Genomic DNA, 119,975 nt, shown 5'->3' with positions numbered 1-119,975 from the left:
AGAATATGAAGGTAGGGAGGGAATAGAGGGAAAGAGAGAAGGAAGGAGAAGAGGGGAGGGCAGGAGGAGAGAGGAAGAGATGCTTATAGGAAAACAATATGTATACCTACATCTATTGTTGAGAAGCTAATTAATATTTCAAGGATGAGCTACAATAGGATAACAAAACATACAACCCTTGTAATGTTGAAAAGATACTACTTATTATGTCTTTTTATTTTGAAACATCCTTGATAGTCCCAGGCTCCAGTTTCTAGACTTCCAGTCAATCTCAGATTGGTTGTGATTCAAGGGAAGCCAGGCATCAGTGATTAGTGATCAAATGGCTTCCTTGCACTGTTGCAGAACTGTGTTTGAATAGTCCTCTTAGGGGGCAGCTAGGTGGCACAGTGGATAAAGCATGGGCCCTGAAGTCAGGAGGACCTGAGTTCAAATCTGGCCTCAGACATGTGACACTTACTACTTGGGAAAGTCACTTAACCCTTATTTCCCTGCAAAAAAACCAAAATAGCAAAACAGAATAGTCATCTTAGTTGATAAGTTAACAAGTTTTTATTAAACGCCTACTATGTGCCAGGCACTGTGCTAAGTACTGGGGGTACCAAGAAAGGAAAAACAAAAAAAAAACCAGTGTCTGTTCTTAAGGAGCTGACATTCTAATGCGGGGCTGGGGGGGAAGGTTCCTAGAAGGCCAGGCAACTCTCAACTGGTCCTTTAAACATTGAGGTTTATTCATTGACATTGTTGGTAGTGTGTTTATAAAATAACATTATTAACATTAGTCAGCTGAGTGAAATCCTGACCTATTAAGCATGGAGCAATTGGTGGGTGGTGGAGTGGTTGTGGTAGTGGTGGTGGAATAAAATGTCTGGGTGGAATTCCCCCATTGGCCATAGCTAGGAAAGTCCATTCTCAGGAACTCTAGTCTCTGAGCTGTGCTCAGAAAAGGAAACAGATTGAAAGGCAGAAGAAGGAGGCCAGGAATTGGAGGTTTAGGAACTTGCCTCTTAGGCACATGTTTCACTTATAAGTCACAACTTCCCAAACCTGAGGAAGGAGGAAAAGGAAAAATCTTCATCTTGCTACACACCACCTTGCAAGTTCAAGAGAGTAAAAATGAGGTAAAAGAATCCAGTCCTCAGCTTCATTTTATATGGGGTAGGATTTGGATAGGGACTAGATATGCAATTTCAATGGAATAGGGAACTAACTAGAGAAGAAACTCCCTCTCTTCAGGCAGGTTGGCACCTTCTCCAAAGCTTAGTTTGAGAGCAGTGAGAGGTTAAGTGACTTTCTGGTGGTCACACAGCCAGCATTTATCAGAGGTAGAACTTGACCAAAAGTCTTTCTGACTTTAAGGACGGCTCTCTATCCATCTTGCCATGCTTTCTTTCTTTTTTTTTTTTTTTAGTGAGGCAATTGGGGTTAAGTGACTTGCCCAGGGTCACACAGCTAGTAAGTGTTAAGTGTCTGAGGCCGGATTTGAACTCAGGTACTCCTGACTCCAGGGCCGGTGCTCTAGCTACTGCACCACCTAGCTGCCCCTTTGCCATGCTTTCTTGATGTGTTAGACTACCATGGGGGAAGCACTACTCTTCTGACAAAAATCTGTCTCCATGACTGACTCTCAGCAAACCTCTTGGAACTAGCCCCAGGCATCAGAAATCAACCAGAGTATATCTTCGTGTTCTTTCAGCAATATGGGAAGATGCTAGTCTATGTCTATGGGAGTTACTCTTTAAACAAATCTGTGTACTATAGTTTGTTTGTTTGTTTGGTGAGGTAATTGGGGTTAAGTGACTTGCCTAGGGTCACACAGCTAGTAAGTGTTAAGTGTCTGAGGCCAGATTTGAACTCAGGTCCTCCTGAATCCAGGGCTGGGGCTCTATCCACTGTGCCACCTAGCTGCCCCCTTTTCTATAGTTTTATCAAGCTGACTCATCAAATTACTTTTACTTCCTCTCAAGTTTGCCTTAAAATCTTGACATTCTGGTCTCCATATTTAATCCTCTTTACCTAAGATCACCACTAACTTCCTTATGGCCAAAGCCAATGGCCTTTTTTCTCTGTCACAGTTTTGGTGTTTTTCACTGCCTTTGCCAAAGCTTACCATCTTTACCCGGAGTCCCCCCAACCTCCCTCAGCTTCAGTTTCATGGAGACTATTCTTTTGGTTCTTCTCATACTCTTTGATTGCTGCTGACTCTTTGTCCTCTCCCCATAGCTTCATAGGCTTAGAACTCAGAGGTATCCTAGAGGTCACCAAGCCCAATTCCTTCATTTTTATGAATGGGAGGAAACTGAGGTCCAGACATGAAGTGATTTGAACAAGGTCTCATAGGGAGGGGCAGAGGCAGGACATGCATCCATGTTAGGTAGAAAGGTGCTGTAGTGGCTTATGCTAGACTTGGAGTCAGGAAGACTTGAGTTCAAATCCAGCCATAGGCACATACTAACTGTGTGACCCTGGGAAAGTCACTTTACTTTTGTCAGCCTCAGTTGTCTCATTTTGAAATAGGGATTTTAATAGGTGATTACCTGTGACTTACCTCCCAGGATTATCTTGAGGATCCAATAAGGACTTTGTAAACCTTAAAAAACTAGATATTATTAGCTATTATTTTTGTTGTTATTATTATGTCTTCTATCATCAAATCCAGCCCTTTCTATATACTCCCACAATGCATTTATAATAATAGCTAGCATTTATATAGCACTATACATATGTTATCTCTTTTAAATTTTTTTTTTTGCGGGCAATGAGTGTTATGTGACTTGCCCAGGGTCACACAGCTAGTATCTCTTTTGATTCTTACAACAACCCTATGAGGCAGGTGTTATTATCATCCTCATCTTACAGATGAAGATGCTGAGGCTTGGAGAGGATAACTGAATTGTTCAAGATCACACAGCTAATAAGTATCAAAGGCAGGATTTGAACTCAGATCTTATCGACTAAGTTCAGTGTGTTATCTACTATGTCATCTAGCTGCCTCTCCTCACTCCTTTCCTGTCTTCCTTCCTTCCTTTGTCCCTCCCTTCCTTTTTTCCTTCCCTGAATCCTAGGTCTTTTGTTCTGGTTCCAGTGGGTCTCATGTGACTTACATTTTCTTATTATCTTCATTCGAATACTTTTTGAGCAATAAGTACATTGAGTGTAATGAATTTCCAGACATGGTTCTTCCCCCTGAGGAATTTAGAATCCATTTGAGGAGATAGGACATAACATAAGAAGGCTGACCCAATATTGTATTCAGACTTCTGATTGATTTGTAAAAAAGCCCCCAAAAGTCTCCTCTTCCAGAGACTCCCAAGGTTTCTATCTGATCATCAGCTTTTTGTGCAAATGAACTTGTCTAGAACTGTGAGGAACTTACTCTTCCCAAAGGCAGTCTTCTCTTCTGGTACCCCATATAAACCCTGTCCCCAGTTCCTCTCTTCGGGTACTCCTAGCATCTGCTATGGTGGTATCATGAGTAATAATTCCTTTGCCCTGATTAAAGACCTTAATTTTATTATATTGATTTTCATTAATATTCAGGTTAACAGAGATTAAGTTATTTTTCATGGTCATATTGTTAGTAGTTTGAGAAGTTTTGAGCTGAGATCTCTCCTGATTCCAGAGCCAACATTCTTCCATTATTTCCATGCCTTGGGGGGGGGGGGCTTATTGCATTTAATTTTAAGTATCTAGTGATCTTGGGTCATGCCCATCCACCTTGGACTTGTTGCCATCTGCTCTGCCATTGCATTGTTTCCCCCATATTTCTTTCTATGAGTGAGAAAGCCCTTTACACTTGCTGCCTCCACTTCTTCTCCACTCACTTTCCTCTACTCTCTGCAACCAACCTGGCTTCTAATCTCATCATAAGTTTCTTCAAGATAATATTGTTGTGGGGAAATAGGGTAGGGGGTTTGGGATAGGGGTGGGGGTTTGGGGTCCTTAGGAATTCCTCTTTAAAGAATTACACCTGGGGGCAGCTAAGTGATGCAGTGGATAGAGCACTGGCCCTGGATTCAGGAGTACCTGAGTTCAAATCCAGCCTCAGACACTTAACACTTACTAGCTGTGTGACCCTGGGCAAGTCACTTAACCCCAATTGCCTCACTAAAAAAAAAAAAGAAAAGAGAATTACACCCAGGGGCAGCTGGGTGGCGCAGTGGATAGAGCACTGGCCCTGGATTCAGGAGGATCTGAGTTCAGATGTGACCTCAGGCACTTGACACTTACTAGCTGTGTGACCCTGGGCAAGTCACTTAACCCCAATTGCCTCACTTAAAAAAAACCCCAAAAAACCCACAAAGCAAAACAAAAAAAGAATTACACCCTCTTATACACAAATCCAATAGAACAAGATAGTAGTTTATTTAGGGGCTGGGGAAGGAAAACCAAGAGAGAAATCCTTGGACTTCTTCTCATAGGGAGAAAGGCATGGCACAGAGCAGGGCTCTGAGATACCAATCTTCTAGAGCAGGAGACAGGCAGATACTTTTATAGAGGTCCGATGGTAGTCTGATGAAGTGATCATCTGACTGTAGAAAGTTCCTCTATTGAGGGAGGACCATCCCCCACTGGTGGTGGCTGGGGGAGTTGGGTGAGGGGTGGCTGCGGATCTCTCAAGCCATCTCTTTCTTCCTCCTGGTACAAAGGTCGCAGCCACACCCAAACTTATCTCCCCAGGGGTGAGGGAGACTGGAATGAAGGGTGGGGGTCCTGAAGCTAGCTCAGTCCTGATCAGGTTCCACTTATCTCTTTAGGTGTGTCTGTCCTTTCATTTAGTTTCTCAAGGAGAAGGTTCTTTGCTGTACCCCAGAGAACTTCTGGGGTGCTAGACCCTATAACAATATCAACCAGTTGCTAACCAAATTTGAGACCCTGCAGAATATTTTATTAGCTAACTGTTTCAGATAAATAATAATAACTGTGTGGTAGGTATGGTAAATTTTCCTATCATTTTATGCACAAGGAAACTGAAGCTCAGATTGTTTAAAAGGCTTATCCAAAGTTATATGACTATTGCCGAGGCTAGTACTTGAACCCAGGTTTCTCTTGACTCTAAGTTCAGCACTTTGCCCACTATGCGGTTTCCTCTAATATACACAAGCAGATAAATTCATTCATTTAACAAACATTATACATTTATTGCATGCAAAACACTGTTCTGGGTACTGGAGAATGATATGAAATTCCCCAAAGCCTAGCATATAGTGAGTCATATTGATGGTTAATAAATGCTTATTGAATGACATAAGACACAATCCCCGTCCTCATTGAATTGACAAGTCAGTAAATAAATCAGCAAACATTAATTAAGCATCTATTATGTACCAGACACTGTGCTAGGCTCTGGGAATACAAATAGAGTAAGTGAAACAATCTCTACTCACAAGAAGCAACAATCTAGTAAGGGGAATAGAAACAAACTCAGATAACTACATAATATACAATGTTACTTGGTGTATGAGAGAGTTAGAAAACTAAGTGTTTTAGGACATCTGAGGAGGAAAGTTATCACTGATTCTGGAGATCTAGAAGGGCTTCATAGAGCAAGGGCCTTCAATTTGGTAGTAAGTCAATAGGTAAAGAGGAGGGAGGAATTAGATTACAAATAATAATACAATACGCTAGTGGCCACAAAACTAAAACATTTCAGACTGTCAACTCAAGCAAAGCTAGATCCACTGAGGATTATTTTTCAGTAGGTTAAGCATCATGCCACCTACATTTTTGAACAACCTGTGGATATATGTAGTAGGCAGTATGAGACAGTAGAAAGATCTCTAGATTTCAGCTCAGAAGACTTAGGTTTCAATGCCAGCTGTCTTGAGCCTTTCATCCCAATAACCTGTTTTGATTTTAGGCTCATTATGTCTTTTTTTTTTCAGGGCAATGGGGGTTAAGTGACTTGCCCAGGGTCACACAGCTAGTAAGTGTCAAGTATCTGAGTCCAGATTTGAACTCAGGTCCTTCTGAATCCAGGGCCAGTGCTTTATCCACTGTGCCACCTAGCTACCCCCCTCATTATGTCTTTAGATCTCATTTGTAAACAGAGGAGATTAGACTAGATGACCTCCAAGGTCCCTTTTAGCTTCAAGTCTGTGGTCCTATGATGAGTTCAGTTTTTAATCTGTGGATCTTGAAGAGACAGTGGTATATCCACGTGGAAATGTCTGGTAGGCACTGGAGATAATATGTAATCAATGCTCATGAGAGAGGTCAGGGTTGGAGATGTAATTTGGGGAGTCATCTACTAAAGGTGATAAAAGTAGGCAGAAAAGTCAATGGGATCTCTAAGGGAGACAGCATAGAGAAGAACAGAGTGTCAAGGACTGAGCCTTGGGGATATACTCCCATTTGGGTGTGAGGAGGAAGAGAAGCCAGTAAAAGAGATAAAGGAATGGCCCACACTCAAAGATTTGAACCAGGACAATGTAATGTCACTGAAGAAAGGGTGTAGTGTAGTCATAGAACAACACAACAGAAAGGAACATTAAGAGATAATCTAGGGTCAGCTAGGTGTCACAGTGGATGGAGTACTGGCCCTGGATTCAGGAGTTCCTGAGTTCAAATCCCGCCTCAGACACTTGACACTTACTAGCTGTGTGACCTTGGGCAAGTCACTTAACCCCAGTTGCCTCCCCCCTCCCCCCCCAAAAAGAGATAATCTAGTCATACCCTCTCATTTTATAGATGAGGAATCTGAGGTCCTAAGAAATGGACAGTGGTCAAACACCACACATTAAGCTCTGAAATTAGTTTCAGAGCCAGGACAAGAATTCAAGTCCCCTGACTCCAGGACTAGATCTTTTCTAATGCTGCACAGAGGTAGTGTGGTTTAATGGAACACACATCAGGTTTAGGAATCAGAAGACCTGGATCACAATGCTGGCTCTATTACTTTTTTTTTTTTTTTTGGTGAGGCAATTGGGGTTAAGTGACTTGCCTACATAGCTAGTAAGTGTCCGAGGCTGGATTTGAACTCAGGTCCTCCTGACTCCAGGGCCAGTGCTCTATCCACTGTGCCACCTAGCTGCCCCGCTGGCTCTATTACTTAATAGCTATGTGAGTTAACCTCTTTAGATCCTAGGCCTTTTATCTGTAAATGGGGGTGGGGGTGGATTAGATAATTTCTGAAGTCCTTTCCAACTCTAACATCCTGTAATTCTGTGGGGTCAAGGAGAATGAGGATTGAGAAAAGCTAATGTAATCACCTACATATATTCATCTATCTACCTATGTAATGTCACACAGCTCCATCTAGTTCTGATCTTATATTCTTTTTTTTAGTTCATTAAAAAATTTCTAAGACACCTTTACTCGAATCTCCCTTTGGTATCAAAAGATACTTTCAGCTCTTCATGCCTTTCCAGATTTCCCATCACTATCTGTCAACAGAATTTCTATCCTTCAGACTCTCCAGGTTTCTGACATTGGAATTAAATTTATTTTTTTTCAATTCACTTGGACTCCATGACCCTTAAGATTCCCTCCATCTCTAAATCCATGGCCTTTTTTTTCCCTATTCCTAGGCCCTCTGGTAAAGATTTAATCTATTACTAGGTCTGTCCATTTATCTTCAATACTATTTGTCATCTTTGTCCTTTCTACATTTCCATACTACCTGTAATAAATTAAAACTTTTAACCATGTACTTTAAAGACTTTTCTCATCATCTGAACCCTCTCCCTTATCTAATTGCCTTCATCTCCTGTTACATGCCAGTCTGTTCTCTCTGAGCCAGCCAAACAATCTGCTTATTGTTCATGGCATACAACTCTGCCTCTGAACTATCATTAATGTTATTCCTCCTGCCTAGAATGCTTTACCCAAACCATGTCCCTTGCCTCATTTAAAACTATATATTGAACATTTACTTCTTCCATAAAGTCTCCTCTGGCTAGCACTGCATTTTAGTCACTCTCATCTTTCCAGTAATGTCTTTTTTATTTTTATTATTTTTGTGAGGCAATTGGGTTAAGTAACTTGCCCAGGGTCACACAGCTAGTAAGTGTCAAGTATCTGAACCCGGATTTGAACTCAGGTCCTCCTGAATCCAGAGCCAGTGCTTTATCCACTGCACCACCTAGCTGCCCCTCTAGTAATGTCTTAAAAGTCATATTTGTGTTTAACGTTCACCTGATTTTTTTGCTTGCCTATGCCTATGTGCCTAATATGTTTGTCTATATTCCTGATTACGACATATACAGGGGAATAATAAAACAGAGAGGGAAATAAGTAATTAAGGAGAAAGTTATTTATAAATATTTAGCAGAAACAGTTAAGTACAGTTACAGCTCAAGAAGCCATTGACTTTAATCAGGTAAAGGCAGTAGGAAATGGAGAAAGTATGAGAGTCAAGGAAAATCTGTAGTTGGGCCAAAAGCATTAGGCTTAGCCAAAATTTCAGTTTCTAAGAAGTATTGATTATTTTAGCCCACATAGTCCGAGAAGTGATCGCTTTTAAGAAGAAATATTTGGAGACAGGAAATTTAGGTAACCCCTGAAGGGGAGTCAAACATAATAGCTTCCAGGGTTAGGAAAAGCAGGGGGTAAAGAGAATGGAAATAGTAGGTTATTTAAAAGATATGTACAAGAATCTTTTGGGCCTTTACTTTCTCTTTTGCAACTATTTATAAAAATCTCCAGGTCCAGAGGTTAAGTACTAAAGATATGGGATGGATACTCCCAAATGAAACTTTAAAGTGGGCTTAGAAATACCTATGCAGGGGGCAGCTAGGTGGCACAGTGGATAGAGCACCCAGCCCTGGAGTCAGGAGTACCTGAGTTCAGATCCGATCTCAGACACTTAACGCTTACTAGCTGTGTGACCCTAGGCAAGTCACTTAACCCCAATTGCCTCACTAAAAAAAAAAAAAAAAGAAATACCTATGCAAAGATGACTAATGTGGAAATATGTTTAATGTGATTATACATGTATAATCTATATCAGATTGCTTGCTGTCTTGGGAAGGGAGGAAGGGAGGGAGGGAGAAAAATTTGGAACTCAAAATCTTATAAAAATGAATGTTGAAAATTATCTTTACATGTAACTGGAAAAAAATAAAATACTATTAACATTGAGGGGGAAAAAATACCTATGCATTAGCCAGTCCCAGAGGAGTCTTGATATTTGAACTGAAAAGGAAGGATTAAATAGTAATGGGCTGTTGCAAATTCCTTATTAAGATCCTTTTTTCTCCTCCCTTCTGTTGTCTTTTGGTCATTTTTCATTAATCATTAGCAACTTCACCAAAGGTGAAGTAAATTAAGGGAGTTAAAAACAAACCAGTTTCTTCTGCTTTTTGTTAGCAAGTCTAATAAAAATTTTGGTGAGAAAAGAGATAGAATCTAATTGGCTAAAATTATATTTGGTTGAATTTGTGCACTTCAGTTACCCATTTTGTCCCTGTTGCCTGCTATCATAGGAAGTCAGTTGTATAACTGAGACTTTTTGCCAACTCTGGCCATGATTTATACTAATCCATTTTCCATAAATCCTAATCATAATCTTATTGTGAAATTTAACTCAATGGATGAAAACTATTCACTGGATTTGATACTGATTTAAGGTTTGGGTATAGAGGAATAAGACACACCTTAGAAGAGAGGATCAGAATTAAAAATGAATGGAGTACAATAGAGCCAAGTACAGGATGGTACTTTTGAAGAGGAAAAACAAATTGTTCTCACTCATAGCTGTAGCTTGTACTTTAGTAGCAACAGGGGCATTCAAGTCACAGTGACCCGTTAGCTTTTACATCCTTTTCTGAGGTGTGGAAGAAAATTATTTTGGATAGCCTTATAGTTACTAACTGAAAGATAACAAAGGATTGTTAGTATTATGAGAATCAAGGAATTCTCTGGTCAGAAGGTTCATATGGGCCACTGACTATTAGAGACCCTACACCTGGGTAGAAATGGATTTACCTTGGAACAGTCAAGATTTTATCTCTATTTTCTGTGGTATAGTCAGTTTGAAAAGGCTCATCATCAAGTTAGCTGAAAGGTAAAGAATTTTTCAGTCACAAAAACTAAGACCATCTACTGAGTTGTAGAGGGGTTGTATATTTCTTATGAATTCCCTTGACCTGGTTTATTGTGCTTTATAGTTAAAGCACATGGTTCTGAAATCACAGGATCAAAACTTTAGAGTTGGAAGGCATCTGAGAGGTCACTTAAGTCAACCTTATCCTTTTATTGATAAACTGAGGCAAAGAGAAGTGAAAGGGCTTGCCCAACTTCACACAGCTAAGTACAGGTGCCAGGATGAAAGATTATATAGGGTTGAGTTTTAGAGGTAACTTCATTGGCCTCTTGTTAAGACTTTAAGCCTTTCTAGAATATGGTATGCAGTTCAAGGATTCCCAGTTCAAAAGTTAGAGGGAGCAAATTTGGAGAAAAGGAGATTATAGCATTAAGAATAGAGATAGGGGGGGCAGTTAGGTGGCGCAGTGGATAGAGCACCATCCCTGGAGTCAGGAGGACCTGAGTTCAAATCTGACCTCAGACACTTAGCACTTACTGGCTGTGTGACTCTGGGCAAGTCACTTAACCCCAATTGCCTCACACACACACACAAAAAAAACCAAAAACAAAACAAAGAATAGAGATAGGGGCAGCTAGGTGGCACCTAACTCTTGACAAAGAAGGGATGGGGCAGCTAGGTGATGCAGTGGATAAAGCATCAGCCCTGGATTCAGGAGGACCTGAGTTCAAATCTGACCTCAGACACTTAACACTTACTAGCTGTGTGACCCTAGGCAAGTCACTTAACCCCAATTGCCTCTCCCCCAAAATAAAAAAACAAAAAATAAAAACAAACAAACAAACAAAAAAAGATTAGAGATAACTGGGGCAGCTAGGTGGTACAGTGGATAAAGCACTGGTCCTGGATTCAGAAGGACCTCAGTTCAAATGTGACCTCAGACTTGACACTTACTAGCTGTGTGACCCTGGGCAAGTCATTTCACCCCAACTGCCTCACACAGAAACCAAAAACCAAACAAATAAATAAAAGAAAAGAGGTAACTTTTCCATTGCAAAGTTCTCTGGGGAGTGCCTTACTGGAGACTGGTACTTTTACAGGCACTAGTGATTTGAACAAAAGTAGTTCCTGCCCTCAAGGTACCTACTTTGTTAGAATTATAGTATTATTTCTATGAAGAACCACAGAAATCATTTAGTCCAATCCCTTCATTTTATATATGATACTGCTGAAGCCCAAGGAGATTTAGTGACTTGTTCAAGGTCATCTAAGCAAGCATCTGAGGCTGGATTGGAAGACAGAATCTCTGATTCTAAAGCTAGTGCTCTTTCTACTGTACCAGGGAAAATGATATGTAGGTATTTTTATATACATACATATACACATACATACATACACACAGGGATAAAAAAATAGAGACAAAATAGATGGACGGTGATTTTAGTAGGGATGGCAGGTATTGGAAGCCTAGGGGATGAGGAAAGGGTTCACATGGGTGGTGCTACTCAGTCTCAAAGGAAATTGAATTCTAAGATACTTACTGGCTGTGTGACCCTGGGCCAGTCACTTAGCTTCTCTCTGCCTCAGTTTCTTCATCTGTAAAATGGAGATAATAATAGCATTTACCTCCAGGGATGTTGTGAAAATAAAATGAAATAATTGGAAAGTGCTTAGCATAGTGGTTGGCATGTAGTAAATGCTATATAAATGTTAGCTATTAAGAAGAGGTAGGGAGGGGAGGCTAGGTGGCGCAGTGGATAAAGCACCAGCCCTGGATTCAGGAGTACCTGAGTTCAAATCTGGCCTCAGACACTTGACACTTACTAGCTGTGTGACCCTGGGCAAGTCACTTAACCCCCATTGCCCCGAAAAAACAACAACAACAAACAAACAAAAAAACAAAAAACCAAGAGGTAGGGAACAGTGCTTTTCAGACATGGAAGATGGCCAACGCAAAGGCACAGTGAATGGAAATGTAATGCTCATGCATGAGCATGGCCAGTGTAACTGGAGTCTCAGTTATGGTATGGTATGGGACTTTTCCCTGGACCTGTGTGAGGGGTGGGGCAGAGTTAGTAAGAAGAGAGAGGTGTTCAATTCGCTTTGAACTGGAGTATCTTCAGTCTCTTTGGGCTCTGCAGCCATTTTGGGTGATTCTAGCTTTTAGCTTTGAGAGAGAAGATGGAAGATGCCAACCCTACTTCAAGTGGCTGAAGGAAAAGACTCTAGAAAGAAGCTGACATGAGAGGAATTGGCTATTTCCATCATGTCCCTATCCCCAGATTGCTATACTAGAGACTTCTGGGAACTTCCCCTTGAGGGAGATCTAGGATTCTCTCTTGGTTGATTTGAGTAACCCTGTTCCCAATGGGAAAGTAACTTCATTCTATATTGTCTGATATAATCTATGTATACTTTCTCTGATTTGTTTTAGTATAGAATTGGATTAATGGGTTTCCTTTCTTCTTTTTCTTTCTTTTTTTTTCTTCATTGGGCAATGAGGGTTAAGTGACTTGCCCAGGGTCACACAGACAGTGTCAAGTGTCTGAGGTCGGATTTGAACTCAGGTCCTCCTGAATCCAGGACTGGTGCTTTATCCACTGTGCCACCTAACTGCCCATGGATTTCCTTTCTACATCCTATATGAATTCATTGTGGATCTGGTATTTGGTAGGAAAGGGGTCAAGCCTTGGATATGAAGCTTGGGGTCCTGCTTAATTAATGAAACAGCAATCAGAAGTTAGTTTGAACCTGAAAACCACATCCCTAAGACTAATAATATTTAAGGGAGCAGATAGATATAATTCTAGTCCAATACGCCCTCTTTCTGAGGAGAGCCAAACTTCTAGCCCCAACCTCGAGCTTCCCTTGTGACAGGAAATAATCTAAATTGGAGAAGGGTGGAGAGAGAAGAGCATAGAGATGTCAATTCTGCCTTCTTTTGAGCCACACAATGACACCCCATACCATGTGGGGAGACAGCTCTTGTTACTTGAGTAAGGAGGCCATATTGATTGGACTGCAAGTGGATGAAAGGCAGTAACATATAATAAAGCTCGAAAGATAGGTTGCAGCCATGCTATAAAGGGCTTTAAACCTCTAATAAATTAATATTTGATCCTATAATAGGGAGTACTGGAATACATTGAGAAGGGCAGTAACATTTGTCAAATCTATGCTTTAGGAAACTCTTTGGGCAGCTTTGTGGAGGATAGATCAAGAGGAGATAAGGACCTGACCTAGGGCATGAAAGAAGGGGATAGATGAGAGAGGGCTACTAGAGGGAAACTAAGATTTTGCATTCCAGTGTGGCTTCTTCAACAAGTCAGAGGGAGATTGAGAGAAGTTATTTCAAGGCTAAACAGACTAGAAAATGAAGAGTATCTCCTCAGTCACTCAATAAGCATTTATGTGTTTACTGTGTGCTGGGACCTGTGCTAGATGTTGGCGAGACAAAAGGCAAAAAAAAGTCTCTGCTCTCAAGTATCTCACTCTAATGGAGGAGACAACATGTGAATGACTATTTACAAACAAGATATATAAAGGATAAACGAGATAACCTACAGAGGGAAGGTACTAGTATTAGAGTGGACTGGAAAAATTCCTTGTAGGACATCAGATTTTACCTGGGACTTGAAGTCAAGAGAGGATGAGGGAAGGAATTCTGTGCCTGGGGACAGCTAGTGACAATGTAGAGTCAGAATGAAGCATGTTGTTTGTGAGGAAGAGCAGAGGCTTGAGTCACTTGGTGGGGGGAGGGTCAGGTTGAGGGAAAGATTAAGGTGTAAAACTAGTAGGGTAGGAGGCAGCCAGGTTGCGAAGGGGTTTGATCGACAAATAGGTTTTTATATTTGATCCTGGAAGTGATATTGAATAGAGGGGTGACAAGGGCTGTTGGAAGATCACTTTGACAGGTGCGTGGAGGATGGATTACTCTGGGGGAGAGACTTGTGGCAGGCCGACCAACCAGCAGGCTCTGGCAACAGTCCAAGGGGCCGAGAGCCAGCAGCAGGGGTGCAAATATAGGCATAGAGAATGGGTTGGGGGTTGGGGTGACTAATGGCATGGGCCGGCTTTGCTGTTCAGGAAGGTCTTGGCCTTGGGGAGGGCACCCAGCAGCTCTTCTCTCTCCAGCTCCAGGGCCCCCCCAAAGGGGAATGGCTGGGGCTGCCCGGGGCTGGGGGTGGGGGAGTCAGGGGGGTTTGGGGGCCAGGGAAGCTGCTGGATATGTGGTTGGGCAGGAAGTAGGCAGGGCTGGGCCCCGGCCCTTCCCCTTCCCTTTCCCCGTGGCCAGACCGAACCGGGCCGGGCCAGGCCAGGCAGGCCTCGGGCCGCGCGAGGGAGCAAGTCCACGCCCGCAGGAAACAGCCGCGACGACGGGAAGCGGCCTCGGGGAAGGGTGCGGGCCGACGGGATGGGCGCGGCTGGGCCAGGCGTTCCCCCAACCCACCCCCGCCCCCGCTCCGGGCAGCCACCGCCCCCGGTCCGGTCCGGAGGGGCCTGACCCGGATCGGCAGACTGGCGGGCACGTGGGGGCTGGGGGAAGGGCGTCGGCATGGGGACCACTTAGACCCAGCACGCTCAGCCCGAGGTCTCCAGAGTCCTCTTCTTTGACTCCTAGGGCCCTCCCCTAGTCAGAGTCTGGGGGAGGAGGGCGACAACAGGAAGGAAGGGGTTAACCTCAGGCAAGCATCCCGCCTGCCCTTCCCCCCTCCCGGGACCCGGGAATCTTGTTTCCATGGCAACCCCTCCTGGGTTGCTCGCTCCGCCTCCTCTAGGCGGACGCGTATGGCGCGCAGCCGCAGTCCAGTTCGCCTCCCCCACTCTCTCTGGGGAGCTACATTCTTAACTCTTCGCCCGCCATACCAAGTTGCCTGGGCTGAGAGGCGCTGTTCTTGTTAAGGGGGTCGGTTCACTCTTCACCGGCCCTGGTTGACCTTGGACTCAAGTCCAGGCAGGGGCCCCTCATTCGGAGCCAGGACTTAGGGAATGGGGGACACCTGGTGGACACGGAGGAAAGCACAGTTCAGGCTCAGGAGGTCCCCAGGGAAAGGGGGAGGATGCTGCTGCGGGAGACAGCCCTCTCACTTTTCTGAACGTCCATTATGCATCTTGCTCTGCTCAGTCTCCTGCGTGTGCTGGGGCCTTAGCGACCTGCCAATCAAGCTGGACGTGTGTGTGTGTGTGTGTGTGTGTGTGTGAGAGAGAGAGAGAGAGAGAGAGAGAGAGAGAGAGAGAGAGAGAGAGAGAGGTGTAGGGAGCGAGGAAGGTTGATCTGGCATTATGCATAAATTGCTCTTTTGTATAGAGAACCTTTTGGAACTCTTCGCTCCCCTCCCAATTATCCTCATTTCTCCTTTGGCAGAATCAGACTCCCAGAAGGGGGCTTAGAGGTCATCCAGTCTAGCTTCCCATTCAGTGCAGAACTCCTCTCTACAGCATCCCTGACAAGTGGTGCTTCCATTTAGCCCTGCTTCCAAGCTTGCTGGACAACAATACACGCACTACGCAAGCATCGCAGGTTGTGAGGAAAGGACCGTGCAGATTTCAGTGCTAAATAGACAATGCTTGAACAATTCCAGTGCAGGGAAGCTAATTGATTCCAACTAGGCAGTCTGTGAGGTTGAACAGCTCTGGTCAGGTTCTTTTTCACAGAAGCCCCAAATCTGCTCTCTGCTAAGAGTGGCCCATTGCTTCTGATTCTGATCTTTCTCCACCTTAGAATACTGCCTCTTCTACTTATTAGCTTAGTACTTAGGGCAAGTTGCTTCACCTATTCTTTTTTTTTTTTTAGTGAGGCAATTGGGGTTAAGTGACTTGCCCAGGGTCACACAGCTAGTAAATGTCAAGTGTCTGAGGCCAGATTTGAACTCAGGTACTCCTAACTCCAGGGCCGGTGATTTATCCATTGTGCCACCTAGCCACCCCTCACCTATTCTTTAAAGGCAGGGAGTTTGATGAAAAGATCTCTAAAGAGTCTTTTTCAGCCCTAAAATCCTTTTAAAGTATTTGGCTTCCCCTTAATCTATTCAGGCTTCCCAAGCCTCCAAATTCCTCATATGATGGATATGATTCCCACATTTCATTCCATCTTGGTTGCCCCTCCTCTGGCCACATTACACTTATGTTCCTCTAAAAATAAATATACCCAGAAGACCTGAATTCAAGTCCTATCTCTGACCTAAAGGCAAACTTTTATGGCTGAAGACCCTTTTATATTCTTAAATCCCTAAAGAGCTTTTGTTTACATAGGTTGTATTTACTGATATTTACCATATTAGAAATTAAAATGTCAAAGTATTATAGAATAGTTCTGACCTTGTGAATCCTCTGAAAGGGACTTGTTCCTGGACCACAGTTTTGAGAACTGAAGCTCTAGGCAAATAAGACTATAAATTGCAAAGAAGTTGCTAACTTACGTTGGTAGGAGTTTCCTTACCAGGGAATTCCCTATATCAATGAAATCATAGGCCACCCTATCCCTATTCCCTACCCAGTCAATAATCCATCTCTGATTTGATCAGAACAGAGGATTATTACTATATCATATAATCTAGACAGGAAGTTCTATGCATATAACCTAGGATTGGATTACCTTTTTAAATTGCCTGTATCAAAATACATGTTTGAATCAGACTTGGAAAAAAATAAAATCTTAAAGATTAGTCTCCAAATACATGGCATTTGGAGTCAGAAATAAATTGAAGTCTGGACTCAGATAAATTGGATGTTACTTTACTTTGCTGACCCTCAGTTTCTTCAATTGTAAAATGGCACAATCATGTCTATCTCATAGATTTATGAAGATCAACATTTGATGTATGCAAAGTAATTTGCAAACCTCAAAGTGCTGTGTAAATACCAGCTCTTATTAATCCAATCCTATAGAGAAAAATAAGACCCAGAGAGGTCACACATGGCAAGTTATCTGATTCCCCTCCTACTGGGCTTTTCATTGAATGTCACCTGAAACCCCAAAACATTTTGATGTTAACTCCTACAAAAACCAGGGCTTCTCTATTCTGAATTTCCTTTATCTCTGCCTAATTTTACCATGTCAGTTTCAGCTAAGCATTTTTGGCTGTTGAGATCATTTTGAATCTTGATTTAGTCATCTCATATTTTTGATCCCTCTTGGCTTTGTGACATCTACAGTTTCAGTAAGTATGCTTATGTGTTCATCCAAGTCACTGATAATACAACAGGACAGGCCCAAGGACAGAGCTCTGGCCACAAGAGACCTTGTAAGCTGACAGAGACATTAATTAACACTCTTTGGTTGTGGTTGCTCAAACAGCTTTAAATCCCTTTAACTGTACTATCATCCAGCCAGGGTCTTACCACCTTATCCACAAAGACTATCCTCTTACAGGAATTCATCTTAACACTCTCCTTTGATGTGGACATGGGGTCCACCCAGTAGTGAAAGCACACGGATCATTTTAGTGACTTCTTTTACTGTCTAAAAATCCAAGAAGCTGAGGATCTGGTCCCCTCTCTAGCAAAACAAAAGAGAATTGCCCAAGGTCACTTGTTTTCCATCTCTGCCTGGTTCAAACTGGTGAAGTCAACATTCAACTACCCCTTCAGTGGAAAGAAAATCTGGGTTGACATTTTTTTTCCTTCAAAGAATCTTGTAGAATTCTCAAAAAAGCTTCTAATAAAAATGAGAGGGTGTTGAAACTCCTCAAAGGCTGGGCCTCTGCCACACTAGCTCTTGGCTCTGCTTGTGAGTCATCTTGTGACCTTTGGCAAGTCCCTTTGTTCCCCTAGAGGCCCTCCCCACTCCCCACCGTTCCTAAAATGACAAAAATATTTGCTACTGTCCTCAACCACACTAAGATCTGGAACTGTAAGAGGCAATCAGAAGTCTTAGAGAACACTGGAAGTGAATGCTACATGGATACCAGCTTACTGATTTCATATACTTGGTAAAATAAGAGAATCAAATGGCTATTTTTAATTTTGAAGCATCACAGGACTCTAATTTTAACTCCAGATCTCTCCTAAAATGCTACTGCTTGCTTGTGCGATATTATAACTTCTGTCCAGTTTCAACTTTGTCTTAGGTCCAGGACACTTTCATTTGGGATATACTGAATCAGGTAGGATAGTTTAGAGAAGAGTGGAGGAAGAGTTTCATCAGTGACAAACTGTATGAGCAACCCTGGGTAGGCCAATTAGTGTCTTAGTGAGGTAAGTTGCAGAACAGTCTATGGAGGAAAACCAGGATATCCACCCTGTGCCCCTCCAACCCCAGGTTAAAAAAAAAAAAAGAAACTACTTGACCCTAGTAATTGGCCTTCTCTTTGTTAATAGGAAAGGGAAGACCTCAAAACTGAAAGCACAACTCAAACTCTAAAATTAAAAGTGTAACGGTCTCTACACAATGCAGTGTCACAGCAATTGAGAACTTAAAAGTCCTAGAGGGAAGGTCACATTGTGTGACATCCTTCTTGGGACTCCTCTTCGGACAACTAAATTCCTAGCCAGATCCCTATGGTTTGGGGACAATAATGAGAGACTTTCCGTAGCAAACTGGATCCTGGTTTCAGAAAAAAAACCTTAGGCTACTTCCTAAATCCACAAGGCCAATCTGAAAGTTGAGGGTAAGAAGAGGAATGGTGAAAGAAAAGCTAGCACTGAAACAAGAAGGCCGTGGAAGAGAGAATTGAATTCTAATTCGAGCCCAGCTCTACCCTCCACAGAAATCAAATCAAATATGAAGCAGACACTGTGCAAGGTGCTGGCACAGTTTAGCTGTTACTTCTCTACTAGGCCTTTCTCCCTCTTGAAATGACTTTTGTATATACACAGATGTGGACATATTATTCTGTTAGGAGAATCTAACTCTCTGAGGGGACAACTATGTAACCCAATGTCTTGTGCACCGTAGGTGCTGGAGAGATATTTGCTGACTTGAGGCCTGTCAACCACAAGTTACACCAGCAGTGGTGCCAGCTGGCTTAGGAAGAACCAACCTTTTTTTCCCTCCAAAATTCAATGGGTATTCATTTTAAAACTTTTTTTTTTTTTGGGCAGGGCACTGAGGGTTAAGTGACTTGCCCAGAGTCACACAACTAGTTAAGTGTCAAGTGTCTGAGGCTGGATTTGAACTCAGGTCCTCCTGAACCCAAGGCCAGTGCTTTATCCACTGTGCCACCTAGCTGCCCCTGAAACTTTTTTCTGTAATTATCTCCCACTTCATGAAAAATCATTATAAATTCACTAACCAAGCATGCCAAAGTAGGCGGGGGTGGGGGTGGGTGGCAGTGGGTGAATTCTCAGGTCAGGGTGATACTCAGAAAAGAATCTTAAGCATTCCACAGCCAGGAGGCACTAGGGCTCAGTTCTACCTCTCCCCATGTTCCAGGCATGCTTTTCTGTAAGCCTTCATGCTCTAAGTCTACAAACTTTTATTGCATTTAATACCAGGAATGCCATGTAGCTTGTCTCAGGGCTCCAGTTAGAAGAGTGGCAGCCTTAGGCAGCCTTAGGCATTACAACATGAGCAGCTGTCAATAATGACTTCCACTGCACATTGTAGGTAGAGTATTTTGTATTTACTTATCTATACCTGATTCCCCTAAAGGATATAAGCTTTTCCAAGGCAGAGGTCATGTTTTTGGCTTTTTAATTCCCAGTGACTGGACAGTGTCTGACATATAGTAGATGCATCTTAAATGACCGATGTTATAAAACCTTGTTGAATTCTGTCCTACCAAAAGGAAACAAAGGTAACCTTAAGTGGAAGTCATAGGAAAAAGGGATGAGGAATGTTGGCTAATGAGGCAAGGGTGACAGAATATGGGGGTCCCCCCAGGCCCATGATACAAACAAGGTTAAGAACTATTCTAGAGCAATAATGTGCTGGGGTTATGTGGAATAAAAGTGATTACGTGGAAGTCTGGGGGAAATTAGGGAAGAGCAAGATAAAAGGGCCTTAGGAGATAATATGTTCTTCTTGGGTGTATGGTTGCATAAATAGTCATCAAAATGAACATGGTACCATTTCTCAATTCCAATAAAAAGAAAGAAATGAGAAGCATATTTATATCTCACTGGCAAGCTGTCTTCACAGTGTGTGACATGAATGTATGTACTTAGGAATGATGGTTCTGGAAAGGAAGATATGCAAGGATACCTTCTATTTTAAATTAGCCACAAGAAAGATACTTGGAATAAAACTTTCCCAGGGTTCCCTGTTACATCTTCCCATGATAAAAAACCACAGACTTAGGTCAGGTTACCAAAATTCAGAACAAAGCTTTCTTTCCCTTGGCACGAATACTGGAATATGCCATATTGACAGGAAATCTGGACAAGCCCAAGGATAATTTCTTATTTTATTGGTGAAGCCAAGTACAATGAAAAGCTGTTTTTTAACCAAAATAAATAAATCAGATCTGTCACTGTGAAGAATCAAAGTGATGATATGGGGCAGTCACCAATTTCTGCCCCTGCCCCCACTCCTCAGCTCCCACCTCCTGCTGCCTTTTGCTTTGGCACAGGAAAGGATGCATCAGAAAGTCTCCATCTCGTTAAAAAATAAAAGTTAAAGGAGAAAGAAGTAGGGAAGGAAAAAGGCATTGGGAAGGAGAGAGGTGGTGAGAAAACAAGCAAAAAGGTCATGCCTAGGCTCACCTATCACATCAGGGGTCAGAGCAACTCATACCCTATGGGCTGCCGCAAATAGAAGGGAAAAACTATCTGGCCTGGAGAGCAAGGCCGTCTCCAATAGAAAAGTCATTATTCACATGATGTACATAAGCTGTGGCTCTGTGCTCCAGATTCCACCCCTAACGCAAAGTTGTACATAGATGGAACAAAGGGCAGCGGTACGAAGGGTTTGGGTGCCAGAGAGGGACATGGTTTTGTAAATTCTGTGACGTGGAGAATAGTCAGTGCTGAAGAGAGGGCAGAAGCAGTAGAGGCTGAAGCTGTCCCTGTCCCTAAAGCGTGAGGGATTGGGGCATGCAGACCACATGCAATAAGCCCAGGAGGGATCTCCCACAGGAAAATGAGGAACAACTATATCAGAGGAAAGAAACTGATAGGGCCACCCGTTTTGGATTCTGGGACTGACTGCTTCAACCTGGACTGATTCTCTCTCCTCTTGAGCTTGGAAGCCAAGAGTCAATCTCCCTATTATGGCTGGGCACCATCCGGGTGCCACTTAAAGAACATGGCAAAATCCAGCTGTTGGGAACAGATGTTTCTTTCCTTTTGGATGATCATTCTAGGTTTAAATCCGAAAAAAAAAAAAAAAGTAATCCTAGTCGTGAAGTAAAGAGGCCTCTTTTTTTTGCTGGGTATTTTCAGCATATGGGGAACACCCAAAGTTCCTCTTTTACGTTGTGGGCGTGGAATTTCACCAGGTCAGGGAGTGGGAAAATCTGACATCACTACACAAGGGCTTTCTGCCTGGGAGGGTTAAGCATCTTTGGAACTTTGATGACAGCAGTAGCCCTGTACCTTTCTGTTACCTCCCCTCGGCTGCTTTTGCAGAAGGTGCTATTCCGCTAAGCTATTCACCTTCACAGACAGCCAAGACAGTCATATAATTAGGGATTGTTGAACATTTGGTGGGGGCGAGTGAGGCAGAATACTTGATAAAGAAATGATCACTTCAATTTCTCAGAGACCAGCTTGGAGGAGGGCGGTGAAGGGAGGAGAGGAGGAGCACAGGGAAGGTCTGCGCAGGACAATAAGGAACAAGCAGAGATTTGGGGCAGAAGCTGGATGCCACACTTTAGTTGATCACGTCTGGAGTTAAGAGGAGAGGTGAGTGGCAGACATGAATATATAGACAGACAGAAGGTAGGGTCCAAGTGGCTGTGCCCAATGCCTAGAATAAGCCCTTGAAAGAGTCCAGATTGAAAGCAGTATCCAGGAGACGCTGCAGCTCGGTCAGGTGTGTCTTCTTGTTGCCTGTGGCTGGGGCAGCTGCAGGGTCACGCCCAGCATACCTGGGATGGAAACAAGAGTCAGTGGCAGTGTGTCCCATCTTGCTCCTTCAATAGGAGCATAAGGTTCATTTTTAGTAAAGATAATAATAGCAGCTAGCACTGGTATAGCTCTTAAGAAGTTTGCAAAGCAACCCTATGAGGTGGGTTATTATTACTCCCCCATTTTACAGATGCAGAAGTTGAAGATGAGAGAGGTTAAGTGACTTGCCCAGAGATAGGATTCAAACTCATATTTTTCTGAAACTATTATGTCACCTACCTAGAATTTTCTCCGATATTTACCCATCAGCACTAAAAAGGGAAAGGAGGATAGTGAAAGTCCCCTCTAGGATACCAAAGAACATTTTGGGTTGGAGTGCCTTCTGGACATGAGCCATATGGAATGTAGCCCAGGCAGGGCAGTAGGAATAATTACCAGACAGGCTTGGCTCGGTCTATGGTTGTACGAAGTCTTGGCTTCACGTAGTCATAGTAACCCTGATTTTTATGCTCTTCCTGGCACCAGGCCAGCTCTGCATTAGGGTACTTCAGCACTTCCTTCTGCAGGAGGTCGAAGGGGAATGGGGAGAGCTGGGAAGGAAACAAGATCACAACTTCAAACACAGCACATTCTGAGGGAGGAGACAGGGAGAACCCAATTAGATCCTTTATTGCTCCCAAACACTCAAAAGATACATTCTTTGAGCCACTAGGTAGGAATAGGAAGACAAAAAAGTGAATGACTGCCCTCAAGAAGCTTAGATTCTATGAGAGGGAAAAAATACCCTACCTACAGAAAAATATAAAACGTACATGTGTATGTGCTGGTGATGGAGAGAGAACCAGTTAAAGGAGCTTTTCTAGGTTGTAATTTGATTTAAAGTGGCCTTTCATCTCTACATTTTTTGGGGGGGCGGGACAATGAGGATTAAGTGACTTGCTCAGGGTCACACAGCTAGTAAGTGTCAAGTGTCTGAGGCCCCATTTGAACTCAGGTCCTCCTGAATCCAGGGCTGGTCCTTTATCCACTGCACCACCTAGCTGCCCCCTGTAATTTAATTGAACAAACATTTAATAGTCACCTGCTATGTGTGTGCAAAGAAGTTTTGTTTGTTTGTTTGTTTTTGCAGGGCAATGAGGGTTAAGTGACTTGCCCAGAGTCACACAGCTAGTAAGTGTCAAGTGTCTGAGGCTGGATTTGAACTCAGGTACTCCTAAATCCAGGGCCAGTGCTTTATCCACTGCGCCACCTAGCTGCCCCCTGTGCAAAGCAGTTTTAAAAAAAGGTTTTATCTTTAATAAGTTTACATTCTATTGTGGGAAATAATAAATACATAGGTGAGTTTAAAAGGAGAGCATTGACAACTAGGAAGAGGTAGGGAAGAGGGTGAAAATCGGATAATTTGATTCAACAACAACTTTTAAAGTACCTACTATGTGTCAGGCACCAGGCTAGTTGCTAGATATAGGGAAAAAAGCCCCCTGTCCTCAGGGGGTTCCTACTGTACTGGAGAGAAAGGTGGCTTTGTAGGAAAGAGCACTCCTTCACAAGACACTGGGGCCATGTTCATGTTACTACAGAATAGGGCAGCATATACAGGTAGTAGTCAATCTCATCCTCTTACCTGCTCAATCCTGGTGATAGCCACATCTGCCTCCATGTTTCTGGCTTGTCGCTCTCGGGTAAGGTCATAGTACACCTTGCCAGTACAGAAAAGAAGTCTCTTGGTATTTTCTGGGTTCTGAGATGCAGGGCCGCTCTCTGGGATGATACGCTGGAAGTTGCTACCTGGAATAGAGCCCATGTTGGACAGTTATCTCTGGAGATTCAGTCATCAAGGGTTCCCAGTCATCCCCCCAGAAGCACTGATGCCCTCCAATCCTCCTAATTACTCATCAGGAAAAGGCACCCATGAATGGGGCGAGACCTATAGCCTACCTGGTTTGGGCAGCAAAGGGAACACCAAGGGAGGATAGTTTGTGTATGTTTCACATCTCAGTGATGATTAGCATCCATGAGTTAACTAAACACCTTCCTTGGATGCTTATTTTTAACCTTTAAGGGGCGTGGATTATATAAATTTTAATACTTCTTATGTAAAATAGTGCTTCTTTTCATTTTTCTTAAAAAACAACCCCTTCCAAATTTTAAGAGGTCCTGCCTAGCTTTACCATCCTAGGCCTGGATGAACACATCTATATAGAGCTTAGACTCTGTCCACTGTATTATGTGTATAATTTTTAGTATAACCACAGTAAAAAGCAAGCTCTTGGGCCCAAGTTGGTGTCTGCCATCCCAATGTAGCCTCTGTGTAAAGAAAAGTCATTTAAGACAGTGGTGACAAACTCAAATGGAAATGAGGCCCATGAATCTACATTAGGATCCCTGAAAGCTGTATATTGTCTTAATTTTAAGATGTAATGAATCTATTATTAATTATTTTTAATTTCTTTTGTTAAAACATTTCTCAGTGACATTTTAATCTGGTTTAGGCCACACTGGGCCAGGGCTATGTTTGACACCTCTGATCTAGGAAATCAACCAGAAACAAATCCAATTTGCATAAAGTTTGTTAATATGAAGAAAACTTGATGAAAGGGCATAGAATTCGACCTGACACAGAAAAGCTTGAGGGGAATCCCTTGGTAGTGAGGCAGGCCCTTGCAGGTGGCCCCTTAAGGAGGGAGAAGTGGGTGGAGAGTGGAAGAATGGGGATTCCCACCCACTTGCAAGTACATTTAAGATATCTTACAGTGCAGGTTCTGAATTTCAACAGTAACAAGAGAAAGGTTCTATGGATCCTCATGCTGATTCTCAGGACTGGAAAAGTGGCTGGTAGGTTGCTCATTTGCCCACAACCAGGAAATCTCCCTAACTCAAAAGGGACAACTGTCTATGGGTGACTTGCCCTGGTCAAAAAGATTCACAATACCATTTAAACCAGGGAGCAATTTTTGCTTTCTCCTGCTCTGACAACTGTATTCCACATTCTCCATTTATGAATAAGAGGGAAAGGAAAGATACCAGTGGCATTCACGAACTGTTATCAGAACACACTGAAAATGGTGAAGCCCATGGCAAAACCTGAGACAGGGGCATCAGGACTGAGGGTCCACAAGGAACTGCAGGCCCTTACCAAGTGCCTGGGTTTCTGAAGCCCTGCGGAGGCTTCAGAAACTGAGGAATGAACCTGGCTATTACTCAGATGTGTTTAAGACTCTTGGGCTAATGTACCCTAAATTCAGTGAAGTTAACTAGCTTCTCTCTCACTACTGCCCTAATTATCTTTGGAAATAACCCTCTAGCCTACAGAGAAGTGACAAGCCACCACACCCTGGCCCTGGAAACCAAACAAATGACCAGTTAACCAACAGGAAGCAAGGGCAGGTATTCTCTCCAGGCTTAGTTACCAAGGAGGTACCTGGGAGCCTCCCACCCCAACCTCCAGTGTCAAGAAGTCTGCCTTATGCCAAGAACCCTGGAGCACTCCTGGAAGCATACCCTCCCTGGAGTTAGGAAAAAGAAGAATACATCTTCTAAGAGTGTCAGGGAACCTCTTTCCCTAACTCTCTTACCTGGCAGCATGTCATCAAAGTTGGACCTGGCTTCAGGGTGACGCAGCAGTGATTTTGGAGTGAAGACGATCAACTGAAATACAGTGGGAAAAGACTCACGACAGGCTGGATTCAGAGTGCTCCAGGAGGGAGCTTGGAAAAGTAGCTAGGCTGTTGTTTTTCAGTAACAGGATCCTGTACACTGCAAATCACCCTAACTCATATGAATATAATTTTTGGTGTTATTTCCATTTCCATTCACCCCAACTCACCCCCCTTTTTGGGGGGGCAGGGCAATGAGGGTTAAGTGACTTGCCCAGTGTCAAAGAGCTAGTAAGTGTAAAGTGCCTGAGGCTGGATTGGAACTCAGGTCCTCCTGAATCCAGGGCCAGTGCTTCATCCACTGTGCCCCCAACCGCAACTCGAATTTTATTTTTTCCAAATTAGATGTAAAAACAAATTTTGGCATCAATTTTTTTTTAACTTTGTGTTTCAACTTCTCTTCCTCCCTCTTTCCCCATCCCACCCCCCAAGAACTAAAGCAATTCAATATAAGTTATACATGAGTAGTCATGCAAAACATCTCCACATTCACCAGGTTGTGAAAGAAAACAGACAAAAACAAAACTTCAGATTAAGGAACTATCAAAAAAAATTATGCTTCGATCTGTTTTCAGGTACCAACAGTTCTTTCTCTGTAGATGGGTTACAATTTTCCCATCCCAACTCTTAACAACATGGAGAAAAAGGAAGCAGAAAAAAGAAAAATGCAATTCTATCTCCCTTTTCTATTTCCCATGCTACAGGCCACTAGGCACAGACTGTGGGAGAGGTAGATCCAAGACAGACACAGCATACCTTTGTTTCCCCTTGCCTGGCCCCAAAAATCCACTATGACTGGGGAAGAGCAGCTGTTTTGCTTTTCTCACATCACAGGGTAAGTAGCTACTTATGCTTACCCTTCCAAATGTTAGTTTAGCAGTGGCACCATTATATGCCCCTCTAACAGGACCCTCCTCAAATCAAGCTAGCAGGGACTTGGTTGCTAGCACTTAGACATAACTAGTGACAGAATACTGTATGAGAAAGTGGACCCAATTGATAGCACAAGCTCTGGCAGGGCCTACCAAACTGGAAAGGCTTTGAGTATGGGCCTGGTGACAAAAAGTAGGTATATGTATCACCAGAGGACCATCCTAGGCAAATTCAGAGAAGCTCATCATCAAAGTTGGTCACCATGTGATAGGGGTTTTTTGGACCATGCATGAAACCATTTACTAAGGCATCGATAGGTTTCAGTATGTATCAGTGGAAGGAACACTCAGTGATGAAATTATAAAGACTGAGGCAGTACCCATCCTAGGGTAGACTGTCTTGGAATCCCAGTATTTGTAGAAAAGGTGGAATGTAAACTAGGGGCTCAGACCACACCTTTGCTCAATTTCCTATAACGGATGCTTTTATTCTTGAAAATTCCATGAGGTAAGTATCACCCAACCAGAACCCCTTCTTTTGGGATATAACATGGTAATCAATTTGGATCTGACCCTTGGATCAGAGCCTTCTGCTGGGCAGAATAGGCTCTGTAACTGACCGGCTTCCGGAAGGGCAGCAGGATCTGTCGTCTTAGGACATGGAAGAAGTTGGCAGGAGTGGAACAATTAACAACAATCCAGTTGCAGTCATAGAGCTGACGCACATCAAAGTCATCAAGTTTCTGTGGCAAAGAGAGTGCAGTGAATTGTCAGGGTCCAATGAGTCACCAAACCACCTCTTTTGTAGACCTGCTGTATTCATGCAGCAGTCAAGATTCTTGGGGTGAGAAGATTACAAAAGAGGACAGTAACTGTGTTCTTGCTATTGAGCTGAAGTCTACCCCGGAAAGAAGGCATTGAAACACAGCTGAAAACAGAATCATGGGATGTTCAAGGACCTGGAGAAACGATGCTAAGCAATTCCCTCAGCTTACAGTCAGAAGCACCATCATGGACAAGGGCCTTGAGTTAGCCAGTCTGGATGTTTCTCTAGACTCAAGTTCAGATCCAGTCATTAGAGTACCATGGGCCTCTAATTTGTGAGTCCCATTCTGGAATTCTGCTGAGGCCAAATGCACTTCACTGCCCTGTTCAGACTGAGGAAAGTCGTAATATGCTCTGACCCTAAGCCACTTTTTTTTTTTTTAAAGTGAGGCAATTGGGGTCAAGTGACTTGCCCAGGGTCACACAGCTAGTAAGTGTCAAGTGTCTGAGACCGGATTTGAACTCAGGTCCTCCTGACTCCAGGGCCAGTGCTCCATCCACTGGGCCACCTAGCTGCCCCCTTATGCCACTTTTAAAAAAGGGCCACCTGTGTCTTGCTATTTCTTTTCTTTTCTTTTTTTGCAGGGCACTGAGGGTTAAGTGACTTGCCCAGGGTCACACAGCTAGTTAAGTGTCAAGTGCCTGAGGCTGGATTTGAACTTGGGTCCTCCTGAATCCAAGGCCAGAGCTTTATCCACTGTGCCACCTAGCTGCCCCCTTGCTATTTCTTTAGTTTTTAACACCATGCAATTTTGCTCTTGGCCATAGACTGTCTAGACTAGCTCTTGGGTTGTTTTACAAACTACTTATTAACAGTTTGTTTTTGGTCAGTTTTATTTTTCAGTTGTGTCCAACTCTTTGTGACCCTATTTGGGATTTTCTTGACAAAGATACTGAAATGGTTTGCCATTTCCTTTTACAGATGAGGAAACTGAGGCAAGTGGGGTTAAGTGACTCGCCCGGGGTCACACAGCTAGTAAATATTTGAGGTTGGATTTGAACTCAGGTCTTCCTGATTCGAGATACTCTATCCACTCATTGTACCACCTAGTTTCTTCTATTAACACAATACTTAGTAAATAACACTTGTTTTGCTTCCTCCTGCTTCATGTAGAAATTTCCTTTTCATAATACGGTGTCTTTAAGCTCCGTGATATAGTCTTAGCCTACTCAGGACACTCACTCCAGAATAGTACCTAAACTTTTCCTCTGACTGGGCATACTGGAAAGAGCACTGGATTTAGTCATAGTAACTGGGTTAAACCCCCAACTCTGCCACTTCTTCATGTGACCCTGAACAAGTCATGGAAGTTCTCTAGGTTACAGTGTCCTCCTCTGTAAAAGGAGAGGGTTGGATCAGATGACATCCAAGGTCTTTTCTAGCAAAAATATCTCTGATCATCAGATTCTTTTAGTATCATCCTAAAACAAGTTCTTTTAAAGGAATAATTGGGGGGAATTGCCACAGACTGGTAAATATAGTCTACAGCTTTCAAATTCATGTCCCTCAGTCCTTAGCAAGGGCAGGAAGCTACAGGAAGTAGCCCCAGCACTTCTATTTCCTTTGTACTCAGCTGAGGTCTTTCATTTAGGGGAAAACCAGCAGGCAAAGTGGCCACACCTATCTACCCACTCACATTAATTAGGATAATGAGGCACAGTCATTCATGTCAGCCAGTCTCATTTCTAAAGGAAAAGAGGGCACAGAAAACATCATGTTTGCTGCTGTCAGTATCAAGGCCCACACAAGTTGATCACCAAGGTGGAAGCTGCCAAGAACAGGCAGATGACTACAGGAGTCCAAGTGGGAATTTCAGAAGGGTCAGAGGTTTGGGGAGGAATTTTCTTCCTCTGTCTACACCAGATTGAGTTACCCACTCAGAGAGTCCCAACCAGGCCAGGGGCAACAACTTACAGGGAAGACATCTGGGTCATCATTGCACATCTGCAGAAACCTCTCTGGTCTAGCTGATGAATGTTCTGGACCCTGGAACCAAGTGAGAAATAAGTCTGAGGATGTCCCTCTACTGAAAATTCCACTTGTCTTGGGTTTGACAAACACCAAATTCTGTGTTTTGAGCACTGCTGAGTTTAATTCTCCTCCCTTCTCTGACCTCCCATCCTCATAAACAGGGAATGCAGCATTAATCATTCTTATTTGAGACTGCTGCCCCTGAGGCTCTTTGACTTTTTCCAGGGCACACTGGGGCATGGAAAGGTGGGTGTAGGAATGAGAGGGCTGAGGGGTCTGTGTGTCAGATTAGGTAGTATCAAGAGAGACTTAATTTCCACAATGACTTAAAACCAGAAAGTGATGACACAAGTGTGTATGCTTGTCATGACATGAACATGGACAAAGCCAAAGTTTCCAGTTTTGGTTCAGGAAGGGGGAGCATGGAGAGGAAGAGGGGAAATCAGGTTTAGGGTAAAGTAGAGAAATGGGGTCTTGGAGAGCTACTTTTTCTCACCATTGTCCATTTATGCCCCTGCAAAGAAAACTGGGTATAAGAGAATAGAAAGTAGCAGGCACATCTTTTTTGGTGTAAGCACTATGGCAGACAAGAACTGGCTGGTGTCTGTAGAAAGCTTTGGGGGTAGGTAGAAGGATCAGGAGCCAAACCTGAGGGTCATATGTAAGAATTGAGGTCTAGAGAGTAGACTCTTTCCTAAGTAATGAGCTTAGGCAGGAGTGGATACCAGGTTGGACCAGTAGAAAGAGAAATGCTCACCATTCCTTCCATGCCATGGGGTAGGAGCAACACAATGCCATTCTGTCGAACCCACTTGGCTTGTCCTGGACAGATGAACTGGTCAATGATGCACTGAGCAGTGTTGTGGAAGTCACCAAACTGAGCCTCCCAAAGGACCAGGGCATTAGGACTTGCCATAGCAAAGCCCAGTTCAAAGCCTGTGTTATACAAAGGGGGAATGAAGACAGGGAGAGTAGATCATTACCCAGGAAATGATGAGGCTTCCCCCTGCCGGAGGGGATCATATTAAGATTGATTGGGGGGCAGCTAGATGGCGCAGTGGATAGAGCACCGGCCCTGGAATCAGGAGTACCTGAGTTCAAATCCGGCCTCAGACACTTAACACTTAACTAGCTGTGTGACCCTGGGCAAGTCACTTAACCCCAATTGCCTCACTAAAATTAAAAAAAAAAAAAAAGATTGATTGGATTGACTTTGCTAATTAACTCACTTAAAGTTATTGAAACCACACCTACCTGAAAGCTTGGTCCTCAGAACTCTGACCTCAGCAAGTTTTCTGCTCATGGACCACCCTCAAGTCCAGTAAACCAATAAGATTTGAATGATGGTACCCAATTAGCTTGGGGCAGTGTGGAAGAGCCTTCTTCCCCCACCCCCAAACCTGCAGGAAGTGTCCACTGACACATGTTCTCTGACAGGTGGGTGGTAGAGGACTTGGAGAAAGAAGGAAGCCAGGCTGAGCTCTAGGTGAGATAGGCCTTCTTAACTTTCTGAGCCATGTGTTCTCTCTCTCTTTTTTTCACGTGTTCTCTCTTTACTAATATTTGGTATGTGTTAATAAATGCTTAATGCCCAAAACTGGTGCTAAAGCTTCTAATTTATAAGTAGCAATATATTAGAAACCCCAGCTAAGTTTCCCTAAAACTTGAGACAGAAATAAGGCGACCACATGTAATTTTAAATGCCAGAGGATACATTCCCTCAACAGAGTACATTATTGACTCTCTAGAGGTAAGGCTCAAGGGTCCTCACCTAAAACTCCATATTCAGACAGAGAACTGTTGCAGACTGTATATGGAGCCTGGTTGGGCCAGAGGTGGTTCATGGGAATGCAGGTTTTCTTGTCAACATTCTGGTCATGTAGCACATGGTGACGATGGCTGGAAGAGAAAAATGGTTATTAATATAAACTAAACAAAACAAAACCAAACAACAACAACAACAACAAAACAACTTCACCCCCTCTTCCCCTAAAATGAACCTGCACTGACGCTAAACAAGCTATTTAGGTGAGAAGCCATTACAGAGGAAGATAGATCCCAAGCATCTGTACAAACACAACAGAGTACTGTTCTTCATAAAAGATGTCCAAAGAAATCAGTGCAAGTGTTCTTTTCTTTCCTTCCTTCCTTTCTTTTGGGAGGCAATCAGGGTTAAGTGACTTTCCCAGGGTCACACAATAAGTGGCTGAAGCTGGCTTTGAACTCAGGTCCTCTTGACACCAGGGCTGGTACACTGTGCTACCTAGCTGCCTCTTCAATTGCTCTTTTTAAACATGTGACTGAGTGGGCAGTAACATATGCTTGTTATGGGAATCTCCAATTCCCACTCCCAATGAGGTGGGAATCACTAGGTTTTACCTGAAGGTTCCACGTTCAACATCCTGGCCGCTGAGCCGAATGTGGATCCCATCTTTCAGGAGTGAGCCAAAGGCCATGTACTCAGCAAGGGCCCAGTCCACTGTTCGGTTCTTTACCATTTCTCCACGAGTTTTTAGAATCCGCCTCAGGCCTAGAGAGACACTCAAGCTTAAATCACATCCCAGGCTTGACCAATCACTTAGCAATAGTTTCTGTATAGGTGGGTTCTCAGTTGTACCATATTAATGAATAGGGAACAGATGCTTCTCTCTACTCTTGGCTTAGAAAATGATGAGATTGTTTCATTAAAGAATTGGGTTTATAGTAGCATAGTACAGCAGTGGTAGTAATACCACTACGAGGTCTGTATCCCAAAGAGATCATAAAAAAGGGAAAAGGATCCACATGCACAAAAATATTTATAGCAGCTCTCTTTATGATGGCAAAGAACTGGAAATCAAGGGAATGGCTGAACATAGTTGTGGTATATGAATATAATGGAATATCATTGTGCTGTAAGAAATGATGAGCTGCCAGATTTCAGAAAAACCTGGAAAGACTTAAGTGGATTGATGCTGAGTGAAGTGACCAGAACCAGGAGAACACTGTTCACACTAACAGAAACACTGTGTGATGACCAATTATGCCACTTAACTCTTCTCAGCAATACAATGATCCAAGAAAATTCCAAAGAACTCATGATGGAAAATGCTCTCCACAACTAGAAAAAGGAACCGTGGAATCTGGATGCAGATTGAACCATAATGTTTCTAATTTTTTTGTTGTTTGTTTTGAGGTTTTCCTCTTTTGTTCTGATTCTTCTTTCACAACACGACTAATACGGAAATATGTTTAATGTGATTGTACATATATAACCTATATTAGATAGCTTTGGGGATAGGAGAGGCAAGGGAGAGAGGGAAAAAAATTTGGAACTAAAAATCTTATGAAAACAAACAAAAAAAGAAAAAAAACTTGTAGTGATTTGACTTTTTCTCAATACTTACATATACACATATATAACACACACACACACACACACACACACACACACACACACACGCGGACAGCCAGGACCTCACCCAGAGGCTTTTTTTTTTTAACCATACATTATTCATAGCTACGAATCTCAAAATCAGAAACGTTCTCTGCATTTTACCCAGTAAGAAACTGAGGTTCCTACTAGGTAAGACAACGACCAAAGGCCACAACTTGGGCACTGTACAACTTTTTTTTTGAGTTTCAAATTCTCTTCCTTCCTCCCATGTTTCCCTCATCCTTTGAGAATGCAAGCAATATGATATCGATTACACATGTGAGTGAAGTCATGCAAAACTTATTTCCATGTTAGCTATGTTGCAAAAGAAAACACAAAAAAATCTGAGAAAAATAAAGAAAAGTTAAACAAGTATGCTTCAGTCTGTACTGAAAGTTCACTAGTTTTCTTTCTGGAGGTGGACAGCATTTTTCATCACAGTTTCTTTGGAAATGGATCACTGTCTTTTCCTATGATTCTACAGATCAGTAGAGCTAATAGTTACCCCCATGAATGGTGAAATTCTCCACAGGAACAGAGCTGGCTACATTTCCTATGTGTGCCAGGACATCTTCATTTAGACCAGTTGAAGGGCAAGACATACTCCTGGGCTGTCCATCCAGAGTGAAAAAACCTGACAGAGAAAAGAAAAGCCACAAATGGATTATCACTATGTGACTTTTATGAGCCCTATGATGGAACACTGAAACATAATTTCTACTCTACCTTTAATTGTCTGCTCATTAAAATGTAATTAATCTTAGAAAAGGGGCCATATGGTTCTGATTTTTAAAAAAGTATACTTTCTGAGATTTCCATCAAAGGTCTTTCAAATCCAGTTTTTCTAAAAGGCAAATGAAATGTGTAATTTCCTTTTTATTTATCTATTATATTTGTCAAGTTCTGAAATAGTCATGTTGAAATGATCTATAATTGTTCTCTCATTAACCTTGTTTTTTTACTATTCAGTTAGCTTTTCCTTAAAGTCCTCAATTGCTATTACCTTTTTTTAAAAATATTTTTCATGCTTTATTGTATTTTTATTTATTTTGTTAATCACTTCCCAATTACATTTTTTTTTTGTTTTTTTTTTTTTGCAGGGCAGTGGGGGTTAAGTGACTTGCCCAGGGTCACACAGCTAGTAAGTGTCAAGTGTCTGAGGCCGGATTTGAACTCAGGTACTCCTGAATCCAGGGCTGGTGCTTATCCACTGCTCCACCTAGCTGCCCCTGCTATTACCTTTTGATGCATATATTTAATTTTTATGTATTTACTTATCTATGCTACTTTTAAGCATTAGGGCATCTCCCTGTTCGTCTCTCTTGACAGTATCTATTTTTACTGTTGAATTATCACAAATCGTGATTCTAATTATTACCTATGCAGCAAATGTTAAGTTGTATTTTCTACTTCATTCTGCGATTCTTATGTTTTAGGTTTCAATCCGGTCAAGGCTGGAAGTTAAGTTTTCCCTTTCTCTCTAGCCTCCTCTACTATATTATTCTTGTTAAACAATCAGTATAAGGGGCCACATAGCTTGTTTTGTTTGAACCAATTTGATCTTAGTCTCCATTCTCACAGAGACCCTCCCCCATCCCAGATCTTTAGATACAACCCTTTTCACACTTCCTTTCCTCAGCCCAGAGAAGAGCATGGTTCAGGAGCCCCCCTGCTCCCCGTCTCACCCATTTTCTGCTTGAATAACTTCCACCTCCCACCTGCATTCTAAGAAACACCAATCCATTCTTCTCTCCTTGTCCTTCCACTATGGTGTTAGAACAAAAAAGCTTTAACAGTAAGTGACCTGTTACTACTACTCACCAGGCCAGGGTGAGTCAAGCCAGTGCTTGATGTGTAGGATCTTCTCATCTTTAGATCTGGCAAAGGCCTCCTCACAGATCTTATCATACTTGGAAATCTCCTCCTAGAAAGTAGTGACATGGCACATCAGGTACACAACCAAACACAGTGAGTGGATCGGACTCCAGAGGCCACTCTCTCATGTTTCAAGGGAGGACAACTTCCACTCACATTATAAAACTTCTTACCAAGCCAAGAAATTCAACCTGTGCTAGCTCCCAGGCATCTTCGAGTCAAGGTTAACAAGATGCCTTCTTTGTCCTTCAAATCAACCTGGCCCTCCACTAGAAGCCTACTAGGATTTGGAATTTGTTTTCTATTACCTGTCTCCTAGTCTATTTGATCTTTTCCTATTGACTAGGAAACTTCAGTACCCCATAAAGGTTCATGTCTTCTGACCTCTCAGAAATTTTTGTTACACACACACACACACACACACACACACACACACACACACACACACACCCCTTATTGTTCACTTGTTTCAGTCACATCAAACTCTTCATGTCCCCACTTGCAGTTTTCTTGGCAAAGATACTGGAGTGGTTTGCTATTCCCTTTTCCAGCTCATCTTGCAGATGAGGAACTGAAGCAAAAAAGGCTAAGTGACTTCCCCAAGGTCATAAGTTAGGCAGTATCTGAGACTGGATTTGAACTCAGGAAAATGAGTCTTACTGACTCCAGGCCTGGCACGCTATCCACTGCACCACCTAGCTGCCCATATATTTCCTTACAAAGTTCTTAAGTTCCAAGTAAATTTTTTAAAATCACGTCTTATAGTTTGAGGACTCCAATTCTATACCTACAGCCCCGATCAGGCCCTGGGCTTGTGTTTCTTGTTCTTATCCACACATTCTGCTGGGATTTAAAAACTGAATTCACTGTCTTCCTTCCCCCAAACGTCCCCCACAGTCCTTCAGTCCTTCCCCTTCCTTCTTCAAAGCTTTTTTCCTCCTCCTTCAGCTTTCCAGTCTTGGAGTGACCGTCCTCTTGCCTTTTTTTTTTTTTTTTAAACTCAGTCTACTGAGTTGCTCTATTTGCTATTTAAAGCCCATCATCATCTGACTCTTTCCAGACTTTCTCCACAAGATTCTTGCCCTCACACTCAACATTCCAGCCAAAGCAACCCACTTGCAGTTCTCCATACACAGCATTGCACCTCTTGCCTCCACACCTTTGCAAAAGTTGACCACCATGCTTGGAATGTTCTGTCTTCTCAACCCTATTTCTTGATATCCTAGCTTTCTTCAAGGTTTATTAGGTTAAATGCCTAAGAAATCTTTTGGGATTCTCTGAATTTTCAGTCTTTTTCAACTCTGAAATTATTATTTTCACTGACTTTTTTTTTTTTGGCAGGACAATGAGGGTTAAGTGGCTTGCCCAGGGTCACACAGCTAGTAAGTGTCAAGTGTCTGAGGCCCCATTTGAACTCAGGTCCTCTTGAATCTAGGGCCACTGTGCCACCTCGCTGCCCCCTTTTTCATTGACTTATATGTGTATGTGTTGTTTCCCCAGAGAATGTAAGTTCTAAGAGGGCCATGGTTTGATTCATTGTTTTTATATGTCTAGCACCCACCACATAGTTCTTGGTACATAGCAGGTGCTTTAAAAATATTTCTTGAATTGAATACCAATAGCATCGCTTCTCCTTCCTCTTGAACTTTCCTTCCTCTCCCTTTCCACAACCTTTCGCCTAATCCAGGGCCCAACAGCAGTCTACCTCAGGTAATGTAACAAAGTCGGCCTCCTGATCTCTAGCCTCTTTCCATTTGCAACCATCCCAAATATTATAATAGATACCACTGTCCTTAAGCACTATTTACTGCCTGCTCACTCCTAGAATTCTTCATCAACTCCTATTTTCTTCTGCGATGATGGTCAAGCTCCAAGTAATGGGCCTACTACCAAATAGAACCTTTATCTAATTGCTCTCCCGTTTACTTGTCTCCTGAATGTAATTCTTTTCTCTGTGCACATGCAGATGTCCCCATACCTTATCTCTAAACCACATCCCTCCCTCTCTTTCAAAACAATGCCTGAGTCTCACTTCTGTTGTGAAATGATCACAATCCTTTGAACTCTTACACATCTCTTTTTTATGTATTTGTTCAATTCAACTCAATATTTTTTCATAAGTGCCTACTATGTATCAGGAATTGTGCTAGCGCAGTGGGAATAGAAAAGACAGAATGTTCCTGGCATGGGGGGAAGCTTGTGCAAAGGAATGGAGATGGGAATGTCATGTATGTGGAGCATTAAGCCAGTCAGTTGGCTGAGGTGTAGGGAGCTAGAGGGTAGTAAGGTGTTATCAGGCCTGAAAGTTAGGTTGTGGTTAGATGGAAAGGGCTATAAAATTCCAGAGAGGTTTGTTTACATTTCATCCTCCAGGCAAAAGGGAATCATTAAAACCTTCTGAAGCAAAGGAGTGACAGATTAAAATCACCCTTTATCTTGTTTTACAGACATTTTCTGTCTCCTCTACTAGAGTGCAAGCTCCTTGAGGACAAAGACTGTGTCTTTTAAAAAAAACATCTCTTGGGGCAGCTAGGTGGTGCAGTGGATAAAGCACCAGCCCTGGATTCAGGAGGACCTGAGTTCAAATCCGGCCTCAGACACTTGACACTAGCTGTGTGACCCTGGGCAAGTCACTTAACCCTTCATTGCCCTGAAAACAAACAAACCCCCCAAAACCCCATCTCTCTCAACAATTAAAATCATAACTAGGTGCTTGATAAATGATTGCTGAAGAGATTTCCCAGACTAGCACAAGCAATTCAATAAACCACATTTGTAATCCTAGCACTTAAGACACAACTACAATGAAGTGATACATGCCTCAGCTAAATATATCTCCTCTACTGTTATTTCAATTGTGTTTGAGCAGGATCCCACACTGAGTCGTTCTCCAAGGCAAGTACTATGGCTACAACCTCCTTTTTTTTCCTCCTATGCAGAATTCAGGCACTCGATAAATATATTTGGCTGACTAACTTTGACAGAGTTTGATGGGGTAAATAGAATAGCTCAAGTGACTGCACCTCATATTCCGGTTGATTGACCACTCCCTGTGACACCAAGGTCTCCGCATATTTCTGCAGCACAGGTTTTTGTTGTCTGATCTGCTTGTACATGAGGGGCTGAGTGAACATAGGTTCGTCCATTTCATTGTGACCATTACGTCGGTAACACACCTACATAGCAAAGGAAAGAAGTATCAGAAAGCTAAATTCTCTAGTTATGTTTGGAAAATAGTGAAACCTCAGCAAAAAACACAATGGGCTGGAACTCAGGACATTCTCATTTTTAGTCCCAATATCATAACCTTCCACAAGTCATTCAACCTTCTGATTCATTCCTCTCAATTAGGATATCCCTCCTATCTTAATTCTTAGGGATGCTTTGTGAGCTTAGAAAAAAAATGAAAATGCTTTAAAAACATACACCTTTTCTTAAGAGGAGAAGGTGACAAAAAATGGCAAGTCTATATTAGACAGGTCATGGAAAGAAAGGCAAGCTAATACATTGTTGGTGGAGCTCTGAAATGGTACAATTCTGGAAAGCAATTTGGAATTATGCAAATAAAGTGACTATAATATGCATGTCCTCTGAACCAGAAATTCCATTGAGCTTATACAATTATTAAGAAAAACATCTCCATATATAGTACTCTAAAATATTCATATCAGAACTTTTTATGATAGCTTAGAATTGAATACAAAGTAGATGCCCTCAATTGGTGAATGGCTAAACAAATTGTGGTACATAAACATAATGGAAATGGAATATTACTGTGCTGTAAGAAATGATGAGTGTGATGAATACAGAGAAGCAAGGAGATCTATATGAACTGATACAGACGGAAGTAAACACAACGAAGAAAACAACATACACAGTAACTACAACAATGTAAAAGGAAAAAATGACATGCCAAAAAATCAAAAGTAAATGTAAAATTATAAAGATCAAGTGAGACTCTAATGAAGACATATAAGACACCTGCAACCCACCCTTTCATGGAGGTGGGATGTCTACAAATGCTACACATTGCACATGGTTCTGGATTTGATTTATCACATGGAACAGCTCTCAGGGAAGAGGAATGGGAAAGGAGGGATACATGGGATACTATGATGATGTAAAGAAATAGAAAATATCAATAAAACTTATTTTAAAAACCAAAGAAGGCAATATGCTTAGTAAAAAATAACAGCTAACTGAGAGGAAAAGGACAATCTCATAATTAGCAATTTTCTATCACTTCAATGCTTCTGTTAGTCAGAAATAATAAGATGACTTGGCATATATATATATATATATATATATATATATATATATATATATATATATATATATATATATATATACTAGGAAGAAGTAGAAAATAGTCTATAAACTGGAGGCCATTGAGCCTGACATTCCTGGCAAAATCAACAGATGGCTGAGGAAACTTGAGGATTTAACCTGGAGAAGTGAAGACTAAGGTGTGTGTTCAGGGTTGGGGAGCCGAGATGGATGTGACAGTCTTTAAGTATATTTGAAGGGCTATCATAGGGAACAGTTTTGCTTGGGTCCAAAAGGTGGAAGTGAGGGCAATGGGTAGAGGTTGTGTGAGGGCAGATTTAAGTTTAATAACCATTTGGGCTATCAAAAAAGCATGAATGCCCTGGGAGGTTTCTCCTCATTAGGTCTTCAAGGGAAGGCTAGATGACCACCTGTTAAGTATGCAGTAAAGAGGATTCTTATTTAGGTATGGGTTGTACCAGATAACCTGAGGTCCCCTTCTAATTCTGAAATACAGTGACTTTTGAAGTAGATGAATATTCATAAGAATTCAATAATGGGAAAAATTCTGAGTTAGTAGATTCCCTTTTTCTTTCCTCTTAAACCATCACAAAAAGCCAAAAGCAAGAAAGTTAAGGAGATAAAGCATTAAGGCCCATGGCAGGATGATACAGAGCCCCAGAAGATCAATAACTGAATCTCACTGGTTACTTACCAAATCCACAACCACGTCCTTATGAAAAGTAGTCCGCCACTCAGCAGCCACATTGCACACATACATAACTGCTTCAGGGTCATCGGCATTCACATGGAAAATTGGTGCATTTACCACCCGGGCCACATCAGTAGGGTATGGAGAAGAACGGGCCATTCGGGGGTCTGTGGTAAAGCCAATCTGCAAGGACAATGGCCAGGCCTGAGTCACTGAGGATTCCCTTGCAATCATGTAAAGTAGCCTCATATTAACTCCATTATTATAATTTATCACCACCACCACCCACCACCACCACCACCATAATCTAATCCAGAGGTTACAAAGGTATGAACAATGGTAAGAAGGCCTACATACATTATACCTAAGAGGTAACAAACTATAGGAGTAGCAACTATAAGGATTACCTCAACCCAAGTAATTTCAAACTAACATTGTGATTCTCTTGTAACCAAACCCTACTGTAAAGTCTGGAAACCTGGCTGTAAATGGTAACATTATTTGGCTAAATGATCATTTATAACATTGTTACTATGGAACTGTTTCCAGGAATCGTGTTTTTCAAAAACTGCATTTTGCAACGCCAGCAAATGTCATCAGGCAGAGCATGTCTTTCTGTAGCGGAGAGAAAAAGGCCCAGGCTTGCCATAGCTGTCACCTGAGATGCCACGAGGAGCTATGGAAAGGGAGGTAGTAGAGTTTTCTAAACACTGCCCTCTGCTCATCATTATTAGCTCATTTTTCAGACAACTTTCACCCATATATTCAATGTGGCTAAACAAAGCACAGGGCTTTAGTAAAGGAGATCTCCCTCCCCCCCAGAGAAAACAAAACCGGGCTCAGAGGGATCTCCAGCAGGAGAACAATAGTCCCAAATGACCTTCAAGCTCTTCTCTCAGGCACAGAAAGAAGCACATTCACTGTGAAGCAGGTCTGTCTACTCCTGCCACAGTTCTTAAGGTCATAAAAAAGTTTATTCTGTTTTTTGTTGGAAGACCAGCATGAATGCCTGCCACTTAGAGAAGGGAGGTTTTTATACAAGACTGGGAATTATAAAGTATCTAAAGTTGTTTTTTAAACAATTTTCTCTTTCATTGTCCTTCTAGGGAGATAGGGTTGGATAGCAATTGATTAGAACTAAGCACACAGAAGAATTGCAGGTACTATCTGTGTGCCTCTGGGAAAGTAATTTAACCTCTCTGGGACTGCTTCCTCATCTAAAATGAGGGAGTTGGTCTAGATGACCTCTAAGTTTCCTTGTAGCTCTAAATCTAGGATCTTGTGAAGTGTCTGTTGAGTTGAAATTCAAATGGTTCAGTGATCTCATGATTGTGGGAACTACTGCCAATGAATGAATATTAAAATCAGAAAGACAGTATGGCACAGCAGGAAGACCTGGGTTCAAATACTCCCTCTCATACTTAATAGCTGTGTGACCAAGGGTAAGTCCCTTTACCATTCCTTAAGCTTCAGACAAGTCTTGAATAACAATAACAGCACGTAACATTTATATAAGGGTTACTATGTGCCAGGTACTGTGTATGCTTAGCACTTTACAATTATCTTATTTACTTCTCCCAGCTACCTTGGGAGGTGGGGACTATTATTATCCTCATTTGGGGCCAGCTAGGTGGTGTAGTGGATAGAGCACTGGCCCTGGATTCAGGAGGACCCGAGTTCAAATCTGGCCTCAAACTAGCTGTGTGACACTGGGCAAGTCACTTAACCCTCGTTGCTCCACAAAACAAACAAACAAACAAATAAATAAATATATTCTCATTCTACAGTTGAGGAAACGGAAACAAACAGGGCATGTGACTTGTCCATGGTTAAGTGTCTTAATGATGGATTTGAACTTGAGGCTTTCTGACTACAGGCCTAGTGCTCCATCCACTGAGTCACCTAGTTGTCCCTTGAAGAGAATAATTTATAGAAGACTGCAATCTGCATTGGTAGGAGTTCCCATACTGACAAAGTCACAAGTCTGATTGTTTTTTGACATATTTAAAGGTAACTCGTGTACTTCTACGGGAGAAGAACTGATAAGGTTGGCCAACCATGGATATAGCACCTCCAGCTTGGCTGTCATTCCTCAAGGATATAAATCACTCTATGGAATACAATGTTCTTCCTACATCCTGAAAATGGCCCGGATGGGCTACCATGGATATAAACAATCCCACTGGAATGAGATTAATTTTATCTATAAAGCAGACGAGAAATTCTTCAATGAAAGGAACAAAATCAATTCTGGATGAGAATGCAGCCACTACAAATCAGGGCAGAGAAATTCCCTTGCAATCATGTAAAGTAGCCTCATATCAACTCCATTATTATAATTTATAGTTCAACCATTTTGTATGGTCACACCTGCTTGTTACACCAGTAGAGAGGATGGAACACCATTGGGCAGGCAGGACTAGAGCCTTTCTGCTCTCTCATCCCTGCTGGATGGGAGATTTAATCACCAAAGCCTTTGATAACAGTGAAGACTGCAGCCACCACGGCTCAACCAGGAGAAAAGTTCAGATAGAACAATCCAGCCATTTTGGATTCTTTACACCCATTTTCTACCCTGTCCTAATTTTGTCATGGCTCATGACTCATGAGCTTCCTTTTGCTTTGAATGACCCTATTTCTCCGCATCCATTCCCCAGCCTACTGAAATCCTATTCCTGCTCTAAAGACCACCATATCCATGAAACCTTCCTTGACATCCTCAAACGGATTCTCTGTAGAGGACCCACCCAATATTCCAGACTTCCTCTAGGTTGTTTTTATTTTATTTTATTTTTCAAATTAACATTACCTGAAAAGCATTACAACAGTAAAGTGGTCTCCTAACTTTACTCCTGCCATATGACCTGCGTACCTCCTCTTCTAATCACTGATGACATCTCTTATGACACTTCTTGTGTATAAGTCATAGTTGGCAATATGTCTCAGCCTCTTTATGCCCACCACACTTTCCTCCATTGCCTTTCAGGTCAACTGTAATTTTGATTCTTAAAGAGATTGTGGCATTTCATGATTTATAGTCACATAGAATCACTGGTGCTGGTATAAAATAGATGAAATTTTATTGCAGGGAGCAGCTTAGGGCCACTAAAAATGCGTTACCTTTCCCCAAATGCACTGTGGACCACTCTTTCTTTTATTCAAGAGTCTATTTGCAGTATCTGACCAAGATATATGCACTGAGGGACCAGCTCAATGGCCTCTCCATCCAAAAGCATACTGAAGTTTGGACAAGAGGCATCCTTCAACCACCTATTTTTTCCTGTGTATATAGTTAGATTGAACTCAATTGTCTACCAACTTCATTTAGTTAAGGGCTTCTTTAATACTCTGAGCTTGATGAGACCAGCATCCTGACAGTGCCAAACACCTTTCATGAACATGTGTTCCTGTTTTATGCCTTGTTTGATACTGATAATCAGAAGAGCATTAAGCAAACTTATCTCTATTGCATCCATCAAAGTATTCTGTGTGAGTTATTGTAAATAGGCAGCTAGGTGGCACAATGGATAGAGTGCTGGACAAAGAGTCAGGAAGAACTCAGTTCAAATCTGGCCTCAGACACTTCCTAGCTGTATAACCCTGGGCAAGTCACTTAACTTCTGTCTTCCTCACTTTCTTCTTCTGTAAATTCGGGATAATAATAGCAGGGTTATTGTGAGGATAAAAGGAAATAATGTTTGTAAAATTATATATGTATGCTAGCTGCTGCTATGATTATTCTATGTCTAGGAGACACCTTGGAAGAGAGCTTTAGAGGCTGTATTCTGCTCCACTCAATCCAATGCTGCTTTATAATTAAGCAACAAGAAATAACAGTGGAATCTTCCTTTCCGTGCACCTTTCAGTCAAATGCACTACTGTAAAGATGTGATGGGCAGCACAACATTCTTGAAAGTCTGCCTGTTCTCATGTTTTTCATCAAGGATTCCTTTGACAGATGTGTAGATTATTCTTATAAAGATTTTTAGAGAAATGAAAAAGTAGGCACAAGACTAAACAAGTTATTTAGATTCTGTTGATTGCCTTTTGGGGGGGGGCGGCGGGAAGGTGCAGGCGTAAACTCATATATAACCGCCCCCAGCAATTTGGTATTTCCCCCCTTTAAATTATCTTGAGAATTAATCCCTCATTGCCCTCAAATTATAGCTCCTCCAGCAAGGCTTTCCAGATGACCTTCCGATCTTTGTCTCATTTGCTGCCATTTTCATTTCCCCACACAACACTTCTTATGCAGTTATCAAGTATTATTTTATAGAAGCTACCAGTCCTTGTGTCATGTTCCCCTCTTAGATTATTAATTCCATAAGGGCAGGAACACATCATAGCTCATCTCTGAATTCTGTCCCATTGCTAGCTCCTATCACAGGGCCCTCTCTGTGTGTAAAAGGCAGTGCTTTTTGTACTGAAATGAATTTGCAGAAGTTTCCTTCATTGCTACTGATTATATGATGCTTTCTGAACAGTCAAAATGCTTATGCTAGGGAATATAGCTAGATCTTCCAGTAAGGTTTTTGAACTTTAAAGGTTAGATAGGAAAAATCCATGTTACCTGATTGTTAACGACCACATGCACAGTGCCATGTGTAGTGTAGGAGGGAAGGTCACTCAAGTGGAATGTCTCATACACAATACCCTGCCCAGCAAATGCAGCATCTCCATGTATAAGGATGGACATCACCTAGAAGATATGTAAGATTAGGTAAATAGTGAATTCAGAGACACTAAAAATCCAGATGGAAAATTCTTCCCTTTAGGTCCTCAAAGTCTACAAGGATAGCGGAGGCTGATGTGGAATTTTTTTGGCAGTGAATTTAGAAAAGAACCAAATTTGATGGGTAGAGGATCCCGAGAAATTAACCAAGTTGACAAAAGGCAATTTAATGTAGTGTAAGGATAAAAGGCTGGCTTTGGAGTCAGTAAGACCTGGGTTTGAATCCTGCCTCTCACACATACTAGTTGGATAATCACATCATTTAGCCTGTCAGTGTTCCAGGATCAAAGACCAAGTTGCTGATTTACACTGGTGAAGGGCCTTTTCATGCAGAGTTCTCCTTACTGATAAAATCACAGACTTGGCCCACAGCTTTGAACTAAAAACAGTGTCACACTCAAACACAAAAAAAGGTTATCTTGGAAAGGAGACTAATGGGTAGAAGTGGCTACAGTGAGTGACATGCATAGACTTTGCTTTTTCGCTGACTGTAGAGACTTTTACAGGTTTTAGGACATGATGCCTCAAACTGTATTTACTTTGTGGATGGTTAAAAAATCACTATAAAAAGGTCATTAGTCAGAGTTTTTACCTTTTTAAGTTTTCACTTCTACCCACGCCCCCCCATCCTCTGTGCTCTATTTTTCGAGGTTGGTTTCCTACTTCATTTTCAGCTCTAGTCTCACTTCCTAATATTCTGGTAGCCTGGTAACACCTTAATGCTAGATCTCATCGCTCCTTGTGACCTTTTCTTGGTTCCTGGCCATGCTTCAGTGCTCAAACATCAGTAACTCATTTGTCATTACCATGGCTCCCCACACAGTAAGTAGCTGTAATTGCAGTCTCAGGGACATGATAAACAGGATGAAAAGATGTAATTACATACCACCCATGTAAATCTGATGGTAACTGTCCACTCTCTAAAGATTTATTTAGCATTGGGTCTCAAAATTGTGGTCTGCTGGGCATGAGCTGTGCCTATGTTTGCTACATTCTGGCATTTCAGAAATGTCTTCAGATAATAAAAATCCCCAAGGCTGCATAAACACTGAGCCAAATTTGGTCAGGACTCACAAATTCTGCACAAGGTTACATAATCTTTCATGTGTACTGGGTGACATTATGTAACAGACATACCCCATGTTTCAGATTTCCTAATGGTAAAAAAATCCTCAAAATTCCCTGGTAGATACAGAGCAGTAGCTACTAAAAAGGAGGTACAGGCAGGGGTATAAGGTGAGACAGGGATGTGGAGTTACCTATGCATGGAAGGGAAAAGCAGGTAATTCAACTGGTATGTGTGAGTGTGTATGGGGGGAGGAGGTACTGGGGAAGATAAGAATGGGACTGCTGGGAAAGAGGATGATGGCAGAGAGAAGGGAATGGAAGGATGGTAGAACAGTTGCTATCAACATAAATGATTCAAACTCTGACTCTCCAGGGTTGTTTCCTTTAAAGTTTTAGTGGTGATGCCTTGTTTTTACACAATAATCATTTCCTGGTACGTCCTCCCCACCCCAAGCCCACATCCTGAACCAACTTGTACAGTGAGGGGTGCTGGATGTGGATCCTGGTTCAAAATCTTGGCTATGCCACTCACTACACCTTTGTGACCTTTGGCAAGTTACCTCACTTGTAGAGTTCTGTTTCCTCTTCTGTAAAATGAGGAGTTTGGATCAGATGACCCTTGAGGTTCCTTCTAGGTCTAAATTTATAAGCTAGGAATAAAACCAACAGACAAGAGTAACCTCCTGTCTGGGTGAGCATCATTTTACCCTGGTGTCCTCTAGAATTTCTTAGGAGAGAAAACTATAGGTGTCCAACTGCAAAATACAGTATAATTTGACCAGGCCTCAAATCATTCAACAAAAATCTGGAAAATGTACACTCCCCATGGTGGTGGCAGCTGTCTCGAGGGGAAGAGGGGAATAGACAGATTGGCAAGTTTCCTTTTTCCTCTTTCTATCCCCAGTGCCTGCTATAGAGTAGGTGCTTAATAAGTGCTTGTTGACTTGCTAGGGTTCAAATGGAAGCTTATTTTTGGATTAGAGAAGACAGATGATTTTTAAGTGTTTATTCTTTGTTCATCTACTGTGTGTTACTCACAATCTTGCTATTTTTCAGGGATAGTGGAATGGATTGAGGAGAATTTCTTGATTCTAAGAAAGATGTGCAATGCAATTTGCTTTTTCCTTTTTTCAAAGAAGATTTTATATAACACGTTCCTTCCCTCTGCCCAAACAGGATGGGCCGAACATCTTGTAGTCAATGCCAGGTAACTAAAAGGACAGAGGAAAGTCTTTGGCCACTGAGCAAGAGGCAGAGAAACTAGGATTTATCTCCCTTCAAAAAGCCTCCAGCCTAGTCAGGCTCCGAGAAAAGCCTTTGGGGTGGTAGCTGTGTTCTAAAGCTTTAGAGCCATTTCTTTACTTTTGGATGCTCTATGGCCAGCAAGTCTGTGTTCTAGTTTCATTTCCTGTCTCACACAGTATTGATCACAGGCCATTCATTTAAATGATATTAACCTTTACTAGTACTTTCTACTGTTCTTTCATTATTATTTCTTCTCTTCCATGACTTCTGAAATTACTTTGTATATATCCTACATTCTTCCTGATCAACATTTCATACCACCCCAAATATAACTTGATCAGATCCAGCACTCATTGAGTGTAGAGACAATTTCATTTTTCTCAGCACCTGGGACTTAGTAGGTACTTAAATAAATGCCATGAACTGATTTGTGCATTATTATTAGTTTTTTTGTGGGGCAATGGGGGTTAAGTGACTTGCCTGTGGTCACACAGCTAGTAAGTGTCAAGTGTCTGAGGCCGGATTTGAACTCAGGTACTCCTGAATCCAGGGCTGGTGCTTTATCCACTGCATTACCTAGCTGCCCCTTGATTTGTGCATTATTAATCTAAGTCTGAAGAGGGAGCATGCTGCAGTGGAAAAACTGCTGGATTTGGAGTTATGAGGACCTGGGTATGAATCTCTCAGCTAAGCTCGCCCTTCTGGGCCTTGATTTCCTTAACTGTAAAATGCAGATGCTGGACTAGGAGATCTCTAAGGTGGCCTTCTATCCTTAAATCTTATGACCCTAATTTGTGGCTGGGCTCTAATTTCTTATTCTTCCCTTCTTTTTGAGCCTTTATTCTTTCTCCTCTCTTCTGTCTACTGTCACTATCCCATTTCCAGACCGTCACTATTTAAACTACTCCGACAGCCTCCTTACCAGCCTCAAAGACTCCAGGCATATATCACTGCCAGATTAATCTTTAAAAAAGGGGCAGCTAGATGGCACAGTGGTTAAAGCGCTGGCCCTGGATTCAGGAGGACCTGAGTTCAAATCCAGCCTCAGACACTTAACACTTACTAGCTATGTGACCCTGGGCAAGTCACTTAACCCCCATTGCCCCGCAAAAAAAAAAAAAAATCTTTAAAAAAACACTTTTACTCAGGTATGGTACAGTGGAAGTAGCGATAGCTCTAGAGATGAGGGCCTGGGTTAAAATTCTACCTCTGAATTGTGTGAACTAGCTGTGTGCCTGTTTTATTGTCTTTCTAGCCTGATACTACTAAGCACTGAGCCTTGCACATTGTAGATAGTCAAATATTTGTTGAATAAATGGATCTTAATAACCTACAATAGATAACTAACTCCCTTTGAACTGTTAAGTAAAGGCCCATAGCCTTAATATGGTTCTTCAGAAGCTGAGTCTACCTTCTCAGATGAATCTGATCTCCTATTTCCTAAGGTGAAGCCTTCTGTTTTGGGTTGGCTGGCCTCCTTGCTGGCCTGCCCACACATCACCTCTGTTCATGCTCTCCACATTCCTTCCCCTGCAAAGGCCTTTCTTCTTCATCTATTACAGTCCTATTCATTCTTCAAGGCCCAGCACAAACTCACACTTTTAAAAAATTGGTAACAAGAAAATTTATTCTATTCTGCTGAAATAGGCTTGAATGCCTTTTACTTCCTCGTCAAACTCCTTTAGCTGCTACTAACTTTGAGTTTTCTCCTCTTCAGGGATGTTTATGTAAGGTGAGAAGGGAAAAATAGAGAAAGAAAGGGAAAGAGAAAAGGAGATGGGGGAGAGATAGAGAAAGGGAAAGAACAGAAGGGGAGATGGAGAGTGTGTACACATCTGAATTTCTCTAGAAGCCTCATGTTCCCTACATGTAAAACAGGGATAATATCATACCTGTCCAATCTACCTTACAGAGTTGGGGTGAGGCTCCAATTAAGTAGAGAGCTTTGCAAACTTTAAAGTGCTACTTGTCGGGGCAGCTAGGTGGCATAGTGGATAAAGCACTGGCCCTGGATTCAGGAGGACCTGAGTTCAAATTCGGCCTCAGACACTTTGGACACTTACTAGCTGTGTGACCCTGGGCAAGTCACTTAACCCTCACTGCCCCACAAAAACAAAAACAAAAGAAATGCTACTTGTTATTTTCTATAGGTATAGAAAAGAGAAACACCACATGTTTTTGGAGGGCTGTCACTTTGGGATGAAACATCTAAACTTGGGATGGATGGTTATTCTCCTTGGGATTTTGGTTAGGGTTTGGGAATTCCTGAAATTCAAATTTTTTCAAGTGCTAAGAAGTACCTGACAAGCTTCAAGTTATTTCTAAAGAGAAAAAAACATGATCTAGAGAGTTTCATGTTCTATGAGACATGGAAGAGATGGGACCCTGAGCCCAACTATGTGGTTCTGTCAATCCTATTCACAGTTATCATCTTCTAAGGAACTATACCTTCTTTCCTTCAGTATCCCCACAATAAAACTGCTCAGCTTTGGTTTTTCCCATAACCACTGGGTCAGCAGCCTCTAGATGAGAAGGGTTGGCCACTAATGACAGCGTGATGTTTCTGTCCGTTACTCTGTTAATCCTCCGGTGATACATGCCCAAGTGATACTTCACATCTCCAGAACCCTAGATACACCAAGAGTTGACAGAACAAAGTCAGTTTGTCGCTGGAAAGTTAAAATTGGTTATTGTCCAGAAAGTAGTTATTCGATGCCTCCTTTCTCACTCCCAGTCTCCTATTCCCCTACAGCAGTGGTGTCAAACTCATACAGAAACGAAAAACTTCCCTTCGTTACTCTAGAATACAGATCCTCCATAACACAGGTGTCTTGGCAAGAGGTGTTAAGTTTTGGCAAGTGGCTGAATCAGATTAAAACATGGTTGGGAAATATTTGGGGCAGGCTAGGTGGCACAGTGGATAGGGCACTGAACTTGGAATCAGGAAGATTCATCTTCATGAGTTCAAATCCAGCCTCAGATACTTTCTAGCTGTGTGCCCCTGGGCAAGTCACTTAACCCTGTTTGCCTCAGTTCTTCACCTGCAAAATCATTTGGAGAAGGAAATGGCAAAACCACTCCAGTATCTTTGCCAAGAAAACCCCAAATGGGGTCACAAAGAGCCAGGACATGATTGAACATAATGAGAAATATGTAACAAAATAAGTAAAAAGAAAAGGCAATATAGACGTTAATTTGTGGTTTTCTCAGGGATCTATTTCTATTTGAGTCTGACACCACTGTTCCATACCAAAGTTGTGCTAGCAACTGCAAGAGGAGCAAAGGACAGCACATCAAGGCATTTAACCTGGTAGTCCAGCTCTGCTTATTATGCAGCTACTTTGCCTTTTCAGGACAGTCTTTTGCTGCTGTCCTTTTTATTCTTCATTCTCTAACATCACCTACCCACCACCCATTTTACCAAAAGGTTAATAGATATGACACTAAGGATTGGCCAAACCAGTCCTAAGGGAAAGGTGGGCAGTAGTGTTTTTAGACTAAGCCTTGTTTACTACCTACAAACCAGAATACTCCATGCACTTTCTCCTAGGGAAACCTTAGTAAAGAAAACAAGCTTGTGACCTAGTCTCAGTAGATAGAAGTAACTCCACAAACCAGGCCTCAAGAAACTTCCTTGGCAGTCCTGGAGTGCTATTAAGTTTAGTGGATGCCAAGCTCCAGTGAAAGCAGGACAAGTGACTCACCTCATCAGCCGCCTCCAATTTTGAATCAAATTGACAGAAAATCTGCTCCAGTTCCTTCCTGATCACATTTGCAAGTACATTCAGGCGCCCTCTGTCACACACACACAAATAAGGTGATCAGCAGACCTGTACCTGACAGGAGTCCCTGAGTCCAGAAAGGAAAGCCACTCCTGCATTCAAGCTCTGCTCAACCTGCAGGTCCTCTTCCTTCTGCCCCCACTGAACACTCATGGTACCCAACCACTCTTCACTTGATGGCACAGGCATAATAACTATTGGGGGAGGGGGAGCTGTCTGAAAGAGCAGCCAGTCACCATCTCCTGGCAGCCTGAATTTCTACTTTGTTCAGGGGGTGGACATGAAGAGTACTGTCTCAGGCTGTGGTTTTCAACTTTCCAGCCACCCATTCAGGTGTTATTCTCCATATTCTCTTTTCTGTCTTCCCAACACTGTTAGTCATGATTTCTGGCCATACTCTATAATTCATTAATTCCACAAACTCTACTTCTGGGAGATATGAACCACTCATCTCAGTCTTTATGATACATTAGAATTGAGAGTCAGAAGCTCTGCTGGCTCTGCCACTAGTGACCCTGGGAAAGTTTTAGACTTCTGAACTCCAATGTCATAATCCCAGAATCCTAGGAATTATTCCACACAAAGCTATGCAAAGCCAAAGGTGCACTATAATAACCCCCCAAACTGAGAAGGGGCATTTGGAACAAGTATGTTTTGGTGTTCTCTCAAAGTAAGCAAGACACAAGGATCTTCTACAAAGATCGCAAAAATGGAAGTCCTGTAATGAAAATTAAAATAGAAAATGACCACTTTTCAATAAGGTGCTGGGTCAACCACCACCCAATGGTAATGAGTAACAGGTGATGGACTTGAATTTTTTTTTCTTTTAATAGATCTTAAAGTATCCACAGCTAATGTTACCAGAGACTTCCTATCTTCCTGCATGAGTAGCATGATAGATATGTTTCATGCCTTTTTACTCCCGTAACAGGTATCTTTAAGTGGCATAGACACAGCTTATAAAGAGCCCACCTGGCTCAACGTTCTTTCTGCTCAGTTTACCTGTGTGGCATTCCCATGATCACATAATCCACTCCATTTTCACTTGACTTGTCAATTATAGTCTTCAGAGCCGGTATCAGTACTTCACAACCTTCCAAGCCAAAACGTTTCTCAGACGACCACTTTCGCTGCAGGAATTCTTCAAACCTAGGAGACGAGGATCCAGATAGCTTTTTAAGAATGGTGTAGACCAACACATGAGAATTTTCCGACTATCCAAAACTAAGATCCAAACAGTTAGAGAATGCTTGAACTGGATAACTTAAGTACAAGAATGACCTTTCTTTCACACCAACATTTCTATGGTCCTGTTCACTGCCAGCCTGAATTTCTACTTTATAAAGTGGTAGATGAATGCAGAAACTGGATAGCTGGGGGTTTGGGGGGAGTCTATCAAAAGTAACCTTCCACCCATGCAAATATTATCCCTTCTACATGTTTCCTTTTGTCTTTCCCCCACTGTTAAATGTTCCAAATTTCTAGCCATTCCTTGTAACCTATGAAGGTCTCAACTTTACTTCTGTGCAATTATAACTATTAATCTCTATCTTGTAGTATATTTGAGCCCATCTGAGGGAATGCTCCTCTTTTAACAATAATTTCAAGTGAAGTTATGGACTCTATGTTGTGAGTGCAAGTTGGGTTGTGAGGTTTTAGAACATGCATTTGTGTAGAAATGTATTCCCTTGAAAGGTCTGCATTTCTGGGACACATGCGAGAAAAGGTCTTTGGAGCTTCAACCTCTATTATTATTATTATTTTTTTTTTCAGTGCAATGGCGTTAAATGACTTGCCCAGGGTCACACAGCTAATAAGTGTCAAGTGTCTGAGGCCAGATTTAAACTCAGGTACTCCTGAATCCAAGTCAGGTGCTTTATCCACTGCACCACCTAGCCCCCCCCACCCCCAACCTCTAATATTATACCAAACATGTATACCTGGTTGACCGAACCAGCCTTGCTAGTAGAGTGCGCTTCTCTTCATTTGTGAACTGCATAATGCCTGGAGTCTCAAATTTCCGTCTGATCCACTGGCACTGCTCCAGGTCATTGATAAACATGAATTCCACTCCAATATGCTGGCAATAAGCCATCTATTTTACAAACACACAAGGAAAGTGAAGTACTTAAAAAGTAGTTTTAGCTGAGGACAAAGTATGGTGACTGCTCAACTGGATAAAAGTAGTCTTTTATTTTTCTTCTTTTTTTTAGAACCTTTCATTTCTATCTGGTAGCTTACTGCTTTCATGCAAAGACCACTTACATGCAACGGTTACCATCTTCCAGAAATCTTCTTTATCAGGAAGGTGCCTTCTTTGGCATCATAATGTTAAAATGCAAAGAAATCCACTTAACCACTGAGTGTATTGTGTTAGTTAGAAACAGAAGGCAAGATCAGGATAGGATAAATGTTAGGGATGGAACTGACCTTAGAGAAAGCAAAATTCAACTCCTTCATTTTTATTTTATTTATTTTTTCTTCATTTTTATAGATGTAGAAACTGATGCCGGGAGGGATGAAGTGACACGTTCAATGTCAGTTAGTAAACGGCCAGGGCTAACATTAAAACCCAGGTCCTCTGACTCCATTTCCACTAGTCCTGTGCTACCTCTCTCCAGGAGAACCATCATAGTCTCTCTTCCTTAGTTTTCATAGGATTATAGATCTAGGGTTGGAAGGTTCCAAGAAGCTCATCTAGTCCAAAACTTTCATTTTATTCATGAGGAATGTGAGGCCTAGGTGAAGTGAAGTGATCTGTCCAAAACCACACAGGCAGTATCAGAAATGAGATTTGAACCCAAATGTTTTGGCTCCAGAGCCAAGCAATGCTCCTTCCACTGTATCATGCTGTCTCCCTGTTTAAATAAACATGATATAACTAGTCAGGTAGGATTCCATCTTTCCACTATTTCCTGCTTCATAAATCCCAACCAGCTCCGGATTTTAGGTTACTTTACCAACTGGGTTAAATACCTTTAAATCTTCATGTGATGGTTTCCTAGCTCATATTCTTGCCTCTTACCAGTTACCAATCCCTATAACTTTGCTGCAGAATGGAATCACCTTATGGATTTTTTTTCCTGTTTAAAATACAGGCAGACTGAATACAAGGCATATGTGCAGCTCATAAGCATACTAATGCATCTAGCATTGTTTATACACTATAACATAAAAATTTGTGCCCCACATCTTCCTACAAAAAATTTTCAGGATACATGAAACACGCTGTTCTAGACACTGACATACATTATGGGTATAACTGACGGGATATGAGGAAAGGAAATGAAGAGCGGAAAAAAGCAATAAGAGAATGAAAAGAGGTCCCATTTACAATACAAGCATGTCGAGAACTAGAGAAGGGGAGAGAACATGCTGAGGAAAGCTGAACGAGTGGGGCAGGAGATGGGGGCCACAATGTTGAAACTTCACCTGGGTGGCTCAATGCCTTCTTCTGCACATGTTTGCAGGGTCTCTGAGGGGCCTGGGGAATGCCCCTGTCTGTCATCCTTAGGAGCTCAAAGTTATATCAATTCCACTTTCCCAGAACACATGCTGGACAATGAAGAGAGAGAAGGCAGTGGTAACAAGCCAATCTCTCCTCCTTCCTCCACCCTCCTATACTTTAGAGCCTTTATAAGGTCAAAATGAGCATTTTGCTAGGCTTTGATCTAAATGTGCTCAATGAATCCAATTAAGAAAACATTTATTAAACACCTAGTACTTGTAAGGCAATGAGGAAATAATGGAGAAATGAGCTCTTGAAATCAACCAAAGATTATAAAAACCCATGAGACTTCTTCAGCATAGAAGTTTTAAGCCCTTAAAATCACAGACATTTAGAGTTGGAAGAAACCATAAAAATCATCAAGTCTAGCCCTTTCTTTTTTTAAGATGAAGCAACCGAGGCCTAGAGCACTGAAGAAAGCCATCACATGCCTCCTATTCATTTGCATCGGAAGCCTTGCCTCACTTGTGGCATAATGCTTCTGCTACAACCCCCTCTTTCCTTCTTGGGTCTTTCAAAGTACAAGGATTCTTATCATTATGCCTAGAATAAGTTCTAAAGGATGATACTTTATTTGCCCACAATAACAATTAAAAACAGACCCCGGTACTGAAATAATCGTCCAAGTCAAGATCAAGAGGACCTTGCCTGAAAATAAGAGACATGAGGGAGAAGGGAAGCAACCTTAGGGGCCTAATTTTGTGAAGTATACCTCTTAGCACCCCCAAGTCCTTGAGCAAGATAACTGTTACCTTTGGATGAGATCTATGACAATAACACATAAACTGGGTCTATGAGGTTACCCTAGGAACAATGGACGTTGGTAACCTTTTTATAATTTATAGCGAATTTGACCCCATAGAGCTTTAGTCTCCTACTTTGCTTGCTTTCCCAAGCCAATATGAATTACAGGTCTCAGGATACCTACCCATCACAGCTACTAAAGATGATAGAAAATGTACCTATAGGCACATATCTGAGAATACTAGCAGTGATCAGGGATGTACATGAACCAAAATAATTGTTGACCTGAAAGGAAGGGAAATTCTTGTCAAGTATTATCAAAAGCTCCCTTCAGTCATCTTAAAGAGTTCACAGATTCCCCAGGCTCATCAACATGAGCTGTAATTTACGGCACAGTGAATTTTTAGTTCTTTGATTTAGCGGGTTTAGCTAAAAAGTGATTTAGTTCAGATTCTTTACATCCTCCTGTGTGGGAGTGTCCTTGTTAGAGACTTACAGGGAGATCTTGAACCAGGGCAAACCCGAGGTTTCTCTTGCCCTTCTTAGAATTTTGGTGACAAAAATCTGAATTTTATCACTGAATAAGTCAAGGTGTAAAGGGTTCAACACTCTTGAAATGATTCATTACTCTTATCTTAGTTACAAAAATGGAATAATCTGGGATAGGTATCACCTGGTTTCTTTCAATTCTTGTTTCAATCCCTGGTCTAAAAAAGGTAGGGTAGTCTCCAGGGTTGGTTCTCAGTTTTTCAGGTTGATGCAGCAGAGCCCAGAGAATCATGCAGCAAATGCTACCTTTAATTTGTTAAAGGTGTGAGTAGAAGAACATATTGCACATCCAGAAAAGAGCATAGAAAATTTAGCATTATAATCAAGTAAAACTGACAATGAAAAAATCTGAAACATAGAAAGGCATATAGTAAGAGAGATCTAGAGAGCAGTCAGAAGAAAACCACCATGACTATAAAAAACAAACTCTTTCATAGAAACCTATGTTCACACAGACATACACAGACACAAACTACTTTGGTGTAGACCTGTGATTTCATTGAAGGAATTCCCAGTATAGAAACTCCCTCCACTGATGCATAGTAGCAACTTGTACCTTGTGGTGTTGGGAGAGTGCCTAGGACACCGAGGCTTGTCCATGGTCACACAGCAAGTATCTGTTACAGGGAGTACCAGAATCCAGTTCCTCCTGATTCTAAGGTCATTTATTCACTATGCCATAATGCTATGTCTAAAGTCATTTAGTCTTGCTGAACCTTGGTTCCTTCATCTGTAAAACAGGGTTTTTAATAATGCCATCTACTTCACAGGGATGTTGTGAGGACTAAATGAGATATAAAAGTCTATAAAGTCTCTTGAAAATCTTAAAATATGAGCTGCTATATTATTATGTGGCTATATAATGTACATATGATTTTAATCAATAGATAAATAGCTTAAGAGTTTATGGCTTTAAACATTGTTTTATTCCTCACTTTAAAAGTAATTCTCATAAACTTAATAACATTTTCAACAAAAAAAAAAGTATGATCTTATGATCTAAAACAAGCCTCTACTATTGTGTGAAGAGTTGCCCACTAGCCGACAGAGGGAAAACAGCACTCTATCTATAGCTTATGAAGGGTCAAAAGGGGTTTCCAGGCCTATTAAAAAAAAACAGATCCAAAAATAACTTCATCCCTGAGATTCTGCTGCTGACATGTTATAGATATATAGATATAGACATGACTCTTACCTCTAGCCGGCGGATGATCTCTCTGAGTGGTAGCGCAGACTCCTTTCCCCCAATGAAAGTAGTCGTAGGCAAGTGGAAGACCTTGTCGAGGTCCGATTCATCCAGTCCATAAAACCCTGCAGGATTATTTTGGGTGGGACAAGCCAGAAGAGGAGAGATGTATTTGCAGAATACGGAACAGCCACACAGGAACCAATTATTTATGGAAAGGGGAAAGGACTCCCCCCAGGGAGAAAAAAAGATGAGAAAAAAAAAAATCATACCAGACCAAACATATAATTAGGGAACAATTTTGCATGAAAATGAGTAATAAAAATATTCAGAGCCAGGAATGCAAAATTCAGTGGGAAACAAAAATTAATGGGCAATGTTAAGAGAAAGAATCTAGTAAAATAATAAATACATGATTTGTGTACAAATGCTACTAGTAGGGAGGCCATTTGTAACAATTTTAATCCCACATCCACAAACATTTCCAGCCCCCCCCCCCCCAACGATTTGGGGGAATGGGTGTGGAGAGGTAAATATTGCAAATGGCTCTGAACAAGCCACGGATGGTTCAAAAACAGTTAAGGGAGAGAGTAGAAAACAAGGGGTTAATAGTCCTAGTTAGACAACAAAAAGGGTTGTAGGAAGAATAAGGAATGAAATAGGAAAAACAACCAGAAAGAAACAGGCATTAAAGATGTGCATCAGGAAATCTGAATAGAAACCACTGGCCCTAAAGAAAGGAGATAAGAAACAGAACATTGCAGCTGGGAATATTTTAAAACAAAACTAAAACTAAAACACGCCCCCCCAATCCTTGTTTTCCTTGGCTCAGTCTAAAACACCCCAAATTAGAAAAAAGAAAATGAAGTTGACTGGCAGATTTTTTTCCTTTCAATTAATCAAATATTTACTGAGCACTTACTGGGTACCTTCCTCATGTAAAATTTGGTGTACTATCTAGTAGCAAATGTCTTTAAAATGACTCCCTCTCTACCCTCCCCAACCCCCCAGGATAACTCAAAGGAACCAACCGCCAAGATTTGGGAATGGACAAAATGACAGAGAGAAAATGTAAAGTTCACATCATCACCCTGAAACAAAGTGGTGGCTGGTTTTCACATGGGCCCATCTTCCATGATTATTACTAAGTGAGCTCTAGGGATTATAGAATAATTCTTCATCTTGATGTGTTCTCAGTCTCCATGGGATAAGAAGGGGCAAAGGGACAGTGTAATTACTAGGTGAGAGGTGGGTTTGGAAGACTACTTACTATATTGTAAATTTGTGAAAGGATTGCATATAAAACTATCTCTACTACAAAAGCTATGCCCACATTTGAAAACAACTGATATTCAGCACTACTTTGCTCTGTTTGTCCATGAAAGCAAATTTTGAGTTACTAGCCTGGGAAATTGGAATCCTGACACTCCCCACGCCCCCCCCCCCAAACACTTGCTTCTTTCAGAGCAGTTCCTCTGTGCTTATTTATCCTTCCCATTTGTTAAGAAAGAGATTCACTGGGTATACCATTTATTTGGATCTGCCCTTGCTAGCAGGTCCTAAAGAACCCTAGCCTAGCTAAAAATTCAGCATGCTGCCATCTGACACAGCTCAGAAACATCCAAACCTCAGGACAAATCCCAAAACAGAATTCATAATTCAGCTTACCGATAACCAATAAAGCAGACTTGTGGAAGGCTATGGTGGCAGAAACAATGGGCAATCAGATGCTCTAGGTTACCTATTCTCCCTATCTCCCCCTTTTTGGCTTTTTCTGAAGGATACTGAAAGGGGGGGGCAGTAAGGACCCTCCTCAAGGAGGTAGTCCAACCCTGTAGACAGGTAGATAGGTGTGATGGCATCCTACCCCCCAAGTAAAGCAAAAGCATAAAGGAGTAGGCTCAGTAGTGGCCTTTGAGAACAGCAGGAGGTGTTGGGTTTTTCCAACTATACTGCTTACCACAGTAAGACTCATACCATTCTTAGGCACGTTACCCCAGGCTGTCCTATCTGCCATTCCAGTGGCTGCAGAGTGGCTGGGCAGCCTGATTCTGAGCATGAATATTTCTTCCTCCTTCAGAGAAATATTAGAGCCAGGGGGGATATATATAGGTGGGAAGCAGAATGAGAGTCTCCAGGAACTTGGCCTCATTCTGCTTGGCTTAAAGCCCCAGAGGAATGAAAGGGAGGGGCCTGTTAGGCTTAAGATCTATCAGTGAAAAAGAGTGGGGTTGGGATAAGGTGGAGAAAACTGTCTGTCAGGGACAGCACTTTGAAAAGCAGGGGGCTGGGGATTGGAGTCCTAGGAGCCACAAAAAGAAACAAACAAACAAACAAATAAATAAATGGTAGCTGAGGCTAAAGTAGTTTCAAGTGGCCGCTAGGCATGCAGGTTCATTTCCATCACACTACTGCCACCTACCTGGCTGCAAGCTAAGGGAGTCAGTTAGAATTCCTGGATAGGAAACTTCAGCTCCCTGCTGGGAGTGTCTGGAATGAACAGAGCCAGGTTGCTAAGGGAGAATGTTAGGGGCACTGATTCCTCCCAGGCATATCCATGCTATCATCGCATCAGTATGAAGAGTCATGGCTATATACACTGAAATTTTCACTGTATTTGCCAAGCAAAGATAATTTGATTAAGAATTCTGCCATATTGGGGGCAGCTAGATGGTGTAGTGGATAAAGCACTGGCCCTGGATTCAGGAGTACCTGAGTTCAAATCCAGCCTCAGACACTTAACACTTACTAGCTGTGTGACCCTGGGCAAATCACTTAACCCCAATTGCCTCACCAAAAAAAAAAAAAAAATTAAAATTAAAAAAGAATTCTGCCATATTGGGGGCAGCTAGGTGGCACAGTGGATAAAGCACTGGCTCTGGATTCAAGAGGACTTGAATTCAAATCTGGCCTCAGAACACTTGACATCTACTAGTTGTGTGACTCTGGGCAAGTCACTTAACCCCCATTGCCCCCCCCCCAAAAGAATTCTGCCATAAAACCCTGGGCAAGTCACTTAACTCTCATTGCTCCCTACCCCCCCCCCAAAAAAAAAGAATTCTGCCATATAATACAAGAACTTTGGCCCTGACTCTGGAGTATGTCAAATGGAAACCTTGATAATGTTGCTCAGGCTCAAAAGGAATCATACCTAACACCTGTTGTTGAAGTAATTGGGGTGTGTGTGTGTGTGTGTGTGTGTGTGTGTGTGTGTGTGTATGTATGTATAATAGAGGTCAGGAAGAGAGCTTGAGGCTCAGAGGAAAGCCAACTTTCCTCATGGCTTCCCAACCTAATGAAGGTGGCTGGGGAACAGGGAGAGAGAGGATCTTTTTCCAATTCACTGCATCAACAGGGAGCCTGGAACTAGTTATAGCTTAGAACTTGGACATTCAGAGTCCCCTGATAAAGACAATGTCAACTTGGGGTTTAATATGGTAGCCTGCTTCTACTAAAGCAGTGTACCCATTCTGACCTTCCTAGACTCTAAACAGCCAAACTGATTACACTTGAAAGCTTTGGTTTACAGTCACTGTGAGGGCCCTAGCAATGTCAAAAATTTCCTTTTTAAAATTCAGCAGTTTTTCAGAACACAGGGGGTCAACTGAAGTATTCTTCACCTCAGAACCTGCATTAACATATCTACAACAACTGCATGTGCTAATGGTAAGGATGAGGTTGAGAAGCACTGTGACAGAGTGGACAGAGAGCTGGTTTCTGAATCAAACAAACAAAAAATAAGTAGGCTCAAATTCTCCCTCTGACATGAAGTCTATATGAACCAGAGTAAATCCCTTAAGCTCTCCTGACCCAGGCAACTCTCCAAGTCTATAAACTGCTGACATTTTGTTAAGGGATGTTTCCTCACTGGGAGGTCCATAGACTAATGAAATCACAGGTCCTCAATAAAAACAGAACAAGAAAAATGTCCAAAACCCTGCACTTTTGGTAGGGAGCATGGGGCAGCTAGGTGGCATAGTGGATACAGTGATGGGCTTGGAGTAAGGAAGACATCTTCTTGAGTCCAAATCCAGCCTCAGAAACTTACTAGCTGTGTGACCCTGGGCAAGTCACTTCTCTGTTTGCCTCAGTTTCCTCATCTGTAAAATGATCTGAAGAAGCAAATGACAAACCACTAGTGTATCTTTGTCAAAACCCCAAACTAGATCATGAAGAACCGATCAAAGACAACTGAAAAAAATTACTAAACAACATGACAATATCCCATGCTACTCTCATCTTCCTCCCATTTTCATCCTGGGCTAGCTATCTGAAAATGAAGAAAACCATAGGATCTCTCTTTTCTAACCACTAAATGCCCTCTCTTCCCCCCCCCACCCCAGATTTAAGGTTTTTCATTGTAGTTCCTGGTCATGTGCAGTACCCAACATCCCCTTGAAGTGCTGGATGTAACTGGCAGTGGCCCTGACAAAGTGAATTTCAGACCTCTGGCTCTTTGAGTAATGGAGATGTACCCAGAACTTAGCAAAAGCTTGACTTTTCAGGGCATCCTGTGCTAATGGTGGCACTTTTCCAGAACTGGTACATTCCCTAGAGATTAGGGACCCTAAAAATACCAGTGAGAGAACTTTCCTACGTCCTCCCCTCCTGCAAAGGAATGGAAACACATTAGCTCTCCAAACCAACACATGTGGTGGTAAGGTCTATTCCTTACCTAGTCCCACCTCTTCAGGTTCTTTTTTTTTTCTTCTTTTTTGCTATGAAGCAGGAGGGATGAAAACCTAACCTGAGTTACAAGAACCAAAGACAGTGAAGGCCACAGAAGGAAGGAACCAGGACTAGCTGGGAGACTCCCCCTCCCTCCACACCCAATGAGCGGGTTTGCCCTCTCTTTCTTAATATGAAACCAGAAAGATCATAGATCATACATTCACTAATTTAGGGTCACGAGGGACCTTAGAGGCCATTTTACAGATGGAGAAACTGATGCCCAAATGGGTTCAACAGCTTCCCTGAGGTTACACAGGTAGTGACAGAGGCAGTATTTGAACCTGGATCCTTAAACTCTAAATCAAATACTCTTTCCACTGTAATAAAGTGATGGCACTTTAACCAAGAAGAGTCACAATTTTGCAGCAACTATTTTGAGGGAATAAAAGGTTTTAACTTAAAAATCATATCCCATATTTAATTTTTTCACCCAGAAAAGTGCTAGTACTTGCCCTCTCCCTCTCTCAGCCTTGGATTTTTTTTTTGGGGGGGTGAGGCAATTGGGGTTAAGTGACTTGCCCAGGGTCACACAACTAGTAAGTGTTAAGTGTCTGAGGCTGGATTTGAACTCAGGTCCTCCTGAATCCAGGGCTGGTGCTCTAATCACTGCGCCACCTAACTTCCCCCTCTCAGACTTGTTACAAGGCAGGTTGTACTATAGGATAAATTTTTGAAATCTAAAGCAAATGGTACCTTCCTGCAGTCCTTTTTGCTAAATAATAGTCCGATTCTGTTCCTTCAGCCCTCTGGCATTTCCTCTAGAAAGGGACGACTGGAAGGGACTCTTCACTCTTAACAATCTAGTCTATGGTTAATGGGTGGTAGGGAAGAAACAGTATTATTGGGGGAATTTTTAACTTGTTTTTGTCAAAAGCTTATTCCTAAAAAGAGCTCATCATGATTCAAAATAGACTGGCCCAAGGATAAGTGTGCTTATGGAATTAATAAGCCAAGTGTATATCCCTTGAAAATCTCTTTCAGGATGAGGACAACCTGAACATTGATGCAGATGATCCAGGCTTCACAGAGAATCCTGGGAAAGGTTCTTAGATGTATAACATGGTTTCCTCTAACTTAAATCTACTACTACCTAGGGCTGTGTGGCTAAATCACAGAAGGACTGACCTCTTCTTTCTAGTCCTTTAGTCACATTTTAAACTCTGGTACTTACAGAAATCATATTTTTACTGATGTGATGAATATGACAAAGGAATAGATGGGGAACTCAACAGAAATTACCTATATAGGAATTTAGAGAAGGTCAAAGTTCAGGAGGAGACTGACGGGTATAAGCAGGAAGGCAGGTGAAGGCAGGCCAAGAGTTTCTTAAAAGCCAAGCTAAATTCTATATCCATTGCTCCTTTTTATTCTTCATAAATGAAGAGAACCTCGGGAACCAAAACTGTTCAGTCAGGAAGAGATGGATACTGCCCAATCCAACAAAGCCTTATTACCAGTTCTGTTGTCCCTCAAATTAAGGGCAACAACAAGAAAAGGATCTTTTTCCAAATACGGAGGTACCAGAACAACAGAAACTGGAAGAGTCCCGGGCTGAGGAGGAGCCACAGAACAGAACACAGAGAAAAGAATCCACTAACATGCAGAACTTAACATAACCACTGCTTGGCTCTTGGCTAATGACACCAAGAGGCCCAGACACACTATGCCAAAGACAAGAAGCTCAAGATGAAGCAATGAGGGTGTTTATATGAAGATGGAAAATGCTTTTGCAAAAACACAAAGGATGGGAAAACAAAAATGAGGTCACATCTGACAGATGGAGGGATGGGAAAAACAAGTTTTGAAACAATTTGCAAACAAAACACGTGATGAATGACTGGGAAGCTGTGCCAACTTTCCCCAAACTGTGCATGCCCAGAAAAGTTGAACATTTGATTTGAATAAAGTCCCCAGCTCCAGAAGGGTGAGAGACTTGTTCTTTGCATACCTCCTACAGTTAGCATTCGGAGTCGCTCCTGGAAAACTGCGAGATCTGGGAGGTGAGGGGAGAAGGGGAGGTGAGTGCAGAGGGAAAAAGACAGTAAGAGTTAGTTAAAAACACTACACCATGAAAGCAGTCACGGAAAGCACACCTAAAATAACTTTAAACATAATCACACCAAAGGAAAAGGGGTTAGTGGATTGCACCATGAAATGGAAGATGACTACTCTGGGAAACAGAAATGGAAAATCCGTTGTAGAACAGCTGGAAATTCAATCAATAAAAATGAGAGGGGATGGGGGGAGCCAGTTTTAACTGACACATGAAAGCAATCAGGCAGCCTGGTTTGAGAAACCCTCATCTCCCTACACTTCCAAGTGTGATAAGGCAATTGTCTTAATTAGTCCAATATATCCATATAGGTTGCTTTGAATAAACATTAGGGAAAATTAAAATACAAAAATTTTGGGGTTTTAGTGTACCATTTACCCCTCCAGGGTCAATTTAATGGATGATGTAAATCATTCTTTAAATCCTAAGACTCTAAAAAGCTTTAGCAGCCAGCATTAAGGTGGAGGAAAAAGGAGGATCCTTGGCTTCCAAAGACAGATTATTTGCTCACTGATATTCCTGAAATGGCACCATAACAGGCATAGAAGTTTACTGACGAGGATTCTTCAAAAACGAAATTTAAGAATGTTGTAGCAACAGATGAGCAACTACACATTTTCTTCCCCAATGAGCTTTTGGCTGAGCATTCTACAACACCTGTATTTTCCTCAATAACCTTTATCTGTCAAGGAAGAAAATCAGGGTGTTATCTTTAGCTGTACAAAGCATTCCATCTCAGTTCAAGCTGCCTGGATGTCAGAAAGCCTGGTGAGACATGTTGATAATAAGCCAGAGAGAGAGGGAGAGAGAGAGAATGTGTGTATACATTTTGAATTGTAGTGGTAGGTACAGGAAGGTGGGAGCAGACCAGGAGCCACTCTTCAGAGGTCATCAAAGCTCCATCTCCAAGGAATGCTAAAAACTGGGTAATTTTGGTTAAAATAGACTGGTAAGGGGCAGTTGAATGTTTTCTTTGATGTCAAAGGTGAGTCCTACAATTTTAGAGCAAGACCCTCATAATAGAATATGGTCAGATTCTTCACTACCATCTTAGATCGATTTTAATGGCATTGAGGAAATAAAGGACAATAGAGATATGCAACCCTGGATCTAACAAAGTCCGGAGAATAGCCAGTTGAAATCAGTGTTCTACAGGGACACTGCTTACACCTGGGTTCTCGAAAGCACAATGTGATTTGGGAAGGAGGCCTGATCTTGCCTCTACTCCACAGAGACTTCCTTAAAATAGTAACTTTTCTTCTCTTTTCTAAGGATGGAGAACCTTAAGAGTTTTCTTTTTGTCCGATCCAAAGCATTTGATCTTGTGACTATACCATTACATCCATTACAAAAAATTCCCATGAGCTTATGTTACATCACTAACACTGAAAAGGCCAAGGAAGAAAATGAGCCCAGGGAACACTGGAAGATACAACTGTAAATCTCTCTCTCTTTTTTTCAATTTAATTAAATTTTTTTTTTTTTGCGCGGGGCAATGAGGGTTAAGTGACTTGCCCAGGGTCACACAGCTAGTAAGTGTCAAGTGTCTGAGGCCGGATTTGAACTCAGGTACTCCTAAATCCAGGGCCAGTGCTTTATCCACTATGCCGTCTAGCTGCCCCCTGTAAATCTCTTTTTACAGAAAATACTCATTTTCCTGGACTTGAATTCAGTAACATTTCCTCCCTTTAAAAAAATGCCAAAAGAAGACATCTTTTCTAAATGGGTAGTCGGATGATGCTATGCACTGCAATGCAGTCCTCAATGACTCAAGGTGAATTCCACTCAGGTATTTTTTGCTAGAAAAAGCAGAAGTCCCCATTGATCAAGATGGTTCCGGTTCAGATGCTTTGTGAGGAAAGATGACAAAATCAGGAAGCCAAAAGATTTTGGCAAAAGCTTTCAAGGATGCAAGAAAGATGGGAGGGCTGGCAGTTTGCTATTGTGAAGTCTGTGCTAAAGCTACAAGAGATGAAGAAATGATTTGGTTTTGTCTGTGCCCAGAGAAGCAAATTCATGGGAGACTGAGCAATGTTGTACTTGTCTAAGCAGTGGCCAAATGATAACGCTGTCCCTAGTCCTTGCACAACAAGAGCAGAAAGGAGGTAAATGCAGGAGATTTTGCAAATGCCTAATCCACAGCAGGGTCTGGGCTTGCCTTCCCATCCTTCCACCCAGCTCTCATGCCATAAGGCATCTTGCTGTACCACCATCAATAACTAACTGGTTAAGATTCATTTTCCTCTAATTCTAATACATAGATTTATTTCTCCATGTACTTCCCATTTTCTCTGCCTCAACTCCTTGCCCCAGCATTAGGGCAGCTAAGCTCTGTTAATTACTCAGGGTACAGAAATTAACTAGCTACAGGTAATGAGATTTCCAGTGAAGGCAGAGGGTCTAAGTTTCTGATGTTCTGAGTGAAGTAAAGAGGTTGATGTCATAACTCAGATAAGCTATGGGAGCCAATTCATCTTATTTGGCATGGGAATTAGAGAGATTAAACACTTACAAGTTAAAGAGATTACTCTGACTTTCAAATTTGTAACTTTTAAGAGATATTGTCTATTTTCATAGATCAGTGTATCTCAACAAATAGCAACTTTGCCCCCAAGCAAGTTCCTTTCTACAAAAAAGTTACTTTAAACAACATTTTGTGATGAGACTTGTAATTTCATTGGTATTGAGGAGATCCCTTTGAAGAATTTTCTATCTGTTCAGATTAGCACCTGTCCCACAGCCATAATTGTAGACTTTTAAGTTTTAGAGAGTTATCGGGTACACTAAGAGGTTAACAGTCACACAACTTTAGCGCTCAGCTGGCTGTTAGAGGTGGAAAGGGTCTTCATTTTAACGATGAGGAAACATACCCAGAGAGATGACGGGACTCACTCTGGGTCCCAGTTTCCTCATCTGAAAAATGAGGACAATTTTCACCTCTAACATACAATAATCTATGGATGTGTGATCAGACTTGTTCTACAGTATGCCTACTCTGATTTTGCTCAGTAAGAGAAGCAGTATGAAATAATGGATCGAGGAGCTGGCCACAGAGCAAAGCTAGTCAGGCAGGTGGTGCTAATTACAACACATCCCCCAGTACTATGCCACAGTCTTCTGGACCCTCAGTCAGGGCTCTGCCCACTACACGGTACTGCTTGAGCTGCCAGGGTAAGCTCTCAGGGAAGGCACCTAATTGTCAGACAGAGGATTAGGAGCTAAATGTCCTGACTCCCGGGTCATAACTCATTATAATGTACCATGATGCCTCACTCAATGACAAACAAGCCAATTAGAGAACACGAGCCCTGAAGAAAAACAACGATTTTTGCTAAGACTCAATTGGTTTCTAACGTCAATTTGTTTCCAGCTGACCTGTGACAAGAAGACAACAGGGGGCAGTGTGACATTGACACAGTTTGCAGCCTTTTGTTGAATCTAGAACTCAATGCCAGTCATACTAATTTGGCATTTTAGAATATGGTCTAAAAATGATTTGGTTTCCTTATTTCTTGTAACAAGACACATCTACATACACACACATATGTGTATGTAAAGAAAATCGTTTCAGAAAGAGGTTGGGCACTTAAGTTCAAAGTCACTTGTGGTTGGTGACATGGTGAAAATAAGCTGCATACACTTCCTTATCTTTCCATCTCAAGGACTAGTAATATTTTTCTTGGCAACACAAAACAAACTAGAAGACCAAAATGTCAAAATTTGGTCAGGGAAAGACTAGTGTGAAGCTTAATGGTCTGAGATTTCTCTTAGCTCTGCCACTCTGGTAATTCAGAACCTCTGAGGAGGGAAGGAGGTTAACATGAAAACTAGAGGAAGAACAAAGAGGCAGCTCCCTTAGATTGAGGAGCAGGGAGAGGTACCCAAGGTGCCGTCCCTGTCACTCACTGGCTCCCAAGTTCCAGCTCCAGGGTTTCCTATTCACCTTTCTCCTGATCTTACTTCCCCACTGGCCACTATTCCAAACTCACCCCCGTTTTCTTCAGATGGATGTTATAGAAAGAATATAGGATTGGGAAGCAGGAGGACTGGGCCCTAATCTTTGTTATACGATTGCCTGTTTGATCTTATGAAAGTCAAAAAATCTCTGGGCCTCAGTGTCCTCACCTGCAAAATGAGGGGTTTGGATAAAGTAATAATTAAGGCCCCCTTTTCTTCTTGGAAATTCTAATATCCTGTGATTCTAATAAAATTGACAACTCACTTTTCTTGGCAACAATAAGGTTAAAAAATTGGACAGGTTTAAAAACACCACATGGGGAGAGAGGAAACAGGAGGAAGAAAGAAAGGAAGAAAAAAAAAATAAAAACCAGTATAGGGGCAGCTAGGTGGCGCAGTGGATAGACCACCAGCCCTGGAGTCAGGAGTACCTGAGTTCAAATTCAGCCTGAGACACTTAACACTTACTAGCTGTGTAACCCTGGGCAAGTCACTTAACCCTCATTGTCCCACTAAACAAAACAAAACAGTATACAGGGGGTGTCTCATGCACAATCCTCCTTTTCTTTGTATATGGAAAATTCCTGTTTGTCAAGTTCAGAAAAGACAGACAGAGGAAGAGAGATGACACAAAACAAAGAGAGAAAGAGAGGGGGAGAGAAGAAAAAGAAAGAATATCACTTGAGAAGTTGCCCTGAACTCTGCCTACTTAATTCCACATCAATAAGCAAGAGTGCAAGATTCCTTCACAACTTCAAGTCACTCTTGGAGAAGCTCTCAAGAGAATGCAACTTGGTAATATCATACATTTTGGCTCGTGCAGCTAGGTGGCGCAGTGGATAGAGTACTGGCCCTGGATTCAAGAGGACCTGAGTTCAAATCCAATCTCAGACACTTGACACTTACTAGCTCTGTGACCCTGGGCAAGTCACTTAACCCCCATTGCCCCACCAAAAAAACTAAAATTAAAACTAAAACTACGTTTGGCTCACTGTGATACCAGAGACATCAAAGTTGGACTCTATGACCTCTAATCACCAATGTCAATGGATACTTCTTCATCTAACATGGTTGCCATAAATGACTATTGGGATTTGTAGGGACATTCAACAAGGCTGTAAACTTCTGGAATCTGAGGGAGGAACAATAAGCAGCAGTACTACCCTCTGGTACAAGTGTGTTGTGGTTTTTATGTCCTGTTTTTAATATGGATTCTGCCACAAGTGAGACTTGGGGCATCAGTGAACAGGCCACTTGGGCCTTCTGTGAAATCACTTTAGATAGGAACTTAGTGCCTTTGAGCAAGATCATTAGATTACAATGTTTGCAGATGCTACTAGTCAAGTGATAGTCCATTCTTTTTCATAGCTCTACCTTCTCAATAGGGCTATTGCTAGGTACAAAAACAATGTACAAAGCACAGAAATCTTCTGCACATCCTTGGGAACTATCAGTACTTTATACTTGCTAAAACCGGCTAATTTGGGCCTCACTCTGCTTTTGGACAAGTTCTGAAATTATTGGCCTAGGAAAGTTAAGGTGACCAGCCTGAATACAGCACAGCAATTCAAACAATCTCCTGATCCCCCTCCACATGGGGCTTTGCATGAGATCCACACATAAATATGGCTGGAATAGCAATTAAGAACTTCTCAATTCTTCCAAAAGGTAGATGGGAGACAGTATTCCAATTCCACCTTTATATATCCTAAGTCATGGTATCACAGACGGACAGTGAGATCATTACAGATCAGCATGCATTTCACCTCTAGTTTTTGCTAATGGATGGGGTTGTACTAAATGGCTTCAGAGGTATCTTTTTTTTTGGCTGGGCAGTGAAGGTTAAGTGACCTGCCCAGGGTCACACAGCTAGTAAGTATCAAGTGTCTGAGGTTGGTTTGAACTGGGTCCTCCTGAATCCAGGGCCAGTGCTTTATCCACTATGCCACCTACCTGCCACATCTCACTCCTCATTTTTAATCAGTTGCCAAGTCTACTTGAACATCTCTTGCATCTATCTCCTTTCCCCTCACAAGGTCACCACCCCAGTTGAGGTCTTTATCAGATCCAAAATGGTCTATTGCACCCTAATTGGTATCCCCACCTTCATTCTCCCCTCCAGCTGTTAAACTGACATTGGTAAAGTCCAGCTCTGATCATGTCACTCCCCCCCTTAAGAAGTTCCAGTGATTCCCCTTGCCTCTAGGATAAAACACAGATTCCAGTTGGGCATTGAAAACCACATACAAACTAAATACAGCCTTATCTTTCTAGGTTTACTGCACATTATTTTATTTCGCATACCTACATTCAGCCAAGGCCTACTTTCCCTTCTATCTTCCCTCTCTATGCTTTTGGACATGTCTACAGAGCACTCTCCCTCACCTTGGCCTCATGGAATCCCTAAGTTTACTCCAAGGTTCAGCTCAAGTACCACCTTTATTGATCTCCAAGTATTAGGACTTGCCCTCTCTCTTTATTACTTTGTATATAATTCATATTTAACTATACATATTCCTTCTCCCTAATAGACAGAATGTAAGCTTCTTGAGGGCAAGGTTCATTTCCATTTTGGACTTTATTCCTTCCTTTTTACCTAGCACAATGCCTGCCACATAGTAGGTGGCATACTAAATATACGAATGAATTGGGAGTTTTAATTTCCTTATTTAGAAAATGAGAGGATTATATTAGGTGACCCTCAGCCATCCTTTTAATGTTCTAAAATTATCATTCCAAGTAAAATTCACTCATATTTCAGAAGCAAAAGCAAATTAAGTCTATCCTAAACATTTCATTAGGAGAATTAAACTCTCTGGGCCCTTGTTCTGTAAAGGGAAAGGGCTAGCTCTAAAATCCTATGTTTTATGATTCCTTGTCCTGTATTTACTCTGCATTATGACACTCTTCAGTTACAGCAATGTCTTCAGTGGGATAACAAAGAAATGGCCCACTAATACATAATTCTTCAGCCCAGCCAAAGAATGAGTTAAGCACTCCCTGAAGCTATTGCTACCAGCTTCAGAATTCCTCATTCCACAGCCTGGAATGGCTCTAGGGTCTCTGATTTATCCAAACATTTGGATTTGGACCACTGATTTGCAAAACAATCACTCAGCCCCTGTTCTGAGAAAGTGGGCTCTGAATGTGGGCAAATATGCCACCTAACAGAAGTGGCAAGTGTGATATTAGTTACTTTAAGGACTCCCCCAAGGATTCTGCATGGCTGACTATTCCCTGCTCTACCCAAGATCCACTGACTCTTGAGGACTTTCCAGATTTTAAAAAGTATACTCTACAATAGCCTCATGGGCCTGCAAAGTCATCACAAGTTTAGAGGAAGCTGATTGGGACTGCTCAGCAGCTTAACGCTAGTTACCAAGAGACCAACCATCATTTAGGATAATTGGTGGGTGGTTCCTTGCACAGACACTATCATTACTTCTTGGATCATGACATTGCCACCATGGGACAGAAATAGTCACAGAGCTTCTGCTTCTCCAAGCCCTTTATCATCGATGACATGCCTGCCTCTACCACAGATGACAGGAATCAGCTCATTCCAAAGCTGTTAGGACAACTTGAACAAAGGTGATAATCACACTTATGGTCTTATGCTGGGGACGTATATGAGGATACTAGATAAAATAACATTCAGAAGATTTCCTCTAAACTTTTTTCTTGGGCTATGACTAAGGGGTCAGAGGTAAAGTAAAAAGGAAAACCTGTGTCATGCTGAGAGTCAAGAAAAGGAACATAATGACAAACAGATAACGTCCATCCTAGAAACAAAGATCTTGCAAGCTTGGATGCACGAGACATTTTTGGCATTCCACATCTACAATGCACTTGTGTTCGTAAGGGTCCACAAATTCCAACGGGATGAGGTAGAAGGTGGTTTGTTTTTTTCCCCCTGTATTCCCTCCCCTCCCCACAATGTCAATTTCCAGGGTAGGACTGTGAGTAAGCTAAGGCCTTTGTTGTAGCTGTAGCTAGACAGATAATCATCAAACTGTTAGCATGCACAACGCTTTTCTTGTGGGGCACCTCAGCCATTTTGTTAGTGATAATTATGATTGCTCTAGCCCAGGTTAGCATGCCACTTGGAACATTTATGGATTAACCCTTGGAAAGCGCCTGTGGTTAAGAGAGCTCAGCAGTTATCATCCTGCACTGAACTAATCAATTGTCAGCCTTCTTGATGCGGCTGAAAGATGCAGTGAGGGCTCACTTGGCTGCCTCAGCAGTCTTTTAATTCTAGCAAGATCTCATTTGTGTGGTGAACATGCATGTCTCCCAAATGGCTTGTTGATTCCAGCCTCTCTGTATTCTGTGGGAATGCATTCCAAAGTTTCCTCATTATGATCACTGACATTTAGGAATTCAAAGACTCAAGCTGCACATTCAACTTGCAATGAAATTGATACCTGCTGTAAAGTAAGTAAGGGATGTGAAAGGCCTCCAGCCCAATAAGAACTGTGACATGCTTCAGGCTCAAAGGGCATAGGAAGAGAGGGTTCTTGGGCAAAGCCCAAACTCAACCAAAGTTCCTACTTCTGCTACTCATCAAGCTTTTGCTCCAGGCCAAATATGGAACTGCATTTTATAGACTAGAAAAGGGAAAACTGAAGGCAAAGGAGCTAGTTTTTTAAAGTAGTCAGCTCTTACATGTTGAAATTATCTTTCCCTAGCACAACTAGTCTTCTTTTAGGACAAAAAAATTCATTTTAATTTTACTTGATACTATCATTTATCCCCTTTCCCTATAACTAAAAAAATTAAGTCACTAATTTAAGGAGCTTCACTTTAAAGACTAAAACCAATTAAATTTTCATTAAAACTAAATAAAAAAGATCTTTGATGCACAGATTTTGATTATTTCTTTAAAATCGAAAAGAAACAATGTGACCAAAGATCACACCCCAAAAGCACCAAAATTGGACTGAGGAAGCTCTAGGAGTCTCACCTATAAATTTAGAGTGATCAGGACAAAGGAAACTTAAGACTCTTCCCTACTTATCTGTTAAGCATTTTGGCTCCCATCAGCTGTGAAAGGGAGAGAGGAGCTCAAGCAGTGCAGCACTAACTGCTCTAGGAACCCTCACCAAGTTTGTCTGTGGATGAGATAATATCAGCTGGAACGGAGGAGTCCAGATCAGCATCCAAAATTCCCAGGGGATCCAGCTGTGCTACATGGTGCCCTCGAATCTATGAAATGGGCCAACAATGGAAAGGAAAGGACACATACAAAAGGACAAGAGAAAAAAAAAGAGGGAAGGGGGTAAAAAAAGTAAAATTACATTAAAATTAGTTTGCAGAGTAATTCTCACCAACGTTTGAAGAAACAGTTACTGGTGCATCATCAAAATTTACACAACTAATGCCGAGGGGATCAAGTTTTGCAATGTGGTGACCCCTGACCTGGAAGTAACAACACAAGTCAGTCAATAAATAGAATTTTTAAAAAAGCATGCATTTCAGACAAACCTGGAAGAGAACTAAAGAGCTAGCTGGGATGGACCGTTAGCATTAGCAATCTCACATAAGTATTTCCTTTACCTAATCAATCAGCAAAATACAGCTACCAAGCACATTTACATATTTGTGGAGATAAGGGGACATCAACTTCTTACATCAACTATGACAGTCCCAAAGTTTCCATCCCTCAAACCCTAGACTTGGCCTTCTTAAACTAGTTGACCAAGATCAACCAGAAAGTAAACATGTGATTTAACTCATCTGTTCGCCACTTACCTTCATTTGGAACAGGAACATACTACTTTGGCCAGCTAGGCAGAATTTAGGAAGGCTCATTAAAAAGCCAATCTCTGATTCTTCTAAAGGACTGAAGGTTTCTACAGAGGACACCAAAAGCCCATGATGGGACAAGAAAATCCTTTGGTTTTAAGATTATTGTGATAATGTGCCCTAACCAGAGTTCTTTTTCCATGGCTCTAAAGTGTAGCCTACAGTACGTAGAGCCAGGGGCACTCAGAACCAAGTAAAAATCAAAGCAGGTACAGAAGCAATTTCTGACCTAGGTTGTAGAATGTGAATGTCTAAAAAAAAAATCCTTTCAAAATTTTAAAAAGTTCCTTTAGGCCATGAACATTTCCTGTATAATTTCTTACTGATGATTTATGAAGGGGGATTGTTGGATTCTTCTTAGAAAGATCAAATTTAAACTATCCCCAAGGGCTCCTGTTATTGTGGGCAATAGGTAATATGTCAAGGTAGTCCTACCATCTTTTTAATATCTGCACAATGAGAAGAAATTTGGAAGATCCCTATCCCTAGGGTGTCCTATATTCTACTTCCACCTAAAGAATCTTGCAGTTAGAAGGGACCTCATCCCATACTTGGGCAAAAAAAAACCCACTCTAAAATACACTAGGTAAATAGCCTTCTTATATTGCTTAAAGAGCTGCTATGAGGCAGAACCCACTTCCTGAGGCAGCTCTTTAACTGTACCTTTGGACAATTCTAACTGATGAAAAGTTTCTTCTTATACTAATCCTGAATCTGACTCTTTTTAACTTCTACCCATTGCTCCTGACTGTGCCGTGTGGGGTCAAGCAGAAAAAAAGTAATTTTCTACATAGAAGCAAATTAAAGGTGTAGGGAAACACAAACTCCCTGATTAATAAGTTAGATCAGGAAGGGATCCCTTAATCATTTCTGTCATGGACCTCCTAGGCAGTTTAGTGAACTTTATGGAGAGACTATTTCTAGACAAACAAAATCACTTTTCAAGGAATAAAAAAAATAAAAGACATGAGATTACAAAGGAAACCAATTACACTGAAATAGTTATCAAAATATCATATAATTAAGTTTATAGACTTCAGGTTAAGAACCTTTGATCTGGAAGAATGTTAAGGAGGAAGGGTCAATAACTTCATAGATTTAGAGCTGGGAGGGGCCTTAGTAGTCACTAAGTCCAAGAGCAGTGAAGTCATTCATCCAAGGTCACATAGGTAGTTAGTGGCCCTGTGAGGCCCTCCCAGTCCAAATTCAATGCTTTTTCCATTTTTAACAATCTTTGATTTAATTAAATGTGATGGTTTTAGACCTTAGCTGTGAACTTTTATTTCAATTAGGCCAAAAGGATAGCCTAAGCAAAACCTATTAGGTATGCTGTAGCCTGAAGGAAAGAAAAGCACACCCCCCAAAATAAAATCCACAGACTTGGTCAAATATTCAGAAACAGTCAAATATTATCTCCTTGCACCTCTGCCACCCAACTTGGTCCTACCCTCTCTCTGCCCCATCTATGTGTTTCTCCCGGTTTGCCTGATCTTTCCTTGCTTTCCTTATGTAGCTTCTCTGTGCCCCATCTGTTTTCTTTAACCCTTTTACTCCACCCTAGTTTAACATGGCAGTCACCCAACTATGACTAAAGGGGGCAAGGACCAGTCCACATTCCCCCAAGGTCTTAGCAACAGAAGATATAGCTGACAGGTGGCAACAGTCTTTGTGCCAACATGGCACAATCAGGTCACTCTCTCCTTCTCCTCTTTTCTTTCATGTAAAACCATGTTTCAAGTTAATGTTGGGCTCACTCTCCTACACAATCTCATCACTGCCAACTTGTGAAAGATCAAATTATCAGAGTCAGCAAAGGAAGGTCTGCTTCCTGTTCTCTAAGGTTCTATGACAAGCAATTTTTAAAATCAGTGTTAAAATAGACTATGGGGATTACATTAGGGTTGGAAATATATGAACCAGTGGATCCACTGCCACCCCCCGCCACAAAAGGGAATATTCATAACCATATTCACTATTTTGAAGTTGGTTTAACAACTCTCCTTTTTTGCCTACTATCTGTTTGAGAGTCCTAAAGCTACTTACCTGATATGCCCTGATGAGAGACTGAACTGCAAGATGGTCTTCCACGAGCTTATCTACATTCGGCTGGGCATGAACCAGGGACTGGGCTTGGGTCAGTGCTGACAGGGAGCCACTCAGGGGAGGGGGGCTTTGGTAGGCAGTGCCAGGTGGGGCTCCAGCATTGGCATTTCGAAAGAATATGTCCCATGACTAAAGACAAGAAGACAAAGAAAGCTTAGTTCAAAGTTTGTACCTGGTAGGGGACATTCCGCATTCACATTTACTTAAACGGAGATGGTCATATAAGCAGAGCTTTTCTTCTTTTGAGCTGGTCTATTATAGGGTCATACATCTGGAGCTGGAAGATGCCTTCAAAGCTACCTAGTTCAATCTCCCCCAACCTCTCTATTTTACAGATGAGGAAAACAAGGTCCAGGAAGGCCAAGTGACTACTACCCGACTCCAAATTAAGCATTTTCTATAGTTATAATGTGCCACTCTTCCTAGTTCTCTTCCTATAACATTCTTAACTGTTTTGTTGCTGTTAATGCCTCTTCTTATCCTTCTCTCCCCTTGGCTTATTATGGCTTAGGTAAGCAGCGGTGTGGTCTAATAGAGCAGTGGACTTAGAATGAGTAAAATCTGGGTCTTTTGTCCTCCCTCAAAGGAGCTAGCATACATGAGGCACTTTGCAAACCTTCAATGGTTTATGTAAATGATAGCTCCTATAATCAATACTATACTTACTTGAGGCAGCGAGGTAGTGTAGTAAAGAAAGTGCTGGGCCTGGAAAAGATGACTTGAATACAAATCATGCCTCAAAGCCTCAGACATTTACTAGCTGTGTGACCTTGACCAAGTGCCCTTGCCTCAGCTTCCTCATTGGTAAAATGAGGATAATAACACCTATCTTCTAAGGTTGTTGTGATGATTAAATAATTTTAAAGTGCTTAGCACAGTGCCTGGCACCAGGTAAGCACTATATAAATGTTAGCTATGATGATATGGTGTGTATGATTCAGGATAGCTCTGCAGCACTTTTGGGAAGTTATATTTCATTGCCTAGTGATTTAATCCCAAATCAAATCAGCAGCTGGGTGAAGGAGATAAAAAACTAAATCTGGATGAGATGAGCAGAACCAGAAGAACACTGTACACAGTATCATCAACACTGTGTGTTGATCAACTGGAAGGGGATCTCCAAATCCAGAAAAAAAAAGAACTGTGGAGTATGGATGCTGATTGAACCACACTATTTCTTTTGTTTTTGGTGCTGTTGTTTTTCTATTTTGAGGTTTTTCCTCATTGCTCTGATTCTTCTCTTATAACATGACTAATGCAGAAATGTTTAATGTTATAAATATATGTTTTATATATATATGTACAATTATATATAAAATATAATGTGTTTTATATATACATATATATAAAACCTATATCAGATTACCTGCTGTCTAGGGGAGGGAGGGGAAAAAACCTGAAATTAGAAAGCTTGTATAAACAAACATTGAGGAGGCAGCTAGGTGGTGCAGTGGATAGAGCACTAGCCCTGGAGTCAGGAGGACCTGAGTTCAAATCCAGCCTCAGACACTTAACACTTACTAGCTGTGTGACCCTGGGCAAGTCACTTAACCCCCAATTGCCTCACTAAAAACAAACAAACAAACAAAAAAAACCCAAACATTGAGAACTATCTTTATATGTAACTGGAAAAAAATAAAATACTTCTATCAGAAAAAAACAAAACAAAACTAGATCTGGAGTCAGGAGGGCAAAATTCAAATCTAGCCTAATACTTTTCAGTTGTGTGACCCTGAGCAAGTCACTTCCACTATCTCTGTCTCAGTTTCCTCAACTATAAAATAAGGTAGGTTGGTCTTCAAGGAGCTATAACTTCCCTTCCAGATATAATATCTTTTATCTTTTCCCAAAATGCCTAGTGCAATGCTGGGCAGAGTAGAGCTCAATAATGTTCTTTAAATGTAATAGAGGGGCAGCTAGGTGACGCAATGGATAGAGCACCCACCCTGGATTCAGGAGGACCTGAGTTCAAATCCAGCCTCAGACACTTAACACTTACCAGCTGTGTGACCCTGGGCAAGTCACTTAACTCCAACTGCCTCACCAAAAAAAAAAAAAGGTAATAGAGCTTTATGAACCTAAAAAAAGTTGAAGTGTTTTGTTTGTTTTTTTAAATTATAAAATCCCAGAGTTGAAGGGGCCTCAGAATTTAGTCCAACCTTTACCCAAGGCCTGAAAGTCACCTATAACTACCTTGACAATAATCACTGAAATACTAGAACCATTTTCCAGAAATTTACAAAAATTCAACCATGTCTAGAAAATTTTCGAAGACTACTGTGTTCGAAGTTTTTCTTGCCTAGTAGTCATTGGCCAATTACTAGGTATTCTCTATAGTCTGCTAACCCATGACTTACACAAATGCCAACCCAAGTCTTGAGGAGAGTGATGAAGCAGGCTTAGTAGACTCTGCTCGAGCATCTACCTGGCTGGCATCACTCTTTTTTTTTTAGTAAGGCAATGGGGGTTAAGTGACTTGCCAAAGGTCACACAGCTAGTAAGTGTTAAGTGTCTGAGGCCGTATTTGAACTCAGGTACTCCTGACTCCAGGGCCGGTGCTCTATCCACTGTGCCACCTAGCTGCCCCTTGGCATCACTCTTGAGAACCCAGAACACCTTCAAGCCACTGGAGTATCAGGCTTATTATGTTAGTGAAAGAATGGGACTAGTATTAGAGGAAAATGGCAACAGCATTCTTTCACGTTCATGGCATTACAGAAACAAATGACTAGTTATCTACTAGGTTTTCTGTAAAAGGTTGTGCCTTAGAGTAATCTTGATTTTTAAATATTAATTAATACTCTACTAACCCAAAATATTGTAGCTGTATGAGCATTTTACTTTCTTGACTTCATAGACTCTGTAAACAAGGGGAGCTACTTACCATACTTCTTTTTCTGAAATTCAGTTTACAAAGTTAATGTTGGTGAAGCAAAGCCAATTTTCCCACTGATTTCCAATAGTGTTACAATTTTTGTCTGGCTACAAGATTTCACTGGTGCCTGGAAAGGCTAGTGAAATTTGCCTGTCAATGAAGATGAGCCCCTTCTCAGTGACTGAGCTGCCCTGGCCAAGGGGAACTTAAATGGCTTACCTAACACACAGCTGGTGTGTATCAGAGGCGGGACCTGGGTTTTCCTGACTCTCAGGCCGGCTCTCTCTAAACTACTCCACTATAAAATTAGCTATTTCAATGAATTATGATTGCACACCTACAAGTCCATTCTAAAATCAGAACGATTTTGCTAACGTGAATAATTGTCTCCTATGTGCAATCCCTTTTTATTCTAAAATGTCATAGAGGAAAGAGCACTAGATTCAGTCAGATGGTGTGGCTTCAAAAATCCTACCTCTTGTCATTTACTATGTATGTGACCTCCAGTCAATCACCTATTTTCTATGATATCCTAGTTTTCTTATCTACAAAATGAGAGATGCCTTCTTAGCGTTTTTCACTACCCTTTGGCACAATTCACTTCCTTATTGGTCGGTATAATGACCTACAGCTGGTTATTTCGCACTGATTCTGTAAATGAGTTATGCTCTCTAGAATGGATAAAAGAAACACAGAATCAAAATCAATGTTAAAATTTTGTTTTACATGTAATTAGGGAAAAATAAAATTCTAAATGGAAAAAAACCACAAAACCACCAAAACCCCCAAAACAAAAAAGAGATAAATGCAGAATACAGCTGAATTCTCCACAAATACAAAATTCTGAGCTACTGTGGGAACAATGGAGTAATGACAACAATAGCTGAGATTGACATAACCCTTTAAAGTCTATACAATGCTTGAGTTACATTATGTCATCACTATTGTCTTCAGCCCACTCTCATTCTGCACATAGACAATAGGAGTTTTTAGGATCTAATAACTAAGGCACCAAGGAAAGCAAACGTGCTCTGTACAGTGAGATGAGAGTCTCCATGACAGTTTGGCTGCTTGTTCAATCCTTAGCAAGGCTGGGGGGAATTACTGCCAAGTGAGAAAACCAGCAATAGGAAAGTGGAACTCTCCCAGCAGCCTCCTGCTCCCCAAATCTTTGTTAATTTCCAAATCCAGCCTTCAATGTGAACAGAAGCATTTCTTTTTGTGGGAAAAGAGAGAATGTATATGCAATAAGGCTGTCAGAACGGGGTCAGGCTTATGCATGTAAATGTTTAATGTATCTAGGACAGGATGGCAAAATCATGACTCACAAGCAATAAGGCAGTGTTGTACAATGGTGAGACAGGAAGAACTAGGTTCAAATTTTACCTCTAATCCTTTTGGCTCTGTGATCTGAGCCTCAATTTCATCATCTGTAATAGTCATTAATACCTGTAATACCTACCTCACATGATTGTTGTGAGGTTCGAATGGGATAATGTATGGAAAGAGTCTTACAAACGTTCAGCTAGGTGGCGCAGTGGATAAAGCACTAGCCCTGGATTCAGGAAGACCTGAGTTCAAATCCAGCCTCAAACACTTGACACATACTAGTTGTGTGACCCTGAACAAGTCACTTAACCCCTATCACCCTGAAAAAACCCACTAAACCTACGAGATGAAGGGGGGGCAAGTCTTCTCTGATATGCTAGCCTTCTGGGCTGGTTTTGCCCATTTGCTACCTGAATCTACGCTCACACCTCAGATGCTCTCATAGTCTTTCTGTGGAATCTGCCTTGGGTGACCTGTCAGGGAGGGCAGAAACCCCTAAAGGAGTCTGAGTACTGAGAAGGCTAGAAGAGAAAATGAGCAGTCTTCAAGGTGCTATTATATCATCTGCTGAGATGCTACTTTTAGTCCCTTCCCTCCCCCTTTTTAATCTCAGGACTACACTTCCAGTTTGCTGTCAAAGTCTGCCAGTGGGGGCATAAAAGCCCATGCCTCAAAGTCATGCTGGTTACTTGGATGCTAATGTAACCCAGCAGTTTAGTGAAGAGGTGGGCAGTGAGAAGGGAGTGAATTTCAGGCATGGGGGTAGCCAGTGTAAAGGCAGAGAGAGGCAGGAGATAGGATATTACATATGAGGAGTAACAGTCAGTTTAGCTGGACCACAGATTAATGATGGGAAATTATAAAGGTGGAAGGGAGACATGCTCCGTATTACATAGAGAAATGGCAAACCATTCCTATGACCATGAGCAACTTACTAAGTTCTCTTCTTCCATCTTCATGCAGCACAAGGCTAGTAAGAATGATGATTTGGAGGCAGAGAACTGGGTTTAAAATGTCAACTTTGCAAGTAAGGCCCTAGGTGACCTTGGGTAAGTCAATCAAACTCTTGGGAACCACTTAACTTCTAACGTCCCCTTCTAGACATACATCCATGATTCTATATGTTCTTCCTATCTGGCCTGGTTCTAATGGACCCATACTCATCTCTTTTCAGCACAGAGGAACAGAATCATGGGATTTTGAGCTGGGAGAGAGGGAGAGACCATCTAGTCCAACTCCTTTTTACAGGAGAAGAAACTGAAATTTAGGGAGGGTCTCCAATATACTGGCAGTAAATGGCAAGGCTAGGATTCAAACCTATGCCCTCTGACTTCAAAACCATCACTTCTGTTTCAGTCTGTTATAGTGAGGCTTCAGAGCAGAGTAGCAAATTTATAACTATAAAGCATATAAAAAACAAAGAAAAGGGTAGGAATATTTGGCATATGACTATCTGATTAATCAAATATCTTTTATCCAAATAATATAACCATTATTCCTTGTCTGATCCTGAAGAACATATACCCAGAATCATATTGGCACATCTGCTAGCTGGCATTAGCATTAGTCAAGAAAAAGCCCTCTCAGGGCCAGCTAGGTGGCTCAGTGGATAAAGCACCAGCCCTGGATTCAGGAGGACCTGAGTTCAAATCCAGACTCAGACACTTCACACTTACTAGCTGTGTGACCCTGGGCAAGTCACTTAACCCTCACTGCCCCACCAGAAAAAGAAAGAAAGAAAGAAAGAAAGAAAGAAAGAAAGAAAGAAAGAAAGAAAGAAAGAAAGAAAGAAAGAAAGAAAGAAAGAAAGAGCCCTCTGCTCCATACTAAACTAGGGGCCTTTCCTGTGCTCTCCCTACCTCATCCCCCTTCCTAACTACTAGGAATTTGCTTTTCTGTGTATGGGCTGTTTCTCTCAGTAAAATGGAAGCTTCCTAAAGGCAGACTATTCTGCTTTTGTACTCCTAGTATTACACAGAAAGCAGGTGCTTAACAAATGCTACTGAATTAAATTCCCTTGCCTTGATCGAAGACAGCTGTTTGAAGGCAGACACCCATGGAAAGAGTCCAATTTAAGCCGCACTTAAACTCACACTGAAAGAATTTATCATGCCTGAAGTGACATCTACCGGGCCAGCTTTGGGACTTCAGAATTTGAGAAACAAGAGTCCAACAGTTGGCTAGAAGTTTTTAGAATTATTTTCTGTCAAAGCTCATTTCAGAGGCTTTGTGAAGTCTTCCTTGATTCCTTGTCCTATCCCACTTTCACCTCTCAATTGTTAGTGCTTTCTATCTTAAATTTACTTTAGGTTGTATCTTCCTCAGTAGACTATAAGTGCCTTCAGGGGAAGGACTGCCATTTCAGTCTCCCATCTCAAGACCTTGAGTATAATCGACAATTAATATCTGATTAACCGCATCAAAAAGAGGAGCTGCTCTATTAGTATCTGAAAATCAACGAGAGACCTGTTAATAACAAATTTGGTACACTTATCCTTACCTTGTCTTACCCTCACCAGAGAGGGAGAGCCCACCTTTACACTTTAGGAGGCTCTGATAGCTATTACCTTCCTTCTTATAAGGAAAGGAACCCCCCCCCAATATTATCCCCAGCCCAAGTTAAAAGGCTGCACCTCTGAGCTTGTAAACCAAAATGAGGGGGTTGGACTTCATGGCCTCTCAGGCCCCTTCCAATTTTCTATCTGTAAGCCCATCTATGACCCGAAAGGCTGAATCCAGATCCACCTCTCTCCAAGGAGTTGGCATGGAGACACACACTCATTCTCTGGGCTTCTGTCTAGTCAGCTGTATGAGGAAACTTCTGTCTCAGAGGCTGGGCCAAGCACCTTATTTCTTTAAATTCCTAAGGCGGTGCTATGGGTTTTAGAGAACAACAGATTTATATCTAAGGCAGGAGCAAGCAGCCTCTTGCAGAGAGTCCTACCTCCTTCTTAAAGGGAGACAGGCCCAATCCCTGTGATCAGGCTTCTTCTCTCTGACCTTCCTTTGTACTCTGGATGGAACCCCAGGTGCTTTTCAATTGGCTGAGCACAAATGTAATGACGAAAGTTTTGCTCCTGTAGGAGGCTGTCAGAAAAAAACTGGTTTATACCAGTATCTTCAGGCTGCTGGGAACCTCCTTGAAGGGAAAGACATATATCCTGAAAATACAGCTCTACGGAGTACATCGTGGCTTTGCCAAGGGCAGATGCTGCCTTCTCCTTTAAACTCGCTCCCCACCCCCTTTTCCTTACTCAGTTTATGCAGCACAAGAGAATCTAAATAAAACCAAAGTGAAAAAAACAAAAACAAAATGAGAAAATCTGGCTCTCATGTTTTATTCTCTGAGCACCATGGCTCACTCCCTTTGGATTTCTTTGGACCTCATTCATTTGATTTTTATCTCTGTAGCAGTGCAGGGAAATACAAATGGCACAGGAAAGCTATTTTTCTCCTGGCCTGAAATTACATTCTAAAGGTTAGAAACTGAATGTCTAGGATCATAAAGCTGGAGACTTTAGGGCAAGGCTTCTTAACCCTTTATGTGTCATGGATCTCTTTTGCAGTCTGGTAACGTCCAGGGACCCTTTCTCACAATGTTTTTAAATACATAAAATAAAATGCAAAGGAAACCCATTATGCAAAAATACAATTATCAAAATATTTTTAAAACAACTTCCTGGATCTCAGGTTAAAAAACTCTGCCTTAGAGGTTGTCCAGTCCTGAGTCAGCCCTTCATTTTACATTTGAGGAAACTGAGGATCATAAGAATGAGGTGAGATACAAACAATATTATCTCTCAAGCAGATATACTTGTTCTATGATCCTAGGGCAAAACCAGGATCATAGAATTGGGGCTGGAAGGAACCTTGTAGATCTACAAGCCAACCCACTCATTTTACAGATGAGGAAACTTGAGGTGAAATGATCTGTCTGAGGTGACATAAGTAGCAAGAAGAAAAGTTGGAATTTAAACCCAAGACTCCAATACCAGCATGTTCTAGTCAAAAGTCTTGGGTTAACAACCAAGCTCTGGCACTTACTAGTTGTGTGACTCCGAGCAAGTCACAACTTTTTTCTCATACTCAATATTCTCACCTGAAAAAAAAAATATATAAATAAAAGACCACCTACTTTTACCTGCCTAACAAGGCTACTGCAAGAAAAGCATCATACAAACTGTAAAATGCAACAAAACCACAAGCCCTTAGATCAACTTGATAAAATTCCAGTTCTGGCTAACCTAGCCCATCACTCATAATTTATTCCCCTCCTCTGAGGTGTTTGCAGCTCCAGACATTATCTGAAATGGCCCTGTAGTCAACAAAGAGAAGTCCCTGTTGGGTAGGGCCAAATGTCACAGTTAGGTTTCCCAACAGTTCAAATTAGTTAAATCCTTTCCATTGTCAGCCTCATGAATGTGGAACCAAGGCCAGAGCTTGTTTTCACTTGTTTTCACAAGATTTCAAAACTCAAGCACAACTGGGGTTTTTAAGTATAAACAGTTTTAATGGGTAATTTCCAGGACTTTGTGTAATCTGATTTTTCCCAGTTTTCCAAACTGTCTTTTTGGTTGAGAAGTGCATTAAGTTGACTATCTAACAGTTTAGTTCATTAGCTCCCTGCACATTTTTTTTTTTTTACAGGGCAATGAGGGTTAAGTGACTTGCCCAAGGTCACACAGCTAGTAAGTGTCAAGTGTCAGAGGTCAGGTCTGAATCCAGGGCCAGTGCTTTATCCACTGCGCCACCTAGCTGCCCCATCCTGCACAATTTAAAAGGGGCTCAGAGTACACTGCAGGCTTATAAAGATCACCAAAAACAGGGAATAGAGCTGAGTGGTCCCAGTTTTCTTCCACAGAAAAGGGGCTGATTCACTTCACTTATTTGCCCAATTTCTCACTGGATGACACAACACAGTTTTGTCACACAGTTGTGATGTTCAAGGACACCCACATATTTTGCCCTTATCTCTTACGTCAACAGAGTTTAAGAGAGTCCAAAGGGGACCACAAGATAACCAGGCCATAAAATTCACAACAGACAATAAAGCAAGAGATCCAGCTTTTGATGAAGGACTGTGGAAAATGACCCCACAGCAGCCCAAAACGTTTGTGGAGCAAAGATGGGATGATATCCCTCACCTTTGTTTCAGCTTGTCCCCTTCCACTTATCTCAGCATTCCAGTGCTGAGTCTACTCACCCCATTCCTGCCCTGCAGTCATGTGCAAAGCAGCACCCCAATGCAACCACACTAGCTTCTGCCTACAAAGTCATCATTCTCTCACGATTTAAAATGGTTCCTAAAATTTTACCAACAGGGGCAGCTAGATGGCGCAGTGGTTAAGCACCAGCCCTGGATTCAGGAGTTCCTGAGTTCAAATCCGGCCTCAGACACTTGACACTTACTAGCTGTGTGACCCTGGGCAAGTCACTTATCCCCCGTTGCCTGAAAAAAAAAATTTTTTTTACCAACATCCTTCAACAAATCCTTCAGGATTTGGAGAAGGGTCAATTACCATTTCCCTCTGTTTCCATCATGCCTGGAAATTACAATGCTCCCATCGCTGTCCTGTCTCTACCCTGATTACATATTTCTGCCTCTTCTTGCCCCTACAGATATTGGTAAAAGACAAGAGTAGTGTTTAGGATCTCCACTTTTTCTCCTTAGCAAGGCTGCCTAGTTCAGATATTTTTCGGATATCTCAACTGGATTATAAAGCAAGATTTTTCCCCATACCTCTTGTATCATTCAACCAACAAACAGACATCAAGTACCTATTGTGTACCAGACTAAGTGTTAGGTGCAGGGGATACAAAGACAAATAGAGTCTAATCAATAAGTCAAAAGAACAGGGAGGAGGATATGAGACCTTACCCTGGATCAGTATAAGTGTCTTACTAAACAACTACAAACACAAAAAAACCCCAAAACAAACAATAAACTTAATTAGACCTATATGCCAGAGTGCTTGCCTAAAACTGTAAGCTCCTTATAATAAGAACTAGATCTATGCAGTTCCTAGCACAGGGCAAGACTTATTCTGATGTGTTCTCATATATCTGATAAGTGAAGATATTAAGCATTCCTCAGGAAACCTGGGCCCACAAGTTAATGAGAGCAACTTAAGTATCAGTTTCTGAAAACCAAAGGAGTGGCTGATTCATGTTAATTCTGCAGAGTTGGAAGGTGACTTCAAGCCAGGGGGACAGGCAAGGCTGATTCAAATTGCTAAAGTCTTCCCTGACAATCTTTGGTCCCAGGTGGATATTTCTACCCCATGGAGGAGAGGAAATGTAGCTCTGAAAGAGGCCTGATTCTGCTACTGCCCAGGATCAATTTCCCTCCAAGACTAAGAAAAACAGAAGAATGTTAAAATTGATTACACCCACTGTGCTGGAAAGAAGCGACATACTTTTACCCCCTAGCTCCAGGTGGGTCTCATAGCCATTATTCCAAGATAACAAATGTAATTTGATTGCTCTCCTTCCAAGTGACAGCACTGATCCTTCTCAAATCTGCCAGCCTCAGGCATAGTGCCTGGCACATAGTAGGCCCTTAATAAATGCCTACTGACTCATTACCACATTCCAACAGGCAAAGGGGCATTTCTTTCAAGTCCCTAAAGGAAGGATGTGTGCCTTAGTGTTAAATCTTTGCTACAATGCAACTTTTATGGTGGTATAAAAAACTAACATGAGAAACCTGCCTTAAGTCACTAGGAAGAAATTCAACACACTTTTAAGTAAAACAAAGTTTAAGGTTTTAAAAAGGAAAAAAATAAAGTTATTCTTAGTTACAATGGCAGAGTCTAGTCCATATTTCAAAAGTCCAGCAGGAAAAGTACCTGAAAAATAAACTGCAGAGTTACTGACCTTCTCACACTGATATAAAAGTGAAACGTCAGTAAGCACATAGCAGCATATGCTAGATTAAAATAAGCTGCCCCAGCTCCACCTTCTGAAATGTGCTTACTTCAAAAACAGATAGCAGGGGCAGCTAGGTGGTACAGTGGATAGAGCACTGGCCTTGGAGTCAGGAATACCTGGGTTCAAATCTGGCCTCAGACACTTAACACTTACTAGCTGTGTGACCCTGGGCAAGTCACTTAACCCCAATTGCCTCACTAAAAAAACAAAAAAAAAAACACAAAACAAAACAAAAAAAAACAGATAGCAAACCTCAGGGACTTTGCTTTAGACCAAAGGTAGCTCTAAGGCACCATACAGTTTTATTTAGGATTGTTACACCTGCAAAAAGATTAGTGGTCAACACTCAGAATGAATGTTTCAATTTGTCCTTTTAACATAAGCCTAAATAAATGAAAGTACAGGGTCCTGTGTACTCCACCTATTGAGTTCCATCCTGCTCCGCCCCCACCCCCCATTCATTTTACCTAGTCTTGGAATTATGGATTTGGTTGAAAAGGACAGCAAGAGATTATTTAATCTAGCTCTCTTCCCCATGCCACCAGCCCTTTCAGGAGGGTAAAACAGTCTCTGGTTCTATACAAGTGGTTCTCAAAGTGTGGTCTGAGGAGCCCTAGGGATCTCTGAAACCCTTTCAAGAAGTCAAAATTATTTGCATAATACTTTTGTTGTGTCCAATTCTCCGTGACCCCATTTGGGCTTTTCTTGGCAAAGGTATTGGAGTGGTATGCCATTTCCTTCTCCAGCTCATTTTACAATGAGGAAACTGAGGCAAAAAGGGTGAAAAGTGACTTGTCTAGATTCACACAGCTATTAAGTGTTCAAGGCTGGATTTGAACTCAGCTCTTCCTGACTGTAGGTCCTGCACTCTATCCTGAGTTCAGATCTGGCCTCAGACACTTAACAATAGCTGTGTGACCCTGGGCGAGTCACCTTGCTGCCCCTCTCATAATTTTATAAGATTTTAAATTTTGTAATATTGTAAATATCACCTGATATGGGTCTGGGGGTAACTCTCCTTGAGAAGCTATCAGATTGGACACATCAGAGATACTCCTCAGGGAGATGAGATCACTAGGCAGGGCTGCTGCCTGATCTGAGATAATGCCAGGATTCCAGACTACTACCCCACATCCAAAAGGAACATTCCATTGTCAGGTGGTCAGTGAATTCCTCCTTCCTCCATAAAAGCTTTTGCCTTTCTTCTATGGGAGGAGTAAAATGTCTCTAAGATATCTCCTTCCCTCTCGGTTAAAGAGGAATACCTAGGGACAGCTAGGTGGCGCAGTGGATAGAGCACTGGCCCTGGAGTCAGGAGTACCTGAGTTCAAATCCGGCCTCAGACACTTAACAATTACTAGCTGTGTGACACTTGGCAAGTCACTTAACCCCAATTGCCTCACTAAAAAAAAAAACACCAAAAAACCAAATACATAAACAACAAAGAGGAATACCTATGGACCTCCAACACCAGTGGCGTGACCTATATAATCAATTGCTCTTTGTGAGGGAAGAGAGAGTTCCTTAATTTCTGAGAGCAGAAAGGAGTCCTGAGACGGAAAAGTTTGTTCTATACCATAGCTGAGTGACAAATTTTCTCCATCGGATTTCAGCAGGAATTATAAAATTCTACACTGCAGTGAACACAATGCTGAGCCCAAGTCAGGAAGATCTGAGTTAGAATCCAACCTCAGATCCTAGATACTAGCTGTGTAGCCTCAGACAAGCCACTTAATCTCTCTGTTTTGTTTTCTGTTTTCCATATGTAAAATGAGGGGATTGGACCCTTTGGCCTCTAAGGTCCCTTCCAGCTCTAAATGTACGATCCTATGACAATTACTGGTCTAAAGAAAAAGAGCACCCTTTGAAACACTGGTTACTGGAAGAACACCAAATTTCTTAGGGGCAAGAATTAGCATTTTTTTCTTTGTATCTCCAATACCTAGCAGCATGCCTTGCACACTTTTTGGGTGGAGAGCATAAATTAAAGGTCCGGAACTATGATTCACTAGTTAGCATGTTACCACAGTGCCTGGTAACTAGGAAGTGATTAATAAATTCTTGTTGACTGAGGGAACTCCTAGCATAGAAATTCCCTCTGAAACTTATGGTCTTTAAGAGTTGCCTGGGTAAATGAGAAGTTGAGTGACTTGTCTAGGGACACAATCTTTCTGATTCTAAGGCCTGCCCACTATTAGTTATAGTTAGGCTACTTCTCTTCTCTGCACACAGTAGGTACTTAATCAATATTCACTGAATTCATTCCTAACTCTGGACCTGAAGGTCTAGAAAATATGGTTCAAAAGCCTCAACCTGAGAGGCTTATTTATGGTGGAAGAGGGTCAAGTAAGAAGTGAAGTCACCTTTTAAGATGAATTCCTTCTCCCAACCACAGAAAGGCAATGCTGCCCATCAGCAACAAAGCTAAAGATGCATTAGATCTGCCTGGGTAACTAATGCTATTTTTGCTTCCTGGGGAAGAGGGTTTGTGGCAAAAGGCTGATATCTGGTAAAATGCCTAAAGCTGTAGTTCTTTACCTGGAGTCCATGAAGTTGTTTTTAAAAATATTTGGATAACTATAAACTCACTTCCTTTGTAATCCTAGGTATTGTATGCATTTAAAAATATTCTGAGGAGTTCATAGACTTTACACACTGCCAAACAGGCCCATGACATAATAATCTTTTTGGCTATGAACAAGATTAAAAATCTATTGTGGGGGCAGCTAGGTGGCGCAGTGGATAGAGCACTGGCCCTGGAGTCAGGAGGACCTGAGTTCAGATCTGGCCTCAGACACTTAACAATAGCTGTGTGACCCTGGGCGAGTCACTTAACCCCAATTGCCTCACTTTAAAAAAAAAAAATCTATTGTGATAATCACTGACACCCATTAATTTCATCTGTTTTGTTTTTGGTTTTGCCTATTTGTGTTTTCTTTTAGGGTTGCAAAATCGAACTTGGAACCATAAGATTTACTAGCTGTGTTACTCTGGATGCGTCAACCTCTCTTAACCGGTTCCTCATCTATAAAATGGAAACATTAATTATACTAAGTTACCTACCTCCTAAGGTGGTTGTGAAGAAACTGCTTTGTAAACCTTAAAGTGCTGCAACCATAGACATATGCATGATTATTACTGGTACTCAATTCAATGTTAAAAGTTGAGAGCCACCATTCTAGAATTAGAGAAACATAAAATATGGCTTCTGTCTCTCCCATCCTCCAAAGGGAAAAAGGGAAAAAAAACACACACACACATCAAGAAACTCATATATCACATGTATAATTCAGAATTACTCTTTTAGGACTTCCCTTAGATATCTATTTCATTACCTAGTATCTCCAATCCCAAATTAGCAATAAGGTGCAGTGTCTTGGGGCTCTCTGCCTCAGTTTCCTTAACTGTAAAATGGGGGTAATAGTAACACCTACCTTACAGGGTTTATTGTGAGGATCAAATGAGTAAATATTTGTAAATCACTTGGCACAAAGTGGGTTCTTAATAAGGCTTGTTCCCTTCCCTTCCCCCTATACAGGCCCTATACTGAATTATACCAATTCCTTCCTATACATTCTATTTTCACACTCCTATATATGCTAAAGAAAATTAAATTTTTATTATCTAAAATACAAACAGAAAAAAACGTGGTATGTGGAAATATGCGGAGAGTGTGTAGCCCAGTAGGTAGAGGACTGGACTTTGAGTCAGAAAGACCTTTACCCACAGGATGTACACCCTCTCAGTGCCCAAGCAACTCTCTAAGGTGAAAATCAGCTGTAGCCCTACATTGGTAGTGGGCATTTACTCAATGGGAATTCCCTCTACAGATGAATTCATAGTTCAGATTAAAAAAAAAAAATACCACACACACACACACAAGAAAAAACCCCTACCCCCAAAAATACCAGAAAGAAAAAAAGTATTTATTCAGGGTCCAATCGTTCAGTGTAGAGGGCTAGTCCACTTGCTGTCTTGTTTCTCACTATTTTAGAGGTTTATTAATCCCTTCCTTCACAGAAGAGGATGTTAAAGAGACCCTCCCACCTTGGGCTCATTCTTTCCTACTTGCTGAAGAACCTTGTTCCCACAATTATCTCTTCCCTCTCTATGGGCATCCTCAATCTCTCCTTCATGGCCTTTTCTTCTACTCAGTTCTCCCATTATCCTTAAAATAAACAAAACATAACTTGATTGGACCCTACAGTAATAACAGCTAACATTATATTGTATTTTAAAGTTTGTAAAGCATTTTACATTATCTCATTTCATATTCATAATAGGTCCTATTATTATCCATCTCCTATAGATGAGGAAACTGAGGCTCAGAAAAATTAAGTGATGTGTCCATGGTTACATAGCCAGTAACTGTTAGAAATGGGATTCACACGAAGGTCTCCTAACTCCAAATCCAGCAATCTCTCCACTATATCCCTTTCTCTACTCCTTTCCCTGACAAAAATCTATAACCACGGACTCTCATCTCCTGTTAGCCTACAATCTGGACTCCCCCTCCCCTCCTCCAAAGTGTGTTTGACTAGTAACCAGTAACCTGGTTACTAGACAAATATAATGGTCTTTACGCAGTCATCCTCTATATTCTCTGTATTCAACTGAGTATGCCTTGAAACTCTGGCCTCTTTGTTCTCTGACTGCAATTTCTTGGTGGTTCTAACAACCCTCCTCTGCCTGTTCTTGTACTAACTCTTTCCAGACTGTGGATGTTCACTAAGTTGCCTCCTCTGTTCAAGACCTGCACTTTTATGAGTTCACTCTCTAAGCCAATCACCTCTGATGTTATCCTCTCTGTCCCTGGTGTGGCCTGAATCCTAGGCCAGTATTCCCAACTGCCTAGAAGAAATCCCTCCTTAAATGTTTTTTAAATTCAAACATGTCCAATATGAAACCCCACAGTCAACTCCTATATATTATGGCAACAAGTTCCCCCTCTTTTTTACTTTAAAGGGTCTCTGGGATTCCCTCCTGACTCTACATTCTCAATACTAGTTTCATATCTACTCACTGAGATAACTCAGTTTCCTAGCTGAACTTCCTTAACACAGGTCTCTTTGTTCCTCTGTTTCATCATTCTCACTTCTGCCTTATTAATCTATCTTATACTCCATTTTTCTTATGTTCAAGAGCCTCAAACCAATCTTTTACATTTGGTTTTTAAAGCCCTCTATAATCAGTCCCAAACGTATTCCCTCTAGTCAATTTTATTTCCCACCAATTCCGAAAATGAGCATTTCATTCCACTCGGTTGTCCTCACTGTCCCCCCCATTCATAAATTCTTTCTTTTCAACCCTCTCTAGCCAAAACTCACATATTGTTCAAGGCCGAGGCCAAGTTCTACTTCAGCAAGCATTTCTCATCTTCTATAACATTTACAAGCTTGAAAATATCACATGATTCTCTAATTATTTCATGTCTGTACATTTTAATCTCCTCCATTAGACTCAAAGCTTAAGGACAAAGGTCATTCTTTCTTTCCAGTGCTGGTTTTTGACTGATACTTAAACATCAAAGAATTTAGCTGTCAGCAGGTCTTACAGGGTGAGGAGGTTGAAATGAGTGGCTAATATGCAGAATTACATTATTGTAGGTCTTAGGTGTCTATTTCATTACCTAGTATTTCCAACCTCAAATTAGCAATGAGGTGCAGTGTCTTGGGGCTCTCTGCCTCAGTTTCCTCAAATGTAAAATGGGGGTGATAGTAGCACCTGCCTGACAGGGTTGTTGTGAAGATCAAATGAGTTAATATTTGTAAAGCACTTGGAATTACATTATTGTGGTCTCTTTCCTCAAAGTTGATGCTACTAAAGCTACTCATTAAGCCCGACACTGTTGTCTATTAGACACAAAAGTACACATATAGATCAATATGCTTTCATTTCCTATCAAGGATCAAAGTTGATTTTAATTACGAAGACTATTTTTAAAGAATTTCAGGAAATCGAAATGTCAGTTGTTGTTTTTTTTAATATTAAATCTGTATCATGTGAGATATGTGTCATGTCTCCCTGTGCCCATGACACCCTTGTCATCTAGACCAGGAAACTTCATGTACAATTTCTTTCCCTCCTGAAATCTCTTGGATATATTTTCTAGTCATCATTTTCATAGCCAATTTACTCCGTACACTTATACTACTTAGCACCAGCCTTCTAGTTGGGTACTCTTGACTCCAGTCTCTTTTTCTTCCAACCCATACTGCATACTAATTTTTTTAAGCATTACTTTCCTCATTTAACTTCCCTGATCAGAAACTTTCTATAGTTCCCTTACTGCCTGCCAAATCAAATCTAAATGGCTCTACTTGTCTTACAAGGCTCTCCACAATATGGTTCCATCTTTTCAAATGCTTTCAATAACTTCCCCCACAAGTACTATGCTCTAGTCAAATTTCTTAACTGATCCACAAGCATGACCCATTCATTCCCTATGCACTGCCCTCAATCATCTCCTTCCTCTGGCTTCTTCTCTACCTATTCAAATTCTACCTCCTCTAGCTTACTTAACCTTCTTAGCTTACTCCACCATCAGGGCTCTCTTCTATAATTTATAGCTATTTTATGCCATACAATCGAGTAATTAACTTTTTATTGTCCCAAAGTTTGCTATTTTATTGAATGTGTGTTAGATATACCTCTTTAACCACAGTGTAAGATCTTTGAAGGTATTCATTTACCCTGAAGAGTTCTTCCCATAGTGCAGAAGACAGGAAAATGTGTATCTCATGCACATTTTCTTGATTAGAAACAGAAATTCTTCCCTTCCCAAAGATGAAGATTGCTAAGGCATAGTTTCAAAATTGTGGTAAGCGTTGTAAATAAGGTAAATCCCACATAAGGGAACCTCTTTATCACCTATTTTAGAAAACAGCCTCTATGGTGGCAAGGAATTGGAAATTGAGGGGATGCCCATCAATTGGGGAATGGCTGAACAAACTGTGGTATGTGATTGTGCTCTTGCACTACTGGGCTATAAGCCATGATGAGTAGGATGCTCTCAAACCTGGAAAGACATATGAACTGATGTAAAGTGAAATGTACTGTGTACAAAGTAACACCCATGTTGTAGGATGATCAGCTGTGAATGACCATGATCCAAAACAAATGTAAAGGACTGATGATGGAAGGATGGTATCCATCCCCAAAGAAAGAACTGATGTTGCCTGAATATAGATTGAAGCATATATATATATTTTTTTTTTGGTGAGGCAATTGGGGTTAAGTGACTTGCCCAGGATCACACAGCTAGTAAGTGTCAAGTGTCTGAGGCCGGATTTGAACTCGGGTCCTCCTGAATCCAGGGCTGGCACTCTATCCACTGCACTACCTAGCTGCCCTGAAGCATATTTTTAAAATTTTTCTTGAGGTTTTTTTGGTCTATTTTCTTTCACACGACTAATTTGGAAATGTATAACCTATATCAAATTGCTTGCTTTCTCAAAGGGGGGTAGGGAGAAAGGAAGAGAATTTGGAACTCAAAGTTTTAAAAATAGATGTTAAAATTGTTTTTACATCTAATTGGGGAAAAATAAAATACTAAAAAGAAAAAAGCCACTAATTAACACTATTCTAAAGGAAGTCCATAAATCACACATTTACAAAAATGCAATTAAAAATACCCAGTGGGAAGCCCAAAGAAAAGTACACTTATTTACTATAGGCTTCCAAAATTCAGTAGTACAACACAAATAGAATTTTAAAACCCTGCTACTTGCAAAGATCTATTCAAATATGTTTATTTTTCCTGCTGAGGACAAGTCTCTGCACTTTGACACAAGACTGGATTATGATACAAACCCACAAAGCATACTTGCAGGATATTTCAACAATAACAATAGTAGCTAGTATTTATATAGCGCTTACTATCTGCCACTGCTAAGCCAATATTTTACAAATATCATCTCATTTGACCTTCACATTTGATTCCTACTCTGGGAAGTAAGTGCTATTATTATTCCCATTTTACAAATGAGGAAACTAAGGCAAACGGATTTTTTTTTGAAGTGACTTGCCCAGGGTTACACAGCTATTAAGTATGTAAGGCCAGATTTGAACTTCCTGAATCCAGGCCTAGCTCTCTATTCACTGTACCACCTGGCTGCTTTTAAATCATACTCAGAGATAGGTCAGCCTTCGTTTTAAAAAATACACTTACACAAATCAGCATCTTCTCCCTGTCCTGTGAAACTGGTATCTTCAATTTCCCACCAGCTGCTTTACTTGGTTTGGACTCCACAAATATCAGGCTTCCCCCAGGATAAACTCATTGCCAGAAATATCGTCATGGAGACTGCTTCAGCGGTGGCACTCAACCTCAGTATCTTCAGTTGCCTTTCCCCTCTGATCAGAGGGCTGAAAGACAGAGCAAAACAACTCCCAAAGCCTCTTTATAGAGGGCTCAGAAATTACAGTCAGTTGTTTATTTTCTATCAGCTGCTCTGCTTGGTTAGACTCCATTTGGGACCCTCTCCCCTTTTCAGTTCTGTTCTTCTGCATTCTCTCCCCACCCTGCAGAGTAAGTTCCTTCAGGCCAGGTACTGTCTTTTTCTTATTTGTATCCCCAGTGATTAGTACGGCACCTGGCACACAGTAGGTGTTTAATAAATGTTTACTCACTGACTGATTGGTGCCCCATTAGTCTCTTTTCAACCTCTTCTATCACGAGAAGCAGAAACTAATAGGATTGTTTTACGAACGTGAAAAGGAAAACTGTCTAGGTTCAGGACAGCTTATGACTTGTACAATTCTGTCAAACTTAGTCCATCAGTTTTTCAAGGCAATCTTTTCATACCACCTACTCAGATGCCTTATGTGGAAGAGTTGATTGTGGGTTCTCAAGGGGTATACCAGTGGAGAAAAAAGCTCTGGGAATAGGCACACCAGGCAAGAAAGGTTTCTGGGGGGGCTTCCAGACTGTCTACTTGCGCAAGAAACAGGCTAGCTAAAGATCAGGAGGGTTCATCAGCAGGTTGATAGCCAGGTGATGAATTCTTTGGCCATGGTGACCTACCTTCATACCTGCTGCTTCTAAAATGGTTTTAAAACATCTTTTCTATGCCCATATATTGTTTTCAAGTGTTTATAACGCTTGTAGAGGATAAGCAAGCGATGTTATGAGTCAGAACCAAGAAAAAGAAATAAAGTGGCTCAATAAGAACAAGAAAAAAAAAACAAAGCAGAGGGTAGAAGGTGGGCAGAAGGCTAAAGGGAAAAGTCACAAAATAAGGAGCTAGAATTTAGGAATACAAAGTAGGAGCGGGGAGGAAAAGTTAAGGAAACAATCAGGAAAGCAGAGAGATGGAAGGCAAAGGGGAAAAATAAAAGGTGTGACCCCAAATATCTCATTGGGCAACCCTAACTTGACTAGTGGTGGTAAAATGGGCAGGGGAAAAAAAAAAAGGATTCCAGGTTTCCCCAAATCTCCTCCTACCCTTAGCCTCAAAAGACTGCAAACACTGCCCCCAACCCCCACCCCCACCCCACATATATGTGATACACAAGCCAAATTAATGCTTTTTAAAGAATCAAATATCAGACCTTGAGAGGAACCCCTGTACTTCTGCAAGGTCAAATCCTGGCAAATGAATGACAAAAAACTTCCAGGTGGTCTTTTCCCCTTTTTCGTCCAATCCCTCCATTATTCCTCTGATTCTATTGCAATGTCACACCTGCCCAACTCTGGAGCTTGCCTCCTTGGTCATCTTTCTTTTCTTCCTATTTACTGGCTCCTCCTCAGTTACCAACAAATGTCCAACTTCTCCCCTATCTTTAGAAAACCTTGCCTAAACCATGCCATTCCCTCAAGATACTGTCCTATATCTCTCCTCCTTACCGTTGGCACTTACTCCCAAATCCTACATCATCACCCCCCACACATACACACCAAATCCCTTACAATTTAGCTTCCAACCCCCAAAACTCAATAGAAATTTCGCTTTCAAAGATCAGCAATGACCGGTTAATTGCTAAAATTGATAGTATTTCCTCATTTTAACTGCAGCATTAAACACATCATACCCACCCCAGACCTTCCTCAATATTCCCTCAGCTTTGGTGATAGTCACTGCTCTCCTACCTGGTTCATCTTCCCTCAAAATTTGGCCCTTTTACAAATTTCAATATTCCTCTCACACTGGGATTCTTCTATTCTCCCACTGACTCTTCCCTCTTCTTCACACTTAAATTCAGTTCAAATAATACATAAGTGCAGGGCACCTTTAGGTGCTATGAATTCAAAGATAAAATTTTCAAAAGGACCTGTCCTCAAGAATATACAAATACAGGGAGCGGCTAGGTGGCGCAGTGGATAAAAGCACCGGCCTTGGATTCAGGAGTACCTGAGTTCAAATCCGGCCTCAGACACTTGACTTACTAGCTGTGTGACCCTGGGCAAGTCACTTAACCCCCATTGCCCAGCAAAAAAAAAAAAAAAAAAAAAAGAATATACAAATACAAGGTAATCTGAGTTAGGTGAGATGGGGAAATCAACAAAGGCCTATCACAGGAGGTAGGATCACATTTGAGGCTCAAAGGAAATTATAGTGCCTTTGGGGGGGGGGGTGCGGGGCAATGAGGATTAAATGACTTGCCCAAGGTCACATGGCTAGTAAGTGTCAAGTGTCTGAGGCTGGATTTAGTGCCTTATTTTATGGAGATGAAATGCTGAATTCTGGGAGCAAGCACTTGCCAAGTCCCATCATTCTACCTTCCATAAGATATTTTATAGGTTTCCTCCTCTGTTCATGCTTCCACACAGCTGTCAAAGCAACCTTCCCAAGGCCCAGGTCCAACTTCACTCCCAGCTCAAATACCTTTAATGGCCTCCTATTTACTTTAAATACTTCCTGGTCATTGAGGCCCTCTACCTACCTATCCAGGATTATTTCACTGTGTACCTCCTCTCTAGTACACGATGTTTCACCAATTCTGGACTATTAAAAATCCTCTCTCCTGCCACACATGCCTTCTTTCCCCACCCCCACGCTCCCATGTCCTCCTTCCTCATTTCCATCTTGCAAAATCTCTCTGGGTAGAGGCAGCTAGGTGCTGCAGTGGATAGAGCACCAGCCCTGGATTCAGGAGGACCTGAGTTCAAATCCGACCTCAGACACTTAACACTTACTAGCTGTGTGACCCTGGGTAAGTCACTTAACCCCAACTGCCTCACCAAAAAACCCCCAAAAAACCAAAATCCCTCTGGGCTCAGCTCAGGTGTCATCTTTTCCATGAAACCTTCCCTGATTATTCCCTATTTGAAAGTCTTCTCCTTTGCCTCCACTTTTCCTAAAACACTTTATCTGGGTCTCTTTCTCTTTTGCTCCCATCACACATTACTTTGTATAACCCTTATTTGCCTAGTACAGTATAAATTGCTCAAAGATAGAAACTGCCATTTAAAAAATCTTCACAGCTCCAGTCCATAATCTGATGCCTTGTAAAGAAGAACCGAATTCTTGGATTGCTGGTCTGGTCCAGTTAGCTCAAGACCACACCAAACTTCCTCTCAGTTCCCTGTCACCTACAGCAGGGCAGGGACCCAAAATCAAATGAGTTAATTTATTGTTTTTATTTCTCCACATAAGGGGTTCCTTCCATTAAACTAACATCAACAATAACGTTTCCTCCATTATAGCATTGACTGTATTTTCTTAAGGGTATAAAGGCATAGGACCAACCCTCTAGAACTGGAGGGGATCACACAGTATCTAGATCAACCCCCTCTTGAGGAGCATGGAGGTACAGTAATCTGCTCAGGCCACCTAAGCAGATAGATCTAGACCAGGGCTTCAGGTTCCAGAGCCAGCACTGTTCACACTGTACTGAGCTGTCACCCTTGCACATTATCCAGAACAATTATTAAGGTGCGATTTTATCCCTCCCCCATTCCCTGACTCTTAAACACTTTTGGTCTCAGAGGCTTTAAGGTGTTACTTCACCAAAGAATTTTCAGTCTCATTTGCCTATGACCTTACTGCAGAGTAGAAGCAAAGTGAGGCAAAAAGTGGAACCAAACCCGGACCTGGTGATGAAAAGATCCCTTTTGCTTTGAAGAGAAAACAGAAAGCTCATTTACCTCTTTAATCCCAGAGCAGTTCTGTCCTTTCTTTTTTTTTTTTTTTTTTGGTGGGGCAATGGGGGTTAAGTGACTTGCCCAGGGTCACATAGTAAGTGTCAAGTGTCTGAGGCCAGATTTGAATTTAAGTACTCCTGATTCCAGGGCTGGTGCTTTTATCCACTGTGCCACCTAGCTGCCCCCAGCTTCTGTCCTTTCTTACGATTTCCCCCAAAGCTCCAGAACAAGCCCCAAAATAAGAATTCTCAAAAGAAAAAAAAGAAAAAACAACAAAAACCCTAGGCAGTTCAATTTTAAGCCAAGAAGCTTCCCTAGGCAGCTTCTATTCCCCAAGTAGTGAAAAGCCAGGTGGACATGTGAATATCGACTTATTTAAATGGCTATTGTGCTTACAAACAGAATTATGAGTTTAACGCTCATGTAGAGATGTGCTTTCAAAATGAACATGACATAGTGAAACCTGGGACAGAACATCATTGTTGTTTGCCCTTTCTTCTCCAAGAGAGAACCATGACATTGAGGTGATGTTATGACTTGCACTGAATTGGATTTAAGTGAGGGAGGGCTTGCAAGGTCACCAAACTCACTCTCCCCTCAACAGCCATCTGTGTCCAGTGGCAAGATATATATTAGGATGACTGAAGATGGCCCTGGATATTTAAGGCAACTGCAATTAAGTGACTTGCCCAGGGTCACATAGCTGGTGAATGTCTGAGGTGAGATTTGAACTTAGGTCTTCCTGACTTCTGGGCCAGTTCTCTATCCTCTGTGCCACCCAGCTGCCCTGGGATATAAGTCATATAGCCTCAAAATAAAGTAATTTGCTTCCTTCAAAGAACAAAAATTAAATCCATTTAATAAATCATTCACATCACTTAGCTCTCAACCAAGTGCTTATTTTGGCTCATGGTGAAGAAAAAAAATCCCAGAGTTTAAATTCAGATTATCTGTTCTACATAGGATTATCTGTGTGTGGATATTCACATAAGTATATGTTTATTCTCTTTAAGATGAAGACAGGAATAGCTTACCTCCAGATGTGCTTTACATACTACAACTTAAATATCTTAGAAATTTTATCAATATTAAATGCTGCCAAATATCAATGAAGTGTTTGCTGAGGACCTGACTCCATGAGCAATGCTGTGCTACATTGGATAAATTCCTTTCCAGAGCTGTGTTTTGTTTTTCATAGACTTGAAGCTGGGTATTGGAATTATCCTTCAAGAACAGTTCCATTTAATGAACATCTGTAAAGTGTCTTTCAAATAAAGCACTATATAAATGCTAGTTTTGATAATTATTATTATTTAGATAGACTGAAATTCTATTATATACACAATTAAGACTTTTGCTGAACTTTCCCCCGATTTTTTATTCTTTGTTATAAGGCATGGCTCTCTTAGAAGAGGGAAAGGATTACTGGAAAATATAAACTATATCAAAAGCTATCAACAAAAAATTTAATTTTTTTAAAAATGCAAGTTTTGGTTTTAAAATATTAGCATGAAATAGAGCATTATTATGTTGAAAATTATTCCCAAATCAAAGCATGATTCTTTTTTTGTTTGTTTGGTGAGGCAATCAGGGTTAAGTGACTTGCCTAGGGTCACACAGCTAGTAAGTGTTAAGTGTCTGAGTCTGGATTTGAACTCAGGTCCTCCAGACTTCAGGGCCGGTGCTCTATCCACTGCGCCACCTAGCTGCCCCTCAAAGCATGATTCTTAAAAGGTCCTAAGTGTTTTAATTTCATTCCTTCTCTTCCAATGAAAGTGTTTATGAGAATAGGCCAAGGGAACCTACACAGACCCTAAGGTGGCTATTCTGTCAACTTAAATTACAATCTGTACCATATTTCATGACAGAGAATCTTGAAATGATTTGCTTCCAAAAAGAAATATATGATATACATACATACATATATACATACATATACACACAATAATTAATTTCCAAGACGATGAAGCTTGAGATGAAGACTATACAAGGTGTTTCTGGGCAGGCAATTTGTTTATAGAGTGAATAAGACTCAAAGTGTGGTGTCATAAAAAATCCAGGCATCATCTTATATACAAATCAGAGCACAAGACCAACACAACTACTTCCTCATCTCACTTCAATGACATAAACCCCCCTTTTCAAGGGAGACTGATAGTTGCAGGGTTTTCTACCCACCAGTATAAAACTCTCACTTCAAAATCCTAGCCAAGTGTTCATTTAGAAGATGCTTCTTTATGTCCTCCAGATTGCAAGATAGCACATTATGAGCATAAACTTGTTATTTATGTGATGGCATTTCTGGCAATTTGGAAACATTTATCAGATTATTTTAGCAGGCCAGATTATTTTAAGGCATTCTGAATCCTGGAACTTTGGCCTTAAACCTCCAGGTGTAATAATAGTTGCCATGAAACTATGTTAGGACTCGCACCCTGACCACTGTCCCAGGAAAAAGGTGGAAATCCTAATATAGCAGATCACAATATCACCTGTCAGTTATCAAACTATTTCCTAGGCGTTTTGGCACATCCACTTCTAAAGAGCAGAAAAACTTTAATAGGTAGAATATGCCCACTAGTTCAATGGGAAGGTGAGACTGAGGACAGAAAAGCACCTTTTTAACTTCTAGGCTAAGAGAGTTGCCTAAGGCTATGAGAGGTTTAAGTAACTGGTTGAGGGTCATATAATTAGTATGTCAGGTCAAATCTGAACTCAGGTCTTCCTTACTCCAAGGCAGGCTCTCTATCCATGATACAATGCTGCCTCTTTAATTTGCATTATAAAAAAATACACATATTATATATAAATACATATATTGTAAATTACAAATATATATAAAATAGTTACAAAATTCCATTCTAAAATAAAAAAATACTGTTTACTTGTATAGTTTCTCCCTTTTATCCTTTCCATAAGTTTACATTCATTTAAAACTTAATGGTCATTAAATCTGAATCTAAATCCCTACCCTTCAGCAGGGAACTTAAAATATAAGCTTCAGATTTCTATTAGAAAAATGCACACCTAGGAAATGCACAAACATTAGATCCTCCCACCTATTAATGCTTTGTATTGAAATTATCTTGTATTTGCTTTGCACAGTTTTTTGTCTTTGTGTACTTAATACCTAGTACATAATTACTTAATAAATACTTATTGAGTATGAGGGGATGCTTAAAAACATGTAAATACACATATGTTCATAGTACTAGGATAGGCCTCCATGAATATTCCATCCCATGTGCCTTCTATTTTTGACACACTTTACCCCAACAGCAAACCCTGATTGAGATCCTTGGGAGAAAGAGAAGCACTTTCTTGTATTCTTTGTGGACCAATCTAAATTTTGAAAGTTGAATATTCCGTGGGCTTAGTGCTTCCAAAGCTCATCAGATGTCAGCCAGGCCCCTGGAGAATGCTGTGTTTGTTCATCCAGATGCTGGAGAGGATCCAAGTGTGTTATCTGATGCACAAGAACTGAATGGAGCAGGTCTTCCATGCTGCCTTCTATGTGGTGACTCCTTCAGATAAATGCACTTACCTGAAACTGATCACGGAACTGCCCAGATCTGTGTACCCGATATGATGAAGAAAACCTGGTGCTGGGGAGCTCTTTCTTACCTTATGTACACTTTTGGGGTTTTCCAACCAAGCATAGTACATTTCCTCCACATAATTTGAACTAGTCCCACTCAAAAAGGGCTCAGCAGCCACAGGTGCACCATAGCACCTAATTTGTTGAAACGTCCTAGCTGCTGCTGGCCTGTTCTGTGAAAGTGTCTTAACAGTCTGGGAGGCCGTCAACGGCCTCAGTTTAGCAGCACAAGTCCGTAAATGAAACATTTTTGTCCTGAAGCCTCACACGAGCTCCTGTTGAAATAGGAATAAACAAAACAATATTTAAGAAGCAAGACAAATGGGATAAGGGGAAAAATACATCTTGGTTCCATCACAGGTTCTACTCTAATATCCATCCAACCCCTGGTTGTAATGGAAAGCACAAGTCCCTGAAGGCTAAGCCAAGGATGCATGGTGTTAATTGCTAACATTTATACAGTTGCTTTACGGTTTGCAAAAAGCTTAACATACAGATTTTCTCATTTGATCCTCATAAACCTGTGAGGATACCCATTTTACAAATGAAGACACTGAGGCTAAGTAAGATGCCCAATGCCTGAAGCCAGATTTGCACTTCCTGACTTCAAATCCAGTGTTCTAGCTACCATACTACCTGTCAAGCTCTGATAACTCTTACCTTCATAGAATGAATCTCTTAAAGGCAGACACCATTTTGTTTTTTCTTTGTATCCCCAGGGTTTGCCACATAGTAAGGGCTTAATAAATGCTTAACTGATTGTGAAGAATTGGGGGATGGAGTTGTCTCCTCTCAATAGGGCTCATGGTGGAGAAAAAAAATCCTACTGAGTTTAAATTCAGATTATGTGTTCTACATAGGGTTTATCTGTGTGTGGATACTCAAGAGCTAACTTAGAACAGTCTGGGAAAGTGTATTCATTGATGAGTGAATCAAGATAGATTCTTCCCATGGGAAAAGTCAAGCAGAGGGGTGGGAATACTGCATCCTGATTAGCGATTGTAACCCTTGAAAAAGTGAAGGGGGGGGGCAGCTAAGTGGCACAAAAAAGCATGGGCCCTGGATTCAGGAGTACCTGAGTTAAAATCCAGCCTCAGACACTTGACACTTAACTAGCTGTGTGACCCTGGGCAAGTCACTTAATCCCCATTGCCCCACAAAAACAAACCAAAAAAAAAAAAAAAAAAGAAAAAGTGAGGGGGCATTCATTTCATGTTAGGGATGAGGAGATAAAAGGGGGTCTGCAAGCCTCCATGTTTTGGTCACCCATCAGCTGCACACAGGGTGGCCCATTCTTGTGAGAATGACAATAAATAAGCCTTTAACACATCACTACCGCTTGAGTTCCAGAAAATTACTGAGGAGTCATTTTTCTCACACCAACTAAAAGAAAATTAAAAAGAAAATAAAAAATTAAAAAGAAAATATTGGAAAGTGACTGAACATATGACATATCAACATAATGGAATGTTTGTTCATAAAAAATGCAAATACAAAGACTATAAAGGAATGTGGAAAGACAAGAGATAAAGAATAATTTGAAATGTATTGCTTTACATATAATCTCTTTTTTTTTTTGCAGGGCAATGAGGATTAAGTGACTTGCTCAGGGTCACACAGCTAGTATCAAGTGTCTGAGGCCAGATTTGAACTCAGGTCCTCCTGAATCCAGGGCCAGTGCTTTATCCACTGTGCCACTTAGCTGTCCCCCACTAGAAATTTTGTTTTGTTTTGTTTCTTTGCAGGGCAATGAGAGTTAAGGGACTTGCCTGGGGTCATACAGCAAGTGTCTAAGGCCAGATATGAAGATATGAAGGTGGGATTTTAGCTGGCACTTGAAGGAAGCCTGGAAATGTAGATAAGGAGGGAAAAAAATGCTCAGACAAGACATATACACAAGAAAACAGTTATGTGACAATGCAAGGAAAAAATATCACATGTTACTCTTTTAGAAGATGTGTCATTGTGGGCTGGAGACAATCTTAAAAGCCTAGGCTTTTAAAGACATAGGCATTAAGCTGACCAGAATGCCTAGGCTTTGTTATAGGGGAAAAACATTTCAGGTAAGAATAATATTGCAAAGGTTTTGAATCATCACTGCAGTAAAGGGGGCAGTGGCAAATGAAGTCTAGAAATCTGTATTCAACTCCAAGGTACAATACTTACTAACTGTAAGATGATATTAAAAGCATTTATTCCCTTCAGGCCTCAGTTAGCTCATCTCTAAAATGGGGACAATATTTATATCTACTTCACCACCCTCTTCTACAGAAAAAACTTCGTAAACTTTAAAAATGTTATGTAAATATAAGCTTATTAATAACATGGTAGTAATAACAACAATAATTATAATAGCAACTGGCATTCAAGGTTTGCAAAATGCTTTACAAATATCTTATTTTAAACTTACAACAATCTTATCTTTATGAATGAGGAAACAGACCTAAAGGCAGTCATACAAATCCAGGAAACATTGTATACAAATCAGAGCACAAGAGCAACATGACTATTTCCTTGTCTCACTTGAATGATATAAAACCCCCTCTTCAAGGGAGAATTATAGCTACAGGTGGTTTTCTACCCACTAGTACAAAGCTCTCACTTTAAAATTCTAGCCAAATTATCATTTAGAAGATGTTTCTCTATGTTCTCCAGACTACTAGATAGCACATTATAAGGAACAAAGGTTTAAGAGTTCTGATCATAAAGGAAAGATAATATCTGTAAGAGTTAATGATACAGAATAATCATGAATTCAGTTAGTGTTATATGAAACCATGTGAAAAATGTAGTTATTCATAAAGATACAGATGTTACAACTTTGTTTTCAAGTATGCAAACATGAGATAAATCTCAAAATGTAACATAGTTCTTAGAGATTATTTAATTTATAAAATGGTACTATTATTATTGAAATCATTCATTTCAGATACAAATTACAAAGCTAATATGTAATTAAAATGACCAAGCTTGACCCCAGAGAAAAGCTCTTCCTCCTTTAAAGAGAGGCAGAAGGGGCAGCTAGGCCTCAGACATTTAACACTTAACTAGCTGTGTGACCCTGGGCAAGTCACTTAACCCCAATTGCCTCACTAAAAAAAAAAAGAGAGGCAGAAGGACTATGAATGTGGTATGTAACAGATACGTTCAGACTTGACTAGTATTCGTAAATTTTACTAAACTGCCTTTGTTTATATTCTTTTTTTTTAAGTGAGGCAATTGGGGTTAAGTGACTTGCCCAGGGTCACACAGCTAGTAAGTGTTAAGTGTCTGAGGCCGGATTTGAACTCAGGTACTCCTGACTCTAGGGCCGGTGCTCTATCCACTGTGCCATCTAGCTGCCTGTTTTTATTCTTTTTTTAGAAAGAACGTCTCAGTGAGTAGGAGAGGAGAGAAAATATAGGAAATGAAGGTGAAACAGAGACAAAATATATCAATAAAATAATTTTTTTAAAGTTACAAAGCTAAGCATTTGATTAAACAGGAACAACTCTGATTAGTCTTTCAAACTTAAAACCTTGACTATTTTTGGAGTATGTTTCCATATAATCTGGAATACCGGAGGGACTTCCCTAGCTGAAATTGTTGGGGGGGGGGGGGCAGAGAGGGGACACATGAAACCTGGATGGGGTGGGGCTAGCTCATCAAATGAATTGGCCCAATATTCTATCCTCTATCTAGTACTGCTACATTGCCTCTAGAAGTATTTTACAGACCACGAGTCTAGTAATTCATTCTAACTTAACTGTCCGTAATTTGTGAAATCTACCTTTTTTCCTCTGAAAATCTGAGTCACTCTTGTCTGCCTCTAGCATTCATTATTGTGGCCTTCTCCCACCTCCTTTATTCCAGTGACATTTTCACCTTCTCCCCCCACCCCATATTGTTATTCTAATCTTTTTACATTTACAGTTGCAAAGTAATTTTCTCTGGTGGAAGAAAAACAAAAATAAAATAGGACTTGAGTAGTTTTGCCTTCTCTCTGTGCCTGTTGAATCACAGGCATATGAAATACAGCTGGCTTTGAGGTAGTAGTGGGAGACTAAAGCAAGCACCAGGGAGTATAGCAGGTCTAGCACCGAGGCAGAAATTTCTGAAGGCTGACTCTTTAGTTCTACAACATACTGCTATTAGAATCCAAGGGAATTATAAATGTACTCCCTAAAGTAAATTCAGGTCTCTAGAATCAAAACATCTCTTGCTTTTATATTTTCACATAAGTCAACCTCCATGGCTTCAATGTACAGCTAGGCACGTATTTGATTTTGTAACATCTGAAGTGATAATTTATGTAAATTAGGGTTATCAGTTCCAGCTTAATGGAAATATGCAGTTGGAAATCAAATAATGTCAACATTTGGGACCAGCTCCCTCCCCCTTGATATCTGCTTTCCAAAATACCAATATTCTTTCAAGACTCAGTTCAGGTGCCTATCTCCTCCATGAAGCCTTCCCTAATCTCCTCCTCTTCCTGGGTACTGTTTTCTCCCTACTCAAATTACCTTGTATTTTCTTATCTGTGTGCATGTCATATTCCCATAACCCCACCCCACCCCAAAACTCTGAGAGCAGGAACAATTTCATTTTTGGCTTTGTAATACTAGCTCTTTATAAAAATGTTTAATAAATGTTTGATGAATTGATTACATTATTTGTGTCTCACTGCAACCCAGTGGTACAGTAGATAGAGTCTGGATCTAGAGTCAAGAAACCCTGAATTAAAAATCAATCAATCAGTACATATATAACCTATATCGAATTGCTTTCTGTCTTGGGGAGGGAGAAAAATTTGAAACCAAAAAATCATATGAAAACAAATACTGAAAACTACCTTTACATGTAACTGGAAAATAATAAAATAATTTTATCTTTGGTAAAGAAAGAAAAATCAATCAATCAACATTTATTAGGTGCCTACTATGGAACTCTGGCCTCCAATACTTAGTAGCTGTGTGACCTTGAGCAAGTCACTTAACCTTTTGTATGCCTCAGATTCCTCAACTGTAAAATGGAGGTGATAATAATAGCCCCTATTGGATGGGGCTGTTGTGAGGATCATGAGATATTTGTAAAGCATTTAACACAGTGCCTGACATACAGTAGGTGCTTAATAAGTGTTTATTCTTTTCCCTTCTCTAGTCATACAAAGACATACATACATTCAGAATGGATCCTCCAAGTCAACAGAAACGGGTGGGGCGGGGCGGGGGAAGAAATGTACTTATAGATTTTTGTATTTGTTCTAATAACTCAACAAATCCCACTTGGGAATGCTCTTTTTGTTACAAGAAGTGATGATATAGGAGGCAAAAAGGGGTTAATAGAAAAACCTAAGACCCAAGCTCTAATTCATATATGAGCTCTAAGAGGGATTCAAACCCCAGTTAATGCATAACTTGTAAGTCAGGACGCTAAATTCTCTTACCCATAGAAATCAGTACCCATAACGGGGACATAAAGGGGCAGGTCATATAACAATGACAAAACTGACAGGCTATAGAAACTCAAACTAGGAATAAATGATAAATGAAGATGTTTTGAAACTAAGCTTGGGAACCAGAGACATGCACAGAAAAAGCCAAATTTGTCTCCAGATTCACCTTATGACATTTAACCCCCCAAAACACATCTCCACAGAAAAAGATACCCGCCTTGGGGGCTGGCTTAGGACCCCAGGAACCCCCCCATACCTCCCTAAGGTGGAGATTATTATAATGAGACTGATAATCAATTTATCCATACTATACATATAACTGTCTTTTCTTTCACTATTCGAGAGATACCTTTCTACTTTTCTGGTTCTTTCCCAGTGGTCACCCACAGTATTGCAATCAAACTTGGGAAACTGAGTCACTGAGTCTTGTAATTCTTTTTGACCTCAAATTCTATCCCACATCAGTGAGATTACAAGAGTTTTTCCAGTAAGAGTCCAAAGTATATACACAAAGCCCACAACCAAATACCTCTCATTAAACTAGACAAGCAATTTCTAGTCTTCCCACAAGGTGCTAGCTAGCTAGTTTAACTTAAAAAGCTGGGTTCTCTGTAGGAAAAGCCCAACCCACACATTGATAATGCCTATTGCACAAGAGACTAATATCCAATAACCTACCAGTAATGCTAAAGTGAATTACTGAAAAAGTGACACATAAATGGAAAATAAGAATCTGATGCACAGGAACTATGCCAATTATCCTTCCAAGGGAGATTTTAATATTAATTCATTGAGTTTTCATTTTTCCTGGTTATATTTCTTATTAGGTTTGAATAGGCAATGATTTTACTTGGATAGTCTGGGAGGTATTCTGCACTAGATCAGGAATTTCCCCAGTTTTTTACTATCTGGTTTCACCCTCACAACTGAGATTCCAACTCACAACTATATTCTGAGGATCTGGGTTCAAATTCCATCTCTAATATTTGCTGTGTGATCCTAGGCAAGTAAGTCCCTTAACCACTCTGAACCTCAGTTTCCTCATCTGTCACATGATGGGGTTGTCAGAGGTCCTCTAAAAATCTGTGTCCAACCTCAAACAAGCCCAAATCACAGATCACAGAATTTTAGATCTGGAAGAGACAGAGATCATCCAATTGCTCTCCTTGCCTCACCATTTTGCTTTATCCTAATTCTTAAGCAATGATTTTCTTCAGAGCTTTTGTACCTCCTTTTCCACTTGGCCAATTTGGCTTTTCAAGCTGTTGCCTTTTTTTCATGACCCTCCTGCATCACTCTCATTTCTCTTTCCATTTTTTCCTCTCCTTCTCTTACTTTTCCTTCTACCTCTCTTCCATGGCCTAAGACCAATTCATATTTTTCTTGGAAGCTTTGACTGTAGGAGCTTTGACTTTGTTATCTTCTTCTGAGGGTGTATTTTGACCTAACTTGTCACCAAAGAAACTTTCGATGGTCCGCTGCTTTTTCTGCCTGCTCATCTTGCCCGCCTATTTCTTAGCTTTTAACTCCTTAAAGTGGAACACTGCTTCTAGGATGCACTGTCCCAAGCTTCAGGGAGTCTCAAGTGGTACAATTTAAGGAGAGGCTCATTCTCAGCCTGCCTGGCCTGTAAGTAACCACAGGCCTGCCTGCTCTTTAACCAGGAAGCATAAATGTGATTGAAATCTGATTCTCTGTGGTCACAAGCTGGGCTTGCTTGTGTTCCTCCCCCACTGGGCCACTGCTACTCAAGTGCACTTCCTGAGCAACACAGCAGCACTCCGCCTCTGCTCCAGCAGAGACCCCTACTATCCCCCCTAACCCCCTGCCCAACCACTAGACCCCCTCACTGGGTCCATGAGTTGAGTTTCAGAAGTAGCACAGATGCTGATGATTCTGAGGCTCTGGAGGCATGGCCTGCCTGGTGCTCACCCTTTTAAGCTGTCTTTGGTTGGAAAATGGTCTCACTGTTCTTTTGTGGGTTCTGCTGCTCCAAGAATTGTCTTATGGCATTTTTTTTTAACATATGTGGACAGAATTTCTTTTGTTTTTGGTGCTGTTGTTTTTCTTTTTTGAGGTTTTTCCTTTTTGCTCTGATTCTTCTCTTATAACATGACTAATGCAGAAATGGTTAATGTTATTGTACATATATAACCTATATCAGATTACTTGCTGTCTTGGGGAGGTGGGGAGGGAAAAAAATTTGAAACTAGAAATCTTATAAAAACAAATGTTGAAAACTATCTCTACATGTAACTGGAAAATAATAAAATACTTTTATAAAAAAAAAAAAAAGCTCTGTGGACAGATAGTGCTGGGAGCTTTTCCTCCACCATCTTGGCTCCGCCCTCCCCCTCCCAAGCTATTTAGTGTTTACCCAATATTGTCAAGTTTCCAGAGTGTTTAGTGCAGAGGTTCTTTACCTTTTCTGTGTCATGAACCCCTCTGGCAGTCTGGTGAGGCCTGTGGACCCCCAGAGTATTGAGCCAAGAGGGAGAAGAGTGTGCATGGTGAATTCAAGAGAGTCCCAAGAAGAAAGAGAGCCCCACCATTTTACAGTAGACATTGAGGCCCCAAAAGGTGAAATTATTTTCCTGATACCAAAATTAAAGGCAGGGTCAATTAACTGACTCCCAGCCAAGTAGCATTTTGCTACAGTTCTCTGTCTCTAGTCCTTCGTAAGAAACCTATGGTCTACAAACCTAAATTGACAGATGAGTCTGATGTCAAAAAAGAATTTTTTAGAGCATGAGCTACTATATTTCATCTATTTAAAGAAATTAATAGCTGCCTTTCTAAGTACTAAGCCTGAAGAGAGACAACTCCTCATGCAATTCATCTTTGAGATATCTGCATCTCATCTTAAAACACCATACTAATTTGTTTTTTTTTGTTTGTTTGTTTTTTTATGGGGCAATTGGGGTTAAGTGACTTGCCCAGGGTCACACAGCTAGTAAGTGTTAAGTGTCTGAGACCGGATTTGAACTCAGGTACTCCTGAATCCAGGGCCGGTGCTCTATCTACTGCGCCATCTAGCTGCCCCACCATACTTATTTCTTATGGCAGTCAAAATATGAAATTGTTATTATACAAAGATTTCTAAGTTATCTAATTAACAGGGATACTGTGTAGCTCATGATATTAGTTTATCCCAGTTTAGAAACTATGTTTACTCTAGCACTGTAACAACAGCCTGGACCAAATGATTTTTTTTTTGGTTTTTGTTTTTGTGGCAATGAGGGTTAAGTGACGTGCCCAGTGTCACACAGCTAAGTAACAAACTTTCTGGACCAAATGATTTTTAGCAAATCAAATCTGAAATTACTTTTTACATAATAATTAACTTAAAAACCCAAATCTCTCACCCTCTTACTATAGTTATGTGTGAAATTCATGATATCTTCTAGATTTGAGAGTTCTCTTCAACAGTAAAATTTAGTGGAAAACTTTGGGAATTGAGAAATCATAATTTTTTATCATGTGATAAAAGACTTATGATATGGGAAAAAAAGACTCAGAGAAGGGAGAGGGGGAAGATAAACTGTCAAACAAAACTTTAATTTTAAGGGGAAAAATTGGCTTATTTATAGTCTATCCAAAACAAGGGGAAAATGTTACACAGATTTCTTCCTGCTTTCTTAGATGTGTTTCTACTATTCCAACCATACTGCTTTAATTAACTATTGCCTTTAACACAAGTAACAATTAGTCAACAATGATATTCTAAAATACTATTCTATATTTCCAAGAGTAGTTAGTATTCCCAGAAACAGATCAATATTATAGAACGACACTGACTACAGAAAAGAAGGAAGTAGAGGAGAATCTGAGGCCAAATATAGTAGTAAAAGTTTATGTTTTGTATTTTGCCCTTATTTCCCTAGGGATCATCATGTTCCTAGGGAAAACACAGGCTGAGTCAACCCAAACCAGTTAAATCTTCCACCCACCATGGGAGTCTAAACAACAATAGACAAACTTACTCTCATATCTAAAGACAGAGTCCAACACCAAATGGAAAAAGGAGAGGGGGAAGGAACCACTACTTAAGATACATAAGCAGGAAACTCCTATATTCCATTGGCTATAAGACCCTAAGAAATAGCATGCTTTTTCCCATCTAACCATTTGAATATGGCATCACACTGAGTCAATGTGCTAAAGCAGTGATGTCAAAGGAAAACAGAAAATGACCCCATCAGGCTTCATATTGACTTAGATAACCACAAATTATCATTATCTCTGCTGTGTTGTATTTTTACTTAATTTGCTAAACATTTTCCAAAAATATTTTAATCTGTCTTGGGGCAGTTTTGTAGGCATGCAGCAAATCTGACTCCCCTGGATTAAAGGACTAAACTAGGCCTAGAGAAAAGGCCAAAAAAAGCAGAATCCAGAGTTATTAAAGGGGGGGGGGGAGAAAGCATTTATTGTAATTCACCTTGCTCCTCTGTACTACAGCACTACCTTGGTACGGAAAATACACATCAAAAAACCTTTTGATTAAGTCTGAGCTTGGGGCTTCACCAAATACCAAATATATACCACATTATAAAATACTGATGCTGTAGAGAACTGTAAACTGTAGCTTTAAACAAAAGCCACACCAGTTAACACATAATTAAGCTGTGGACTACATAATTGAAAGATTTCAACAACATGCACAGAGACCTATGTTGAGATCTGTTGCTGTAAAAGCAAAGAAGCATGAGACAGTCTCTGCCTTCTCCTAAGAGGACATACAAGGAAAGCAAGTTGGTCAACTCCAACTTCAACCAAGCTACTTTTCCAGCGTTACCCTCAACTAGTTCCACTATTACCCAAACTCCAGCTAAACAAGATTGTTTGCCCTTCCATCTCTCGATTGTTTATGCTTACCCACTTAGGCCCTTGTCTTCCATTGCCACCTGTTAGCATCCTACCAGTCCCATTATGGGCCAGCCCAAATGTCAGCTAATCTAGCCAGAAGGGATCTCTCCCTCCCCTGAAGCACTTTGTATTTTATTGATGCATTCCACCTTTGTGTCTTCCAAAGGCACCTGGCATATTGGCTTACAGATGGCAACACTCAAATGACTGTTGAAAGGCAATGTGTATATAGCAGTGTACTGTAGTAGATTGAGAAGGCCTGGATTCAAGTGTTCCCTCCCACATTCTGGCTGTGAATCAGACTAATTATAGAGAAGATTCTGACTTGCATTGGTGTTTGGAGTTTCCTCCCCTATGAGGTACTGATACCAATGAAATCGCAGGTCTGGTAGATAGATTAGGTAGCTCAGAGAGATCTTCTGACAAAACTAGCAATTTTCTTAATATGCATATGTGCAACTTATAGTTTTAGAGACTCTGCTGGAGGCACAGAGACTTGGTCAGGGTGACAACAAGGCACTTCTTATTTATCACTATGTGTCGGAGGCAGGCCTTGAACCCAGACCTTTCCAACTCCAAGGTCAGCTTTCTATCCACTATGCTACATCATGCCCACCCACTGATGCTCTTGTGAGTGGCATGTACGACACATGTTTAGTCCAGCACTTTCAGGACACCTTCTGTTTAGGACCTCAAAGATTGCTAGGATTTGAGATTTTGACAGTTTTCAGTCTATAATGAAAATGAAAATCAGAATCAAGTGGATTTTTGTCTTTCTGCAGGGCAGGGAAATAACAAAGCTGGTGGGAACAGAGAAGGCTTCATGGCAGATGTAGGTCTTGAGCTAGGCCCTGAAGAAAGGGTAGGAGGAGCAACTAGGTGGTGCAGTGGATAAAGCAGCAGCCCTGGATTCAGGAGGACCTGAGTTCAAATCCAACCTCAGACACATACTAGCTCTGTGACCCTGGGCAAGTCACTTAACCTTCATTGCCTCACACACACACAAAAAAGGGTAGGAATAGGCTAGGTGAAAAGAAACTGGGATGAAAGTCTATGACAGGAGAAATATTATGATCAAAAATGTAAAGAAATGACAAGATATGTCCTAAAGGCAGTGGAAAGCATAGCTTGACTATAACAGTAAGTTCAGGGGCAGCTAGGTGGCGCAGTGGATAGAGCACCGGCCCTGGATTCAGGAGTACCTGAGTTCAAATCCGGCCTCAGACACTTAACACTTACTGGCTGTGTGACCCTGGGCAAGTCACTTAACCCCAACTGCCTCACCAAAAAACAAAACAACCCCCGCCCCAAAACAAACAAACAAACAAAAAAACCCAATAAGTTCATATTGGAGAAGGGTTGAGGCAAAAGACAATTATTTTAGCAGGTGGAAGTCACATTCTGGAGCTTTGAATGACAAACTGAGATAAAGTCTTTTTTTTTTTTTCTGCTGAGGCAATGAGAGTTAAGTGACTTGCCCAGGGTCACAGAGCCAGTGTCAAGTGTCTGAGGCCAGCTTTGAACTCAGGTCCTCCTGAATCCAGGGCTGGTGCTTCATCCACTGCACCACCTAGCTGCCCTGAGATGAAGTCTTATGGGAATGCACTGAAAGTTCCAGAACTGAGAAAATAAATAATAAATCTGACATTTTAGTATATTTTGGTGGCAGTGTATAAGACCCAATGGAAGGGGGAGGAACTGAAGACAGACAGGTCTCCCATACTACCAAGGGTGATATGCAACAAGCAGCTCTGGATTTGTATTTTTTTTTTTGGTGAGGCAATTGGGGTTAAGTGACTTGCCCAGGGTCACACAGCTAGTAAGTGTTAAGTGTCTGAGGCCAGATTTGAACTCAGGTCCTCCTGAATCCAGGGCCGGTGCTCTACCCACTGCGCCACCTAGCTGCCCCTTGGATTTGTATTCAAAAGACAGGGGTTAAAATTTGGATTCAAAAACAAGTCTTGAGAAAGAGGGACTTAAAACATCTGGGCATCAAGTTCCTTTTTTAAAAATATTATATGGATGAGGAAATTTAAAGCAGCAGAAGCTGAATTTGAACTCAAATCTACCTGAGTCTAGGTTCAGAGCTCTATTCACCACATCATATGGCTACTTCCTGAGAGAGAAGATTCAAAATGATTCAGGTTTTGCTCCTGGGTGACTAAGAATTATCCCATCATTGGGATGGTTGGAGATAGTATGGGAGAAAAATAAGGAATGCTATTTCAGATACATTGAACACTGGTGGAGAGAGAATGGAACATCCACATGGAAATGTCCAGTGAGCCCCTTATTGGTGACTAGAAATATAAATCTAGGAGCCATTTTCATTCGTTCACTTATTCAATGAGGATCTGCTATGTATTAAAATGCTAGAGATGTGAGGGATATACAGGACAAGTAGATTTGTTCCCTACCCTCAAAATGTTACCTAATAGAAGAGAAATAAGAACATAGGTACAAACTACAATACAGTGCAGTCTGTGAAAAGTGTCTTAAGATGCAAAGAGCTTTAGGAATTCAGAAGAGGCAACCATTTCAAATTTCAAACTGGGTTCACTGGAAAATAGTATGTTACAGAACTGGGAGTCAAAGGATGCAAGTTTAAATTCTGTCCCTGTTGCTGAATAGATTTATATTACATTGGGCTAGTCTTCTATGCATCAGTTTCCTTATCTGAAAAGAGAGACAGTAGGACAACTTCAAAAATCTCTTCCAGCTCTCTTTTTTTCTATGTTTTAGAGTTGGAAGCACATTAAAAAGCATCCCAGAAGTGATTTACCTAAGGTCACATGGATCTTAAGGAACAGAACTAGGGTTTGAACCCAGATCCTATGAGTTTAATTCCAGTGCTATTCTCTACTACATCATGTTGGAAAAGAAGAAAAATCTTCTTGAAAAAGGACACATTTAACATGGGCCATCAAGGATTGCTAACATTTCAACAGCCAAGTATAGGGGTAAGAGTGGGTAGTCTCCAGGAGAAGAAAATGGAAGCATGTAGAGCAAAGGTCAGTAACCTACGCATATATGCCAAAGATAGCATACGGGCCCAGTCACTGATATCTGTTGTGCACACTCCCATCCAGCTGTTAATGTCTGCCTTTTTTCTCCCTCCTACTACCTCCACATCACATTATGTTTTATCCTCCACACTCTCCCCTCCCTCACTGGGCAGGCTAGCAAAAAAGAGGCTGAAGCCTTGACTTACTTCTGAAAAGTTGCTGATCCCTAGCAAAGAGCTAAAAAACAGTCAGATACTGAATCTTTAAGAGTGGAGCAAGGAGTAAAGGAACCAGCAAGAGTCAATTAGTCAGTCAATGAACATTTATTAAGTGTCTACTACATGCCAAGCACTGTGTTAAGCACTGGAAATACAAAGCAAAACAAAATATATTGTCCTTGAGGAGCTCACAGTCCAACAGAGGACACAACATGCACATAAATAACTACATACAAACAAGCTATATACAAGATAAGTAGGAAATAATCAGGAAAGGCTTCCAATAGAAGGTGGGATTTTAGCAACTTGAAAGAAGTCAGGGAAGGTGGAAATGAAGAGCATTCTAGGCATGGGGTATAGCCAGAAAAAATCAGGAGCATCAGCGAGGGGAGGTATAATATCTACACAAGACTATATTATCAGAGACAAAAGAAGAAAACAACAGGCAATTAAGCCAATACAAAAATTCCAAATTTGATCCACCAATAGTGCCTTTTAATACAATTTGAATTCTTGTTTGTTTTTTGGGTTTTTTTTTCAGGGCAATGAGGGTTAAGTGACTTGCTCAGGGTCACATAGCTAGTAAGTGTCAAGTGTCTGAGGCCAGATTTGAACTCAGGTCCTCCTGAATTCAGGGCTGGTACTTTATCCACTGTGCCATCTACCTGCCCCCTACAATTTGAATTCTTAAAAGCTAAAGATTAACATTTAAAAGCAATGACCAAAGATACACCAAATTGTTTTCACAAGAATGAATGTTAAGTGAAAATGAAGGAAAAAAAGAAATAAGCATGTTTTTAAAATGCCTACCATGTGTGAAGCATTTTACGAATATTATTCTATGTGATCTTCACAACCCTTGGAAGTAGGTTTTATTATTATCCTCATTTTACAATTGGGGAAACTGAGGAAGAGAAGATAAGTGATTTGCCTGGAGTCACACAGCTAGTATCTGAGGCTGGATTTGAACTCAGTTCTTGGTTTACTTTCAGCCTAATGCCCTCCCTGGCTTCCTTTAAGGTCCAACTAAAATTCTACCTTCTAGAGGAAATCTCTCCCAACTCCTCTTAATTCTAGTGCAGTAGCTCTATTATTTCCTATTTATCCTGTATATAGCTTGCTTGTAGATATTTGTTTATATTTGTATATATATTTATATTCCCCATTAGACTGAGCTCCTCCAGGGCTAGACCTGTAGTTTGTCTCTGTATCCCTAGGGCTTAGCATAAAGCCTGGAACATAGTAAGTATTTAATAAATGTTTATTGACTGATTTTTAAAATTTCTGCCTCCAGGCATAGCCATCTAGCTGCCTCAGTTTAGGAAAGCACTAAACAAGTATAAATAATGTGACAGTTACCTTATAAATCAAAACCGGTACCTAAAATAGGATCCAAGCAACTGGACAAAAAAATGGGCTGACAAAAAGTAAAGGGCACCCTGGGATATGCAGGGATAATCCCAACACTGGGAAGATAGTTTGTGATCCTGGAGAAGTTAAAGAAGTTCTCTGTAGTTTCCAGCTGATTTTCAGAGCTCAAGCAACTTTAAATAGATGAATATGACCTGAGATTAGAATACTCACTTTTATTAAAGCTACTATGGGGGGCAGCTAGGTGGAGCAGTGGATAGAGCACTAGCCCTGGATTCAGGAGGACCTGAGTTCTAATCCCGCCTCAGACACTTGACACTAGCTGTGTGACCCTGGGCAAGTCACTTAATCCCCATTGCCTTGAAAAAAAAAAAAAAAAAAAAGAACTGAAACAACTAGGGGCAGCTAGGTGGCGCAGTGGATAAAGCACCGGCCCTGAATTCAGGAGTTCCTGAGTTCAAATCTGGCCTCAGACACTTGACACTTACTAGCTGTGTGACCCTGGGCAAGTCACTTAACCCCCATTGCCCCGCAAAAAAAAAAAAAAAAAAAAAGCTACTATGGCTGCTGAGGTCAAAAAAAGCCTACTCAGTGAACTGTTAAAGTGGCCACAATTACTGAAGGTATAGATGAGGCCAGCACCAAGAAGTTCCTTTCTGGGATATCACCTCTTTTGGCCTAGTGCAGTAGATGAAGTATTTACCATCTCTCCCTTTCTCAGTTCTAGATAAAAAGCTGGCAAAAGGCAATGGAGAAAGGGCAGCTAGGTGGCGAAGTGGATAGAGCACTGGCCCTGGAGTCAGGAAAACCTGAGTTCAAAGCCTGCCTCAGACACTTAACACTAGCTGTGTGACCTTGGGCAAGTCACTTAGCCTCAATTGCCTCACCCCCCACCCCAATAGGCAATGGAAGAAAGTGGGGTCAGAAAAGGTTGACTGGAGTACCAAATATGAGAGTCTGACAATATGCTTCCCTTTAAAAGAAAAAGTTTCATGAAGAAGATCCTGAGGTCTTAGTTAATCTTCCTGTAGATTTTCTAATTGTGACCTTGGACAATTCACTTTACTTCCCTATTACTTATTTTAAAACTTTACTAAACTTCTAGAAAGTAGGAATTACTGGGATTCATAAGTGAGGAATAGGGAGTTAAGAGAATTATCTGAGGTAATGGATTAGAGAATCTACAAAAGGCCTCCTTCCCTTTCTCCTTTACAATCAGAGACAGGGTTGAAAGAGATCTTAGAGACCTTCTAGTTCACTGCCTAACCTTTCAAGAAAATGAGTTAGAGTGAAGTTATTTTTTCCAAGGTCACACATAGATATCAGGTGGAAGAGCCTGGTTTCAAACCTAGATCGTCCCCTTTCAAAATCATGTCTTTCCATTTTATCACAGGATTTGCCTGAAAGGTCATCAGTTGGCTAACCTCATAACATTTTAAGTGATACTTTGTCACAAAGATATTCTTGTTAGAACACACAGGTTCTATGAAAAATTGCCACTCAGTTTGAGTCTGTTAAACTTCATATCCTATATTCAAAAGTACTTTATAAAGAGAAGCAGATAATATCTTAACAGCCTCTTAAGGAAAGAAAATTGAGGAGCAATATGATTAGGAGCAAGGTCAGAGATCGGAGGTCAAGAAATAAAGTTCTTGATGAGTCTGACGCTTGGAGGACCCTGTCTCTTCCCTAGTTTTTAGTGGAAAAGTAATGGGCTTTAAAAGAGTAACTATGTGGTTGTAAAAACATGATTCTAGCCTCCCTTAGCCTGGAAATCTAAGAAGCCGAGAGTCCAGGCGGAAATGCATTTAAGAGGCGCAGGTTCCACTAGTGGACTACTGCTTTTCCAGATACAGGCACAAACAAGACCCGAAAGCGGTTACAGCGTCCGGGCCAGGCCCCACTGGCCGCTCTCTCCAGCCGGTCTGGACAGCCAGGTGGGCGGGACTCCCAGGCGGGACGGGGCGGGTCTCCCGGCAATAGGGAGGGAGAGTTCCACCCCCAAGCCTGCGGCTCATTCGAAAGAGGTGTAGGGCGTGCCCGGGATGGGGGTGGGGGAATGGTGGCCCGGACACGAGGCTTAAAGAAGGGACAAATGGGACAAAGTGTCCGGACAAGATCACCTCCTCTCCTCTGCCCACGTGATGTTCTCCCCTCGACCTTGTGGGTCACGGGAGAGGAGGCAGCAACTGGTTCCCTCACATCCGCCCGCCGAAGTAACCCCTCCCCCCCTCCCCCCAGGCGGCCAATCAGAAGCTTCGCCGCGCCCGCGCGGATCCCGCCAGCAACCACCAATCTCCGCCCGCAAAAGGCTCCAGCCTTTCCCATTGGTTCCAGAGGTAGTCTTTCAGAATTCTCCCATCCCCACCCGTACTCGTACCCCCTCCGCCTCATCCTGGTTCTGACTCTCCTCCCTACCCCGTTCTCTCTTTCCCCCCACTCCAAACCCCCTCCCCCTCCATCCCGCAGGCCAAGTCACCGGGGCGGCGGCTGCAAGGACACGATGTCCGTGCTTCCTGCTTACAGCCACCCTGTCTCCGTAGCTCGTGGGGCGTTTGGCCCAGTCCTGGCCCCAGCCCCAATCCCTGGCAAACAGAAAGAGCAGAGGAGTTACCTGACTCCGGCTCCGGCTCCGGCTCCACCCGGGAATGAGGTACCGATTCCCCCACTCTCAGCAACACCAATCCTTCGCCCCGCCCCCTCCCGCCCCGGCGTGTCACGTCATCACGCAGACCGACCCGCCTCCTCTGAACCCGGAGAAGCCGAAGCACCGCCCCATGGTTCTCAATTTCCCACTTCCCCTCCGTCACCAATTCTCCCCACCCCCGAGTTCTAGACTCCCGGAGCGTGAAACCGGACAGACGTCTCGCGCAGGGACTTTCTCCTCAGGGCCCGCTGTCGCGTGCGAGGCCTAACCCGGGACGCACCTTCTAGGGATGGAGACTACTCTGCTCGGGTGTGTGACGTCACAGTGTCCAGCGACTCTGTGACGTCTAGGGCCTATGGAATGTTGTGACATTAGAAGGGCGTGAAAGTGGTGGAAAAGATGGAGAGAACTAGGGAGGCAGCTGGAGCTCCACCCACACGTGGATTCTCAACTCTCCTCTCGGGTCATACAGCGCTTAGTCATAGTTCCTAGTACCCTGCCCTTCCCTGCCGGTTTGAGTCCTCCTTAGATGTTGACTGCAAGGGCTGGCTGATTGCTGATCGAATAATTCCTTAATCTATTCAATTTAATCCAACAAGCATTTATCAGTCGCTTGATTAA

General features: G+C 41.3%; 1 protein-coding gene across 4 annotated transcripts; it reads right to left on the bottom strand.

Annotated features, from left to right (window-relative positions):
* Nucleotides 1-20,312: 20,312 nt before the first annotated feature.
* On the bottom strand, nucleotides 20,313-119,471 carry OGDH (oxoglutarate dehydrogenase). Of its 4 annotated transcripts, none has more exons than XM_043990182.1 (24): nucleotides 119,322-119,471; nucleotides 101,837-102,085; nucleotides 74,934-75,122; nucleotides 72,413-72,503; nucleotides 63,021-63,065; nucleotides 56,351-56,466; nucleotides 52,295-52,449; nucleotides 51,357-51,503; nucleotides 50,277-50,367; nucleotides 49,021-49,200; nucleotides 44,098-44,226; nucleotides 39,531-39,710; nucleotides 37,573-37,725; nucleotides 34,496-34,598; nucleotides 33,180-33,308; nucleotides 31,639-31,789; nucleotides 31,031-31,158; nucleotides 30,017-30,195; nucleotides 29,203-29,274; nucleotides 27,083-27,205; nucleotides 25,510-25,582; nucleotides 23,559-23,722; nucleotides 22,370-22,524; nucleotides 20,313-21,954 (listed from the first exon to the last, which is right to left on the bottom strand). In XM_043990182.1, the coding sequence occupies exons 2-24, from the start codon at nucleotides 102,056-102,058 to the stop codon at nucleotides 21,834-21,836; spliced, it is 3,096 nt and encodes a 1,031-aa protein (XP_043846117.1). In that variant the 5' UTR covers nucleotides 102,059-102,085; nucleotides 119,322-119,471; the 3' UTR covers nucleotides 20,313-21,833. The 4 variants fall into 4 exon arrangements, with proteins under 4 accessions (XP_043846117.1, XP_043846116.1, XP_043846119.1 ...); XM_043990181.1 differs by lacking the exon at nucleotides 72,413-72,503 and adding an exon at nucleotides 72,188-72,290; XM_043990184.1 differs by lacking the exon at nucleotides 63,021-63,065.
* Between the last annotated feature and the right edge of the window lie 504 nt (nucleotides 119,472-119,975).

This window comes from Dromiciops gliroides, chromosome 2, assembly GCF_019393635.1.
Source record: "Dromiciops gliroides isolate mDroGli1 chromosome 2, mDroGli1.pri, whole genome shotgun sequence".
Lineage (NCBI taxonomy): Eukaryota > Metazoa > Chordata > Mammalia > Microbiotheria > Microbiotheriidae > Dromiciops > Dromiciops gliroides.
This window is presented reverse-complemented; position numbering and strand designations above follow the sequence as displayed.

Bases quoted from the DNA above. Each gene is read 5' to 3' on its own strand.
- OGDH (XM_043990181.1), bottom strand. From the start codon at position 102,058: ATGTTTCATTTACGGACTTGTGCTGCTAAACTGAGGCCGTTGACGGCC. The intron at 29,275-30,016 runs GTGAGCATTTCT...ACTTGGTTCCAG, and splicing joins CCCATGGCATGGAAGGAATG to GGTCCAGAACATTCATCAGC. The intron at 27,206-29,202 runs GTAAGTTGTTGC...TCTTTGCCACAG, and splicing joins ATGACCCAGATGTCTTCCCT to AAACTTGATGACTTTGATGT.